Here is a 142,386-nt window from a genome sequence, read left to right as displayed (position 1 = left end):
TATTTATATTGGGGAGACATGTAGAGAGAAATGACAGTAATGCAGATGAGAGATGTAAGAAGAGACGTTATATTTTATATAAAGGTAGTGCATGGGCAAATTACATAAGTATGGTCAAATTGCTCAATATACTAATGAAGTTGGACCATACTCAGCTGCGCGTTGAGCAGGACACAACGTTTTTGAACGTTAAGATAGAAATATGATATGTAGAACAAACATGTCTCTGACATGTAGATCAAGGAATCATGTCGGCTCGATTCGTGGCATTTCTATCTGCAACTGAACGTGACCGCTGGTGTTCTATAACTGGAATTCAATTTACTCGGTAGGTTTCTAAACAGTCCGCCCTACTGGTAACTATGGTAACCACCTAGCGTTTTAAGCCAATTACAATCGACTATTCTCAGCATATGTTCTCCGTAGAGACGCTTCGCCATCTTGAATTTAGTAAAAGTTGCAGACAGCCATCGACACAGTCGCTTTAACAAACACAAAACAACCAAGATATGAGCGGCTCTAACTCTCGAAACAAGACTGCAGCCACAGTCAAAGGACCGGACACTGATATCGGCCCAACTGCAAATTCAAGGGAGCGAAAGTCCAGTGGAGGTGTACTGAAGAGACTCAAATCGCGACGAAATCAAACCGATAAACAGCGGCCTGTTATTACAGAAGAAGAGCTAAGGGCGCTAGGAAGACACATCACACCGGACGAAGTCCTTGGTCTGCGTGCTGTTACACGGGGTATGTATGCCGGTGTTGATGGGATTTGGATAAGATTCAAGTTCATGTATTTTAGCTAACGTTCCCTTTGTTAGTGAACTAGCAAACTAAATTTGCATCAATGGTTTGAGGTAACCAAACAAAGCATCCGCCAACACACCAGATTCCCTGTCTGTATGTTCTTCTAACTACGAATTTCCTTCCAGATTATCTATGTAAACCTGAGGACAATGTCTACAATATTGACTTCACACGTTTCAAGATTAGAGATCTGGAGACTGGGACAGTGCTCTTTGAGATTGCTAAACCGCACAACTGTGGTAAACTCAAATGTCTTATCAAGCATGAAGTTTCAACTTTTCAACTACACTTTGGCGCAGCATAAATAGCTTGGATAGGCCACATCTTAAAGGTAAACTCAGCAATATGACATCATTATACACATTGGAGCGTATTCCTAATTATAGAAATCAAATCCAGGTCACTGTCAACTTGAACAGGGCACCAGGCTCAATCTGTAAAACAGCCTAGTTGGAAAAACAACTGCTGACGGTGCACTCATGTTATTAGGTTTGGGTGCCAAAACTAATGCTCAAATCTGCCACTATATTTTCTCTTTCCAATGAGGACTTGCCTCATTAGAAGGTATAAATGAGAAAGCCCATAGTCTTGGCAGATTTTAGCATTAGTTTAGTAAGCAGGAAGTTGCCCCGCTGTGTATGATGTAGTATCGCTAAGTCTACTTAGAAGGGCCCAGACCAAATTAATCGGTCTATTATTTCAAGTAAGGCCTAACACAAGCCAAGTTATTCCCTCTGTGATAATTGATGTAGTCCTTACACAAATGTTGTAGATACAATTTTAGGTTGAAATCAGAGATGACATGTTGACACTTATTTGGATGTCAATTACATTTTAATTCATGTTCTCTATCAGACCCTGAAGATGAGGAAGAAGAGAATGGAGACACCAGTGCTGGACGCTTTGTGCGGTATCAGTTTACGCCGGCCTTCCTCAGACTGCGGACTGTTGGTGCAACGTAAATCAGTGGATTAAACAGGAAACACCACATGCATTATCATTATTAGAAATCATATAACTCGTAGTTGAAAAACCACATACTGTGGTTATACTTAAATGTTTCATAATATATGTGCTTTCTGCTTTCCAATATGGCAGGCTTACCTCAAGCTCTAGTATTACATTTACATTTAAGTCATTTAGCAGACGCTCTTATCCAGAGCGACTTACAAGTACATACATTCATACTTTTTTGTACTGGCCCCCCGTGGGAATCGAACCCACAACCCTGGCGTTGCAAGCGCCATGCTCTACCAACTGAGCCACACGGGACCAGTATGCTGTTAGCACCCTCAAATTCAGTTCAGGTCCATTGCTTATAACTCAGCAGTTACTTATGCAGACGAATCATGATCTCAGTTTCATGCTCAATTTCATTTGCTGGTGGGGCTTTGCAGCTCTGGAAACCAATCCAACTGTGGTTACAGAGAGGATTTGGCAGAGCCATGACACCACACTTAATGCTTTTCTCCTGAAGTTGTTTTACATGGCTGGCAACAATACAATTGAAATAATCATCCTTCTTTTTGACTTTTAGAAATATAGATGGTTAATGAATAAAGCTTCAATTCTAGTAGCTTAAGCCATTTCATGCAGTTATGTTCAGCATGTCCCTACTAGTATCTCAAGTGCCTCTCTTTCTTCCCTGCTTTCAGTGTCGAGTTCACCGTGGGGGACCGGCCTGTTAACAGCTTTCGCATGATAGAGAGGCATTATTTCCAGGATAAAGTTCTCAAGAACTTTGACTTTGACTTCGGATTCTGCATCCCAAACAGCTGCAACACTTGCGAACATATCTATGAGTTTCCCCAGCTCCCTGATGACCTCAGTAAGTCTACTAGTAGTAGGAGCGCACCAGCAATGCCCCCTCTCACTTTGTCTATCATCTTTGTTTTAGCCTGTGTCCTACAAGCTAAAGTTCAGACTGGCCACAACATAGCTAGCCAAGTCTGTATACTATACACATCCATACAGAGCCAGTCAGGCCACTCAAATTGTAAGATAAGTAATGTGGTACTAGACAGTCACATGGATCCCCTTCAGGAGTAATTTACTGTAAGCCAGGCTAATGTACATTCTGCTGTTCCTTATGAAGTTATTTCCAAACTGAAATCCCTTGTTTTGTTTTTTTCCCCCTCTCTTTCTTATGAAGTTTGCCTAATGGTGGAGCACCCGTATGAGACCAGGTCAGACAGCTTCTACTTTGTGGACAACAAACTGATCATGCACAATAAGGCAGACTACGCCTACGATGGGGGCGAGTAGTGCCTGAATATTAGCGTCTTGTGTGCAATGCAACGCAGCGGTCACATTGCCCCAGAACACAACCACAATATAGCCCTTTTGGGAACAGGTGTATACTTCCTCCACTTCAGACATTCCAACAAACTTTACCAGCCCCAGGTTTGGGGAAACAGGACCATATCTGCCTTCAAAACAAGTTGATCGTTTATTTGTTACCTCGTACCCCTCTGTTGCTGGGACTCATAGGAGACTCTTGTCAATCACTCTTTTGTAATGTTGAACATGTTTTTCTTTTTATCTTTTTGAATGTTTTCACGTTTAAATGGTTACTTTTAACTTCTCTGGGATATGTTGGACGCTAACATCCCACTTGGCCAAAAGCCAGTAAAAATGCAGAGCGCCAAATTCAAATAAATTACTATAAAAATCAAACTTTCATGAAATCACACATGAAAGACACCAAATTAAAGCTACACTTGTTGTGAATCCAGCCAACATGTCTGATTTCAAAAAGGATTTACGGCGAAAGCACACCAAACGATTATGTTAGGTCAGTACATAGCCACAGAAAAACACAGCCATTTTCCCAGCCAAAGATAGGAGTCACAAAAAGCAGAAATAGAGATAAAATTATTCACTAACCTTTGATGATCTTCATCAGATGACACTCATAGGACATCATGTTACACACTAAATGTATGTTTTGTTTGATAATGTGCATATTTATATCCAAATATCTCACTTTACATTGGCGCCATGTTCAGAAATGCCTCCAAAATATCGGGAAAAATTGCAGAGAGCCACATCAAATAACAGATACTCATCATAAACTTTGATGAAAGATACATGTTTTACATAGAATTAAAGATACACTTGTTCTTAATGCAACCGCTGTGTCAGATTTCAAAAAAACTTTACGGAAAAAGCAAACCGTGCAATCTGAGACGGCGCTCAGATAGAAACAACATTTCTCCGCCATGTTGGAGTCAACAGAAATATGAAATTACATCATACATATTCCCTTACCTTTGATCTTCATCAGAATGCACTCCCAGGAATCCTAGTTCTACAATAAATTGTTGTTTTGTTCGATAATGTCCACAATTTATGTCCACGTAGCTACTTTTGTTAGCGCGTATAGTACACATATCCAAACGTTCGCCTGGATCTGCGCGAGCGTCGGATGAAAACTTCAAAAAGTTATATTACAGGTCGAATAAACTTGTCAAACTAAGTAGAGAATCAATCTTTAGGACGTTATCATAAATATTCAATAACTTTCCAACCGGAGAATTCCTTTGTGTCTATAGAAGTAATGGAACCCAAGTCGATATCATGTGGAATGCGCGTGACCAGGAACTGGCTCTCTGCCAGACCACTGACTCAAACAGCTACCATCCGGCCCCAAATCACAGTAGAAGCTTCATTCAACGTTCTACAGACTGTTGACATCTAGTGGAAGGCGTAGGAAGTGCAAACAGATCCATATCCCACTGGGATTTCAATAGGCGATGAGTTGAAAATCGTCCAGCCTCAGAATTCACACTTCCTGTTTGGATATTTTCTCAGGTTTTTGCCTGCCATATGAGTTCTGTTATACTCACAGACATCATTCAAACAGTTTTAGAAACTTCAGAGTGTTTTATATCCAATAGTAATAATAATATGCATATATTAGCATCTGGGACAGAGTAGGAGGCAGTTCACTCTGGGCACGCTATTCATCCAAAGTGAAAATGCTGCCCCCTATCCTAGAGAAGTTAATAAGTATTATTTTAATCTGTCTTGAGTTAGTTCAGTATTTGTTGCAATATCCTTGTTTTTGTTGGAATACATTTAGGCATATCTTGTGGGTTTGTGTAACTCTTATCAGCCTAATGATCTAATACACTCGTTCAAATTGAATAATATTAGTTTCAATTTCTCAAGTTGTCAATTTTTTCAGGGTTGCCATCTCCCTGGTGAAAGGCCACTCTGTTACCAAATGGCTCTACAGAGGGAATCTGGAACTTTACATGATCCCAAAGTGAATGTTGAATACTGGATATTTTTAGCCCGTAAGATGAACACTGGTTGAAGTTGAGCATGTTTTGTGTTATTTAGTCTATACAACAATAGTTGACAGATGGCAAGCCAATTACAACTGTTTGATACCACCTAATTTGATTGAACAAGTAAATACATTTTCGCTACTCATTGTGCTCTAGTAACAATCATTTTCCTTTGCTGTGTCTTCCCTCCTCAGATAGTGGGCTAAATATTCAGCTGTGAGACTAACAAATGCTCCATGACTTAGAACTCTTGCCTTGATAGAAGCTGTATTATTCATATTGGGTGTCCCATGTCACCTCTAGCTGTATATACAACCAATAATCCTTGTTGACTATGAGACATTTTTGTATTAACTGCCATTGGTAGTAAGTCAGACAGCACCCCTGGCCTTTTTAAGTTGTTAGCGTTTGTGACAGTACTGTAAATTTACTTGTAGTGTGTTTGTGCCTGCTGGAGTGATACTGAGCCTCCCAACACTAAATTAAACCTCCCCGTGGGCCTTTGTATTCAGACTGTTAAACTCGAGGCTTTGTGTGTGAGAGAAATCCTTGTCAAGTCCAGCTGTACTCCGCTACACATCTCTCCAACAACACTCATCAACAGTAGTCAAAAGCAGGCAGGAAGAGATTTTGTGAATTAAATAATTTTCAGCTATGAAATTATAACTACAGGTCAATGCTCAGTGGAAGGTATGATGTGATGATCACTTTCTAGACTTGTGATGTGTATTTTTTTATTTGTTTTTACATTTACTGATGGAAAATTGTGATGGCATCCACCATTTTAAATTCTGTATTTCCAATAGCTCCCTCAAATTGTTAAGATGGCACCGAAGAGAATAGCTGACGTTTTACATGCACGTAACCAATTGTGCTGTTTTTATTTTTGTTGGTGTGTTTGTAACTCCAGTAAAAAAATATTTTGTACATAATGTTGCTGCTACTGTCTCTTATGGCCGAAAATAACTTCAGGACATTAGAACTGGGATTACTCACCATGAACTGGAAGAAGCTTTTTCCTTTAACGAGTCCGACGAGAACGATATATACTGCTCTCCCGGGAACAGGCCCAGATCCCCGTCATTTGCCTGAAGAAAAGACAGAGGAAGCAGATTGATCTGCCTTTTGAGAATCCGTAGGCGAGCGAGTAAACTCCCACTGCCATCAATTCTACATGCTAACATGCAATCACTGGAAAATAAAATTGAAGACTTACAATTATCCTACCAACGGGAAATTAAGAACTGTAATATCTTACGTTTCACCAAGTTGTGGCTGAACGACGAAACGGATAATATCAAGCTGGGGGATTTTCAATACACCGGCAGAACAGAGAAGTTACGTCTGGTAAGACAAGGGGTGGGGGTGTGTGTCTTTCTGTCGAAAACAGCTGGTGCGCAATGTCTAATATTAAAGAAGTCTCAAGGTATTGCTCGCCTGAGGTAGAGTACCTTATGATGAGCTGTGGACCACAATATCTACCAAGAGAGTTCTCATCTATTATTCGTAGCCGTCTATTTACCACCATAGACCGATGCTGGCACTAAGACCACACTCAATGAGCTGGATACCGCCATAAGCAAACAAGAAAATGCTCACCCAGAAGTGGTGCTCCTAGTGGCCGGGGACTTTAATGCAGGCAAACTTAAATCAGTTTAACCTAATTTTTACCAGCATGTCACATATGCACCAGAGGGAAAAAATCTCTAGACCACCTTTACTCCACACACAGAGATGCATACAAAGCTCTCCCCCGCCCTCCATTTGGCAAATCTGACCATAATTATATCCTCCTGATTCCTGCTTACAAGCAAAAACTAGAGGAAGTACCAGTGACTCGCTCAATACGAAAGTGGTCAGATGATGCGGATACTACGCTACAGGACTGTTTTGCAAGCACAGACTGGAATATGTTCTGGGATTCATCCAATGGCATTGAGGAGTTTACCACCTCAGTCATCGGCTTCATCAAGAAGTGCATCGATGACATCGTCCCCACAGTGACCGTACGTACATATCCCAACCAGAAGCCATGGATTACAGGCAACATCCGTATCGAGCTAAAGGCTAGACCTGCCGGTTTCAAGGAGCGGGACACTAATCCGGACGCCTATAAGAAATCCCGCTATGCCCTCAGACAAACCATCAAACAAGCAAAGCGTCAATACAGGACTAAGATCGAATCATACTACACCAGCTCTGACGCTCATCGGATGTGGCAGGGCTTGAAAACTATTACGGACTACAAAGGGAAACCCAGAGGCGAGCTGCCAAGTGACGCGAGCCTACCAGACGAGCTAAATGCCTTTTTATGCTCGCTTCGAGGCATTCAATACTGAAGCATGCACGAGAGCACCAGCTGTTCTGGGTGACTGTGTGATAATGCTCTCAGTAGCCGATGTGAGCAAGACCTTTAAACAGGTCAACATTCACAAAGCCGCAGGGCAAGATGGATTACCAGGACATGTACTCAAAGCATGCACGGACCAACTGGCAAATATCTTCACTGACATTTTCAATCTCTCCCTGACTGAGTCTGTAATACCTACATGTTTTAAGCAGACCACCGTAGTCCCTGTGCCCAAGGAAGCGAAGGTAGCCTGTCTAAATGATTACCGCCCCGTGGCACTCACGTCGGTAGCCATGAAGTGCTTTGAAAGGCTGGTCATTGCTCACATCAACAGCATCCTCCCCGGATACCCTAGACCTACTCCAATTCTCATACCGCCCCAACAGATCCACAGATGATGCAATCTCTATTGCACTCCACACTGCCCTTTCCGATCTGGACAAAAGGAACACCTATGTGAGAGTGCTGGTCATTGACTACAGTTCAGCAGTCAACAACATAGTGCCCACGGAGCTCATCACTAAGCTAAGGACCCTGGGACTAAACACCTCCCTCTGCAACTGGATCCTGGACTTCCTGACGGGCCGCCCCCAGGGGGTAAAGGTAGGCAACAACACGTCTGCCACGTCTGATCCTCAACACTGGGGCCCCTCAGGGGTGTGTACTTAGTCCCCTCCTGTACTCCCTGTTCACCCACGACTGCGTGGCCAAGCACAACTCCAACACCAGCATTAAGTTAGCTTATGACACAACAGTGGTAGGCCTGATAACTGACAACGATGAGACAGCCTATAGGGAGGAGGTCAGAGAACTGGTAGTGTGGTGCCAGGACAACAACCTCTCCCTTAATGTGAGCAAGACAAAGGAGTTGACTGTGGACTACAGGAAAAGGCGGGGCGAACAGGCCCCCATTAACATCAATGGGATTGTAGTGGAGCGGGTCGAGAGTTTCAAGTTCCTTGGTGTCCACATCATTAACACACTATCGTGGTCCAAACACACCAAGACAGTCGTGAAGAGGGCATGGCAAAACCTTTTCCCTCTCAGGAGAATGAAAAAATTTGGCATGGGTCCCCAGATCCTCAAAGTTCTACAGCTGCACCATTGAGAGCATCCTGACCGGTACATCACCGCCTGGTATGGCAACTGCTCGGCATCTGACCGTAAGGCGCTACAGAGGGTAGTGCATACGGCCTAGTACATCATTGGGGCCAAGCTTCCTGTGCAAAGTCACTTCACCCCCACCTACATGTACAAATTACCTCTAACCTGTACCCCCGCACACTGACTCGGTACTTGTACCACCTGTATATAGCCTCGTTATTGTGTTACTTTTATTTTTTATTAATTTAATTTGGTCAATATTTTCTTAACTCTTCTTGAACTGCATTGTTGGTTAAGAGCTTGTAAGTAAGCACTTCACTGTAAGGTCTACACTTGTTGTATTCGGCACATGTGGCAAAGTTTGATTTGAAATTAACACTAATTATGGCTTTTACAACATGGTCGCTACTGATATAATTTTTCACTCTTATTTAGTTGGACCCACATACTGAATAAATTGAAACCCCATTGATTTTTATTGAACATATAGTACTTTTGCCTATAGATGAATGTGTTTTATGACAGACATCTCAGTGACTACAAAGTGTGGTGTCTTGAATGTTACATGTTACTCTATGTCAAATACTATTGTCTACATCTTTGGATGTGTACTTGGTGAGGATCTGGTAAGAACTAGAAGCCCACCTAACATTGCCTTTTATATTCTGCAGAACGAGGGTGAAATAAACAAAAGCCATTGAAGAAAAATGTTGGCTTCACTCGTCAAACTCTAACCATTGTAGCCTGCTGGTTTGCCCTTGTCGCCGCTAGCTACCACAGTCACAAAGTCATAATTATGGCTATACCACGCCAATTTCTACAATTTATCATCTTAAAATAAGATTTAAACCAAACCTTAACCACGCTGCAAACATTATGCCTAACCTTAAATTAAGACCAAAAAGCTAATTTGTGTTTTCATAAATGTTTACGATACATAGCCAATTTGGACTTTGTGGCTGGGGTAACTAGTGACAACCGTTTGCCTTGAAATAATGAATTACCCATAGTGCATTGCTTTGTAGCCACACGTGCTCGATCCAACATGTCAGCGCCTGTTGGGACGATGGCCGAAGACTCAAGCAGTGAAGATGAAGATCTAGAACATTTTAAGGAAGCAGCTTGGAGTTTTGGCACATATGGAACTAATGGTACACACAATGCCAACCCGGCAGGTAAATTCAGCCAAACTTTAGTGCACCTTTGCTTTAGCTAAGACCCAGGGTGTAGTTAGCTAGCTAAAGCTAACAGTCATAACAACAAAAGTGGGGTGGGAGATGGCTAGCTAAATGTGTGAAATCTTGAGCCAACGAGCAAATCTATCTTTCTCCCAACGACAGTAACTGCTGTTGTTTTAGATGGGGTAAGCAATGTCAAGCAATCCCGTCGGTAAGTTTTAATTTACTCTGAAATCCTGCTATCCCCTCTATTTTTGACTCATCATTAATAGAGGTTTTGTATCTAGCTTGGCTTTACCAGCTACACTTATACTGTTTTATTGTATACCATGGTCAACAGTGTGGCTGTATCTAAACATGAACATGATGGGAACGAGTTGCAGACGACCCCAGAGTTCCGTGCGCACGTTGCAAAGAAATTAGGGGCTATGCTTGACAGGTATTTATTTTATATTTATTTATAAAATATATATAAAATTTAGGGGTTGATCAGCTTTAATATTGTGGATAGATTTTTGCTTCCATCAATGTAATTGCGTCATTTCGAATCCCCCATATATTTTTGGGGTAAATATACACTGCTCAAAAAAATAAAGGGAACACTTAAACAACACAATGTAACTCCAAGTCAATCACACTTCTGTGAAATCAAACTGTCCACTTAGGAAGCAACACTGATTGACAATAAATTTCACATGCTGTTGTGCAAATGGAATAGACAACAGGTGGAAATTATAGGCAATTAGCAAGACACCCCCAATAAAGGAGTGGTTCTGCAGGTGGTGACCACAGACCACTTCTCAGTTCCTATGCTTCCTGGCTGATGTTTTGGTCACTTTTGAATGCTGGCGGTGCTTTCACTCTAGTGGTAGCATGAGACGGAGTCTACAACCCACACAAGTGGCTCAGGTAGTGCAGTTCATCCAGGATGGCACATCAATGCGAGCTGTGGCAAGAAGGTTTGCTGTGTCTGTCAGCGTAGTGTCCAGAGCATGGAGGCGCTACCAGGAGACAGGCCAGTACATCAGGAGACGTGGAGGAGACCGTAGGAGGGCAACAACCCAGCAGCAGGACCGCTACCTCCGCCTTTGTGCAAGGAGTGGCACTGCCAGAGCCCTGCAAAATGACCTCCAGCAGGCCACAAATGTGCATGTGTCAGCATATGGTCTCACAAGGGGTCTGAGGATCTCATCTCGGTACCTAATGGCAGTCAGGCTACCTCTGGCGAGCACATGGAGGGCTGTGCGGCCCCAGCAGCAGGACAGCTGCACTACCTGAGCCACTTGTGTGGGTTGTTGTTAGGAATGTTGTTAATAAATAGTTAAAACAAATTCTAGCTTTAGATAAAACTATAACTAATTGAACTCTGCATGCCTGGTGAAAAGAGATTTGTGTTGTGGGTCATAAAATAAGCAGAAAGGGTCATTAAACTATGGTTGAACTGACCCAACTTAGCCCTGAGATGTTTAGATAAGGCTGTGGGTAATTTTTTAGGTCTTCCATTATCTTGAGTTGTCTGCTAAAGTGGTAATAAATTATAGTGAGCCTTCAGGATAATTTATTATATTATGTGTCATGTGTGTGTCCTGTGAAGTTAGAATGAACTTTTGAACCTGTTTTCTATTTGTCAGGACAATGAGACTTATTCTGTAACCTATGACGTCATATCTTGTATATAAACCTGTGTTTATGATCAAATGGCAGCGTGCTCCGAGAATAAACACTATTATCTAATTTTAATAAGACTGTATCCTGTCTATTTTATGTTAATAAGTATCTTACAAATTCTTATAAATAGACAGATTGAATTTAATTAATGAGTACATTAGAGGAATAATTTAATTCCACTAACAGTTGTAGACTACGTCTCATGCTACCACTAGAGTGAAAGCACCGCCAGCATTCAAAAGTGACCAAAACATCAGCCAGGAAGCATAGGAACTGAGAAGTGGTCTGTGGTCACCACCTGCAGAACCACTCCTTTATTGGGGGTGTCTTACTAATTGCCTATAATTTCCACCTTTTGTCTATTCCATTTGCACAACAGCATGTGAAATTTATTGTCAATCAGTGTTGCTTCCTAAGTGGACAGTTTGATTTCACAGAAGTGTGATTGACTTGGAGTTACATTGTGTTGTTTAAGTGTTCCCTTTATTTTTTTGAGCAGTGTGTGTATATATATATATATACACTTTTTAAATTTAGAATATACCTTTATTTTCTGCAAACCCTACCACCCCTCCCCCAATTGGAGTAAACTAATAAACAATAACACTTAGGCTTACCTTCAGTTTATACATACTATACACATTTTACAGACACAATCTATTTTACAATAGTTATATTTAGTTTGTTTTTAGTCCCGGCCTTCCTCTATTTCTGATGTCCATCCATTTTGATTTCTATTGTAACTGCTATTTCACAAAAGTTCTGAACCTATATACTTTTTACAGACCCCATATGTTTTACATTTGTTATCTTGTTGTTATTAGTCCCACCCTTCAGCTCCATTCAACCCCTCCTATCTATCCCTTAACACCATCCATTTTGGATTTCTATTTGCCATATATTTTTCAACTGTGCTGTGATGCTTCACAAAAGTACTGAATCTTTCTATTCTCATCGTTTCTACAGATTGTAAATTAAAGGGGAAAAAATCTAAAATAATTATTATATTATTGATCGATTGACTATGACTTTTCAAATCACCCAGTATTGCTATCTGCAGCGTTAGTTCTAGGTAAATGTTGCAATTCTTCAGCCATTCCTGGACCTGACAGGTATTTCTTACTTGTCATGGGAAAATGTTAATAAACATCAGTTTTACTATTTTAGCTAGCTACATCAAACTGTTATAGCCTTTGCCTCATGTTACCATCACCTGTCTACTTTTCAGTCACATACTTTAATCCAACTATGAAATTTGATGTTCAGTTGTATTTCAGTGATATCTGCAGAAACATCAAGACCCTGCACAGAGTCAACCAAATGTGAAGATGGTGAGGGTTTATCCATAAATTGGTTTGCATTGAAACTGATACAGTAATTACAAAATGTGTGATGTGTTGTCAGATGTGATGTAGATGCTGCATGTGGTCTTGATCTTATTTCTTGGTTTTGAAGGTTTCCGGCTGTTCACCACATCTGTCCCAGGAGAGTTTACCATTGATCCCCCTCCTCCTCCTGTAAGGCGCAGGCCCATCCCCAGCTCAAGGTGATACTTGTTCTGTTTAGGCCTGGCCTTTTAACCATTGGGATGTGTGAGGTGGTTTGATGTCACCTTCATTTCTACGTTGAGAGGAATCCTTATACAGTAGCATTGCATACTGTAATAAATGTTTGTTTCTGCAATGTTATTCTAGTGACAGTGACAGTGAAATGGAGATGAGACTGAGAGAGGCAGCAGTGTCAGTCACAGACCTCCTATCATCAGCTCTCCCCTGCGGGATTACACATTCCCTGCCGGAGTCCCCCAGCTCAGAGAAAATGAAGAAGAAGAAGAACAACAACAAAGGAGAGGAGGCAGAAAGAGAGGACCATAATAACAGCCCTGTCCCAAAGAAAAATATGAAAAGGAAAGCTCTCCAGGGGGAGTGTGGAGATGTAGAGCACTGTGGAGAATCCTCACCTAATGCTAAAACCGATGAGGAGCAGAAGAGGCCAGAAGAGGACATTCTACCCCTGAAGAAGAAGAAGAAGAAGAAGAAGAAATGAAGTATAAAAGCACTGAGAGACTTGTGTGCTGTGATTTGGCATGTTGGCTGTTTGTTCCGTACTTGTGAGACCTGTTGTACTTGGGAATCTTATCACTGATTATAACATGGTCAGGTCATACACTCATATCACAGCAATTTTGTACTCTGTAGATTGCATTCCAGAAAATAACAATGTGATCTTTCAGAAATGTGAAATAAGTCTTTCATAAGGTATTTGATGACCGTTTTCTCTACCCAAAACACAATTTGTTCTATGCCTTGTTTTGTAAAGGAAGTAGTTTACACTGAATTCAACTTACATGTAAATTTATGAGCAGAATGCTATACAATAATTTGTTATTAACACTTCTCTGTTGATAACGTACACACTCTGGCCCGTTTATTTGGTACAATACCCTGTTCACAAAAATGGATCGCTTGTACAGACAGTGAGTCACTTGGCTGTGGCTTGGTATATAAGACGGGCATCGAGGCATTCAGTTACTGTTCAATTGAATGTTAGAATGGGCAAAACTAGTGACCTAAGCGACTTTGAGCGTTGTATGATCATCTGTGCCAGGTGCACCGGATCCAGTATCTCAGAAACAGCCACCCTCCTGGGCTTTTGACGGACAACAGTGTCTAGGGTTTACAGAGACTGGTGCAACAAACAAAAACATCCAGTCAGTGGCAGTCCTGTGGGAAAAAACAGCTTGTTGATGAGAGAGGTTGAAGGAAAATGGCAAGAATCGTGCAAGCTAACAGGTGGGCCACAAACAGACATTTAACGGCGCAGAAGGGCATCTCGGAACGCACAACTTGTCGATCCTTGCCACGAATGGGCTATTGCAGCAGACGACCACACTGGGTTCCTTTCCTTATCAGCTAAAAACAAGAAGAAGCGGCTCCAGTGGAGATGCGATCCCCGACAAATATGCGATCCCCGACAAATGCTGTTGTATTATGCTGATGGCAGAGTCAGGATTTGGTGTAAGCAGCATGAATCCATGGACCCATCATGCCTGGTGTCAACGGTACAGGCTGGTGGCGGTAGTGTACTGGTGTGGGGAATGTTTTCCTGGCACACGTTAGGTCTCTTGATACCAATTGAGCAACCAAATATTCCGACACCTAATAGGATTCATGCCCTGAAAAATTCAGGCTGCCCTGGAGGCAAAGGGGGTCTGAACCGGCACTAGATGGGTCCAGTGCTTAATTTGAGTCGGATCTTGCCAGAACAGGATCCGGCACCTCTCCGTTTTGGACTATTTCGCTACGCAGCCTATTTGGCCGGATCCGGTACCTCTCATGGTCTCACCTCAACAATTATTTATCTGATTTATTGAAATACATTTGCCAAAGTTATAGAATTACTGCTATCTGTTCAGAAAGAAATGAAATAATTCAGAATACTCTACTACACAATGAAAAGGACTACACTGCGTGCACAATTAATAGTCAGGTGAGTATTCTGATCTTATCATTATTTCTATGCATATTTTCCAATTCCAAACCATATAAACTTGAATGCTTATTGGATTTAATCATTTTCAGGTGATATGTGTTTGTGTAATGAGGGAGGGTGTGGCGAAAGTGAATAACATCTTATATCAAGGTGTGAATAATTATTAGGCAGCTTCATTACCTCAGGTAAAATGGACCAAAAAAGAGATTTAACTGACACTGAAAAGTCAAAAATTGTAAAATACCTTTCAGACGGAAGCAACACTTGAAATAGCTAAACTATTGAGGCGTGACCACCGGACAATCAAACGTTTTGCTTGCGAATAGTCAACTGGGGTGCAAAAAAACGCATGGAGAAGAAAAGGCGCAAAAGACTTGATAGGAATTAAACATAAAGCTACCAGGAACCCATTATCCTACAGTGCCACCATATTCCAGAACTGCAACCTACCTGGAGTGTCCAGAAGCACAAGGTGTCAATTGCTCAGAGACATGGCCACGGTCAAGAAGGCTGAAACATGACCACCACTGAATAATATTCACAAGTTGAAGTGTCAAGATTGGGCAAAGAAATACCTGAAGACAGATTTGTCAAAGGTTTTATGGACAGATTAAATGAGAGTGACTTGATGGATGGGAGTCAGGCGCCAGCAAGGTGGAGGAGGGGTACTGGTATAGGCTGCTTTCATTAAGGATGAGGTAGTTAGACCTTTTCGGGTTGAAGATGGTCTGAAACTCAACTCCCGAACCTACTACTGGTTTCTGGAAGATACTTTCTTCAAGCAGTGTTACAGGAAGAAGTCCTCAGCATTCAAGAAGGCCATGATCTTTATGCAGGATAATGCTCCAACACATGCATCCAAGTACTCAACTGCTTGGCTAGCCAGCAAGGGCCTCAAAGATGCCCGAATAATGACCTGACTTAAATCCTATTGAGAACTTGTGGGCCCTTCTCAAATGTGAGATTTACAGTGAGGGAAAACAATACACCTCTTTGAACAGCATTTGGGAGGCTGTGGTTGCTGCTTCAGCGAAAGTTGATCGTGAACAGATCAAGAAACTGACAGACTTCATGGATGGAAGGCTCATGGAAGTTATTGAAAAGAAGGGTGGTTATATTGGTCACTGAATATTTTTGAAAGGCCAACATTTTTATTTAATTGTCATTTTGTGTTATTTGTTACACTTACTCTAAAAATTGAGAATTAACAAGTGAGTTGGGAGAAATTATTTTTGTAATTTAGTTGCCTATTAATTCTGCACACTTACATTCCCTGAGAAAGACAAAACTCACTTTCCTTTGTTAAACATTCAGGTTTGAGGTTCAATAACATTTTGGATTGACTGTTTGTTAAACAATAAAATTGATCCTGATTTATCCTAATTGTGCACGCAGTATATAATTTAGCCACAGAGGATCAATAGCTTCTTTAAAAAAATAACCAAGCTGTGGCTTGTGTGTTGCCCAATAACAAGGCAATACAGTCGGGAATGCGTGGCAAATCTTTCATTGAACAGTATGCAGACAAAACAGGCCTTTCGCAATATTTCAAATACAATCGCAGGAAAACACAGGTTGCAAAGCAAATGGCTCCTGCTGAAAATAGAAGACTAATCTATCTGCTGTAGGCTACCAAAATATTTGATCAACTTCCAAATATTGTTTTACAAAGTAAAATAGCCTAGGCCTAGGTTTGTGTGTGTGTGTGTGTGTGTGTGTGTGTGTGTGTGTGTGTGTGTGTGTGTGTGTGTGTGTGTGTGTGTGTTTTACAAAGTAAAACTAGAGCGAGAGGCTTTTTGCACGAACACCGGCTGTCACCAGCGAGTGAGCTGTGCATGGTGAGTCAGTGGATTATAATTTCCTCCTCATATTGTAGCCTACAATATGTGTCTCCACAAGCCTAGGCTATTGATGCAGTCGTTTTCATTGATCCCAGTTTGTCAGTGTCAAAGTAGCCTGTCATTTAGATAATTTGTGCGGTATTAAAAAAAATTATTCTAAAGTCTCCAGTCATGTAGAAAATGACAGAATTGCAAGAAATGCATTTATAAAAGGCACATTTCTTTCCAGAACCTAGGCTACTAAAAATGTTCCACATGTGTACAGCTGTTGTCAGTCCCTCTACTGCTCTATGCTAATACACAAATGCGATGATATGCCTACAATACTTTATTATAAAGGGGATTCTTTTTTTTATGCATTCCGATCCCTAAGAGCTAGGTTGCAGAGCCCCCCCCCAGGTGCCGATTTACAAATTAAGCGCTGGATGGGTGTACCTAATAAACTGTTCGGTGAGTGTATGTGTTCATTGTAAAACGGGGATCAATGGCTCAGCGGTCTTTGCATTGATTTAGGTGAGGCTGTTTATAATGGTTTATCTCTGACCTCAGATCAGCAGTATAAGACTGACACCCTGTGTACTAAGTACATTGTTCAAATCAAATGTTCTGTCTAATAGTAAGGCAGCTTCTTCAAGTGACTAGACTAGTAATTGGCAGTGAGTCTCCCTGATGTACAGTACCATTCAAAAGTTTGGACACACCTACTCATTCCAGGGTTTTTCTTTATTTTTACTATTTTCTACATTGTTGAATAATAGTGAATACATCAAAACTATGAAATAACACATGGAATCATATAGTAACCAAAAAAGTGTTAAACAAATCAAAATATATCTTATATTTGAGATTCTTCAGAGTAGCCACCCTTTGCCTTGATGACAACTTTGCACACTCTTGGCATTCCCTCAACCAGCTTCATGAGGTAGTACTTGTTAAAAGTTAATTTGAGGAAATTCTTTCATTCTTACTGCGGTTGAGCCAATCACTTGTGTTGTGACAAGGTAGGGTTGGTATACAGAAGATAGCCTAATTTGGTAAAAGACCAAATCCATATTATGGCAAGATGAGCTCAAATAAGCAAGGAGAAACGACAGTCCATCATTACTTTTAAGATGTGAAGGTCAGTCAATGCGGAACATTATTTTCACGTGCAGTCACAAAAGCCATCAAGCGCTATGATGAAACGGTCTCTCATGAGGACCGCCACACAAAAGGAAGACCCAGAGTTACCTCTGCTGCAGAAGAAACACGGGTAATGGACATTAGACCAGTGGAAATATATCATTTGATCTGATGAGTCCAAATTTGAGATTTTTGGTTCCAACCGCCGTGTCTTTGTGAGACGTAGAGTAGGTGAACGGATGATCTCCGCATCTCCCATAAAGCATGGAGGAGGAGGTGTGAGGGTGCTTTGTTGGTGACACTCAGTGATTTATTTAGAATTCAAGGCATACTTAACCAGCATGGCTACCACAGCATTCTGCAGCGATATGCCAATCCATCTGGTTTGTGCTTAGTGGGACTATCATTTGTTTTTCAACAGGACAATTACCCAACACACCTCCAGGCTGTGTAAGGGCTATTTGACCAAGAAGGAGAGTGATGGAGTGCTGCATCAGATGACCTGGCCTCCACAATCACCCGACCTCAACCCAATTGAGATGGTTTGGGATGAGTTGGACCGCAGAGTGAAGGAAAAGCAGTCAACAAGTGCTCAGCAAATGTGGGATCTCCTTCAAGATTGTTGGAAATGCATTCCAGGTGAAGCTGGTTGAGAGAATGCCAAGAGTGTGCAAAGCTGCCATTCAGGCAATGGGTGGCTACTTTGAAGAATCCTTTTAACACTTTTTTGGTTACTACATGATTCCGTATGTGTTATTTCATAGTTTTGATCCATTCACTATTATTCTACAATGTAGAAAATAAAGAAAAACCCATGAATGAGTAGGTGTGTCCACATTTTTGACTGGTACTGCCTGTATCTAGCAGAATGGGAAATATGGCTTCTCTGGAAAATGTTACTGCAGAGGTAGTTTTTCTGCAAATTTCGTGAATTTGTGTTGCATCTTTATTACAGTTCTCTACCTACTGTAAAACATTGTTTCACCTCCTCTACCCCCACCCCTTCACATTACATAGTAGTTACATTCTGTTGCTACTGTGCAGTAGAGACCATATGTTCAGGAATGTAGGAGTTGATGTCTGCCGGCGAAGATGAGAGGAGGTCAGGTGGATGGAGGATACAACTCTAAGTTCCCAGAGGAAACTAGAAGAAAGCGATAGTAAGTTATTAGTTTCCAGTTTCTGTACTAACATTCCAATTACAAACCTGCATTTAAAATTCCCTATTTTCACTGCCAACTAGAGAATACCATGGGTTATATTTACCCCTAAGTGATGTTAAATGACTTTGAAATATGTGTTACGCTAAGTTTTTAAATGTTTTATATCTTGAATCTCCCCTGTAGTGTCAAACTGCATCTTCACAGAAATATTCCATACCAGAGTGATGTTTCTTACCTGGCACAGGTGAAGGGGATTGCAGGTGTAGGGAGTCATCCTGGATGGGTTCTGTCTCCTCCTCAGGGTCTGTTGTCAGAATCTAACCAATGCAAAAGTAATTATCATATTCAATCCACATTAATACTATTTCTGATCATTAGCCGGTGAGTCTAGACTTTTCTGTACCTGTATCCTATAACAGCCTATATGTAAACGATTATTAATGGCATCACTTTCATATTGGTAAATATTTGGCTTCACAGTACCTGTCTGACTGCGCTTAGACTGGTCAGTGTTCCAAGGCTGCTGCTGTCAGTGACAATCATGGCTTGGGACAGTAGGCTGGACGGAGGGTAGGGAAACATATCGGACTTGCTGTACACTGCAATGGAGAAATTGAGAGCAGGTGCAGAGATACTTTATGAAACCCTTGTTAGTTCTAGCTGTTCTATTATGTCACTTATTCCTTGTTTCATACATGTATTTATGTCAACAGGGCAAATGAATGAATAACATGCTGCCACTGTGGCCTTACTGTGACATGGAAGCCCTGTCATGGTTGCCATGAAAGGACTGTGGCCCATATGATTCTGAAACTGCTGTGTGAGTTGCTGCTGGAAAGAGATTGGCTGAAGGGTGGTGAACCCGCCTCCCATGTTGTTGATGACAGGTACTGTTTGACCTGTTGACCAACATAGGCCAGGAAAACATGGATTAGGCTCCTTTGTAAATGTCAATTAAAGTTGATATCTGACAGTTTTCTGATCATCACTAGAAAAGGAAACGATACACTACAGTGGATGTATTTTGAAATTATCATTTGATAATATGCACAGACTTAGAGCCATTTGAGAGGAGGGTACAATGTGTAGGATGTGTATTTACAGTTGAAGTTGGAAGTTTACATACACCTTAGCCAAATACATTTAAACTCAGTTTTTCACAATTCCTGACATTTGATCCTAGTAAAAAAATCCCTGTTTTTGGTCAGTTAGGATCACCACTTTATTTTAAGAATGTGAAATATCAGAATAATAGAAGAGAGAATGATTTATTTCAGCTTTTATTTCTTTCATCACATCCCCAGTGGGTCAGAAGTTTACATACACTCAATTAGTATTTGGTAGCATTGCCTTTAAATTGTTTAACTTGGGTCAAACGTTTCGGGTAGCCTTCCACAAGCTTCCCACAATAAGTTGGGTGAAGTTTGGCCCATTCCTCCTGACAGAGCTGGTGTAACTGAGTCAGGTTTGTAGGCCTCCTTGCGCGCACACGCTTTTCAGTTCTGCCCACAAATTTTCTATGGGATTGAGGTCAGGGCTTTGTGATGTCCACTCCAATACCTTGACTTTGTTGTCCTTAAGCCATTTTGCCAAAACTTTGGAAGTATGCTTGGGGTCATTGTCCATTTGGAAGACCCATTTGCGACCAAGCTTTAACTTCCTGACTAATGTCTTGAGATGTTGCTTCAATATATCCACATACTTTTCTTTCCTCGTGATGCCATCTATTTTGTGAAGTGCACCAATTCCTCCTGCATCAAAGCACCCCCACAACATGATGCTGCCACCCCCGTTCTTCACAGTTGGGATGGTATTCTTCAGCTTGCAAGCCTCCCCCTTTGTCCTCTAAACATAACGATGGTCATTATGGCCAAAACAGTCCTATTTTTGTTTCATCAGACCAGAGAACATTTTTCCAAAAAGTACGATCTTTGTCCCCATGTGCAGTTGCAAACCGTAGTCTGTTTTTTTTATGGCGGTTATGGAGCAGTGGCTTCTTCCTTGCTGAGCGGCCTTTCAGGTTATGTCGATATAGGACTAGTTTTACTGTGGATATAGATACTTTTGTACCTGTTTCCTCCAGTTGTTCTGGGATTGATTTGCACTTTTCGCACCAAAGTACGTTCATCTCTAGGACACAGAACGCGTCTTCTTCCTGAGCGGTATGACGGCTGCATGGTCCCATGGTGTTTATACTTGTGTACTATTGTTTGTACAGATGAACGTGATACCTTCATGCGTTTGGAAATTACTCCCAAGGATGAACCAGATTTGTTCCAAATACAATGCTTTTAGTTTTTGAAATCTTTAGAACCAACTTATTCGTTGCAATCCATTCTGAAACTAACTGCAGCTCTTTGTTAAGTGTTGCAGTGATTTCACTCGCTGTAGTAGCGTACGTGTATAGTGTTGTGTCATCCGCATACATAGGCACACTGGCTTTACTCAAAGCCAGTGGCATGTCAATAGTAAAGATTGAAAAAAGTAAAGGGCCTAGACAACTGCCCTGGGGAATTCCTGATTCTACATGGATTATGTTGAAGAGGCTTCCATTAAAGAAAACCCTCTGTGTTCTGTTAGACAGGTAACTTTTTATCCACAATATAGCAGGGGGTGTAAAGCCATTGCACATATGTTTTTCCAGCAGCAGACTATGATCGATAATGTCATAAGTTACCTATGAGGAGAGAGGACTCTCCCAGACTCATGGTGCTGGGCAAGGAGGCCATGACGAGTCCCTGGGGGGGAGAAGGTGAGGCAGACAGACTGTGGAGTGAGGTCAGGGTGCTTACTGGGGGCAATGGACCACCTCCTGATACCTGAGATGGGAAAGAGGGTGGTTGGCAGATAGTGACAACCACAGCCATAGATTACTGTAAGGATTGAGATGCTTTGTAAACTCAAAGGTTTATGATGGATGGAAGTATTGTACGATCTTACTAGTTTTATGCGATATGGCTTTGTAATTTCACTGGCTTACATGATGATCTATCACTTGTGATGATATGGTTTGCGATCTCATTGGCTTATATTATGATGTAATAAATATGGTTTGCTATCTCATTGGCTTATTATGATGTAATATGAGTTGTGATCGCATTTGCTTATTATAATATTTTGTGGTTTGTGATTGGCTTATTATGATATAATATTATTTGTGATCACACTGGTTTGCATGATGTTGTGGTGCAGTTAATAATCTCTGTATTGTGATGCCGTGTATTGTGATTATGTGTATTGTGATGATGTGTATTGTGGTGGTGTTTATTGTGATTATGTGAACATATTTGCTGATCTTTCTGGTTTGTGAAAATGGGAGGTTGTTTGTGATCTCACTGGTTGGTGACAATGTGTGTCGGTGTGAGATATGGTTAATGATTATACAGTGCATTCGGAAAGTATTCAGACCCCTTAATATTTTTTCACATTTTGTTACGTATACTTATTCTAAAATTGATTAAATAATTTTTTCCCCTCATCAATTTACACAAAATACCCCATATTGACAAAGCAAAAACATGTTTTTAGACATTTTAGCAAATTTGAAGATCACATTTATATAAGTATTCAGACCCTTTACTCAGTACTTTGTTGAAGCACCTTTGGCAGCGATTACAGCCACGATTCTTCTTGGGTGTGACGCTTCAAGCTTGGCACACCTGTTTCTCCCATTCTTCTCTGCAGATCCTCTCAAGCTCTATCAGATTGGATGGGGAGTGTTGCTGCACAGCTATTTTCAGGTCTCACCAGAGATGTTTGATCGGTTTCAAGTCCGGGTTCTGGCTGGGCCACTCAAGGACATTCAGAGACTTATCCCGAAGCCACTCCTGTGTTGTCTTGGCTGTGTGCTTAGGGTCGATGTCCTGTTGGAAGGTCAACCTTCGCCCCAGTCTGTGATCCTGAGTGCTCTGGAGCAGGTTTTCATCAATGATCTCTCTGTACATTGCTCTATTCATCTTTCCCTCGATTCTGACTAGTCTCCCAGTCCCTACCAATGAAAAACATCCCCACAGCATGATGCTGCCACCACCATGCTTCACCGTAGGGATGGTGCCAGGTTTCCTCCAGACGCGACGCTTGGTTGAATCTTGGTTTCAACAGACCAATCTTGTTTCTCATGGTTTGTGAGTCCTTTAGGTACCTTTTGGCAAACTCCAAGCGGGCTTTCATATGCCTTTTACTGAGGAGTGGTTTCTGTCTGGCCACTCTACGATAAAGGCCTGATTGGTTGAGTGCTGCAGAGATGGTTGTCCTTCTGGAACATTCTCCCATCTCCACAGAGGAACTCTAGAGCTCTGTCAGAGTGACCATTGGGTTCTTGGTCACCTCCCTGACCAAGGCCCTTCTCCCCCGATTGCTCAGTTTGTCCAGTCGGCCAGAGTCTTGCTGGTTCCAAATTTCTTCCATTTAAGAATGATGGAGGCCAATGTGTTCTTGGGGACCTTCAATGCTGTAGACATTTTTTGGTACCCTTTTTCAGAGCTTTGCCTCGACACAATCCTGTCTCGGAGCTCTACAATTCCTTCGACCTCATGGCTTGGTTTTTGCTCTGACATGCACGGTCAACTGTGGGACCTTATATAGACAGGTGTGTTCCTTTCCAAATCATGTCCAATCAATTGAATTTACTACAGGTGGACTTAAAAACATCTTAAGGATGATCAATGGAAACAGGATGCACCTGAGTTCAATTTCGAGTCTCATAGCAAACTGTCTGAATACTTATGTAAATAAGGTATTTCTGTTTTTATTTTTAATACATTTTTGTAAAAATTTTAAAATAACTGTTTTCGCTTTGTCATTGTGGGATATTGTGTGTAGATTGAGGATTTTTGGTATTTCATCCATTTTATCCATTTTAGAATAAGGCTGTAACGTAACAAAATGTGGAAAAAGGGAAGGGGTCTGAATACTTTCCGAATGCACTGTATAATGGTAGGTGATCTCACTAGTTTGTGATAGTGTGTTTCCAGGAGTGTGTGGCTGGGCTCAAGTTGGATGGTGCTGGCCAGGCGGCCTCCCAAGCCTCGGTCTCCACTGCGACCCCTCGCTGATCCCAGACTGTCACATGGGATTTGCTGGCTGTACTTCATGCCTGGAAGAGAGGAAGAGTGTTAGGATGAGTTAGGATCAGGTGTTTCCTGGTATAAGGACATTTTGCACCCTGGCAGTCTTGGTTCTGTTCCTCTGTATCGCGGTACTAATAATAGTACATAACAGAACATCTGAGGACAACATGAATGATTAATTATGCTGTTTGTGGATTAAATTAATTAATATTTTTATTTACTTTGGTCTTAGTGAGTGATACCTTGCACAGGGCTGTGTGAGAGAGTGTGGTTGGTGGTGCTTGCTGATTGGCTGGTGTAAGGCGTATCGAGAGCCAGTTTATGGCGGAATGCCTCCTCCTTGCGGCGGTTAGCAAACCAGTTGTACACTCGTACCTCTGTCACCAGGTTAGAGCCCAGTCCAGCCAGCTGGGATGGAGACACACCCCTCTGGAGACACTCAACCCTGAGGGAGAGCCAGAAAGACCCCAGAGCAAGAAAAACGTGTTTAAAAGGGGCACGCTAAAATGACAATGACAGCTCCTCCATTGCACTGGAACTGGGAACATTTCTTACCATTTCCATTACTTTTCATCTGACTCCATCTGACCCCTATCTCACCTGTTACACTCCTCCACTAATCCCTCTCTCTCCTCTTTACTTGGGTTCTTCTGTCGTTCATAGGCGTGGAATAGGATTTGCTGGGAGGCGGGTCCCCATTTGAACCTGTTCCTCCGTCCTTTCCTTATGTCCTCTCCCTGCTCTTCTCCGGTCCCAAGGCCATGACTGGCATTGGTAAACTCTGCATGGAAAACATGCATATTTTTGTATTGTTCATCTGCTATCGTCATATTAATATCAGTATTTACATTAGTATCAGTATTATTCAGACAGGATTGTGTTATATATATTTTTAAACATAGGGATAATTCACAGGAACTTATTATGTTACATATTGGGTAGTAACGGAATACATGTAACAGGGGTTACGTAATGGGCAATTGGGGTGGCAGGTAGCCTAGTGGTTAGAGCATTGGGCCAGTAACCGAAAGGTTGTTAGATCGAATCCCTGGTAAAGATCGAATACAAGGTTTTTGCCTTATCTGTCGTTCTGCCCCTGAACAAGGCAGTTAACCCACTGTTCCTAGGCCGTCATTTTAAATAAGAATTTATTCTTAACTGACTTGCCTAGTTAAAAAAATATATTTTAAAAAATAACATTCCACGGTAACGGAATTACACTTTCACATTAAAATGTATGCCAAACAAAAAACATTGATTTCAAAGTTTAACAAACCATTCAACTCTATACACAAGGACTACTTTGAACAATGTACACAGACAATTGAACAAAAACACATTTACTAGAAGAAGTGTGCAGATGCAAAGTTTGTTTGGTAACAGAATTACGGTAAAATCTCCCTCAGTTTTTATGCGTTCACGTTTACCAAAAACGGTTAAATATCTGCTCCGAATTAAGATTCAAAGATGGCTTCAAAAAGAACTGGGTGTCAGCTATGACATGGCACCTTGAGTTTGAAAGACAAATATTTTGGTTATTGAACTACAGTAAGTGAAGTGGTTTTACATCTGGCAATGGAATTATGGTAACGGAATTCAGGGCCTTTTGGGGGCCCTAAGTGAAATTGCGTGCCCGGTTGGTAATTCGACCATGATTACTACAAGTTTAGATAGCTGAGTATACAAATTTACCAATCTAAAATGTTGTTGCTGACATGTCAGTGTTCATTTTGTAACCAATAAATCACGAAAAATACTCGTCAACGACCTATTCCTGAAGCCCTGGAAAAAGCCCTGGAAAAACCTTTATTTAACTAGGCAAGTCAGTTAAAAACAAATTCTCTTTTACAATGACGGCCTAAAAAAAATACATAACTATTACAATTACTTATAATTTTATGCTGAACAAAAATATAAACGCAACTTGGAACAATTTCATAGATTTTACTGAGTTACAGTTCATATGAGGAAATTCATTAGGCCCTAATCTATAGATTTCGAATGACTGGGAATACAGGGCCTCAGGATCTCGTCACAGTATTTTTGTGCATTCAAATTGCCATCGATAAAATGCAGTTGTTTTCGTTGTCCATAGCTTATAGCTGCCCATACCATAACCCCACCACCACCATGGGGCACTCTGTTCACAACACTGACATCAGCAAACCGCTTGCCCACACGACGCTATGCACGTGGTCTGTTGGACGTACTGACAAATTATCTAAAATGACGTTGGAGGCGGCTTATGGTAGAGAAATTAACATAAAGTTCTCTGGCAACAGCTCTGGTGGACATTCCTGCAGTCAGCATGCCAATTGCACACTCCCTCAAAACTTGAGACATCTTTTTTCATTGTGTTGTGTGACAAAACGTCACATTTTAGAGTGGCCTTTCATTGTCCCCAGCACAAGGTGCACCTGTGTAATGATCATGCTGTTTAATCATATTCTTGATATGCCACACCTGTCAGGTGGATAGATGATATTGGCAAAGGAGAAATGCTCACTAACTGGGATGTAAACAAATTTGTGCACAACATTTTAGAGAAATACATTTTTTTGTGCATATGGAACATTTCTGGGATCTTTTATTTCAGCTCATGAAACATGGGACCAACACTTTACATGTTGCATTTATTTTTGTTCAGTGTAGATGATGAAAATGGGATGAGACAATAATTCCATGTGAGACTAATGGACATTAAATTTGACATGAAGCGCCTTTTCATCTGTTTTGTCCAATCCTAAGAATGCATGCAGAATATTTCATGCAATTCTTGGCAGAATTGACATCTTTCAGTTGCACGGTCTGATTGAGCTAATCTGCCCAGCTCTCCCGCACAGCTCCCAAGCCGTCACTTCAGTCACTCATCAATCTTTTGAACTGCTGCGAAGCCAGGACACTTAACTTGTAACTAACCTCATCTAGAAACAATGTTTACTCTCTCTCTACCTTCATGTAGGCTACTTTTACTTTGATCACATTAGAAGCTCTATTTTCCTGTGTGCACTGCTATTCACTCATCTGTGGTCCTGCAGTCCGCAAATGCAAGTTGCGGATGTTGTTTTTTTGTGCAATTTGTTGAATAAAGTAATATTTCTGGCATTTTTGTAAAGCTCAAATGATCCCCCTTTCAAGGAAAACACTGTTATTTACACCCTTGGCGGTTATGATGGGGAGAAAATCAGAGCTGTAAATTGTTGAACCTGTAGCCAAGGCTTTATAGCAGGGATCATCAACTAGATCAGGTATTCCCAAACTGGGGTACGCGCAATGCCATCAGGGGTACGCCAAATAAAAATGTGATTCACTTTTTTTTTTAAAGTTTGAAGTCTTTTTCACATTTTCATACAGTCCATTTATATTTTCCAACATGGTTATACATTTGGGTGAGGTTTTTTTCTTGCCTGAGTAGCCTCGTTTCACTGCCAAAAATAAAATGAAACCATCTAGTGTTCAGCGAAATAACAACACAATGTCAAATACAGGTAGCCTAGTCAAATAATTAACATCCAATCACATTAACCGTTACTCTCTCGCAGGAATTCTACTAACGGTCCATATGTAGCCAAACGTAGCTGTTGCTCATTCAGTTTGAAAATGGATAAATGGTTAAAAAAAAAGTACAGCCCGCGTCCATAGAGACACATACCAGCTCTACACAAGAGACACAAGTTGTTCTGTTAGCATCAGTAATTCTACATTTGTTGTTAGCCCAGCTAGCATGGACACTGACAGTTGTGAATCTGATGCAGCCGAAGAGCTACTGCCCCCTTACCCGGAAAAGCACCGAACAACAGACAGGGACGTATGATGAGAACTATATTGACTTGGGGTTCACTTATATTGGGAGTAGTGCCTTTCCTCAGCCACAGTGTGTTATATGTGCAAAAGTACTATCTCACAACTCGATGAAACCTTCACTCTTGCGCATTTAGAAACAAAACAGGCCAATTTGGAAAATAAGCCACGGGAGTTTTTTGAGTGAGAATTAAGACTACTTTCGACTAGTAAGACGTGAATAAAAGCAACAGATACCATTAATAAGAAAGGGCTAGAAGCGTCTTATATGGTGAGCTACCGAGTGGCTAGGACAGGCAAGCCCCATACTATTGTGGAGGACTTAATTCTTCCTGCTGCTGTGGATATGGCAGTGACACTGCTGGGGGAAAAGGCCCAAAAAACTATACAGACAATGCCTTCATCAAACAATTACTGCTTCGCATACAAGCCAGTGAATTCTGTGCGTTACAGCTGGATGAGTCAACAGACGTGGCGGGCCTGGCACAGCTCCTGATATATGTCCGTTACATTTATGGGAGGTCAATTAAGGAAGACATCCTCTTCTGGAAACCAGGACAACAGGAGAGGATATTTTTAAAGTACTGGACAGCTTTGTGACATCAAATGGACTTTGGTGTTCAAGATGTGTTGGTATCTGTACTGATGGCGCAAAAGCCATGACAGGGAGACTAAGTGGAGTGGTAATGCGCATGCAAGCAGTTGCTCCAGACGCCACTTGGGTACACTGCAGCATCCACCGAGAGGCTCTCGCCGCCAAGGGAATGCCTGACAGCTTGAAAGACGTTTTGGACACTACAGTGAAAAGGGTTAACTTTGTTAAAGCAAAGCCCCTGAACTCTCGTGTATTTTCTGCACTATGCAATGATATGGGCAGCGACCATTTAACGCTTTTACAACATACAGAAGTGTGCTGGTTATCAAGGAGCAAAGTATTGACACGTTTTTTTGAATTGAGAGACGAGCTTAAAGTTTTCTTTAATGACCATGATTTTCACTTGTCTGACCGCTTGCATGATGACGAGTTTCTCACACGACTGGCCTATCTGGGTGATGTTTTGTCTCCCGTGAATGATCTGAATTTAGGATTATAGGGACTTTCCGCAACTGTATTCAATGTGAGGGACAAAATTGAGGCTATGATTAAGAAGTTGGAGCTCTTCTCTGTCTGCATTAACAAGGACAACACACAGGTCTTTCCATCATTTTATGATTCTTTATGTGCAAATGAACTCAAGCTTACGGACAATGTCAAATGTGATTTAGCGAAGCACCTGAGTGAGTTGGGTGCGCAATTACGCAGGTACTTTCCCAAAATGGATGACACAAACAACTGGATTCGTTATCCCTTTCATGCCCTGCCTCCAGTCCACTTACCTCCAGTCCACTCATTGGACATCCAGTCCACTCATTGTAAATAAGAATGTGTTCTTAACTGACTTGCCTAGTTAAATAAAGGTTAAATAAATAAATAAGTAACAAATAGCGGTCGCTTATTTTGCTTATACCTGGAACCAGCCCTGACATCATGGCTCTCTGATCTGTAAGCTACTATACAGAAATGCATAATTATGGATATGAATATCATTCTCTTCATGGTGATGTATCCTGAATAGGTACACATTTGGGTATTATTCTACACACTGGCTATTATTGTAATGAGCTCCGGCCCCAAACAAGACCACATTTGGTTCGTCCGGACCAGACTAAATCTTAAACAATCATAGACGTCTATGTTTCACAAGTTTGGACATCACAGTACAGCACAGTAGAGTACAGTACAATACAGTACAGCACGGTAGAGAAAAGTATATATGTTCAGTACAGTATACTGTACCCTACTCTAGTGTGCTCTACTGTACTGCACTCTGTTCTCTACTGTGCTCTACTGTACTGTGCTCGCCAAACTTGAGAAACATAGTCTATGATTGGTTCAGATTTGGTCAGGCAAGGGCGGGCTGACCAAATTTCAACTACTTTTCAACGCCCATGGACGTCCGGTGTCGGTCAGTGCTCAGTGGGTGAGGATGCTTATTACAGTAAATGGAAAGAGGGTAGGTGGTAGGTGTCATGGTAGGTGCCAGTAAGAGCCGGGAGAGGTGGCATTAACTGGAGAGAGAGAGTAGAGCGAGAGAGCGGCAGAGTGAGAGGAAGGGGTTGTCCAGACTTTTTTCACAGTCTTGTTTTGACCACGAAATGACAGAAAGAGAGAAAAAGTTATGAGCTGAACATAACAGTATGCCAGTGAAAGGGAGGACAGTGGCAGCTGTCGTCCAACTGTGGTTTGTGACTACTATGATTTCCCATTGTAGCCTATTCAATTTGTAACGAGTGCACTGGGAGTCGGGAAGCAAGTTCAGGGAGTGCATCATTTAATGAACAAAACAAGAAACATGATCAACCCACAGACAGGAAACTGAAACGGAAACAATAACACCTAGGGAAGGAACCAAAGGGAGTGACATATATAGGGAAGGTAATCAGGAAAGTGATGGAGTCCAGGTGAGTCTGATGATGCGCAGGTGCATGTAATGATGGTGACAGGTGTGCGCCATAACGAGCAGCCTGGTGACCTAGAGCCCGGGGATTCGGGGCGGACCGGTCGAAACCTGACAAACCGGCTGAGGCTTGAGAGCCTGATGAGCTGGCCTCGGTCGAGGCACGGGAACCTGTTCACCCGCTGAGGCACGGGAACCTGTTCACCCGCTGAGGCACGGGAACCTGTTCACCCGCTGAGGCACGGGAGCCTATCGAGCCCGATGAGGCACGGGAGCCTATCGAGCCCGCTGAGGCACGGGAGCCTATCGAGCCCGCTGAGGCACGGGAGCCTATCGAGCCCGCTGAGGCACGGGAGCCTATCGAGCCCGCTGAGGCACGGGAGCCTATCGAACCCGCTGAGGCACGGGAGCCTATCGAACCCGCTGAGGCACGGGAGCCTATCGAGCCCGCTGAGGCACGGGAGCCTATCGAGCCCGCTGAGGCACGGGAGCCTATCGAGCCCGCTGGCACGGGAGCCTATCGAGCCCGCTGAGGTATGGAAACCCATCCAGCCAGCTGAGGCAGGGGAGCCCGATAAACCGGCTGAGGCCTCCCAGGTAGCTCCGGTTCGGACCCGACATCACCTCCCACACAAAAAAAAATTAATAAAAAACACCCCATGATGCTTCCCTTTGGTGAGGCATTATTCTGTAACGAGTGCACTGGGAGTCTGGAAGCAAGTTTAGGGAGTGCATAATTTAATGAAAGAAACATGAACAACACACAGACAGAAAACTGAAACAATAACGCCTGGGGAAGGAGCCAAAGGGAGTGACATGTATAGGGAAGGTAATCAGGGAAGTGATGGAGTCCAGGTGAGTCTGATGACGCGCAGGTGCGCGTAACATGGTAACAGGCGTGCGCCATAACGAGCAGCCTGGTGACCTAGAGGCCGGAGGGGGAGCACACGTGACACAATTGCAGTAATTCCGTTAAAGATTTGGTAACAGAATTGAGTTTTAATTACTTAATAATTCATAAACAAACTATATATCAGCAAAAAATACCAACTAATCGGTACCTTTACCTACCTTTACTTGCTACTTCTGTGAACTTTCATCATCTAGAAAATATCTTGGAGATATGTAGGTTTTTGGTAATGGAATCACAAGTCAATGTTTCTTAAACTTACAGAAGGCATGTAATTTCGCCAAAACAAAATATAAGTGTTGATATTAGTTGGCAGGGGGCTTTACTTCAACATTATGTTTTGATTGACTAATTTCTAATACTTTTAAATACTTTTTCTGGTAGATGTTGTCTAAGACCCCCTTTACATCTGTTTGACCAGAAATCAAAGCCTTTGCTTATTCTTACATTTTAGGATGGAAAATTGTTGAAAATGTATATAGGTTTCATGTGACACCCAATTTGACATGCTCCAATGAACTTCACGTTGGTGTTCATGGCAGTGGTCCATGGGTCAGCTGTTTGTTCACCCGCACACCTGCCTGCAATTGCTAATAACCTAAATGCAACTAACAGACTATATGTGATAAAGTGAAGATCTGAGGCCCGCACCTGTCCCTAACCCGTTAGTATAGAAAATGCTCTGTAGGCAGTCAGAGACAGCAGAACACTTTTTTGACAGGGGGTGCCTGATTTAGATATGTTTCTGCTTATAATTTCCTTAATTTTGGTAGGATATTTGTTAGTCAACTTGTCTATTATTAGATACATGCAGTTTCTCTTCTGTCATTAGGCTATATGTTGCCCTAGAAGACTAAATAAAACCTTGCTTTCCAAAATAATGTCATAGATCGATAGAATGAATGCTTCAATCTAGTTGACATCGGTGAAGTTCTCAGTCATCTCTGCTTCTTTCGCTGAGCAAAGACTTATAGGGACCAGGAAGAAAATGCAATAAATAACAACAAAAAAGCCTTTCTATGCAAAATGTCCAAATGACATCAGTTTGATCGGTTGTAAGGAAATAGAGAGCTGTGAAAATGAACCAACATGTTTCTGATAAGATTTCAGTTTGGCTTGAATGCATATTTTATGTGGTTGAGTTGTCAGCGTTTATGATGCTGATAAAGATGGCACAACCAACAGACGGTAACTAACTGCACATTCGAATTCTCTCAAGATGCTGAAAGAAAGAAAAATTTAGCCTACATTTGGTGTCATTTTACTGCAGGAAATAATGTATTCTGCAGGAGTTAATATTAAGGCTATATTAGAGGTTATAGACCTACAGTCAGTGTCCAGATTTCAGTTTCCATTTAACCCATCTGAACAGTATAGGCTACAGTTCCCTTGACGTGCCATAGGCCTATTTGAAGTCCCTATCTTGTGACTTTAGAATGCCTCACATAACATCGCCGGCACTGCTATCATCCTCTTTTACCACTTCGCCAAATCTTTCCCAAACAGTCTATTTTTCTGGCCCTCCCTTCTCTTTTTCAACTCTCAATTTCACAGCTTTTATCTTATTGAGTCAAACTCAGATTGTTATTTTTGCCTCAGTGGATTAACTTTTTCTACCTGTAGCTTAATTAGGCTTATAGATTTCACACTAACGCCATATAGCCTCAATATAGCCTATAAATTGCACAACAATTATACATTTATGTTCTGAGGTCAAAAAGGTGGGGGAGTATTCAATGAGTATTCAATGTTTTGTATACTCAGTGTAGATTTATGGTAATTAATTGTGAATATTAATGAATGAGGTAGTCATGATTTAACAGACATACCATTCAAAAGTTTGGGGTCAGTTAGAAATGTCCTTGTTTTCCATGAAAACATACATGAAATTAGTTGCAAAATTAATAGGAAATATATTCAAGACGTTGACAAGGTTGTAAATAATTATTTTTTATTTAAATAATAATTGTGTTCTTGAAACTTTGCTTTCGTCAAAGATTCCTCCATTTGCAGCAATTACAGCCTTGCAGACCTTCGGCATTCTAGTTGTCAATTTGTTGAGGTAATCTGAAGAGATTTCACCCCATGCTTCCTGAAGCACCTCCCACAAGTTGGATTGGCTTGATGGGCACTTCTTATGTACCATACGGTCAAGCTGCTCCCACAACAGCTCAATAGGGTGGATATCCGGTGACTGTGCTGGCCACTCCATTTTAGACAGAATACCAGCTGACTGCTTCTTCCCTAAATTGTTCTTGCATAGTTTGGAGCTGTGCTTTGGGTCATTGTCCTGTTGTAGGAGGAAATTTGCTCCAATTAAGTGCCGTCCACAGGGTATGGCATGGCATTGCAAAATGGAATGATAGCCTTCCTTCTTAAAGATCCCTTTTACCCTGTACAAATCTCCCACTTTATCACCACCAAAGCACCCCCAGACCATCACATTGCCTCCACCATGCTTGACAGATGGCGTCAAGCACTCCTCCAGCATCTTTTCATTTTTTCTGCGTCTCACGAATGTTCTTCTTTTGATCCCGAACACCTCAAACTTAGATGCGTCTGTCCTTAACACTTTTTTCCAATCTTCCTCTGTCCAGTGTCTGTGTTCTTTTGCCCATCTTAATCTTTTATTTTTATTAGCCAATCTGAGATATTGCTTTTTCTTTGCAACTCTGCCTAGAAGGCCAGCATCCCGGAGTCGCCTCTTCACTGTTGACATTGAGACTGGTGTTTTGCGGGTACTATTTAATGAAGCTGCCAGTTGAGGACTTTCTCATACTAGACAATCTAATGTACTTGTCCTCTTGCTCAGTTGTGCATCGGGGCCTCCCACTACTCTTTCTATTCTGGTTAGAGCCAGTTTGCTCTGTTCTGTGAAGGGAGTAGTACGAGATCTTCAGTTTCTTGGCAATTTCTTGCATGGAACAGCCTTCATTTCTCAGAACAAGAATAGACTGACGAGTTTCAGAAGAACGTTCTTTGTTTCTGGCCATTTTGAGCCTGTAATCGAACCCACAAATTTTGATGCTCCAGATACTCAACTAGTCTAAAGGACAGTTTTATTGCTATTTTAATCAGAACAACCGTTTTCAGCTGTGCTAACATAATTGCAAAAGGGTTTTCTAATGATCAATTAGCCTTTTAAAATGATAAACTTGGATTAGCTAACACAACGTGCCATTGGAACACAGAAGTGGGAACACAGAAGTGATGGTTGCTGATAATGGGCCTCTGTATACCTATGTAGATATTCCATAAAGAATCTGTCGTTTCCAGCTACAATAGTCATTTACAACATTAACAAAGTCTACACTGTATTTCTGATCAATTTGATGTTATTTTAATGAATGAAATTTTTAGCTTTTCTTTCAAAAACAAGGACATTTCTAAGTGACCCCAAACTTTTGAACGGTAGTGTAAATGTTACACTTAGAGAGTCCATACTGTAATGTCATATTTTTTTAAAATTTTATTTAAAAAATAAAAGAAATCTTCTAAGGGGTGGATCAGCTGAATATTGCGGAAAGAATGTTGCTTCCATCAATGTAATTGTCTGCATCATTTCCAATCCCCCATATATTTGTTTGGGTAAATATATCCAAACACGCATGCATACATATACACATACATACATACACATACATATATAGACATACTTTTTTAAAGAATATACCTTTATTATTATTCCCCGCAAACCCTACCACCGATCCCCCAATTGGAATAAACTAATAAACACTTCGGCTTTTACTTTCAATTTATACCTTTTATACACATTTTACAGACACAGTCTACTTTACAATAGTTCTCTCTTGTTTGTTCTTAGTTCTTCCTCTGTTTCTGATGTCCATTGTCAGGATTTGGCCGGGATTTTTCCGGTTTTGGCCACTAGATGCCCCCATTGTGTTTTTTTGACCCTTTTGTTTTCCCTTGTTTCCAGTTATTATTTGCACCTGTGCCTCGTTTCCCTTGAATGTATTTAAACCCTTAGTTTTCCTCAGTTCTTTGCTCTGTGTTTGAACGTTAGCACCCAGCCCTAGCGATGCTGTGAACATTTGTTGCTCCAGTTGGACTCTCTTGTGGTACTCTGTTTTTGTTCTCGTTTATTTATTTTTGATTATCTTTTGAGGCTTTTTCCTGCTGTACCTACCACCTTGTGGATTTACCTTTTGACTTGGAGGATTACCTTTTTCTCTTGGAATTACTTTTGACGTTGTGGATTTATATTTTTGCCTGAAGAACTTTCCTTTTTACTTTATTAAAACACTGTCTCAAGTACTGCTGTGTCTGCCTCATCTTCTGGGTTCTGCCGACTATTAGTGGCTCAGTTTGCTAAGTGACTGTTTCTCACACCGGAGACCCGAGTTCGTAACCGGGTCCTGACAGAAACACAGAGCCAAATGAACCCAGAGGCAGCCAGTTCCCAGGACCTTTTTGCCACGCTGTCCCACCACGAGGGGACTGTCCAACGCCACAAAGCCGCTCTGGTTCAGCAAGAGGCCTTAATGGCTAGACATTCTCAACTTCTGTCGGAGATGCTGACTTCCATAAAGCAGATATCTGATCGACTTCCCCCGGCAACCGCTCCCGCCCCAGTACCTCAGATTCAAGTGCCCGTGGCAGTTAACCTTTTCTCAATAGGGGGTGCTGTTTGCACTTTGTAATAATTTCGTTCCCAAATTAAACTGCCTCGTACTCAATTCTTGCTCGTACAATATGCATATTATTATTACTATTGGATAGAAAACACTCTCTAGTTTCTAAAACCGTTTGAATTATATCTGTGAGTAAAACAGAACTCGAGTTGGAGCAATTTTCCTATGAGGAAGTGAGAAATCTGAAATCTGCAGGCTGTTCTGAGGTCGGTTTATTAATTTGCATGTCTTCTATTGGTTGAGATGCACTGCATACGCCTTCCCCTGGATGTCAGCAAATAGTGAGAATTGGAATGGAGTTGCTAGGCAGATCTGAGGCCTTATAAATGGGCTGGCAACGTGGTGTCCTCTCTTTCTTCCCTTCGCCATGACGCAAGACAGACCTCAGGATGGCGTTCTAGAAAGCTCCCGTTATAGCCCTTAGATATATCCGGCTCTGATTTTATTCGATATAGGTGTTAAAGACATCATAATGTTGTTATTTTAAACCGAGTTATATCAGTTTATATCAGTATATTGCGATTTTCGGGTATTTATTTGTGCTGCGTTCTAGGGAGTTGGGCACGTCTGGCCCACATGGCTAATGTTTACTGCTAATTCCAAAGTTGAAGGCGACAATCTACAACCGAGCAACAATTCTTTTGGAAAAAGGACAACTTGCCCAAGATTCTGATGGGAGCTCATCAAAAAGTAAGAACTATTTATGATGTTAATTCGTTGTTCTGTTGAAAAATGTAAAACTCATATTCCGCCATTAATTTCGGTGCGGTCTCGCTTTAACGCACGCTGTATGTCGTAGTAACGTTAATTTTAAAAATCTAACACAGCGATTGCATTAAGAACTAATGTATCTTTCATTTGCTGTCCAACCTGTATTGTTTAGTCAAGTTTAAATTTAGTTACTGATTAGATTAGGTGCCTCTCCCAAGATTTCTCCCGACATATTGTTGGCAGCTTGGCTACTATTCTCATTGTATAACCACGATTTGTGCCGCTAAATATGCACATTTTCGAACAAACTCTATATGTATTGTGTAATATGATGTTATAGGACTGTCATCTGAAGAAGTTTGAGAAGGTTAGTGAAAAAATTAATATCTTTTGCTGGTTTATTCGTTATCGCTATTGTTGGCTTGAATCAATGCTGTTGTGTGGTTGGCTATTGTAGTAAGCTAATATAATGCTATATTGTGTTTTCGCTGTAAAACACTTAAAAAATCTGAAATATTGGCTGGATTCACAAGATCTTTGTCTTTCATTTGCTGTACGCTGTGTATTTTTCATAAATGTTTTATGATGAGTATTTAGGTAATTCACGTTGGTCTCTGTAGTTATTCTAGTTGCTTTGGTAAGAGTTGTGATGGTGGCTGCAATGGTAAACTATGATTTATACCTGAAATATGCACATTTTTCTAACAAAACATATGCTATACAATAAATATGTTATCAGACTGTCATCTGATGAAGTTGTTTCTTGGTTAGTGGCTATTTATATCTTTATTTGGTCGAAATTGTGATAGCTACCTATGCAGGGAAAAAATGGTGGGAAAAAAAAGTTGTGTCTTTTGCTATCGTGGTTAGCTAATAGATTTACATATTGTGTCTTCCCTGTAAAACATTTTAAAAATCAGAAATGATGTCTGGATTCACAAGATGTGTATCTTTCATCTGGTGTCTTGGACTTGTGATTTAATGATATTTAGATGCTAGTATTTACTTGTGACGCTATGCTAGGCTATGCTAGTCAGCTTTTTTACTGATGGGGGTGCTCCCGGATCCGGGATTGTGTGCAAGTAGAAGTTAACCCCCTGGCTGAACCTCGTCTTCCGCCTCCCCAACGGTTCTCAGGTGATCCGAGTGCTTGTAAGGGGTTTTTGTAACTGGCTATGCTTATTTCACCACTTACCATAATAAGACACAACTTTCAATTTTTTTATCAAAATATATGTTTGTAAACGTACCATTAAAAAGTAACATGATGATTGAGTGTCTATATAGCTGTACCATGATATTTGCATTGCTACTAAGTAAGCCTCCAATTGGTCCCTACTATTCCACCCGCTAAAAGCCCCCCTCATCCCGAGTTGGGTTGTCATCCCAATGCCCGGCAGACCACCCTCGACCCCCTGTATCCCATAGCCCTGAACCGACTGGGATCCATCCTTTGAAAAGAGCACACAGTGCCATTTACCGAATTTGTATTATATTGTAGCGACCCGCACAGACAGCTGTGTGTTATGTGTTAGGCTAGTAGGTGGTTGTGTTGTACTGACCAGTACCCAGTGTTCGCGGGGTCCGACATGCCAATCAACCTGCCATCTGCCAATCACGGGAATGCCTGGAATGTTCTGATGCCGGGCATCCTGGCGGTTGGCGGAGTGGCGTGGAGGGGGGTTGGGCAGGGGGATGGAGCATTGGAAGTTAAGACCAGGTTTAGCCTTTGTTCTCTCTCTTTACGTCTGGGCTTCACAAGAGAAGGTCACGATTGGCTTGTGGGTTATCTGTCATTTATTTGGCGTGTGCTACGGCCCAAACAGTAGCCTGTGTAAAGTTGGTTTAATAAACCGTCAATTCGCAAACTCAAGCCTCTGTCTGGACAATTGTTCATTTATGATCTTGTCAGGTCATTACAATATATAGCTGTGGATCATCCTCTATTGTCCCTAACAACTTTTACTCCTTCGCAACAGTTGTGGGATACACACATACACCCACACACACTCAACCCTTACCCCCCACACAACCATAAGCTCACACTCTCAACAATTGCACCATCCCAGAGCCCAACTCAAGATAGGTCTTGATTTACAAATGCACTTACAGTTGCAGCTGCATGAGAAGGCCTGCAAGACCGCGCAAAAAATGGGCAGAAATTGAGAGATTTTATTAACCATTGTCACATCCTAGATGATGGAGGTCAAATGTAGACCTTTTCCCTGAAACACCCACAATACGGTCACCCGTATTGACCATATTCCCAAGCATCTCCATGCAGTCAGACTTTGATTTTGTGCCACCAGGGTCACAATAATATACCCCCTCTCTGAATGTCCGAGTGTGACCCCCTCCCCATGGGTTACTGCAGCTAGTGGTTGCCAGCACTGTTGCCAGCACTGCCACTGCCTGGGTGGGGGCACCCCACCGGAATCCCCACCGGCTAGGTACAAGGTCGTCAAGGTTCTCATTAGCAGCTTTGAGAATTTCCTATAATTTCCTGTAATGTCATATTGCAGTACAGGCAGGGTCAGCTTATCAGCTGGCCAAATACTCACGCTGGCTAATCTTGCCCTGCTTCCTGACATACCAGCTGTATAGAGCAGCCCGTTTCTGGTTCTTCATGGGCGTGCCTTTGTTGAGGTGTTGGGAGAGATGGGACTGGTTGAGGCCTGTGGACTCGACCACCTCTCTCTGGGGGAGGTTATGCTGCTGCATGTAGCTCTTCACCAGTTTTGCCACATGCCATGGATCCTCCCTATCACACACAGACACATACACACACAGACAAAACACATGCGCATAAGGTGTTGGCAAGAGATAAGGGGACGCACAGTAGGGCAAAGTCCAGCTCTCTCCGGTCACTTGAAATAATACCCAGAAACATAGCCTACTTGCTGTGACACAATAGTGAGCAATAGTACATAACATAGCTATTACGTATATTAAATGTTAAAATATACAAAAGCTTTATCTATGTTTGATACATTTTGATACTAAGGCATGATTGGTCAAGTTCTGTGTTTTCATGCTAACTGTTGTACAATTGCCAACTTTAAGTTACATACAATGAGCAGTTATGTCACGTTCCTGACCTGTTTTCCCTTGTTTTTGTATTTATTTAGTATGGTCAGGGCGTGAGTTGGGTGGGTTGTCGATGTGTGATTTTTATGTTGGGATTTTGTGTGTTCGGCCTGGTATGATTCTCAATCAGAGGCAGCTGTCAATCGTTGTCCCTGATTGAGAATCATACTTAGGCAGCCGGGGTTTCACGTGTGTTTTGTGGGTGTTTGTTCTTGTGTCAGTGTTTCGCCACACGGGACTGTCAAGGTAGTTATTTTGTTATTTTGTATCGCATATTGTTTTGTTATATTAAATCACTATGGAAACTAACCACTCTGCGTATTGGTCCGATCCTTCTCGCCTCTCCTCGTCCGAGGAGGAAGAAGAAAATGACTATCGTTACAGAAACACCCACCACCAAAGGACCAAGCGGAGTGGAAAAGGGCAGCGACAGCAGCAGCAGAGACAGACACAGGACTCCTGGACTTGGGAGGAGATCCTGGACGGCAAGGGACCCTGGGCTCAGCCAGGGGAATATCGCCGTCCCAAGGCGGAGTTGGAGGCAGCGAAGGTAGAAAGGCGCTGGTATGAGGAGGCAGCGCGACGACGCGGTTGGGAGCCCGAGAGTCAGACCCAAACATTTCTTGGGGGGGGGGGGAAACGCGGAGTGTGGCAAAGCCGGGTAGGAGACCTGAGCCAACTCCCCGTGCTTACCGTGGAGTGAGAGGGCGTTGTACTGGTCAGACACCGTGTTATGCGGTGGAGCGCACGGTGTCCCCAGTACGCGTGCTTAGCCCAGTGCGGGCTATTCCACCTCACCGCACTGGTAGGGCTAGGTTGGGCATCGAGCCGGGTGTCATGAAGCCGGCCCAACGCATCTGGTCTCCAGTGCGTCTCCTCGGGCCGGCGTACATGGCACCAGCCTTACAAATGGTGTCCACGGTTCGCCAGCATAGCCCAGTGTGGGCTATTCCACCTCGCCGCACTGGCAGGGCTACGGGGACCATTCAGCCTGGTAAGGTTGGGCAGGCTCGGTGCTCAAGAGCGCGTGTACTCCTTCACGGTCCGGTATATCCGGTGCCACCTCCACGTACCAGTCCTCCGGTGGCAGCCCCCCGCACCAGGCTGTCTCTCCGTCTTCTCTCTCCAGTTGCTCCCACCTGTTTCAGCGCTGTCAGAGCCTTCCTCCTCTCCAGCGCAGCCAGAGTCTGAGCTGCCTGCCTGCCCAGCGCTGTCTGAGCTGCCTACCTGCCCAGCGCTGTCTGAGCTGCCTGCCTGCCTAGCGCTGTCTGAGCTGCCTGCCTGCCTAGCGCTGTCTGAGCTGCCTGCCTGCCCAGCGCTGTCTGAGCTGCCTGCCTGCCCAGCGCTGTCTGAGCTGCCTGCCTGCCCAGCGCTGTCTGAGCTGCCTGCCTGCCCAGCGCTGTCTGAGCTGCCTGCCTGCCCAGCGCTGTCTGAGCTGCCTGCCTGCCCAGCGCTGTCTGAGCTGCCTGCCTGCCCAGCGCTGTCTGAGCTGCCTGCCTGCCCAGCGCTGTCTGAGCTGCCCGTCTGTCCCGAGCCGTCAGAGCTGCCCGTCTGTCCCGAGCCGTCAGAGCTGCCCGTCTGTCCCGAGCCGCTAGAGCCGTCCGCCAGACAGGAGCAGCCAGAGCCGTCCGCCAGACAGGAGCAGCCAGAGCCGTCCGCCAGACAGGAGCAGTCAGAGCCGTCAGCCAGCCAGGAGCAGCCAGAGCCGTCAGCCAGCCATGACCAGCCAGAGCCGTCAGCCAGCCATGACCAGCCAGAGCCGTCAGCCAGCCATGACCAGCCAGAGCCAGCCAGCATGGAGCTGCCAGAGCCAGCCAGCATGGAGCTGCCAGAGCCGGCCAGCATGGAGCTGCCAGAGCCGGCCAGCCAGGAGCTGCCAGAGCCGGCCAGCCAGGAGCTGCCAGAGCCGCCAGCCAGCCAGGATCTGCCAGAGCCAGCCAGCCAGGAGCTGCCAGAGCCAGCCAGCCAGGAGCTGCCAGAGCCGCCAGCCAGCCAGGAGCTGCCTGAGCCGCCAGCCAGCCAGGATCTGCCAGAGCCGCCCGCCAGCCAGGATCTGCCAGAGCCGCCCGCCAGCCAGGATCTGCCAGAGCCGCCCGCCAGCCAGGATCTGCCAGAGCCGCCCGCCAGCCAGGATCTGCCCCTCAGTCCGGTGCTACCCCTTGGTTCAGTGGGGTTGATATGGAGGGTGGTTGTGGTTAGGAGGCCACGGGGGCGATTAAGGAGGCGGGAAAAAACATTGTTTAAGTGGGGTCCACGTCCCGCGCCAGAGCCGCCACCGCGGACAGACGCCCGCCCAGACCCTCCCCTAGAGTTTAGGAGGTGCGCCCGGAGTTCGCACCTTAAGGGGGGGGGGGGGTTCTGTCACGTTCCTGACCTGTTTTCCCTTGTTTTATATTTATTTAGTATGGTCAGGGCGTGAGTTGGGTGGGTTGTCGATGTGTGATTTTTATGTTGGGATTTTGTGTGTTCGGCCTGGTATGATTCTCAATCAGAGGCAGCTGTCAATCGTTGTCCCTGATTGAGAATCATACTTAGGCAGCCGGGGTTTCACGTGTGTTTTGTGGGTGTTTGTTCTTGTGTCAGTGTTTCGCCACACGGGACTGTCACGGTAGTTATTTTGTTATTTTGTATCGCATATTGTTTTGTTATATTAAATCACTATGGAAACTAACCACTCTGCGTATTGGTCCGATCCTTCTCGCCTCTCCTCGTCCGAGGAGGAAGAAGAAAATGACTATCGTTACAAGTTATACCATAATCTGAGGTATTTGTTGTAGTTTGAAATGTGGTGAAAATGAAATGGACTTCCAAGTTGTAATAAATATTGACTAACATCTGTTCTCACTCACACACACACACACACACACACAGTCTTGTACAGCTAACCTTGTGGGACATACAATTCAGTCCCATTCAAAATCCTATTTTCCCTAACCCCTAACCCTAACCCTAAACCTAACCCTAATCCTAACCCGTACTCTTACCCTAACCCTAACCTTAACCCTAACCCTAACCCAAAAACCTAAACTTTATCCTAACCCTAAACCTAACCCTAGCTCCTAACCCTACAACTAACCCTAGCTCCTAACCTTAATATTTAACTTAATTCTAACCCTAACACTAATTCTAACCTTAACCCTAAACCCCCTAGAAATAGCATTTGACCTTGTGGGGACTAACAAAATGTCCCCAGCTGGTCAACTTTTTGTTCGTTTACTATTCCTGTAGGGACTTCTGGTCCCCACAAGAATAGTTAAACACGTCCACACACACACACACACACGCACACGCACACACACAGTAAGTACACACACACACACACACACACACACACACACACACACACACACACACACACACACACACACACACACACACGCGCCCACACACACACACACACACGCGCCCACACACACAGTAAGTACACACACACACAGCACATTTCTGTTCATCTTAACCCATGCATGTAGTTCATTCAGCGATAGAAATAGCCAGAGAATAATGCTGGGTAATTAGTAATCAGGAAAGGAGGAACCCTCCTTTAAATCCACCTCAGAGGCCGAGAGAGATCTCACAAAGAGGAAGAGGGGGCAGGAGAATGAGGGAGGAAGGGGAGAGTGGAGCAGGAAAATGAGGGAGGGAGTGGGGGCAGGAGAATGAGGGAGGAAGTGGGGAGTGGGGAGTGGGGGCAGGAGAATCAGGGAGGAAGTGAGAAGTGGAGCAGGAGAATGAGGGAGGAAGTGAGGAGTGGAGCAGGAGAATGAGGGAAGGAGTGGAGTAGGAGAATGAGGGAGGAAGGGGGGAGTGGAGCAGGAGAATGAGGGAGGAAGGGGGGAGTGGAGCAGGAGAATGAGGGAGGAAGGGGGGAGTGGGGGGCAGGAGAATGAGAGAGGAAGGGGGGAGTGGGGCAAGAGAATGAGGGAGGAAGGGGGAGTGGAGCAGGCAAATGAGGGAGGAAGTGGGGAGTGGGCGCAGGAGAATGAGGGAGGAAGTGGGGAGTGGGGGCAGGAGAATGACGGAGGAAGTGGGGAGTGGAGTAGGCAAATGAGGGAGGAAGTGGAGAGTGGGGGCAGGAGAATGACGGAGGAAGTGGGGAGTGGAGTAGGCAAATGAGGGAGGAAGTGGGGAGTGGGGGCAGGAGAATGAGGGAGGAAGTGGGGAGTGGGGGCAGGAGAATGAGGGAGAAAGTGGGGAGTGGGGGCAGGAGAATGAGGGAGGAAGTGGGGAGTAGAGCAGGAGAATGAGGGAGGGTGTGGAGTAGGAGAATGAGGGAGGAAGGGGGGAGTGGAGCAGGAGAATGAGGTAGGAAGTGGGGAGTGAAACAGGAGAATGAGGGAGGAAGGGGGGAGTGGAGCAGGAGAATGAGGGAGGAAGGGGGGAGTGGAGCAGGAGAAGGAGGGAGGAAGGGCGAGTGGGGCAGGAGAATGAGGGAGGAAGGGTGGAGTGAAGCAGGAGCATGAGGGAGTAAGGGGGGATTGGGGGACCAAATTTGATAAAGACCAAGAACAACTCACATATTTGTACTCTTTCCTTGGTGAGAAAACATCAGGAAAAGATAGCAGAAAAGAAAGAGAATGGAAAACGGAATCAAGTAACCACCCTAAAATGTATTTGTTTTTAAATAATTTTTAACAAATGAGTTGGACATTGTTTTGAGAAATGAAAGCTTGTGTGAGAGAATAAAACCACAGCAAAGGGATGTGGCAATTGTGTTGTTGTATTAATAGTTGAGGTTTGATGAAATGAAGAGATTGATGTGTATGTTGTTAAGGAGAGGATAGGGTGGAGGGCAGAGATTTGGGAGCTACTTACTGCAGCAGTTGGTCGACCAGAGCCCTCTGTCTGGCTGCCTCCTCTGAGGGTAGTGCCTCCAGCTCCTGGAATATTGGTGGTGGAAAATCCATTTCTCCCTCCTCCGAACTCTCTCCATCTCCCATGTCCCCCTTCTCTGCTCCAGGGGTGACCCTCTCTTGCTCCAGTTCTTCCAGTGCTTGGACCAGGACCTCCCGGGACAGTCCAGAGCCCAGCAGTGCCCAGATAAGCTCATTCTGGAGATTAGTCAGACGCCCAGGGCCCCATTTCCTCTCCTCTCCCTCCATTACACTGTTGTCTAAACCTTACCTCACTAGCACAACACACAGACTACGCAGGCCACAGGTCACAAACATACACATATTCACACACTAAGACACACTGCAGTCAAGCGCTTACACAAAAGACGAAGAATTGTGGCTTCTGGAGTCATTACCTTTCTGTCTTTCTTCAGTTCAGGAAAATACAAAGTTTGCTTTCATTTCATTTTCCCCAGTTCGATTTTCTTCTCGTCTCGTTCTGAGCTGTCTGGTTTAAGCCCTCCACCTGCTGTTAAGCTTTCAAATGCATTTAAAAAAATCTTCCTCCCCCTTACTCCCCATGTGCTCTCTTTGAACTTTGTCCCCATCTCCCTCCATTCCTAAAAGTGAGCAAAGTGCAGTCAAAAACTCTAAATGAAAATAAACTTTTCCTGTCACATGCACATTCTTTCAGGTTCCTTCCTGTATAACATACATAGATGAAAGGTTAAAAAAAGAATACAACCATTACAAATTATAATGTTAATTTTTTCAATATATTCAAAATTAACACAATTCTTTATGACACTTATAGATATTCATTTTAGGATCCAAAAAGGATGACAGCAAAATGAATATTTGGCCTGCCTTGATGTAATTTATGGCTGGTTACACTATACTATACTATTTCAAATAAATTGTAATGTAAAGGCCCAATGGAATGGATGTTGTAGCTTAACGTTTATCATGAACACCTGATAGGTGTCTTTTGAGACATGTTAGGAATGAATTGGACAGAGGAATGAAAGTAGGTGTTGTACTGCACAGCACTAGAGAGCACTACTGTGTCATCTTAGACAGATGAGGTCTGATTGACGCAGCTTTTAGATGACATACATCTACTGTATTATCCGTCATGATTTTGTCTAACTTTATGCTTACTTCTGAATCAGTAATACTTAAGAACCCCTGCAGGTGGCATTGTAGCTATACTGTATTGGTAGTGTTGCTTTCAGTGTGGATTCAACTCCAATAACTCTCTCCTCTCTCCTTCTCTCTCCCTCCCCCTCTCTTACCTTATGCCTTCCTCCGGTTCAGCCTATCACCTGCCTTTTTGTGTTGAGCTCTCTCTCCTCACCCGCCCTACCCTAGGGAAGATGGCATTGTACAGTATTTGAAAGGGGGGAAACTCTGAGAAACAGGGCTCCCTCTATCTTTCTGACCAGTAATTAAGTCCCATTGTGCCTTAGTTTGCACTGTTCAGAGGACAGCCTAGCGAGGGAAACAGGGGGCATGGTAGTGTGGCTTGTACTGCATTTAAATCCCATACAGTGTATTATATGACACATTCTAGCATACATTTGGTGTGAGAAAGTAAATATGCAGTTATGTAATTTTTGTATTATATAAAACAAGTATGCTGTCTTAATATGTAACCTACTGTAATTTCTGTTTCTAGAAATAAAGAACCACAGAACCAGTTTACACGTTCTTTACTTGAAAAGGGAACAGAGCTACTGTTTTCCTGTTGTCCTCCTCACAGTCTCATTAGTCAGCCAACCTCTCTCCCTATTTCTGCCCCCTCCTCTCTCAATATTGTGTCCATACCGCCCCGCCACCCCCCTCTACCCCACACGCTATTCAACCCCATTGATCATGCATGCAGAAATTTAACACACCCCTTAGTTCCTGCCCGAATAGGCCCTGTCCCACTTTTGGAGATTCCTCTGCTGAGGACAGAGGCTGTGTAGCCTACGCTGGGTGTCTCCAACAACGTCCAACAACTCACCCAGTATAAACCTCATGGACACTTCACACACAGGGTTTATCATCCAGAGCACAAACAAATAAACTGTTTCAAAACCAGTCAACAGACATGGCAATAGGAATGTAAGAAAGTTTGCTGTTTCACATATTGAGCGATATTCTCGTTCTTAATGTCATCTGGAATTAGTTTAACAGCTTGTCATGAGTGCACCCCCTAATGGAACAAGTTGCATGTGTAAAGGGGAGTTGAAGAACCAGAGGCTTGTTTGATAATACAGTAGTTATGGTTAGTCAATTTGAAGTTTTAATGCAGATTAGACTTCCCAGAGTTCCCTCAACAGTCTTTCAGAGGCATGTGAATCAACAACATTGTTTACCTTTATCACTCTAGGCATTGGTGCTAATGTATTACCATTGCTTGAATTATTAGAGTGGCTGTTCTGAGAAGCGACATTGTGATCGGCCTCCAAACGGTTAACGAGTCACATGTTGAGTCGGTGTTGGAGAGGAGATTAGGTGGAGCTGGCTTTGGGACTAATTAAATACTTAAGACCCAGCAGTGAATGAGCAAGCACACTGCCCAAAACCACTTCCTATATGAAACACAACCCTCATCAGGGGGTTATGGGGGGGGGGTGGTGGGTGGATCCTACCAAAGTGAGGGACTGTCTTACTGATGCTAGTGTTAGGACTAGGCGAACCAAGGCCTGGAGACACTGACACAGAATTTAAAACTATGTGGACACTGATATGATGGTCTGTCTTTCAAAGAACAAAGAACATCAATTAGGCCTAAAAGTTTCATTTTCTCAATCCATTATGTATTTATTTGGACAAAAAAGGGCACATTTTCATGATAGCCTATACTGTAGTTATACAATGGTATGTTTTGTGGGATTGATTAAAAGTCGAGAGACGATTTATAAAGGCAAGCTACTGTATATTTAGTAATGCAGTGGTCAGAAAGCTAACAAACAACTACTATACCTGACCTACTGTGAAACTAAATAGAATTCTAAGCTTGTAGGCTGTACAGGGTTGGAAACAATATAGATTAGTGTGAGCGCCATTTGGTGTTAATGTTCATCAAACCTAGTAATTAATTTTGTTGACTATGTCTTGTAAAGTTTTGCAGCAACTTATGTCACCTTAGTGAGTTGGGTGAACTCAAGCACATGTATTAGGCCTGTGGGCCAGTTCATTCAATCCTGTTATCCAACTGAATGAAGACATGCTAGCACATTCAATTTAGGATTGTTTCATTGCAAACCATTTGTCAAACTAATAAAAAATGACTCTCTCTTCAAGACACCTGTTGAAAGAGAATCCCAGTTAAACCTAGTGAGGGGGAGCACGCACAGTGGGGTTTGAACCAGAAACCCTGAGGTTATAGGGAGAGTGCACTACCTCCTGTGCCTTAGAGACAAATCTCTTGGAAGAGGCCAGTATATTTTCATCTATCAAGGAGTGGGCACACAAGTTTAATAAATCCAATGCTTACAGATTGAAGCCCACTTATAAAAGCACATTTGAAACTCTTGAAATATTCCATCACTGACACCATTGTAGAGATTGAGGGGAAACAGCCATCATGGTCCAGTGGTCATGCAGTAACTGGGCAAGCTCCATCTCTCCTGTGGCATAAAGGCCTCTTGGCAGAAGTCATAGTAGCACACGTTACACGTCTACTTCTATTTTCAAATATGAATATGGCCAAGCTTAACACCTTAAACAGGCATGATATTTGGAGCCCAGACCACAACAAAAATTATAATTCCAATTATTTCATACAATATTATCATTTATACAAATTATAATACCTTTATTGATATCTCTATTTGTATATTTTACACATTTTAAGAAATTGTTGTATTTATAAGCGTGCGTAAAATAAGCGTGCGTAAAATAAGCGTGCGTAATTTCGAAATAGTGTATGGGATGGAGCCGTGCACCGCTGACGCTGATGAGGGGAACTAGCCCGCATAGGGAGAGGAGGAGTCTACCAGCTCCTTGAGCCCGATATACTCCTCCCTTCTCTCTGCAACAGCCCGTTCCCCCCTTAAAACCCTTGGCCAAACCCCCGCCCCATCACTCCACTCTGCCTGTTTTTCCATACGGTACAGTCTGAACACACGGGCACGGAATGGAGATGGAAAGGAGCCAGAGCAGCCTGTCATCCACGGACTCCCCTCACGATCCCTGGTAAACTTACCTTCCCCGTCGGCTCTACCTAGTCCTGAGATCGGATACACCTTCAAGACAAGCCCATGAGTTGAAAGAAACTTCCTATTGGAGTATTGAGATGAAGGAGAGCATGCTCGCACTTTTTGTGTTGTTGGTAGCAGTGCTCATCTTCTGAGAGACCGCTCATTCATAGTATTTTTGTGGACAGAGAAAATATATTTTGGTTTTAATAACGGTGTTATAACTTATAATAACTTATATAACGGGTCGACATTTCTAAATAATTTAACTGTCCTCGTTACCTAACATCAAAGCTTTCATGTTACATTTACACTTGCATGTGTTCTTTTTTTTTAGCAAAATGTTCATAGGCGGTCTCAGCTGGCAGACGACACAAGGTAAGCTTATTATCGCCTCAAAACTTGATCAAACTTTAATCCGTTTATTCTCTTATACAATTCTCAGTCATGAAGCTGTTTAAAATACAAAGTGAGAGTTGGAAATAAGAATTTGTAAAAATCATTGTTTTGATTCAAGATTTCTAAAAGTGATGAATGAGTTGTGCTACTTGTAGGCTACTACTCTCGCTTGCCGTCTATATAAATCAAATCTGTGGTCCAATGCTGAAATCAAAGCGCTCATTCAACACAGATCAGAAGCCTACAGGGGGACATAATAAAGAATGCCAAGTTGAAAATAAACCAATCCTAAAGTAATTAGAAAAAACTACAACTGGCCTTAGGCTATAAATCCGTGAAAAATGTGTGGCATTTTGGAAAAGGAGTTTACAAAAGTTCTGATCAATAAACCTTGGCAGGCTATTGTTCAAGACAATAATTGCACACTTATAGCATAGTGCTAGAGCTTTTCTAGCATCTCTTGAGGGATGAGTTTTGTCCAGATTCTGTAATTGGATCATAATTGACTCTTTATGCGGTATGTAGGTTGATGTAACTGTATAGGCTGTCTTTGTCAACTTTAAACATCCCTTATTTTACGTTCTCATTTCTGGACACTGGACAGTAGCATTGTTGATGTCTGAAGACAGTCACGGACTGCGACCATCAGAAAGTTTAACAATGGTGGCTACAATTTCGCCGTAGTAGGCTATATGTCACACACCACCTGCTGTAGGCTTATGCTACGGACATACTTTTTTTTGTTGCGCACAATTTCTTACTATTCTTTCTTTCAGAGGGATTGAAAGAGTACTTTTGCAAGTATGGCGAGGTGAAAGAGTGCATGGTGATGCGGGATCCAGTTACTAAGCGCTCGAGGTGAGGGAGGCGTCCGCGGTGCAGCGCCCTATCAGAAAAGCCCGCTCGGTCACAACACAACAGTTCAACTGTTAGTCATGACATAGGTCTAGTTCATTCATATTCAGATTATTATCTGTGTCGATACTTTGTGTTTAATGATTGTATATTCTGATATTTTTTTGAAGGGGTTTTGGATTTGTCACTTTTGTTGACCAGGCCGGTGTGGATTCAGTTTCGGCAGTAACCAGGCATGAGTTGGATTCAAAAACAGTGAGTTATTAAACCACTAAAAGTATTCATGTAGACGAGCATACTCTTCTAGTCTTATCACTTCCATTTCACCCAATACTACAAGACATGTTTCCACTCTCAAGAACTAACTGAAACATTATTGCAAATGGCTGTAGCAGTTTGATCACTTTGAATATTCTTTTAGACATACACTACTTGTTCTACTTTTTTAAAGTTCTTACATTATCTCTAGGAAATAAGTTGAATATACATTTAAAAAAATTAAGTAAATATAGATAGGCCTACATTATTGCCTTTATATGGCACTATTAAAGAAGTTGCCATTACTAACTTTAATTTAAATTGGACTTATAAACGAGGCTACTAGTAAAATACTTTGGAATGCTGTTCCCATTATGATTTGCAAGTGTTCTTCACACTTGAAGTGTAATGGGATCTAAAATGTACATGTTGAACCATGGAGGAAAGCTCAGGAATAGACTGGGCTGCAGAATGTGCTCTCTCTCCCCTCACCCTCCCACAGTGAAACGGTCAAGAAAGTGTTACTCGGTGTCAATTTCCATGGTAACTGGGGGACCCAGACAGGGTTGTGCTCAATAGCACAGTCTCTGCTTCATAGCAAACTCATCAAACATTCCGCATGCTGTTTTGTGTTTCAGTTTGCAAATATGTCTTATGTGAACAAATCTATTAATTCATTTGTGCCTCTGCACCCAGAGACCAGTAAGCTACAGATGTTGATCTAGTTGGTGCAAGATAGTGATTTTCCTAACATCATATAGGTGCTATTCCATAGGGAGTGTCAGAACAACCACTACCATATGGAATGGCATTATGATCACTTGTGCGAAAACTAAAAGACATTTCAGAACTTCATTAGCCAAATCAAAGATCGCCCCATTGTTTCAGACATAACCTGTTTCTATGTGTACATGTGCGTGAGGGAATGCGTGTAACTTGTGTTTGTAAACTCTGTTGTGTGAGTGTGTGTGTCTTTGTCAGTAATGAATGTGGGCTGGTCTGGGAACAATGCTGCCCGTTGGTCGCCATAGGGACGGCTGAGTTCCCCCTTACTGGGTGGGAGTGGTGACGGCTGTGGGTAGATCAGTGATGGCTGGGGGTAGATCAGTGTATTGAAATGTGTTGAGGTTCGTTCTCCCATTTTGTGTTTGGAGCGGGACACCATCTCAACATATCTACAGATACACACAAGGAAGATTTGTAGACACTTAAGAGGACACCACTCAGGAAGGAATGAAGGATTAAAAGGGGTGATAGTTAGGGTGGAGCACTTTATGGGATGGGAACGGGACAGTTTCAAAGTGGTACAGTAGTTTTGCACAAGCATTCTGTACAGAAGTATGGAAAGTGGTTTGTAGATAAACAATAGACCAAAGTCTGACCAAATCAAAAGTTACTGCAGCAGTCTGATTTGGCATGATGATAACTTAGAATGAGGGCTTTAATGGTTAGTCGCCATGGCTTTTTTGTCTCCATGATACTTCCCTCCAAAGAAAATGGACACAAAACCAACATATTTGAAAATGATAATTTCTTCAATACCAAACGAGCCAACAGTTTAAGCTCATAGCAAAACCCTAGAGCAGTAATAGGTTAGATCAATGTGATGTCAGCTGGAGGGAGCTTGGCTGAGTGTGGTTGGTAACAGGGTGGGACTGTGCTCTGCATGGATGGTGCTCTGTGGCATCTTTAGAGTGTGTGTTTCTGGCAAGGAGAAGGCTCAGTGACCAGCGGCAGGGGTGGGATGGTGAGTAGAGTAGGCTTTAGTTTAGAGAGAATACCCTGCCCCCTCTCCTCTCTCGCAGCCACAGGCAGGTTATCCTGTTAGAGAGTTCTCCAGTGGCAACAGAAAGAATGTGCCATGCTCTGACAGACTGAACTGCTCCAGGACAAGAATGGAGAGAGGTTTACTCAGACAGGAGAGTAGAGGGCAACTATTCTCAGAGTTGGAGAGGAATTAATGGACTTTTATTTGTAGCTGCTAGCACACTGTCTGCTAGTGACTTGAGTAGCCCATCTACCCATCTATGCAGAATTATTATATTATATTGTTGTAAGATTATACTAGCTCCCCATGGTGTCTTCAACAAAATGTTCTTGGGTCCTAGTTGACACAAGTTGACGGAGGGGGATAGACTGGTTGGCTGCTATGGGATTTTGATAGAGAGGGCCCTATCTGAGTGACGTTGGACGTTAAAGGTTTAGAATAGTGTTTGTGGGAAAATGAGTTTTACAAGATATTATGTCATCCTACATTTCTCCAGCATAGCTTTAGCACAAGGATACTTCAATAGGCAGATATACAGTATATTGATGATAACAACAGTAGTTCAATTTCAAGTGCTTCAAGTTACAGAGTGTTAAAGACCCCTGCAGCTTGTAGAAATATTCTGTCTAAACACGGAGAACTGTGTCAGTCGGACTCAGTCCTGAATATGGACATTGGTGCAGTCCCACACCTGCTATGCACCCACAAGGCAGGTGCTCAGTCCTAAGAAAAGGAAAATATTAACCTGTCCTAAACATCGTCCAGGTCAGATCAAAGCAGTTTGAGACATCCTAAAATCAATAATTCTATTGATTATAGAATACGATGTTTCAGTTCACCCTAATGTGAAGAGACTAACAAGCTGACCCAGAAGGAAGAAGATGAGGAGGAGGAAGGGAGGGAGGGAAGGTGGCAGGAGGGATCACCCCATCTGTGATTAGTATGGATCTACAAAGCAGCTAATAGGATTGAAGGAAAAATGCTTGGGTTGTACTTCTGAGTCACAGATATTTTACTTGACAGTGTGTTTGACCCCTGAGTTTGTGTGTGTTGCTAACTAAGGCCCGGGTCGTGCACCTCACCAACTGTTGCCCATGGTTGGACAGTAATTGATCAAAGGGATTGTTCTGATTTGATAAACCCCCTTGCCTTGTTCTTAGACTCAGCTCTGTGGACGGTGGGGGTGAGCCTGGGTTACGGCCTGGCCTGTCTCTCCAACACCAACACCTCTGCCACATTTAGCATCCTGGAACTGTTACCATCTAATCAATATGTGATCATTAGATTTTTTATTCAATTTGCATGATTATGTCTGTTATTTTGTCATAAATATAGAAGAAAGTGGGCATTTCATTTTTTCTAAAATCAATTGTTTATTCTGGACATTCATTTTGTTTTTAAAAATACTTTTATTAAAAAGTTACCTCACCTGTCTAATGTCCATATTTCCCCCCATGGATGTGTGTTGGTTGCTCTATGTTGATTTTGTCTGTTTGTTTGTTTTTGAATGTGCACAGGAGTGTTGGACATCAGGAGGGTTGGTGACCGGAGGTGACTATCAGAGTAGTCTAGAGACCATAGAACTAAACAGTAGACTCTGCATCCGATACTCCGTCCAGTCTAGCCTAGCCTTCTCACACTGCTCTATAGAACCTGCCGTGATGTCTACACTACACATGTAGACTAAACACTGTACTTTACTCTGGTAAACACATGTGGTTTACCATAGAGGCTCTAGCTGTTTACTGTAGTTCTGCTCTACCCCGTCATGGTTACGGACTAATATAGTGCTCTTAGCACTGTACTGTCTTACTGTCTCGTAGCATAACAACAGTACAGCGTGGAGTAGTCTAGTCATTCTTTAGTTCTGTTAGATCAGTATAGACTAATACTATAGCTAGAGGTCTCCAATTGCTGTACTATAGTCTCTATAGTTGCATCTTTTTGGCATGGTGTAGTTACTCTTTATCCAATCTGAGTAAATTACTATATTGTAAATGTATGAATTCAAATGGGTTTGGCTTTTGTGTGACACATATCCTGGTGAATCTACAATTGACCTGACAGTTTATGTAGTTGCATTGTTATTATATTTATTTAGTATTATTATTATCATCATCATCATAAAATGTCCAATATTTCAGTCTGCACTGTGAGTGATAGCTTAGCTCTCACGTTTACTGATGCTTTTAGAGCAGAGGTCAACACAGTGGAAGAACTGTGTGATGAAAACACTATGAAATGTTGATTTTTAAATAGCGCACAAGATCATCATATTGTCTTAGCGGGAGAGGGAGGCAAAAACAAACAAACACAAACAAAATGAGGCTGATGTGCTGTCAGTGTGTGAGGTTGATGGATCTCTCCTCTGTTTGCGTCCGACCATTCTCCCTCCTTGTCTTCCTCTTGTTCTGTGCTGTTTCTCCCTTTCTTTAGCTCACTGTGTCTCTTTCTCTGTCCTTTTTTGCGGAGGTGAGATGTGTTTGTGATTGTAGTGCCTGTGTGAGATTCCAGGAGATCACATGTCACATGTTGGTGACGAGAGGAGGAGAGGGCTTTGGAAGGCAGGCGGGCCAGAGAGGAGAGGCACCTCTGTGCCTCTGTCACTCCAACATTCCCACACATTCTACCTGCACAAGCACACCAATAGACCAGCACTTCTGAGGTTGGAGCAATATTCAGTACATCTGAGACCAGCTCTGGCCAGTGCACGATGTAGGCCAATTGGGTTATTGTTAGAATGAAGTTAAATGAGAACTACTTAGTTCCAAATCTACCAGCAGATTCTTTCAATTCAAAACATTTTATTTGTCACATGCTTCGTAAACAACAGGTGTAGACTAACAGTGAAATGGTTACTCGTGGGTCCTTTTCCAACAATGCTGAAAAGAGAACATTTCTTCAAAGAGAAAGCACATTTTATACTCAACATTTTTTTCACCTTCTATGCCCCACCTTGTGGGAACAATTACCCCTCCATCTATGCTCTACTTGTCTTATTCCTCTAGGTCTCATGATGACCTATGTACTGGTGTAGCATTATAACCCAAACACCCATGCTAAGGAACCCTTACAGGATGAGGCAAGGAGCAGCATCAAAGAGACCATAACCATGGACTTGGTTCACACAGATTCACCTGATTGCATGGGCTAGTTTATCTATATTGAACTGTGTGTGTAAACAGGCCTTTCTCCTCTTAACTCCCTCCTCTAGATTGATCCGAAAGTTGCGTTCCCGCGTAGAGCCCAGCCCAAGGTGAGTGAGCCAGTCTAGTCATTATTTGTCAGGGCTTAATCAGTCCAGTGTGAATGACATTGCTGGGAGGGAGCAGGTTAGCCTGTGCTTGCTGTGTTTAGCTTTTCACATTCTATCTGGGCTAATGCCTTGTAATGAGATGAACATGACTGCTGCTGTGACATCACTGTGCTCCGTACACTCTTATGTGATCAAGTGGCTTTTGTTAACACCTTATACAGCACAATAATGTACATGGTATATTCTCAAGAGCCTAAAGTGTATACGGCAAGTTCACCGGCATTAATGCTGATTGTGGTATCAGAAGTAATTTTCTACATAAGCAGTGCAATAGTATGTTAATAATGTACTGTACTGTTGGTCGTGATGGCATAAAGATCAACATAAAGTCTATGACCATTTTGTGGTTATACATGGGCAGAGCTATTTCATCTGATTCCTTTATTTGCCATGCTAAGTGGTCTTTTAGGAGCTTTAGGGGAAATTGGAAACATGCCTGCTGGTGGTTTTTCCATTGGCACCTGAATTATTTTATAATTTAGACGAAACACATGAGAGATGATAACACAAACATATGATGGACAATACCAGGCTACCCAACGACAGCCACCAATGGTTGATCTTAACCCTTGGTTTTATCACAGTTACTCATTCATGAATTCATTCTCCATCCATTAATAAACGGACCCATTTCTCCTTGCAGCTAGTGACTCGGACCAAGAAGATCTTTGTTGGAGGTCTGTCCGTGAACACGACCATCGAGGATGTTAAGGCGTATTTCGACCAGTTCGGAAAGGTAAGCAGCATGTGAGCTAGTATTGCTATTGAATGTGTCTTTTTAAAATGTTTTATTTAGCTAGCTAGGTAGTTAACGTTAGCTAGCGCTAGTCGGTTGTACCGGCACCAACACTTCGGTATTTCTCCTCCTATAGCTTGGCCTCAAGCTTCTTTTTAAATGGTGTGCCAACATGTAATTCATTTGTATTTTTTATCGTTATAAGCCGTGATACATCTACAGTGCATTCGGAAAGTATTCAGATCCCTTGACTTTTTCCACATTTTGTTACGTTACAGTTTTATTCTAAAATTGATTAAATTGTTTTTCCCCCTCATCAATCTACACACAATACCCCAAAATGACAAAGTATTTAAATAATTTAAAAAAATACAAAAAATATGAAATATTACATTTACATAAGTATTCAGACCCTTTACTCAGTACTTTGTTGAAGCACGTTTAGCAACGATTACAGCCTTGAGTCTTCTTGGGTATGACGCTACAAGCTTGGCACACCGGTATTAGGGGAGTTTCTCCCATTCTTCTCTGCAGATCCTCTCAAGCTCTGTCAGGTTGGATTGGGAGCGTCGCTGCACAGCTATTTTCAGGTCTTTCCAGAGATGTCCGATCAGGTTCAAGTTGGTATTCAGGCCAAAGAGTTCAATCTTGGTTTCATCAGACCAGAGAATCTTGTTTCTCATGGTCAGAGTCCTTTAGGTGCCTTTTGGCAAACTCCAAGCGGGCTGTCATGTGCCTTTTACTGAGGAGGGGCTTCATTTTGCCACTCTACCATAAAGGCCTGATTGGTAGAGTGCTGCAGAGATGGTTGTCCTTCTGGAAGGTTCTCCCATTGCCACCGAGGAACTCTGGAGTTCTGTCAGAGTGACCATCAGGTTTTTCGTCACCTCCCTGACCAAGGCCCTTCTCCCCAGACTGCTCAGTTTGGCCGGGGGGACAGCTCTAGGAAGAGTCTTGATGGTTCAAAACTTCTTCCATTTAAGAATGATGGAGGCCACTGTGTTCTTGGGGACCTTCAATGCTGCAGAAATGTTTGGGTACCCTTCCCCAGATCTGTGCCTTGACACAATCCTGTCTCGGAGCTCTACGGACAATTCCTTCGACCTCATGGCTTGGGTTTTGCTCTGACATGCACTGTCAACTGTGGGACCTTATATAGACAGGTGTGTGCCTTTCCAAATCATGTCCAATTAATTGAATTTACCACAGGTGAACTCGAAGTTTAGAATAAGGCTGTAACATAACAAAATATGGAAAAAGTGGTCTGAATACTTTCCAAATGCCCTGTAGAATCGCAATACATATTGTATCTGCACCTGAGTATTGTGACAATTTTATAGCGTGATGTCCCTGGCAATTCCCAGCCCTAGTACAGTGGTTCCCAAACTGTGGGGCACACACCCCTAGGGTCGACAGGGGTAGTGCGGGGGTCCAGCTTTCAACTTACTCTTGAAGTTGTAATAGTAGAATGCACAAGGTGCAATTTCGAAATTGGGTAGTGCATCATCAGTTTTCCTCTTGTCATGTCAGTCATTGTATACCTTAGAGAGCTATTTATAACTTGTCAGAAATGTCCAGATCAACTAGCCCATGTCAGGTAATGTTTTCTAGCTAGGTTTTTTTAGCCTAAAGATTTTGTTGTAATGTTTGAGTCACTTATATATCACATGAATACACATTAGACATGGCAAAATGTATGGAATTGCAAGAAAATGTACTTTAAAACTGCACAATCTCTCTGCACCCATGACAATATGTGTAGAATTGCAGGAAAAAAGCTTTAAACCAGTAAAATGTTCTCTCTGCCAACAACAGTTTGTGTTATGAACAGTGCCTATAGAAATAGACGTGGCGGGTGCACGTGCAGGGGTGGTGTGGGATGTTCCCCAATGCTGGAAGGGGGGCCTGAGTGAAATAATTTGGGAACCCCTGTCCTAGTAAACGTGTCTGGATCTCATAGCCAAAACCAGTAGATAGTAATAGCGCTGACGTCATTCACGTATTCCTATGGAAAACTCCTGATGGCACCAAAAAATCTTTACATGTCATTGTGAAAGTGGCCATAGCTAGCAAAGGATCATGGTTGATGTAGTCATTTTCATCCTGCCTGAGAGAGTCAACCGGCAGCCTTCTCGTAGATTGGTCTGTGTCAGCAAGTGGTCCTGTGTGACAACAAATGTAGTAGTCGGAATGGATCACTATTTGATTAAATATATTGATTTGTAGCGAACTTTTAAAGAATTCACCTTGGGGATTTATGCCGATCGTAATTTACATAGGCTTTCCTGCCGGCTTTTGGCACGGCTAGGTTGCAACACAGTAGCCGACCAACAGAGCTCCAGACGGACACTGGGGGGCTGGTGGATCTGTTTCTTGGACTGTGTTGTTGAGGGGAGGAGATGAGTGTGATGTTGCATCCTCCTCCATGGCAGTGTTTTCCTCAACACGTCTCACATCTTTGTTGTTTAGATAAAACTGATTGCTGAGGTAAGGGTAAAAATTAAGTGGAATAGAAGAGTTGCTTTGGAAGGAAGGAGAGTTACTTGTGGGAGGGGTGGAGGAGAAGAGGGATAGAGAGAGTAGAACCAGAGTGGACAGGCTTAGGGAGGTATGGAGCACTAGGCTAAGTTAGGGAAAATAGGGAGAAAAAAGTTTTGGAGTGAGTGTGTGTGGCAATGGTGGGGAGGGATTATCAGAATCTGAATTAATCTGATGTAACAGCTGCTTCTACCCCAACCCCCTCCTGGCCCATTACCGTGGTGACCCGGCTTGCCCATTGTCCCCAAGTAATTCAGCGGGCAAGGGGTTTTGTGTTGAGGGTGGGGGGTGTGTCAACCCAGGAGTTGTGTAACAATAACACTCGTCGACCAACGGTCAAAACAGACCCAAACCAACATACTTTTCACTTCCAGTCTGTCATCAGTTCATAGATATTTATTTGAATATCCGTAGTGTACTGTTTTTACTCTTCCCACCATAAATTCCAAGGGTCTTGAAATGAGAGAGAGAGAGAGAGAGAGAGAGAGAGAGAGAGAGAGAGAGAGAGAGAGAGAGAGAGAGAGAGAGAGAGAGAGAGAGAGAGAGAGAGAGAGAGAGAGAGAGAGAGAGAGAGAGAGAGAGAGAGAGAGAGAGAGAGAGAGAGAGAGAGAGAGAGAGAGAGAGAGAGAGAGAGAGAGAGAGAGAGAGAGAGAGAGAGAGAGAGAGAGAGAGAGAGAGAGAGGGGAACTAGGCCAGAGAGATGGGGTTGCAGGGATTTAATGGGACTATTAGATATTTGAACAAAGCTAGGCAAATATTTTGGAATCTTCAAAATATTCTTACTTTTTGTTGACACTGTACCTATTTTAAGCAGGCAAAACTTAAAATAGTGGCCGCAGGTAACCTACAGAAGTAGGTAAGGTGCAATTCAATAGGAAATCAGATAAACCAATGGGCCTGGATGCTAACTAGATTAGCTTTCAACCCCAGTAATAGGCTGAGGCAAAGCTCATTTATGTAGTTTAGTCAGCCATTAGTCAGTCTAGTCTAGTCAGTCAGGGCAGAGTTTGATTATGTAATATTACATTCGAAGTCTTGATAGTTGAAATGGTACTTCCTGTATCTATTATATACAATACTGTATGTGACACATGAAATGCTTCACTCCCAATCATAAAACAGCATGAACGGAATGAGAGAGATGGATGGATTGAGAAATGTAGGCTCCAGCCATCCATGGAAGTTCCTGATTATACTGCCTCACTGGACCTTTTGTATTCTGTCCTGCTCTGGACAAGGGGGTGGAGAGAGAGATGGGGAGAGAATGACAGGGAGGATGAGCGGTGGAAGAGGGAAATATTGTCCAGTGCGCCATTAAAATGTCCCGTGTTTGAAATATCTAGGTTTAAAAGACAGTTATTGATTTAGAAACATTTTGTTAAATGAGGACATTATTGCCGTTTTAACTTTTAATTGCACTGGGTGCTTGTGGTTAATCTCTGTTGATGACTCTATAGCACATGTGAATAACATATCTTAAGTGTCAGTTCTGCCTTTTTGCGAGTTGTAGATTTCAGCATATAATTCAGCTTCTAATTCAGTACAGTTTGGTGGTGTAAACCGTGGAGTGACGTTGTCTGTGGTGTTTCATTGCTGTGTCATGGGGCTTGGCCTAGAAAGAGGCAGTCCTGGTTAGGGAGACAGGAGGGGTGATAGGGAAATGTCAGAGTGGAAGGAGTCAGTGATTTGAGAGGGCTAAGACCAACAGGTCTTCTTTCACACTGGCTGGAGGCACTCCTCCCTCACCCTTGACCTTTCTGCGTGCAAGCTGCCCAATGATATCCCCAAGCACACACACACACTCACTCTGACACACTCACTGACACTAACACAATGTACCAGTTCTGGGTGGAACCGTATAGGCCTGTCAATGGTTCTGGCAAAAAGTTAGGTGGAACCATGTGCACCTGTCAATGGCTTTATTACAACCGAAACACATTTTATGTGGAAAACTCAGATTAATTTAGGAGTTTATTTGAATTTAGGAGTTTATTTGAATTATAATAGGTGTGTGATATTTCATGCTTTTTTAATTAGATTTTGTATTGAAAGGTATTAGTCTGTGTTCAGTTGAAGGATATACCTGGGTCTCTTCACTTTGAAGGGGGGGACAGAGAGGGAGAGAGAAAGGGCACAAGGAGAGGAGGAGTTATGGCGGGCTGTGCCAACAGACAAAGCCTCCACACCTCTTTGTTCTCTTGCTCCCATTCTTTGTCTCTCTCTGTTCTCCTCCCTCCCTATTTTGTCCCATACTTTCTGTCTCCACCTTTATCTCACGACACTGTATCTTCTCTCTCACTCTCTCTTGCTCTCACTCTCTCACACACACTCATCTCTACCTCACTATGGTCTATACCCGTATTCTCTCCCCAGTCTCTCTTCTTGTCATCAATTCTATACTTGCCCACATTTTTACTTTACTTATTGTACCCCCTACCACTCTCTCTGTTTCTATCTCTCACCCTCTGTCTCTCTCTCACACACATTCTCTCTCTCTCTTCACAAATAGTGCTTGTTGCCCGATAAAGCTCTTTAGGAGAACTTCTTGCACATTTGCCATGGGAAGGGCAAACTTTCGAAAGTAGGGGGAACGAGGATGGATTATGTCTTCTTTTTTAAAGAGATTGCGACAATGCAGTTCAGAGGCAGGAAATCTAACAGTGAAGGGTTTCTAATTTTGGCATGAATCAAACATTTCCTAGCGACCATCTTGTGCCCATGCACCACAAATGTCCCCTCAAGATTTTTTCAGGTTTTTTTCTTATTATCCTTCCCTCTCCTCCTTTGTAACCCCCCCTCCTCCTCATTCTGCCCTTTCCATCCATCTGTTGCTGAGCCTCCCTGCAGAACTTGAGAAGAGATGAGGTCAGACAATATGGTGCGAGCGTGCGTTATTTGAGGTGATGTGTGTACAACTCTGTGTTTGTCTCGTCTAGGTTGACGATGCCATGCTCATGTTTGACAAGACCACCAACAGACACAGAGGTGAGACTCCATCTCTGTATCCTCAACAACACATTCTTTTAAACATTTTGGTCATTTAGCAGACACTTTTATAGTTAGTGCGTTCATCTTAAGGTAGCTAGGTTAGACAACCACGTATCACAATCGGAGTAAGTAAAACTTTTCTCCAGAAAGCAACTATCAGCAAAGTCAATGCTAGTAGGAAAAAACCCACTACCCCCCCATAGGCTGAGCAGGAAGAACTGAGCATCAGGAGAGGAACGAGGCTAGGCTAATTAGTCCGTTAATCGGGATCAGGATAAAGCCTCCTTAAGCTCCTCCTCCCCACCCTGGGCCTGATCGATTATGACAGCCTACCAGCTTTACTGGGCTGAGGGAGGAGGGGAGGCTCGCTGGCCTAGCCAGGAGGGATGGGAAGGAGGAGGGGATGAGCCAGGAACAGCACCCCAGAGGGGGGAGGGTGCCAACATTCTAAGCAGTTATTACAGGACCTAATACAGGAGGGGGTTAGCAGCAGTGCATTAGCCCCACACTCTAACCCCCTAGAGACAGTTGAAGGGATTTACCCAAACTTGGGTCTGAGATGTCCAGTAATGGGAACAAGAGCTTTAATCCATTGTGTCAAGCACAATGCTTCACGAGTTGAACCTCATCACATACATTATTTGTATTTTGTCTACTCCAGGATTTGGCTTTGTCACATTTGAGAATGAGGACGTGGTAGATAAAGTGTGTGAGATCCACTTCCACGAGATAAATAACAAAATGGTGAGCTAAGAAGGCCGTAAATCAATCCTTCGTAATTCAATACACAATGTAATTGTGAGAGGTGTAGTTGTTGACTGTTTTTCCCCCCTCGTGTGTTTCTGACAGGTGGAGTGTAAGAAGGCTCAGCCCAAGGAAGTGATGTCACCCATGGGCTCGGCCAGGGGGCGCTCTCGGGTGATGCCCTATGGCATGGACGCTTTCATGCTGGGTATCGGCATGCTGGGTAAGCTCATAGTGACAATGAGGACGACAGTAATGCCAACGATGATGATGTGGCCCCTTATATCTTGTTACTCCATATCGTCAAATGACTGTGAAACACTGTAAAGAATCTTCTCGTAATATCATATTTTACATCATGTGGAGATAATTTACCACAGAAAGTACAACCTCTAGGGGACAGATGTCATACTCCTTATAGGATCATCTCCCCATAATAAGATAATTCCATACTTGAGCCTGCCAACTGAAAAGTCTATTTAAACATGTACTACCAAATTAGTTTAAGTGGTACCCTGGAATTTATGCAATCTATGGTCTTAGGGTAAAGTAGTGCTTGTATGTGTGTAATATTGCAATTTATGAAATCCCAAATGACACATTGGTTTCCTTACCCTGTAAGCAGTCAATGGACAAGGTATGACAGCAATCCATGCTTTGGCTTAGTTTCCCTGGCACTGTTTCCAAATGCTAACGTTTTAGCATTTGTGGCAAAAATCCCATTGAAGTTATGGTACCGATATTAGCATTTCACCAATGCATGGATTGCTGTTATACCTTATCCTTAGACTGCTTACATGGTAAGGAAATCAGCATGTCATTTTGTCATTTGGGGTTATATGACACCACCATCATCTACTGTTCAGTCTGAGAACTGCAATATTCACAAAGACATTGGCAGGACAAGGGGAATTATAGTCAAGGGTACAGTTGTTAAGTTAGATCAACTGTGGGCTGAGCATACATACACTAAATATCCTATTGGCTGATCTAGACTAGATAATGTCATTGACTGCATTGTTTCTATGAACCTGTTGTTACATTGACAGTATCCTCTTTCACAGGCAGGGGGCAGCACTGTTTCACTCAAACACAGACCCATGACTGTCCTTTCACCATAGGTTACCCAGGGTTCCAGGCAGCTACGTATGCTAGTCGAAGTTACACTGGCATCACCCCTGGATATACCTATCAATTCCCTGGTAAGAAGCTACTCCTCCACCCATTCATACTCCCTTGAGTCAATCATGGCCATTTTGCCCATTCCCTGGACCATCACTGAGCAGTAGAGGAGTCCAATCATTTGACGATGGTTGTGTAATTCTTAGGGTTTATTCATTTCCAGTTGGTGTGTGTTTAGACTCGTCATACTGTATATAGCTCAAACAAAATACAGACAAACGCTTTAACCAATACACACACATGCCTCCATGGAAGCTCATAAAGCACTCTGTGTGTGTTATTGGCTGCTTGTAAATATCAGGGAGTGGAATGACATATGCTTTGCATGCTTTGTGTGTGATTGTATGTGTTAGTAAGAGAAAGAGAGAGAGTGGGTGTGTTTGTGTTTGTGAGGGCCAGTATATTCTTAATCCATCCTAATGTATTAGGCTTGTACGACCAGTTAAGCGAATTAATTCTTCGGCTACGTCAATCTGCCACTTCCCATTCCCTCTCTTCTTTCATTTCTTCCTCTTACTCCATCGCTCCAGCTCAGTGTTGTGTTCCCCTGTTGTCACCCTAGTTGTGTGTTCTCTGCAGGTGTGTGTGTGTGTGTGTGTGTGTGTGTGTGTGTGTGTGTGTGTGTGTGTGTGTGTGTGTGTGTATGCCCCTTGCCTCACTGGTGGTGTGTTTCAACAGCACTCTGATGTTTTTGTTCTAGAATTCCATTTAGAGAGGACCCCCCTTCTGACATCATCCCACCCCCCTGAGCTCACAGGTCAGTCCCTCCTCTGGCCTTTACAAGCAGCTTGCTGTCAGTCTGCTACACACCCCTTTACTGTGCTACAAACTAGTTATTACAAAGTGACACCAGTAATTACGCAGTAATTACACACTACAGAGTCGTGGGCTTGCACTCATCAGTGTTTTTGTTAATATACACTACCGTTCAAAAGTTTGGGGTCACTTAGAAATTTCCTTGTTTTACCATTATCATCGACATCATGTCAAAACTCTAACATATGGAGCTACATAGTGATGCAAGGTACACTACCGTTCAAACGTTTGGGGTCACTTAGAAATGTCCTTGTTTTGAAAGAAAAGCTCATTTTTTGTCCATTAAATTAACATCAAATTGATCAGAAATACAGTGTAGACTTTGTTAATGTTGTAAATGACTATTGTAGCTGGAAACGGCAGATTTTTTATGGAATATCTACATAGGTATAGAGATATGGCTTTTTCTTTACAACTCTGCCTAGAAGGCCAGCATCACGGAGTCGCCTCTTCAATATTGACATTGAGACTGGTGTTTTGCGGGTACTATTTAATGAAGCTGCCAGTTGAGGACTTGTGAGGCATCTGTTTCTCAAACTAGAACCTCTAATGTACTTGTCCTCTTGCTCAGTTGTGCACCGGGGCCTCCCACTCCTCTTTCTATTCTGGTTAGAGACAGTTTGCGCTGTTCTGTGAAGGGAGTAGTACACAGCGTTTGTCACGGATCCCTCTGGAACTTTCATTGCGCACACTTGGCCCCTATTCCCACTGATTGTATTTGTATATATGTGCCCTTTGTTCACCATGGTGCTGTCCATTATTGTTACAATGTCCGTTGGTACGTGTGAGTACCTGTGCTGTGAGTTTTGGGCTTTTGTGCCCTTGTGGATTGCGCAGTAGATTACGGGTCTGGTCCCGTGGGTTAATCATTGTGCTAGTGTGTTATTTATTCAAGGTATTCCTCACTCTTTTGTTTGGGTTTCAATCCTGTGTTTTATGTACGTGTTTGTTTGGTCTTCGTCCCCGTGCCTTTACATGGCACGCCGTAATTTGGGCTGAATAAAAAACCCTATTACACATTCCTGCGCCTGTCTCCCGAATCTCTTCATGCCGACGTGACAGAATAATCGACCAATGAGGGAGACAGCGGGAATGGCCCGTCCGACGACGCTGCGACTGGTCCGTCCGGCGCCGCCGCAACTTCGGCAGCTGCAACTGGGTCGTCTGACGTCGCCACAACGGGTCTGTCCGACGATGCAACTTCAGCAGCTACAACTGGCCTGTCCGACGCCGCCACAACCGGACCGTCCAACGCCACTGCTACTGGTCCGTCTGACGCCACCGCAACTTTGGCAGCGGCAACTGGCCCGTCCGACGACGACGCTACTTCGGCAGCTGCATCGGGTCCAGTTCGACCCGCACTGCATTCCTGTGATCGTCCTCGAGGCCGGTGTCGTTGCGCTTCCGGATCCCTCTGGAACTTTCATCACGCACACCTGTCCCCTATTCCCACTGATTAGCAGTTGTATATACAGTTGAAGACAGAAGTTTACATACACTTAGGTTGGAGTCATTAAAACTTGTTTTTCAACCACTCCACAAATTTCTTGTTTACAAACTATAGTTTTGGCAAGTCGGTTAGGACATCTACTTTGTGCACAACACAAGTCATTTTTACAACAATTGTTTACAGACAGATTATTTAACTTATAATTCACCGTATCACAATTCCAGTGGGTCAGAAGTTTACATACACTAAGTTGACTGTGCTTTTAAACAGCTTGGAAAATTCCAGAAAATGATGTCATGGCTTTAGAAGCTTCTGATAGGCTAATTGACATAATTTAAGTCAATTGGAGGTGGACCTGTGGATGTATTTCAAGGCCTACCTTCGAACTCAGTGCCTCTTTGCTTGACATCACGGGAAAATCATGGGACAATCATTGGGTTTCAACCCTGTGTTTTTGTTACGTGTTTGTTTGGTCTTTGTCCCCGTGCCCTTAATCGGCACGCCATAATTTGGGCTGAATAAAAAAAACTATTACGCATTCCTGCGTCTGTCTCCCGGATCATTCATGCCAACGTGACAGCGTTGTATGAGATCTTCAGTTTCTTGGCAATTTCTCGCATGGAATTGCCTTCATTTCTCAGAACAAGAATAGACTGACGAGTTTCAGAAGAAAGTTATTTGTTTCTGGCCATTTTGAGCCTGTAATCGAAACCCACAAATGCTGATGCAGATTTGGCATGGGTCCTCAGATCCTCAAAAAGTTCTACAGCTGCACCATCGAGAGCATCCTGACTGGTTGCATCACTGCCTGGTATGGCAACTGCTGACCTCCGACCGAAAGGCACTACAGAGGCTAGTGCAAACGGACCAGTACATTACTTGGGCCAAGCTTCCTGCCATCCAGGACCTCTATACCAGGCGGTGTCAGAGGAAAGCCCTAAAAATTGTCAAAGACTCCAGCCACCCTAGTCATAGACTGTTCTCTCTGCTACCACACTGCAAGTGGTACCGGAGCGCCAAGTCTAGGTCCAAGAGGCTTCTAAACAGCTTCTACCCCCAAGCCATAAGACTCTTGAACATCTAGTCAAATGGCCACCCAGACTATTCGCATTGCCCCTCCCCTCTCCACACCAATGCCACTCTCTGTTGTCACCTATGCATAGTCACTTTAATTAACTCTACCTACATGTACATAGTACCTCAACTAATCGGTGCCCCCGCACATTGACTCTGTACCGTCACCCCCTGTATATATTGTTATTTTTACTGCTGCTTTTTAATTACTTGTTACTTTTATCTCTTATTCTTATCTGTATTTTTTGAAACTGCACTGTCGGTTAGGGGCTCGAAAGTAAGCATTTCGCTGTAAGGTCTACACCTGTTGTATTCGGCGCATGTGTCTAATAAAATTTGATTTTGATACTCAACTAGTCTAAAGAAGGACAGTTTTATTGCATTTAATCAGAACAACCGTTTTCAGCTGTGCTAACATAATTGCAAAAGGGTTTTCTAATGATCAATTAGCCTTTTAAAATTATAAACTTGGATTAGCTAACACAACTTGCCATTGGAACACAGGAGTGATGGTTGCTGATAATGGGCCTCTGTACACCTATGTAGATATTCCATAAAAAATCTGCCGTTTCCAGCTACAATAGTCATTTACAACATTAACAAAGTCTACACTGTATTTCTGATCAATTTGATGTTATTTTAATGGACAAAAAAATTAGCTTTTCTTTCAAAACAAGGACATTTCTAAGTGACCCCAAACGTTTGAACGGTAGTGTACCTTGCATCACTATGTAGCTCCATATGTTAGAGTTTTGACATGATGTCGATGATAATGGTAAAACTCATTTTCTGACTGACTTGTCTAGAGAGGTCATGTATGTTTTTGTAGCCTGAGCTGGATGTGTAACCTGTTGTACCTCCTCTTCCCTGTCAGCCATTCCTCTGTCGGCATACGGACCAATGGCAGCAGCGGCAGCAGCAGTAGCTAGAGGTATGTCGGTGCTGTTTAAGATGAGGGAGGACGATTTTTCTTCTATTACAGCATATTGGATGACTGTCATTCATATTCCATTCACCCAGTTCAATGTAACAGTGATAGGTTTAGGCTACTACATGATACTCAGATTCTCCCTATACCCATCATGAGGTTGCTACAACATAGCCTACGAATAAACATTTACAATGTAGGTGCACAGGTCAAGAGACAAATTTGAGTAATCAAGGTGACAGACAGTGACACGTTCAATACTGTCTTGCACATCAAGCTCAGGGATGGGCAACTGGCGGCATGCGGACCAATTAAAAACTATAACTTACTGTTGAGAGTTAGAATAATAGAATACACAAGGTGCAATTTTTTCACTCAATTAGATCATGTCAACTAAAATGTTTTTGATTGGTAAGTTAGTCTAGCAGCCAGCTATCTAAACTTTTAGTAAGCATGGTCAAATTACTGACCGGTATGGGGCCCTTTGATCATCAGTTATCATATTAAAAAGGGTAAACATTTGCCTCTACCCCATGGCAAAATGTGTAGAATTGCAGCAAACTTGCTTTAAAATGGCAACATTTTCTCTACGCCCCATGCCAAAATGTGCAGAATTTAAGGAAATTAACTTTAAAACTTTTTTTTCTTCTCTTCGCTGTCACGAGGGGGGCCGCTAAAATGTTCTAGATTCATTCTCTGATCATTTGATTGGGTGGATTACACGTCAGTTCATGCTGCAAGAGCTCTGATAGGTTGGAGGACGTCCTCCGGAAGTTGTCGTAATTACTGTGTAAGTCTATGGAAGGGGGTGAGAACCATGAGATTTGGTATTGTAGTCAATGTACCCAGAGGAGGACGGAAACTAGCTGTCTTCCGGTTACACCATGGTGCTACCCTACAGAGGGCTGTTGATTCTACTGTAGACCTTCATTGTAAAACAGTGTGTTTTAATTAATTATTTGGTGACGTGAATATATTTAGTACAGTTTTATCAAAAAAGGAACACTTTTTTAATGTTTCACAATTTTTCTGAAATTCACTGAGGAGGATGGTTCTCCCTTTCCTCCTCTGAGGAGCCTCCACTGGTATGAGGGGTTGAAAGACTGAAAACCTCTCTCATCTGTATCTCTGCCAGGGTATGACTGAATGGAGAAATTGTCTGTTTGTTGTACAGTATTTCTTGTGTGTACTTAATTCTGTGACTGTCCACTTATTTGCATCTGTATTTGATATATTAGGCTCCACCCCCTCTCGTTCAGGAGGGTTCCTGGGAACCAGCAGCCCTGGGCCAATGGCAGACTTGTATGCAGCAGCCAATCAGGAGTCTGCTGTCAGCAGCTACCTCAGCGCTGCAAGCCCCTCCCCAAGCACTGGGTTTGGCCATAGTCTGGGGGTAAGACACAGCCCTTATCACGTAGGTATTTTAGACCCTATTCATTTTTGGTAATGCAAACTATCTGTTCAGTTTGTCATAGGAAGAATATCTATGCCTCATAGCAGTGCTTCTAAGATGTTGATCTTGGCATGTGTTTATAGATTGAGTGGAATATCAAATAAAATCAAAGTTTATTGGTCATGTACACAGATTTGCAGATGTTATCACAGGTGCAGCGAAATTATTGTTTTTCTAGCTCTAACAGTGCAGTAATACAAAACAATACACACATAATCCAAAAAGTTCAAAGAAAAATGTTGAGATCAATCCCAATTTGTAAGTCGCTCTGGATAAGAGCGTCTGCTAAATGACTTAAATGTAAATGTAAATCCAATTAACAACCCAAATAGCACTGTAACAGTAATCCAAACGCAATCTATGCGTATGTACACTGGATTAATTTATACAAGATATACTAGGAATGATATGAACAGCAGTAGATATATTATAATGAACTATGTCAAGAATCCACTATATACAGTGCATTCAGAAAGTATTCAGACCAGTTGACTTATTCCATATTTTGTTTTACGTTACAGCCTTATTCTAAAATTGATTAAATAAAAATATTTCCTCATCAATCTACACACAATTCCCCATAATGACAAAGGGAAACAGGTTTTTAGAAATGTTTGCTAATTTATAACAAATAAAAACCAAGTATTCAGACCCTTTGCTATGAGACTCGATATTGAGCTCAGGTGCATCCTGTTTCCATTGATCATCCTTGAGATGTTTCTACAACTTGATTGGAGTACACCATTGGTAAATTCAATTGACTGGACATGATTTGGAAAGGCACACACCTGTCTATATAAGGTCCCACAGTTGACAGTGCATGTCAGAGCAAAACCCAAGCCATTAGGGCGTAGGAATTCAAATCAAATCAAATTTTATTTGTCACATACACATGGTTAGCAGATGTTAATGCGAGTGTAGCGAAATGCTTGTGCTTCTAGTTCCGACAATGCAGTAATAACCAACAAGTAATCTAACCTAACAATTCCCCAACTACTACCTTATACACACAAGTGTAAAGGGATAAAGAATATGTACATAAAGATATATGAATGAGTGATGGTACAGAACGGCATAGGCAAGATGCAGTAGATGGTATAGAGTACAGTATATACATATGAGATGAGTAATGTAGGGTATGTAAACATAAAGTGGCATAGTTTAAAGTGGCTAGTGATACATGTATTACATAAAGATGCCAAGATGCAGTAGATGATATAGAGTACAGTATATACATATACATATGAGATGAGTAATGTAGGGTATGTAAACATTATATTAAGTGGCATTGTTTAAAGTGGCTAGTGGTACATTTTTACATAATTTCCATCAATTCCCATTATTAAAGTGGCTGGAGTTGAGTCAGTATGTTGGCAGCGGCCGCTAAATGTTAGTGGTGGCTGTTTAACAGTCTGATGGCCTTGAGATAGAAGCTGTTTTTCAGTCTCTCGGTCCCTGCTTTGATGCACCTGTACTGACCTCGCCTTCTGGATGATAGCGGGGTGAACAGGCAGTGGCTTGGGTGGTTGTTGTCCTTGATGATCTTTATGGCCTTCCTGTGACATCGGGTGGTGTAGGTGTCCTGGAGGGCAGGTAGTTTGCCCCCGGTGATGCGTTGTGCAGACCTCACTACCCTCTGGAGAGCCTTACGGTTGTGGGCGGAGCAGTTGCCGTACCAGGCGGTGATACAGCCCGACAGGATGCTCTCGATTGTGCATCTGTAGAAGTTTGTGAGTGCTTTTGGTGACAAGCCAAATTTCTTCAGCCTCCTGAGGTTGAAGAGGCGCTGCTGCGCCTTCTTCACAACGCTGTCTGTGTGGGTGGACCAATTCAGTTTGTCCGTGATGTGTACACCGAGGAACTTAAAACTTTCCACCTTCTCCACTACTGACCCGTCGATGTGGATAGGGGGGTGCTCCCTCTGCTGTTTCCTGAAGTCCACAATCATCTCCTTTGTTTTGTTGACGTTGAGTGTGAGGTTATTTTCCTGACACCACACTCCGAGGGCCCTCACCTCCTCCCTGTAGGCCGTCTCGTCGTTGTTGGTAATCAAGCCTACCACTGTAGTGTCGTCCGCAAACTTGATGATTGAGTTGGAGGCGTGCATGGCCACGCAGTCGTGGGTGAACAGGGAGTACAGGAGAGGGCTCAGAACGCACCCTTGTGGGGCCCCAGTGTTGAGGATCAGCGGGGTGGAGATGTTGTTACCTACCCTCACCACCTGGGGGCGGCCCGTCAGGAAGTCCAGGACCCAGTTGCACAGGGCGGGGTCGAGACCCAGGGTCTCGAGCTTGATGACGAGTTTGGAGGGTACTATGGTGTTAAATGCTGAGCTGTAGTCGATGAACAGCATTCTCACATAGGTATTCCTCTTGTCCAGATGGGTTAGGGCAGTGTGCAGTGTGGTTGCGATTGCGTCGTCTGTGGACCTATTGGGTCGGTAAGCAAATTGGAGTGGGTCTAGGGTGTCCGGTAGGGTGGAGGTGATATGGTCCTTGACTAGTCTCTCAAAGCACTTCATGATGACGGAAGTGAGTGCTACGGGGCGGTAGTCGTTTAGCTCAGTTACCTTAGCTTTCTTGGGAACAGGAACAATGGTTGCCCTCTTGAAGCATGTGGGAACAGCAGACTGGGATAAGGATTGATTGAATATGTCCGTAAACACACCAGCCAGCTGGTCTGCGCATGCTCTGAGGACGCGGCTGGGAATGCCGTCTGGGCCTGCAGCCTTGCGAGGGTTAACACGTTTAAATGTTTTACTCACCTCGGCTGCAGTGAAGGAGAGCCCGCAGGTTTTGGTAGCGGGCCGTGTCAGTGGCACTGTATTGTCCTCAAAGCGAGCAAAAAAGTTATTAAGCCTGTCTGGGAGCAAGACATCCTGGTCCGCGACGGGGCTGGTTTTCTTTTTGTAATCCGTGATTGACTGTAGACCCTGCCACATACCTCTTGTGTCTGAGCTGTTGAATTGCGACTCTATTTTGTCTCTGTACTGGGACTTAGCTAGTTTGATTGCCTTGCGGAGAGAATAGCTACACTGTTTGTATTCGGTCATGTTTCCGGTCATCTTGCCCTGGTTAAAAGCAGTGGTTCGCGCTTTCAGTTTCACGCGAATGCTGCCGTCAATCCACGGTTTCTGGTTTGGGAATGTTTTAATCGTTGCTGTGGGTACGACATCGTCAATGCACTTTCTAATGAACTCGCTCACCGAATCAGCATATTCGTCAATGTTGTTGTTGGACGCAATGCGGAACATATTCCAATCCGCGTGATCGAAGCAGTCTTGAAGCGTGGAATCAGATTGGTCGGACCAGCGTTGAACAGACCTGAGCGAGGGAGCTTGTTGTTTTAGTTTCTGTTTGTAGGCTGGAAGCAACAAAATGGAGTCGTCAGCTTTTCCGAAAGGAGGGCGGGGGAGGGCCTTATATGCGTCGCGGAAGTTAGTATAACAATAATCCAAGGTTTTACCAGCCCTGGTAGCACAATCGATATGCTGATAGAATTTAGGGAGTTTTGTTTTCAGATTGGCCTTGTTAAAATCCCCAGCTACGATGAATGCAGCCTCAGGGTGTGTGGTTTCCAGTTTACAAAGAGTCAGATAAAGTTCGTTCAGGGCCATCGATGTGTCTGCTTGGGGGGAATATATACGGCTGTGATTATAATCGAAGAGAATTCCCTTGGTAGATAATGCGGTCAACATTTGATTGTGAGGAGTTCTAGATCAGGTGAACAGAATGACTTGAGTTCCTGTATGTTGTTATGATCACACCACGTCTCGTTAATCATAAGGCCCCCCGCCCCTCTTCTTACCAGAAAGATGTATGTTTCTGTCGGTGCGATGCGTGAAGAAACCAGCTGGCTGCACCGACTCCGTTAGCGTCTCTTGAGTTAGCCATGTTTCCGTGAAGCAGAGAACGTTACAATCCCTGATGTCTCTCTGGAATGTTACCCGTGCTCGGATTTCATCAACCTTATTGTCAAGAGACTGGACATTGGCGAGTAGTATGCTAGGAAGTGGAGCGCGATGTGCCCGTCTCCGAAGCCTGACCAGGAGACCGCTACGTTTGCCCCTTTTACGGCGTCGCATAGGGTCGCCGGCTGGGATCAGATCCATTGTATTGGGTGGAAGGCAAAACACTGGATCCGTTTCGGGAAAGTCATATTCCTGGTTGGAACGATGGTGAGTTGACGTTGCTCTTATATTCAGTAGTTCTTCCCGACTGTATGTAATGAAACCTAAGATTACCTGTGGTACCAATGTAAGGAATAACACATTAAAAAAACAACAACAAAAAACATTCTACAGAATTGTCTGTAGAGCTTCGAGACAGGATTGTGTTGAGGCACAGATCTGGGAAAGGGTACCAAAAAATATCTGCAGCATTGAAGGTCCCCGAAAACACAGTGGCCTCCATAATTCTCAAATGGAAGAAGTTTGGAACCACCAAGACTCTTCCTAGAGCCAAATTGAGCAATCAGGGAGGTGACCAAGAACCTGATGGTCACTCTGACAGAGTTCCTCTGTGGAGATGGGAGAACCTTCCAGAAGGACAACCATCTCTGCAGCATTCCACCAATCTGGCCTTTATGGTAGAGTCGCCAGATGGAAGCCACTCCTCAGTAAAAGGCACATGACAGCCCGTGTGGAGTTTGCCAAAAGGCACCTAAAGGACTCTGACCATGAGAAACAAGATTCTCTGGTCTGATAAAACCAAGATTGAACTGTTTGGCCTGAATACCATGTGTCACATCTAGAGGAAACCTGGCACCATCCCTATGGTGAAGCATGGTGGTGGCAGCATCATGCCCTGGGGATGTTTTTCAGCGGCAGACACTGGGAGACTAGTCAGGATCGAGGGAAAGATGAACGAAGCAAAGTACAGAGAGATCCTTGATGAAAACCTGCTTCAGAGCGCTCAGAACCTCGGAAGGTGAACCTTCGCACCAGTCTAACAGGAAAACGACCCTAAGCACACAGCCAAGACAATGCAGTAGTTGCTTCAGGACAAGTCTCTGAATGTCCTTGAGTGGCCCAGCCAGAGCCCGGACTTGAACCTGATCGAACATCTCTGGAGAGACCTGAAAATAGCTGTGCAGCGACGCTCCCCATCCAACCTGACAGAGCTTAAGAGGATCTGCAGAGAAGAATGGGAGAAACTCCCCAAAATACAGGTGTGCCAAGCTTGAAGCGTCATACCCAAGAAGACTCGAGGCTGTGGTGCTTGAACAAAGTACTTAGTAAAGGTACCGAATACTTATGTAAATGTGATATTTCAGTTTGGTATTTTTTATAAATTTGCTCAAATTTCTAAAAACATATTTTTGCTTTGTCATTATGGGGAATTGTGTGTAGATAGATGAAAAAAAAACAATTTAATAATTTTTAGAATAAGGCTTGAACGTAACAAAATGTGGAAAAAGTCAAGGGTTCTGAATATTTTCTGACTGCACTGTAAATACATATCCGGTGTATAAACAGTGTAACTAAAATGCAATGTACAGTAGTAGAAATATTAAAATGAGCTATGTCAAGAATACACTTTATAAATACACAGTACAAAACCCCATAGCAAAATGGATAGAATTGCATGAAATTAGCTTCCGGACCTGAGTTCGGAATATAAATAATATATATGTGAATGGTGTGTATAGACAGAATGGTCAGTATGTGAATAAAAAAGGTGTGTATAGCATATAGGGTGAGCCTTGAGTTGAATACATTATATACGTATAAAGTGCGGAAAACAGTATGTAAACATTATTAAAGTGACCGGTGTTCTGTTTACATAGGGCAGCGGTCTCTAAGGTGCATACTGGGTGGTAGCTGGCTAGTGTCCATTCCTTTGTTATGACTGTATGAGCATCTATCTGTCATTGTGTGACTGATAAAATAAAAAAAGGTCAAATGAACAAGTAATGTTGCTCTCGTGTAATGAGAGCCTATCTATACTGTCTATTTTGACAGACTTGTCTGGCAGATTTGGTGAGGGTTGTGTTATTGTATTGTTGAGTGTGATATTGGTGTTGTTGGTGGTTGTGTTGTGATGACTGGGTGCGCCCTCTAATCACTCCTGTGTGTCTGACTGCTCCCTACAGGGCCCTCTGATTGCTACGGCTTTCACTAACGGCTATCACTGAGAGAGTGAGTCTGCTACTACACCCACCCACAGCATCACATACTCAGAAGTGTCATGTTCCATTCAAATGAATCACTCTAATTTACTGTATATTTATTGTAACAAATGTATAGATATGTTGTCTAATAGAAACATGAAAATAAAATAAACATTGTCTCTATTTCTCTGCAGGTCTGTGGTCTGAGAGATGGAAGGAGTTGAAGCTGCTTTGAGCTGATCCGACTCTCTATGGTTACTCCTCTCTGGCTGTGTGACCCTGCAGTTTGGACCCTGATCCTTGACCCCTGATGTCCCCGCCCCTCCTCCCGCTGAGGATCTCTCTTCTTCAGACTTCCTGTGTTCTGTCTTAACATCACCTCCTGTCTAACATGTTACTGTAGTTAGCAGAAAGGAACAACAACCTTTAAAATGTTTCTGCTTGTATTAGAAAGACATGCAGATAATTCTAGCTACTTTTTTCTTTTGTTTTATTTCACTTAAATGTTTTGTGAAAATTGTAATGTAATCTCATATGTCTTGATTCTTTGTTTAGTTTTTGGGAAATGTTTTGTCAGAAGGTGTTTTATTGAGAGGCGGAGAGGGAGAAAGAGTGATCTCCATGTATGAAATGTGTGAAGGACTGGAACAATCATTTCTACTGAATAAGTTTATATTTGTCTTTTAGTTCATACTGAATTTTAACAGAAAATGTCTGATTAATGAATTAAATTTTAAAAACGTAATACAATGTTGAAAATGTATATCTTGGTAGGTTTTGAACAAGGATTTGTTATACTAATAATGATCAAAGTAACAAAATTGATAGTCATGAGTCTCTTTCCAGTCAGATTGAACTGTGTGATGTCTGTTTTTGTAAAATATTGTAAATATAACTGTATTTTGGATTCTGCAAAAAAATGAAGGGTGTTGGGAGGGCAGGGGAAATGGTACGATGGTATTTGTTTTCAGCAGATATTTTTATAGTTTCATTGGAAACCCAGACTGGAAATCCAGACTGTTCCATATCATAGTATAATAGAGACGGGAGGTCAGTCATCATCACAGGTATTGTCAGACACAAACTGTGTTTTTGTCAGTCAGTTTTATCATTCTCTTTCCACTGGACAACATTCATGACACTAACATGAAGTTATGATATAGTTTTATGGGAGGGTTTACTACTGATGTATTTGTTTGATTCATAATATTTAGTTGTCTTAGTTGTGAGCCTGGCCCAGGTCTGTCAGAGTGAAAGGGTTTTCTCCTATACTGTGAATTCACCCAGGAATCCCTTTTATCAGCACTGGGAGAGAGAAAGCTTGAGATGTTACATTAACGTGGGAGACGCGGGTGTTGGGATACTCCTTTAATATGAGAAAAACTAGCTGTTTCTATCCTCATTACTTGGTACTGTGTTATTTTATTGTTGTTTTAGAATTATCATTTTTAATATGTAATGGTTGTAAAGGAAAATGAAGGACAAGCATGCAGAAACAGTCAGTTTCACAATGGTACGATTTTACGACTCAATTCTTCTGCAGATTGTGTTGATGTGTGTGAGTGCGCGTTTGTGTGTGTGTGTGTGTGCATTGTATGGCTATATGTGGTCACACTTATTGGCATCATGTGTGAAATGTATTGTCAGGGAATGGATACATTGGTGGTAAATGTGAATGTATTACTGCTATTTTGGTTTGTTACTGAACTTCCTTGTCTCTTTCGGTGTGTGGAAGGGATTTGTTCATTTCTAAATGAACACTATCTCAGAGGTGGTCCTGAGGCTCTTCCATGATGAGATTGTATGTATTTCTCAACCCCTCCTCCACACCGACAGAGACACTACATATCTACTGGGTGACACAGACTGTAGCCATGAAACTCATGAAGCAAGAAGCAATATACTTTTTTAAGAGAACTCAATAATTTTGTTCAGAAATGTTACGTTGTTGCACTGGGAGGTCAAAATAAAGTGTTTTAATGTTATGGTTAGTTTAAGAAAAAGAGGCACTGTCAATTTCTATCACCAAGTTGTAGATTTTGATATTTTTCTAAGCCTGCTGGTTGCCACGGTGTTGCAGCCTTTGGATTCTGTGTTTACTCTGAAAGGTAATGTTCTTGTCAACACTGTAACCCTCTTTCAGTTATTTTTCTTCCTGTTTTCTCTTTTTTTCTTTGGAAAAAAACTTTTTAAAATTCCTAATAAATTATTTTAAAACATTCCATTCATTCTTTGAGTTGTAACTGCCTTTCCAAACATTGTTTTCGTGAAAAGGTTTAGAAACAGTATAAGAGGAGGAAGGGAGGAGGTAGTAATGGATTGATTGAAGCTCCAAAAGGTGTAGCTACATAAAAAGTAAAAACGGTGACATAACATGACTAGTATACTGTATGTCAGATATAAAGGGATTGCAGTCTCTCCATAGACTACTTTCAAGGTTAGGAAACATTCAAGCAATTTAGTCATTTAGATTAACTAGCCCCAATGTGTTATGCATCCATATTGGAAATGTAAGCATAACGGAAAAGTATATTTAAAGTAATCAAAGTAGTGATTCTTAGGTGAATTGCCATTAAGTTACTCTTCTGAGCCATTTACAATGGGCAGAGGCACACAAACATCATGGTCCATGACTTGTCCATAATCTCCCAACCTCCATCACCATGGAGTAGTAAGGTTGAAGCATAAGACTGCTGTTGAAAGTCGAAGAGTGAAGTCAGAGGAGGTGCATCTGTATACAGCCAAAAGTCAGACACTGATGTAGTTTTCCAACAGCAAAGCTCAGTGCAACATGCCAGTGTTGCCATTGTTTAAAAAGGCTTTTACTTGTAATGTCGAAATAAACATGTCTCCAACCCCATATCACACACTAAATATGTGCGTAGCCTACATTATATTATCAATTGGGGAGAGAGAGGCTCAAATATCAATTGAATTTGAACATATCCACTGTGTACAAGTGAATTGCAGCAAAGTTAATTCCTGTTTCAGTCATGTTTTTGGTCCCGTTCGCATGGGTCAAACAAAAATAGTGCCTCCCACAATGCAGGCAATGGCTGCAAGTTGCCGCTAGTGACGAGCAACTGAAGAAAATTTAAATAGACTTAAATAAAACTTTTTTTTCTTCAAGACTTTCTGCACCTGGGTCATACCTTTAAAACGTGATAATGTAGGCACAAGTCGCACAAGTTTTATCTCCAGAATGCAACACACTGAAAGTTGGTCACCGATTTAACATAAGTAATCCGATCGAACGTACCCCATGTCTCACTCCTATCCAAAGTTGTACGTAGGCCGTCATTGTAAAATAAGAATTTGTTCTTAACTGACTTGCCTAGTTAAATAAAGGTTAAATAATAAATATGATCCTATGAAGTAAATTACAGGGCATAGAGAATGATGTTATATCTATCTGAAAAAATGCTAATATTTTGATGGCTTTCTTACATTATCTCTAATATTCTGAACCCATTCTCTTCATATATTCTACTGAGTCTGTGGACAACATTCAAACTAAAAGGTACACTGTATTTAAAGGGATGGCTTCAGATAAATGTACTGAAAACCCTATTGAATGAAAACTCCATGAGAAAATCTGTTGCCAGCAAGTGGGAGGGTTTTCATCAGTTGAATTACATGTATTCAATGCGTGCAAGGGAACCACGCCTGAAAAGCCCATTAAGCACCTGCACAAGGTAAGTCTGAATATCAATTACTGAGAAGTGTGTAGGAAAGACGTGCGTAAGAAAGGCATAATTAACTAAATCAGAATCGGGCCCTATGTGCATGCCTTAATCTACTTTCTTCACTTTTTCTCTCTTGAACTCTGTTCATCTCACTTTCTTCCCTGTCCCTCCCTCTCTCCGTCCTCTAGTGCCCCTCCTCTCTCAGAAGAAGGATAGTATTCACCCCTGAAAGTAATTAGGTCATCTCTCGTCTCTGGCTGGAGCCCCTAGTCTGCTTCAGTCTTCTCACACCTAAGACAGTCTTAAGACACTCGTCCCCAGATAGGGTTTTTCCTCCCATACATTGGCTTACTTTTTTACCTGGCTCCTCTACTTCCTTTCTGTCCAGCTCTGACTGACCAGTGTGACCTGTTTAGCCGGTTCAATGTCTCCAGGGACGCCCCAGCCAACGGAGGTGAAAACCAAGCAGCTGCTGGATGTGAGTGCTGACCACTTAGGGGGCAGGGAGGCCCAGGAGATCCCCCCTCTGAAGAACTATGTCTACCTTACCATCCTCACTTGCTTCTGCCCAGCCTGGCCTGTCAACATCGTGGCTCTGGTCTTCTCTGTACTGGTGAGTCTGATCAAGAGTTGGGTCAACATATCAATGTTGTCTGCCTCTACCTCAATGTCGGTCAAGACTAGAGTACACGTCTCATCTTTAGACAGGTTTGAAGTAAAGAGGATGGATCAATGATATGTGACCTCTTATCTCTGGATACTGTTAAGGTATTGAGGACTGGTTATTTTGACTGTGTTTAAAAATGTTTGAGAAACACTGATCATTTTATTAGCAGTATATCATGAGTGAAATCTCAGCCATGACAATTCGTCATGGTCATTTTGTGGCACAACAGTTTATTTGAAATGATACATACTGTTCTGTGTGATGCACCTGTCTCAGTGCAAGTGTGTCAGTGGTGTATGATCACTGAATGGCTAATGAGTCAGTGTGCCTGTGAAGTTCAGTCTCATGAGTTACAAAAATAGCCTGTCCACCTCTTTGAACCCCTGTCAGCATCACACACACATACACATAATGCTGACGATGTGTGCTCGGTCATGACTGGAGCTGAAGTCAAGTTCAACTACAGGATAGGATATATGTCCACGACTGTGTCAAATCCCAGATCCGAGATGTGTTGGAGGGTTAACATTCCGGGAGAGTTTAGACAACCAAAATAAATGGACACAGCTTTGCACAGTACAATGACTGTATTGTGAGTATAGTTTCCCCTCATCAACAGCAGTACTGTAGGGCAGGAAGAGCATACAGTGGCTTGCGAAAGTATTCGCCCCCCTTGGCATTTTTCCTATTTTGTTGCCTTATAACCTGGAATTAAAATATATTTTGGGGGGGTTTGTATCACTTGATTTTAACAACATATTTTGAAAATGCAAAATATTTTTTATTGTGAAACAAACAAGAAATAAGAACTTGAGTGTGCATAACTATTCACCCCCCCAAAGTCAATACTTTGTAGAGCCACCTTTTGCAGCAATTACCGCTGCAAGTCTCTTGGGGTATGTCTCTATAAGCTTGGCACATAGAGCCACTGAGATTTTTGCCCATTCTTCAAGGCAAAACTGCTCCAGCTCCTTCAAGTTGGATGGGTTCCGCTGGTGTACAGCAATTTAAGTCATACCACAGATTCTCAATTGGATTGAGGTCTGGGCTTTGACTAGGCCATTCCAAAACATTTAAATGTTTCCCTTTAAACCACTCGAGTGTTGCTTTAGCAGTATGCTTAGGGTCATTGTCTTGCTGGAAGGTGACCCTACATCCCAGTCTCAAATCTCTGGAAGACTGAAATAGGTTTCACTCAAGAATTTCCCTGTATTTAGCACCATCCATCATTCCTTCAATTCTGACCATTTTCCCAGTCCCTGCTGATGGGATGGTGTTCTCGGGGTGATGAGAGGTGTTGGGTTTGCGTTTTCCTTGATGGCCAAAAAGCTAAATTTTAGTCTCATCTGACCAGAGTACCTTCTTCCATATGTTTGGGGAGTCTCCCATATGCCTTTTGGCGAACACCAAACGTGTTTGCTTATTTTTCTCTTTAAGCAATGGCTTTTTTTCTGGCCACTCTTCTGTAAAGCCCAGCTCTTCAGGGTTATCTTTGGTCTCTTTGTTGCCTCTCTGATTAATTCCCTCCTTGCCTGGTCCATGAGCTTTGGTGGGCAGCCCTCTCTTGGCAGGTTTGTTGTGGTGCCAAAATCTTTACATTTTTTAATAATGGATTTAATGGTGCTCCGTGGGATGTTCAAAGTTTCTGATATTTTTTTATAACCCAACCCTGATCTGTACTTCTCCACAACTTTGGCCTTGACCTGTTTGGAATGCTCTTTAGTCTTCATGGTGCCGCTTGCTTGGTGGTGCCCCTTGCTTAGTGGTGTTGCAAACTCTGGGGCCTTTCAGAACAGGTGGGAACAGGTGTGATCTCATACACTGAGATCAGCTCATGTGACACTTAGATTGCACACAGGTGGACTTTGTTTAACTAATTATGTGACTTATGAAGGTAATTGGTTGCACCAGATCTTATTTGGGGGATTCTTAGCAAAGGGGGTGAATACATATGCACGCACCACTTTTCCGTTTTGTATTTCTTTGAATATTTTGAAACAAGTTTTTTTTTTTTTTCACTTCACCAACTCAGACTATTTAGCGTATGTCCATTGCATGAAGTCCAAATAAAAATAAATTTAAATTACAGGTTGTAATGAAACAAAATAGTAAAAACGCCAAGGGGGGGTCAATACTTTTGCAAGGCACTGTACGGACTGATTAAGAGTATGTGACATCAATGTATGATTTGTGTGACAGTCTGAGTTAACACACCAGTATTCAGCCCTGAGTGTCCAAATTTGGAGTAAAGCCATATTGTTTTTGAAGTAACAGCAAGGGGGGTTAGGGTGGAGAAACATACTTCTGGATGGCCTCCATCCGTATCTGATAGGGTTTTGTAGTTTCAGTAGAGCAAACACCACTGTTGACTCTCTCCTTTCCTTTTCATTAACCCCTAAAAGCCTAAGCCGTTGGGGGGGGGGGGGGTTAATATGGTCGTAGCATAGAATTTTATGTCCCCTGTAGGTATGAAATTAATATATACACTACATGACCAAAAGTATGTAGACGCCTGCTCGTCAAACATCTTATTCCAAAATTATGGACATTAATATGGAGTTGGTCCCCCGTTTGCTGCTATAACAGACTCCACTCTTCTGGGAAGGCTTTCCACTAGATGTTGGAACATTGCTGCGGGGACTTGTTTCCATTCAGCCACAATGGCGTTAGTGAGGTCGTAAACTGTTGTTGGATGATTAGGCCCGGCTCCAATTAATCTCAAAGATGTTAGATGGAGTTGAGGTCAGGGCTCTGTGCAGATCAGTCAAGTTCTTCCACACCGATCTCAACAAATCATTTCTGTAGACTTCCAGCAATGGCGAAGCTCTAACAAGACGTGTCTGCGTAGCGCCCTTGAACTTTCATAAAATGTTAAGGCATTTTGACATGGTTTACCTGTTCATTAATAGTGAGTTGGAAGTCAAAACATCTCTTTTATCGCCACAACAAAAGTTGCCCAATCTAGCAAAGCCTCAGACGAGGCATGGAAAGGTAACCCCCTCTGACACCCTTCTTCGGCCTCGACGGATGCTAGCTTGGAATAAGCACCAGCATGGTTCAGAATGGAGATGGACAAGGGTATAACAAAAATCCAAGAGACTTTCTGAACGCCTCAGCAAAATTGATGTGCTGGTCAATAAACTCCTCTAAGACCAGAAAGTCAAAGGGACGAGTGACAAAGTTAGAAAAAGACCATGTTGACCACCAGGTTGCCATCCTGGATGTCCGCTAGGATGTGAATCAAAAGTGCAAGAAGTTGGAAGATGCCATCTCTAAACTCCAGTAGAAATTTGATTCTTACGAACATTTTCAAAAGCACTCGAATTTGTGATTTCATTAGATGTTCAGGAGTCTTATGAACATGGAGATGATAAAGCAGGAAAGTTGCTGGCTTGGCAGATAAGGCGAGAGGAAGCTAGTAGAGATATTAGCTCTATTAAGCTAACAAATAATACAGTTGTTCAGGGTCCTGAAGAAATCAATCTAGTCTTCATGGGAGTTTTATGAAACACTGTACAAGTCTGAAGGGGATGCCCCTGCCACAATGCATGAGTTTTTGAACAAACTCAATTACAAGCGTTAACTGATAAGGATAGAGAGTACTATGAGAAAGAGATTACATTTGAGGAAATTAGGGAACCCATTTTCAACATTGCTGGGGGAAAATCACCAAGGTTAGACGGATTCCCTATTGAATTCTAAAGATCCTTTTTACCCAACTGAATCGAGCCTCTTTGAGATATGTTTAATTATGCCATAGAGACAGAAAAGCTCCCAGACACACTTGAATAAGCACTGACCACAGTTTTGTTCAAACCTGGGAAAGATCCTCTGCTTTGTGGGTCGTATAGACCAATAACTTAATTGAACACTTCATATAAGATTCTTGCAAAACTCATAGCTCTTAGACTAGATAAGGTTCTTCCTGACTTGGTTGATATGGAAAAAACAAGCTTTGTAAGAAACCGCTCATCTCCTGATAATATCAGAAGATTATTTAATATTATGCATTATGTAGAGAATGACCAAGAACCTGTATTGGCAGCTTCATTAGGTGCGGAACAAGCTTTTGACCGCATAAAATGGACCTACCTGTTTGAAGTTTTACAGCGGATGAATATTGGACCTAACTATGTAGGTATGATTAGATTACTGTGTAAATATCCGGTACCTCAGATCCTGACTAATGGAAACATTTCCTCACAGTTCTCCCTATCACGTGGCACAAGACAGGGTTGTCCCGCTAGTCCTCTCCTTTTTTCTTTGGCTATAGAGCCACTGGCAGAAGCTTTTAGATCTCATCCATCCATCCATCCATGGTGTTCGTATAGGTGGGCGTGAACATCTGGTCTCGCTATATGCTGATACATTTTGCTTTACCTCACTAAACTAGAAATTTCACTCTGAGCATTAGTTGACATCCTGAAATAATATGGGACCTTTTCAGGGTATAAAATGAACCTATCGAAGAGTATAATTATGTATTTTAACAGGGCAGCTATGCAGAACCCAATCTTAGACCAGCTGTTTTCTTGGAGACCTCAGAAAATGACATACCTTGGATTGCAAATCCTTTCTGAAATTATTAAGACATATCAACTGAACTATACTGCACTTCTCAAAAAGGTTGGGGAAGAATTGGATTGATGGCGGGATTTACCAATTTCTCTTACTGGGCGGGTCAATTGTGTAAAGATTCATATATTACCAAAATTATTTGGTACCTTTTTCAAACCTTGCCCTTTCCTATTCCCAAAGTTTTTTTCAAACAACTTAATTGGAAGGTCTCTTCATTTCTGTGGAAAGGGAAACCCCCAAGAGTGAAACTCACAACTTTATGCAAACCATACTCAGAAGGAGGACTTACCCTACCTGACTTCCAGTTGTATTACTGGGCATCTCAGTTAAAGGCTGTGTGGGTATGGCAAAATACAACAAGTTCACCCTCTTGGAGACAGATAGAGGAAGAGGGTCTGTCCCTTGTAATATTGGCAAATATACCTTACATTAGCCCACCTAAAGCTTTGCTAGGTCTCATAAACAACCCTTTCATTAAAAACACTTATTGATTGAAGTCCATAAACAAACAGAAGGGTATAAATCTATATATGAACAAACACCTTTCTATAATAACCCCATCTTACCCAAACCCCTGAGAGATGCTTTTACATGTTCTTGTTTCAACAAAGGAATTAAAACATTTGGTCATCTGTATAGAGAAGCTGAACTACTATCCTTTCAACAACTGGCATCTCATTTTCAGTTACCTGAAACAAATTTCTTCAAGTACCTACAGGTTAGGCATTATATTGCCACTCAGCAGGGAGGTATGATTCAGTCCATGTGTAAACCTATAACTGATAAACTGTGGCTGGAGAGGAAAGGGGTCAAAGGTTTAATTTCTTACATGTACTCTGGTCTTCAAGGTCTGTTGGGGAACGATGGCGCTCTGAAGGCTTGCATGAAGTGGCATGATGACCTTGGTCTCATTGTTGAGGATGAGAAAAGCTCTTTTTAGATGCTCAGCATCTTTAATTTAAGACACGGCACAAATTGATGCAATTCAATATTTTACATAGGGTCTACTTAACACCAGAGAGACTGTATAAGATTTTTTTTTTAAATCTGCATTTTGCCCAAGGTGTAAAACAGGGGTGGGCACAATTATGCATATGTTTTTGTCCTGCCCTGAACTAGGCAATTATTGGAAAAACATTATTCAGATCTTATCACAGGTCACTAAAATGACTGTACCACTAGATCCTTCCCTTATTCTTCTTGAAGATGACTCTGCAAAACCAGATTCATTAAATTGGCAGTCATTGCAGCCAATAAATGCACAGCTATTTAATGGAAGAATGACACTCCGCCAAGCAAGCAGATGTGGCTAAAACTAACATCCTATATTCCATCTGAAAAAATTACTACAATTCACGTAATAAACCCTTTGAATTTAATGAGGTCTGGGGGGACTTTCAGCAGTTTCTAGAGTTGTCACCTTAGCTGCCTCATTATTATTTTCTTTATTAATGTATTATTTGTTTTTGCGTTGATAATTTATTTTCTACATTGAATGTGAAGGTCATTCTGTTTCATTTTTGCTAATCATCGACGCTAATACCGGTAGATGGGAGGCATGAGTTGTTAATGGGTTGGGGACGGAAGGGTTTTGTACGATGTGCTCCCATGTAGCATGCTGTTTTGTGCTCCCATGTAGCATGCTGTTTTGTGCTCCCATGTAGCATGCTGTTTTGTGCTCCCATGTAGCATGCTGTTTTGTGTAGGTGGAAGGAATAACGGGGCATTATCTTTGTCATATTTTGCTGATGATTGTTAAATTGTAAAAAATGACAATTAATACATTGTTAATTAAAAAATATATATTGTATGGACCTCGCTTTGTGCACGGGGGCACTGTCAAGCTGAAACAGGAAAGGGCCTTCCCCAAACTGTTGCCACAAAGTTGGAAGCACAGAATTGTCTACAATGTCAGTGTACGCTGTAGCATTAAGATTTCTCTTCACTGGAAATAAGGGGCCTAACCCGAACAATGAAAAACAGCTCCAGACCATTATTCCTCCTCCACCAAACTTTACAGTTGGCACTATGCATTGGGACAGGTAGCGTTCTCCTGGCATCCGCCAAACCCAGATTAGTTTGTCGGACTGCCAGATGGTGAAGCGTTATTCATCACTCCAGAGAGCCCGTTTCCATTGCTCCATTGCTCCAGCTTTACACCACTCCAGTCAACGCTTGGCATTGTACATGGTGATCTTAGGCTTGTGTGCTGCTGCCCGGCCATGGTAACTCATTTCATGAAGCTCCCGATGAACAGTTCTTGTGCTGACGTTGTTTCTGGAGACAGGACATACAGTTGACCGGGCAGCTCTAGCAAGGCAGAAATTTGATGAACTGACTTGTTGGAAAGGTGGCATCCTATGACGGTGCCATGTTGGAAGTCACTGAGCTCTTCAGTACGGGCCATTCTATTGCCAATGTTTGTTTATGGAGATTGCATGGCTGTGTGCTCGATTTTATACACCTGTCAGCAATGGGTGTGGCTGAAATAGCCGAATCCACTTATTTGAAGGGGTGTCCACCTACTTTTGGCCATGTAGTGTATACTGTATATATTTTTGATTAAATACTGAATTTGGCCTTTACTACTACAGCCATCAGAAATGCATTGAATAACACGTTCATGAATTGCAAAACAGTCACAAATGAATCATAAGGAATAAGGTTTTGAAGTGTCTGTCCTATATCTAGGAGATATAAGAAAGCTCAGGAGATATATATATATATAGACACCCTTTTTTTGTTGTCACAAAACTACTTTCATAATTCCATAATTTAAAAAAAAATGATACCGGGTTACCTTCAGACGTAGGTGACCACATTTAAAATACCCAAATGTGGGACAACAAGATGATTTTGCGGGAGATTCGCGGGATAGTGTAACCTAGACATTAATATTTTTTTCACACACGAAAATCTTCCTCCTACTGCACCGAGCTGCTACAAGGCAAATGCAGCATTCCATTGGAAATTAATGTTCTTATGGTAAGTGGCGATTTTAGCATGTAAATCTTGGTGGAGCAAACAAACAAAAAATGTGGGATGCATGCCAGCAAAGCCACAACACAGCACTAAATAATACATTAATTTCACTATAACTGTGACAAACGGAACCACAAACTGTTATGGCCTACAAAAAGCTATCCCAACAGCAGAGTCCCAACACCTTACCACTGCTACACCTGGCTTTCAGCGGAGCCTTGTCTGGCAGCAAAACAGTTCATTCAGCCTCATTTACTGCCTGTAAAAAAAACATAGCCGATATGGCTGACTTGCTTTAAAAAATGTGGTTTCTGCTGACAATTGAGATGTGCAAACTATGGCACAAGGGGACGACAAGCGGATAAGAGGCAATCCGTAATTTTGATTTAGACATTAATGAGCAAACGACGACGGATGTAATCAATATAACTATTTCTTCAGCACTTTTGTACAGCAACAGAATTCAGAACATGGGCCGTTCTTACAGTATTCTCTCTGTACACCAAGTCAGAACCGTAGGATAAATACAGGGGGCATATAAACAGACAATGAAAGCTCTTACAATATTCAATGATTACATTTCTCTAAAACAGGTTATAGGCTACATGTGCACCACCAAGTTAGAAGAGTAGGCAAAATTAAGAGGTGAAGATAGACCAAATTAGGGTGAGGCACATTGCACGTCGTTTGGGTCTTTGAGTGTCAAAAAAGATACACGTCATATAACACTATTTGACACGTTAAATAAGCTTTTCAATTGACACATTAATAAATAACACAATTCTATTGTAGAATGTTGTGTGTGCTGAATTTGCATGTGCAAGCCAAGCGCCACCACTGCTATCAGTAGCACTGTCTAAGCTGTACAAAAAGAAGCACACACCGGCCACAAATGATGTGTTTACAATACCGCATTGGTGAAAATAGACCAGATTATTAGGGTGAGGCACATGGGCTACTAACAGCTTACTACACAACATACACTTAGTATTACTTTCTTAGCTACAGTATACATATCTCCCTTGCATATTACATCATTTATGCAGCAGCATACAAGACATTTTTGGACTCACCTTCTGAAGGTGGAGCGGCGGTCCTTTGTTTGCAAATTTTGTCATAAAAGTCTGGCATTCTCTGGATTTATGGTGGGAACTCTGGGGGAAAAAAACACATAGCCACTCCATTGAATAGCAGGCTAACGTTAGTGGTTGCTTTGCAATGCCTGCAGTTAGCCACTGATTCTTTACAGATGACTCATTTGTTGAATTTGCGATTTTCAACTTGTTGTGTAATCTCTATGTCCAATGGCCGATGAGCACCGATACGTTTTATCTATAATTTCTCTTCATTATTTCTCTACATATGAAAAGGTTTAAAAAGCATGTGCTAGTAGATTGTCAACTTAATTCATGATGATGACGGCTAGCTAAGACTTTGAAAGTAAGATCTTGACATCGTCAGTCCAATCAAAGCTACTGTACATATAATGTGATTTGACGTAATTTTATCTGTGGCCAATGACCTTGAGCCTTCTTGGAAGGGCACTTGTAATATAACTCTATGGCAGGACCCAAAGGGCTAAAAATGTGGATGTCTACCCTTACTAAGGACTTAAACTGAGTGACAGAACACTGAGCCAATCACGGCGCAGTGCTCTTATTTTCTGTTGGCTCGGCCCACCACCACAGAAAGCACTGAGCTAGGCTGAAACACCTGCATTTTGGAGCTGACTTACTCAAGAAAACAAAGAAGAGACCATATGTGTATGCAGCTTTATTAACTGTCCCACCTGCCCTGAATGATGGGTCGTCACTGCTTCTGGTGTACCAAAATGCAATGATGCTGTCGGTGTGATCGAGGTGTAACGCCTCAATCAAACCCACCCCGACAGCGTCATTGCATTTTGGTACACCAGAAGTACATTCATTTCCAATGGAAAGCTGCGTTTGCCCTGCAGCATTTTGTTGCAGAGGAAGTTGTAGTGCCTATATTAGATTTATCCTTAGAGTTGATCAGGCTGTTGATTGTGGCCTGTGGAATGTTGTCACACTCCTCTTCAATAGCTGTGCGAAGTTGCTGGATATTGGCGGGAACTGAAACACGCTGTCGTACACGATAATCCAGAGCATCCCAAACATGACATGTCTGGTGAGTATGCAGGGCATGGAAGAACTGGGACATTTTCAGCTTCCAGGAATTGTGACATGGGGCCATGCATTATCATGCTGAAACATGAGGTGATGGCGTCGGATGAATGGCACGACAATGGGCCTCAGAATCTCGTCACGGTATCTCTGTGCATTCAAATAGCTATTGATAAAATGCAATTGTGTTCATTGTCCGTAGCTTATGCCTGCCCATACCATAACCCCACCGCCACCATGGGACACTCTGTTCACAACGTTGACATCAGCAAACTGAACACCATACACGTTGTCTGCCATCTGCCCGGTACAGTTGGAACCGGGATTCTTCAGTGAAGAGCACACTTCTCCAGCGTGCCAGTGGCAATGGTAGGTGAGCTTTTGCTCACTGAAGTTGGTTATGACTCCGAACTGCAGTCAGGTCAAGACCCTGGTGAGGATGACGAGCACGCAAGTGAGCTTCCCTGAGACGGTTTCTGACAGTTTGTGCATAAATTCTTTGGTTGTGCAAACCCAGTTTCATCAGCTGTCCGGGTGGCTGGTCTCAGACGATCCTGCAGGTGAAGAAGACGGATGTGGAGGTCCTGGGCTGGCGTGGTTACACGTGGTCTGCGTTTGTGAGGCCGGTTGGAAGTAGTGCCAAATTCTCTAAAACAACATTGTGGTAGAGAAATTAACATTGATTTCTATGGCAACAGCTTTGGTGAACATTCCTGCAATCAGCTGTCACGTTCCTGACCTGTTTTCTCTTGTTTTTGTATGTGTTTAGTTGGTCAGGGCGTGAGTTGGGGTGGGCATTCTATGTATTGTGTTTCTATGTTGGGTTTAATGTGTTGCCTGATATGGTTCTCAATTAGAGGCAGGTGTTTGACGTTTCCTCTGATTGAGAACCATATTAAGGGAGGCTGTTCTCACTGTTTGTTTGTGGGTGATTGTCTTCCGTGTCTGTATGTATGTTCGTACCACACGGGACTGTAGCGTTTGTTTGTAGTCTGTACCTGTTCGTGCGTTCTTCGTGTATTTGTAAGTTCTCATGTTTTAGGTCAGTCTACGTCGTTTATTTGTTTTGTAGTTTGTTTAAGAGTTTTCGTGTTTCGTCGTTCTGTTAATAAATATTCATTATGTCTTCATCACCCGCTGCGCCTTGGTCCGCTCATTCACCACAAGACGACCGTTACGGAATCACCCACCAACAAAGGATCAAGCAGCGGTGTAACGGGAGAAAGCAACAGCGCACGAAGGAGGAATGGACATGGGAGGATGTTTTGGACGGCAAGGGTTGCTACACATGGGAGGAGATCCTGGCTGGAAAGGATCGCCTCCCATGGGAACAGCTGGAGGCGATTAGGAGAGCAAAGGCAACCGGAGAGAGGAACCGGCGTTATGAGGGTACGCGACTAGCACGGAAGCCTGTGAGTCAAGCCCAAAACTTTCTTCAACTCCCCGAGCTTACCGTGGAGAGCGAGAGTACGGGCAGACACCGTGTTACGCAGTAGAGCGCATGGTGTCTCCTGTACGTGTGCATAGCCCGGTGCGGGTTATTCCACCTCCCCGCACTGGCAGGGCTAGATTGGGCATTGAGCCAGGTGCCATGAAGCCGGCTCAACGCGTCTGGTCTCCAGTGCGTCTCCTCGGGCCGGCATACATGGCACCAGCCTTACGCATGGTGTCCCCGGTTCGCCTACACAGCCCAGTGCGGGTTATTCCACCTCCCCGCACTGGTCGGGCTACGGGGAGCATACAACCAGGTAAGGTTGGGCAGGCTCAGTGCTCAAGGGAGCCAGTACGCCTGCACGGTCCGGTATTTCCGGCGCCACCTCCCCGCCCCAGCCCAGTACCACCAGTGCCTACACCACGCACCAGGCTTCCTGTGCGTCTCCAGAGCCCTGTTCCTCCTCCACGCACTAGCCCTGTGGTGCGTGTCTCCAGCCTATTACCACCAGTGCCTACACCACGCACCAAGCCTCCTGTGCGTCTCCAGAGTCCTGTGCATCCTGTTGCTGCTCCCCGCACTAGCCCTGAGATGCGTGTCCCCAGCCCGGTACCACCAGTTCCGGCACCACGCACTAGGCCTAATGTGCGTCTCCAGGGTCCAGTATGCCCTGTTCCTTCTCCCCGCACTAGCCCCGGGATGCGTGTCCCCAGCCCGGTACCACCAGTTCCGGCACCACGCACTAGGCCTAATGTGCGTCTCCAGGGTCCAGTATGCCCTGTTCCTTCTCCCTGCACTAGCCTTCAGGTGCGTGTCCCCAGCCCGGTACCACCAGTTCCGGCACCACGCACCAGGCCTACAGTGCGCCTCAGTCGGCCAGAGTCTGCCGTCTGCCAAGCGCCGCCTGAACTGCCCGTCTGTCCTGAGCCTTCAAAGCCGCCCGTCTGTCCTGAGCCTTCAAAGCCGCCCGTCTGCCCTGAGCCTTCAAAGCCGCCCGTCTGCCCTGAGCCTTCAAAGCCGCCCGTCTGCCCTGAGCCTTCAAAGCCGCCCATCTGCCCTGAGCCTTCAAAGCCGCCCGTCTGCCCTGAGCCTTCAAAGCCGCCCGTCTGCCCTGAGCCTTCAAAGCCGCCCGTCTGCCCTGAGCCTTCAAAGCCGCCCGTCTGCCCTGAGCCTTCAAAGCCGCCCGTCTGCACTGAGCCTTCAAAGCCGCCCGTCTGCACTGAGCCTTCAAAGCCGCCCGTCTGCACTGAGCCTTCAAAGCCGCCCGTCTGCACTGAGCCTTCAAAGCCGCCCGTCTGCACTGAGCCTTCAAAGCCGCCCGTCTGTCCTGAGCCGCTAGAGCCGTCCGCCAGACAGGAGCCGCCAGAGCCTTCCGCCAGACAGGAGCCGCCAGAGCCTTCCGCCAGACAGGAGCCGCCAGAGCCTTCCGCCAGACAGGAGCCGCCAGAGCCTTCCGCCAGACAGGAGCCGCCAGAGCCTTCCGCCAGACAGGAGCCGCCAGAGCCTTCCGCCAGACAGGAGCAGCCAGAGCCTTCCGCCAGACAGGAGCAGCCAGAGCCTTCCGCCAGACAGGAGCAGCCAGAGCCGCCAGCCAGCCATGAGCAGCCAGAGCCGCCAGCCAGCCATGAGCAGCCAGAGCCGCCAGCCAGCCATGAGCAGCCAGAGCCGCCAGCCAGCCATGAGCAGCCAGAGCCGCCAGCCAGCCATGAGCAGCCAGAGCCGCCAGCCAGCCATGAGCAGCCAGAGCCGTCAGCCAGCCATGAGCAGCCAGAGCCGTCAGCCAGCCATGAGCAGCCAGAGCCGTCAGCCAGCCATGAGCAGCCAGAGCCAGAGTTTTGTAGTTTGTTTAAGAGTTTTCGTGTTTCGTCGTTCTGTTAATAAATATTCATTATGTCTTCATCACCCGCTGCGCCTTGGTCCGCTCATTCACCACAAGATGACCGTTACATCAGCATGCCAATTGCACACTCCCTCATAACTTGAGACGTCTGTGGCATTGTGTTGTGTGACCAAACTGCACATTTTAGAGTGGCCTTTTATTGTCCCCAGCACAAGGTGCATCTGTATAATGATCATGATGTTTAATCAGCTTCTTGATATTCCACAACGGTCAGGTGGATGGATTATCTTGGCAACAGAGGAGGCTCACTAACAGGAATGTCAACAAATTTGTGCACAACATTTGAGAGAAATAAGCTTTTTGTGCATATAGAACATTTCTGGGATCTTTTATTTTATTCTGGGACCAACACTTTACATGTTACATTTATATTTGGGTTTAGTGTAGATAAGCTACTTATATTTTGGTTCAGTGTAGATAAACTACTTATATTTTGGTTCAGCGTAGTTAAGCTATTTCAACTATTTAGCTCTGTGATCCGAACTGAAGCTCAGTGTGGAACAGGATGGTTCACCTTTTCTATTGACATTTGTAGGCTACGTCTGAATAATGTAATGTCAAATTTCTGGAGTAGACAATATTTCATTGATAAATATAATACAAAATACATATCATAAATATATTTTCACCTTTTCTGGACATGAGTTCATATTCCCAAAGTAGCCATACAACAAATTGCCATGCGCATGTCTAATTTAATTGGGCCTACAGGTATTAAATAGGCTATTTCTGCTCTATGCATACAGTAGAATTTAACAGGTGAACAGACAGTTGATAGACAATTGATGCTTTGCATTGAAATGTGTAGGCTACCACTGTAAGTAGGCCTACTGTAGTTTTCATATTTTTCAGAGTAGGCAATGTTTCACAATTCGCAGGCAGTGCAACATATTTAGGTTAAAAAAAAGTCAATGCAAAACGTTATTGAAATCAAACAGTGGGCTTACAGGTAGACAACAATTTGCAATTGTTTTTGTCTTTCAGAAACGGTCAGTTAGACTACACCAAAAATCACTGCAAAAGAAAACATTCTCCAAAAACATTTGATACACTTTGCCATTGCTATTTCCTTTAGATAGTGTCTTAGCCTAGTTCTAATACTTCCAAAGTATACAGCAAATAAGGACATTTTTGTCACCATAAAAGGTGAATGATGGGCAATTTTTAGGCAGAGTTATAATGCTCGTTCACGCGCACAGTTTTACGACAGGTCTGATTTATAAGGGAAAATGCATAGGCTATTTATGGTGTGCGCCAAGTTTATTAATTTCAATATTGTGTGCATGGGCAGTCTTTTCAGAAAGGGTGCAAGCAGATATCTAGTATAAAATGTACGCAACGGTTTTAAATGAGGCCCCTAGTCTGACAAACAATGCTGTAGCTCTGCCACTTTCCACAGCAGATGAGGAAGGCAAACAGGCAGATGTGGTGGATTGAGATGCAGCCCATACAAATAAACAGATCTCTAGCTTAAACAGACTGATTTTGATGGATTTATTTTATTATATTAATTAGATCGACTTAAGGATCCATTAAACATAATGTGTGCCAATGGCAGCTGTTGCAGCTTTGTGGCTGTGAGAAACAAGATGAGGAGCACATGACACTGAGTAATCCACAGCACTCTGACAAACCTTAATATAAACATGAATTTAAGATGCCACCCAAGGCAGGGACGGGGTGAGAAACAGAAGTTCAGCAAGAGCATTTTCTCTTCAACCGAGTGCCGAGAAGTGTACTGATCAGTGCCCATAAGGGTTTCCCATAAAAATGATTTAGTGTTTACAGGTCCAGTCCAACCATTTCATCTGACTCACCAATGATACAGCGTCACTCTTCCCTCCATTCGTAGTATTATGATCTCTTTAACTGGTGTGTCCCCCTTTGAATCACTGGCTAAATATTAGATGGTTTATTGGCTAGGATGAAACCTACCTGTATCTCCCCAGTGTCCACTAATGGTGTACAGTAATGGTTATTGATGAATAATTATAGAAAACTTTACACCATTTATTGATGAATGGTTCTAATTGTTTAAAAGTGATATTTTCTGTTGCTCTGCCTCAACTGTACCCATTGTTCTTGTCCTCCCTCCCTCTTTCTCTGTTTCTCCCTCTCCTGTCTTCTGAAGTCTCAGAACAGTTATGATGAGGAGGACTATGAGGGTTCCGAGAGGCTCGGTAGGAAAGCCTTTCACATGGCGATAGCCTCCATGATCATTGGCCTCCTGATCATCCTGATCTTATCCATAGTGCACTTTACCACGGTACGATTACAACCATCAGTGTACCTGAATCCATTCTCATAATAATGTTTTTCTTGCTTCATTTAGAATTATAGGGAGATTTTAATGATAAACTATTTTGTGCTTTTCTATCTCTGTTCAATTCCATAGCATGCTGTATGAATGCTGGAGGATGAAAGATGGCAACATTCACCAGGAGTGATCATCTCCTGGGGAAGGATCCTCTCTGGGCACTTTCATGATCAGACCAGACATTCTTCAGAGAATCATCTGCTGATCGGGCTTGAACCTTTGAATCCTGGGTTGGATCGTCTTGTCTGTATTCCTATTATGATAACCCTCACATCAGTTTACTTTGTAGTGAAAACAGAAACTAACATTCAGCGGTCTTATTGTAATGTACAGTATGCTGTTGGCCGCATCTGATGGAACATGCAGTCTATGGAACCAGCCCACGGATCGTTTTCTGACATGAAACTTAAAAAAGCATTATATTGTCAGTAACATTTTAAGTAACATTTACAGTAACATTTTAATAACATTTTTATGAATGCTTATTGTTTATACATACCAAAAACACAAAAGTATTGTACACTAGCCTAAAGGGCATAGGCAAATGAATTGTGCTCAGATGGTTAAAGGTGCGTAATTCCTGTCATTCTTTTCTATGTGTGTATGTTTAGCATTTTATAGATCTCGACATAGTATAATCTATGTAGGGTTGTTTAAAGGACAAACAGTTGTTGATGCACTGAGAGCTTGCATGATCCTAATGAAATTTGAATACAGATAGGGTTCAGTACATCCATGCCATACCCCGTGGTGTGCTCCTGTATCATAGCCTGATGTTGTCTTACAGCTGCTCTGTCTTTATTTTATCATCTGATGGAAAAATTATAAAAATGAAATAGAACTGATGAATGTAGAATTTATTGTGTATTCATATTTTCTCACTTTTACTATGGAACTGAAATGGATGTTCAGCCACTTGTGGTAAAGAACGTGTGTGTTGTATTCCAATAAATGTTGTGCAATTTTAAAGTTAGCGTTTGATTTTGACATTCTACCTGCATGACCTCTCTTTCTTTCTCTCTCTCTCACACAGACACAGACACAGACACACACACACACAAGCATACATGCACTTATTCATACACCAAAGGTGATTTTTTTCACAGGTTAAGCCACTGATGGGTGAGATGTTTGTTTGGCTGATTGCCTTCCTTACTCCCCCCTCATGCCCCATGCCCCACATTCCCAAGTATCCTTCACAGCCTTTGCAATCTGCAGAGTCTGGAGGATCCTGTATTCTGATATGTAATAATATCATCATTAAAGGCTATAAATAGAGGCCTGGCACTTAGCTGGTACCTTAACGATGGCTTCTACAACCCAACATCCCTTAGTCATTATTTGGATAATGCAATGGTGGTGGTGATGACAATGTTGACGATGGTGAAGATGAGAAGAATGATCATTAATCTTTTAATTTCAGTCAGGAATTTAAGGATTCAACATTGAGCAGTGCACAGCAAACTGAATCCATGCACAAAACAAGAACTTTTTTTACACCTCAGGGTCAAAACTGTAAATTGTCAATTTTGTTAATTTGTATGATTGTGTGCAGTCATACTTGTTAAAGAAGTATTGGTCTCAATAAGATTTCCTGTTTAAATAAGGTAAAAAAATACAAATACAAACCTGCTAAGACTGCTTTTCACACCCCAGTCTGTGTTTATCTAAGTGGGTACACTTTTTGGAGCCTCTGAGGAAAGCTTTGAGACTGGTTTCCCAGTGTATATTTTGGTGTGGCCCAGTTGTGAGACGGTGAAACTGGATAGCCGTGTGAAAGCATTAGAAGAATAAGTCAACCTGCAATGGTTGAGCAGGGATACCGTAGGATATCTAAATCAGGAGTCATATGTGTAGACAGACCATATAGGACTCTAGTTCCCAAAAGTCAGTTTTAACATCGGCAGCCCCATTGAGGACTTTCACCATTTTGAAGTAGTCAGCTGGGTGGGACTTCCTATGGGTTAAGGAATGATAACATAACTCCATCCAGGTCATCAGAAGGGATCAGCCAATGAATTATACTTGTAAACAAACATTTCATAACTGCAGTTGGCAGTAAGTAGCCAACCTTGGCGTTATACCTGTTCAAACAACACACTCCAGTATGCACCCTTTCAGTTTGTTTACCAACTCATAGAAGTCATAGAAGAAGAAAATGTACTACTTTAAAATGGAGATGTCCTCAATGGTTCTGGCCATGCTCTCAGAGATGCCATAATGGGACAGATACAATGTTACGTCGTGCAACTATCTCTGAGACAGACACATGATATTAGTCTTCTAAAACTTGATTGATAAGTGCCAAAGATGTTTTATCAGTGTAAACCCCACTTGCACAGCATTTCCAAATTGATTTATTTTAGGCTATCAAAAACTTGATTCAATGTTATTAAAAATAAAAGTAAAATGTATCTATTCAGTATGGCTAGGCTATATGCCAGGGGTCTGTCATGCCAAATAGTGTCCCATGGCCAAATAGTGTCCCCCTCTACGTCCTCTAGTGAGGAGGAGAAGGAGGCCGTTCTGACTGAGATGCATGCTGGCCATTTCGGAGTGAAGCAAAAATCAACCTACGCTTCTTTTGCCGGGGAATTGTCAAGGAGGTGGACAGCTGGGCAAGTGAAATAATATTTTGTTTATCAATCACATTCTATTATATCTGAAATTATTATGATTTCAATGAATGTCATATCAGAGAGCACACAATGTTTCAATTTGTCACTTTTTGCTTAAAGGTCAGTACCTTGTCTAGCCTGCCAGAAGTTTGAGGGTGAAGACTGTGGCGCCGGAGTTGAAGCCCATCAAAGTTGTTTCACCATGGCCCCTGATCAGTAAGTGTCCCAATTCAAATTTTGCCCTGATAAGTTGTTTTGGAATGGTTTCTTTATTTGACCACAGCAGTTCAATATTATAGAATGTGCGTGTGTCAGTATCCTTACAAATATGAACATCTGCATACTGTATGACACAGATACTGGTAAGAATAAAGTAATCTTCTCTCTAACACTTTAAATGTTAGGGGTAGACCTCATTGGACCCTTCACGAAATCCAGGAATGGCAACAGCTGGTGTCTGATGGCGACCGATCACTTTACCAGGTGGGTGAAGGTCAGTAAAGGAAGAGTATGTGCTTAACTCTTAATTCCCTTCTGTAACCCATTAAAAAGGGTGCTTGGAACCAAAAATTAATTTTGCTTTGTATGATACCCATCAATGACGAGACTAGCTAGGCCACCTCCAAAGTGATGGTGGACATCTTCCACACCCACGGTTCTCCTGAGGTCATCTTGAGTGACTGAGGTCGTGAACTCTGGACAGGTATGGATGTTATAGGTTATATTCTGTCACCAATGGTTTGTTTTATTTATTTTTTACACATTCCATGGTACATTATCAGACATATTTCAATATCTTACATTGTCAATAGATATCGCTTTCCTACCTCCGAGTACAATGCAATTGAATATACAATTATTGTACACTGCTCAAAAAAATAAAGGAAAAACTTAAACAACACAATGTAACTCCAAGTCAATCACACTTCTGTGAAATCAAACTGTCCACTTAGGAAGCAACACTGATTGACAATAAATTTCACATGCTGTTGTGCAAATGGAATAGACAAAAGGTGGAAATTATAGGCAATTAGCAAGACACCCCCAATAAAGGAGTGATTCTGCAGGTGGTGACCACAGACCACTTCTCAGTTCCTATGCTTCCTGGCTGATGTTTTGGTCACTTTTGAATGCTGGCGGTGCTCTCACTCTAGTGGTAGCATGAGACGGAGTCTACAACCCACACAAGTGGCTCAGGTAGTGCAGCTCATCCAGGATGGCACATCAATGCGAGCTGTGGCAAGAAGGTTTGCTGTGTCTGTCAGCGTAGTGTCCAGAGCATGGAGGCGCTACCAGGAGACAGGCCAGTACATCAGGAGACGTGGAGGAGGCCGTAGGAGGGCAACAACCCAGCAGCAGGACCGCTACCTCCGCCTTTGAGCAGGAGGAGCACTGCCAGAGCCCTGCAAAATGACCTCCAGCAGGCCACAAACCTGCCCCAAGGGGGCCAGGTGCACGGTGTTTCCTCCGACACTTTGGTGCGGCTGGCTTCCGGGTTGGAGGCGCGCTGTGTTAAGAAGCAGTGCGGCTTGGTTGGGTTGTGCTTCGGAGGACGCGTGGCTTTCGACCTTCGTCTCTCCCGAGCCCGTACGGGAGTTGTAGCGATGAGACAAGATAGTAATTACTAGCGATTGGATACCACGGAAATTGGGGAGAAAGGGGATAAAATTTTGAAAAAAAAAAAATGTATTTGTACTATGAAATATAATTGCATGTATTTCTGTCATCAATCAAGGTAAGACTGAACATGGACAAGACGCAGGAGAAACAGAAGGAGAGCTACTGGAGCAGAATCAAGAAGGGGATCAAGTGCTACGACATCCGGGCGAATTACTTGGTTTGGAAGAAGGACGAAAGGAAGGTGTGACCTGGGAAACCTCGCTGCTCTTTTGCTCCTAGCTGGGGTCACCGTCTGATAAAGTGAAGCATAAAAAATATCATCACTATTTGCATTTGCACACAAAATAACCTGGAGCTTGTTTTAGTTTCCCTAACACTGATATTTTTCTCTGTGTCTTCCTAGGGTTACCTTGGTGGAAGCAAACAATCTTCTGCAGTTGGAGCAGTTGGACGGTCGAACACTGGAAGCACTGACGCCCTACACTTCAGTGAAGCCCAATAGACGAAGTATGTTAAGCTTTGGTTGACATTTGAGAAAGCAAGAAATGGTAGTTATGCTAAGATTATAAAAATGTACCTCTTCAATTTACCTCTCCTAATGACTTTAGGACCATTGACTGTCCGAGCCACCCAGGAGGTATCCCATCCACCAGAACCAGCAAGTTCAGATCAGTCTGATTCTCTGTGCTCTGAGTCGAAGGGGGACCAGCTTGAGATAGGCTATACCTTCCACAAGTGTTGAAAAGTACATATCTCCCATTTATAACACTGCACTAATCCATCAAATCTTCTCAAGTAAAGAGTAACCTGTGTGTCTTCTTGTTTACGTCGCGGTCTCCTACCCTTTTCCCTTTAACTCTGCTCCTGTTCTTCAGGACCTAGGGGTTCTGCCCAACACCCAGACACTAATAGTTTATCGAATCCCATTGTGACGTAGAGGGGGACACTATTTGGCCGGGGGACATTATTTGGCATGACAGATACCTGCCGCCACTTTGGCATGACAGGCCCCCAAAGTGGCGGCAGGTACTTTCTGGATCGAATCCCCAAGCTGACAAGGTAAAAATCTGTCGTTCTGCCCCTGAACAAGGCAGTTAACCCAATGTTCCCCGGTAGCCTGTCATTGTAAATAAGAATTTGTTCTTAACTGACTTGCCTAGTTAAATAAAAGTTAAAAAAAATAAAAGTTTTAATTAAAACAAATAATAATAATAATTTAAAAAAAGACTCACATAGAATCACCAGAATCACCAGGAATTCATCCAAAAATAAAATCATTCCGGAAATCTGTTCCCAAGTATTCACACAAATAAAGAAAGAGAATATGATCGTTTATCAATGTAATCCAGGTATGAAATTATTGTTATTTTCAAATTCAATCTCTTTTTCGGTTTAGTTGTCGTCAATTTGCAGTGTACAAATTATTATAATTATTTCACAACCATTCGCTCCAATAAAAATTATCCCAAGGCTGAATCAAGGTTCCTATCCATGGGCTGCGTTCAGTACATACAAATCTAATAGAACGTTCAATTGAACGGAAATGGTGCTGTACTGAACGACTAGTTGAAAAACGGGGAGGGTTGGGTTGTGGGCTCAAATTGCACATCTGCCTTTTAAATACGTCACTCATTGCTTCAAGCCACACCCCGACACACCCACCGAACAGAGCAAACTTTTCTCAAAGTCTGTTCAAGAACCTACATAACGTTTTGGAAAAACGTATAGTTCAGCACAAACCGCACCATAGCAAAAGTTCAAGCGACATAACCCAGGTCTGTTCTTGGACCTGGGTCCGGTTTCCCAAAATCATCTTAAAGTGTCAATCTGCAGTTTCCTACATCAATTTTTTTACTTAATGATTAAAAGAAATGTTGTACCCTACCCATTGATTCTTGACGAATGCCTCATGAGCTTTGTATAACTGTCATACCACATCAGAACCCAACATATAAGCTTGTTTTACTCCAATATTGGTAAACAAAGTACATGTAAACTAACACTATATAGCCTCAAAACATGGTTAAAACTATAATTGTGATATCATGGATGGTCAGTCCTTGCATTCATTGCTCTGTCTATGAATTTGAGAGTTGTTACATTTCTCCAGTCTCATTCCTTGGCTTTTTCCCGAAACAGGAGCGGATTCACGTGTTGTTGTTGTTTCAAATGCTGATTGCCACTTTAAGGCTAAATTCATAATTAGAACCATAGGATAAATTCTATGGTTCTAAAATTAATTGAGGCTTAAGATGCTTTTGCGAAACCGGGCCCTGAACGTTTCCTTTTTTAAACCTAGGAATCCATTATGGCCAATCCTAAAATGTGCTACAGCTTCACATTTTGTTTGTTAAATCAGAGTAGTGTTTTATGTTGTGACCTAGAAAAGGTTACACTAGTTTGTGAAATTGAACTGTCCTCAATGGTCTGAAAAATCATTCCGAGACAGGCGTGACTTCGAATGCGAAAAAACAGGAAGAGGTGTGTGCTCGTGCAGCCTACTGTTTGTCTTTGGGTTAGGTTACAATTTACCCTTTCAGGGGAAAATGGCGATAGGAAATACAATAGCGTAGATTCCCAGTATTAGAATTTCCAGAAATTAAACGAAGGTAAGAAAAGTGAAAACAATTAGGCCTACTTCAATGTTACTTTGGCATGGATCTTCCGGATGTGATGTGTTTTTAAGTTTGAGTAACGAGGCAGTTTTTGCCATAGGTGGTATATATAGTAGGTCATATGGTTTTTGCTTATGCACGGAAACGCAAACCTAATGTCAGTGTGTGTCTGCGCCGGTGTTTGTTTTTGCGAGCACGTTTGTGTTGGGGTTAGGGGTATTGGTCATGTCAGGAGACGGGGATCTTTTATCAAATGCTTACATTTTGGTCTTGGCCATTTCTCAATAAATTACAATAGGCTTTGGTGGAGGATTCGCCAACAGATTCGATCCTGCTTATTTACAGCTGCACTGCGATCAGACAGTATCCCTGTGTATATTAAGGCACGGTGTAGCCTGCGCGAGATATGGCTTGGAAACATAGGCCCCTACCTCAACCAGGGATGAGAAATGGGCTGTACTCCGAATTGTCCCATTATCCCAACTGTTACACCGAGTAGATTTAATGACGGATAGTTTTTAAGTAAACTGCCGTTTTTGTCCTAGTTATCAATTCTGAGCACAACCCATTGCACGTCTTAATATACACAGGAACGCTGCTGTCCCACCCTAGTGCAAGCTGTCTGTTCAACAAGGAAATGCTCAGAATGGCTAAATGTTCAACCAGGCCAGCTTCTGAAAATATTTTCTGTCATGTAAATGTCAGATATTAGAAGATATATTCATATTACATTATGTCAATGTGCCTTGTATATAACAGGGCTGGTGTGTACTATATTGACAGTATTATTGTTGTTGATAATTTTTTCATACTTGTGTGTTGATGATCAGTGCAGTGGTTGTTGCTGAGTCAGAATGGGAAACAACAGCAGCAGTGGTGAGCGGGCCAGTGCAGGTCAGGGTGAGAGACCCTATCAGCGTGATGATGGACAAGGTGCCAAGGATGGCGCACGGCCCAAGATTCTCATGGACAGCACAGATGATGCTGACCTGTTTAACACCCGAGAGGCTAAAAACGTACAGAAATATAGATAGTGAAGTCTAAAGGGATTAATTCATTCAGATTTACATTAAAGTATTTACAAGGTTGCCTGTAGGGCAGGCTATACCCAACTTTTTTTTCTGTGGGCCTCAATGTGTAGTGATGTTGTTAATGTGAGTCCAATTGTGCCAGGCTCCTCAGGAGATCCAGGAGTTTCTAGCCTGGCAGAGGGACCTTGAGAGTGACAGTAAATGTCCCAGTCAGGCCAAGCCCACTGTGTTCCGTTGGACAGGCGCTGGCAAAGAGATCTTTGTGTCTGGATCATTCAACAACTGGGCCACCAAGATTCCCCTCAACAAAAGGTGAGCAGGTTTGGGGAAAACCTGAACAAAGCACTTTAATTTGGCAAAATGTGAATAGTTCATACTGATTGAAATTGAATGATGTTTCCTGCTCAATTTTGTTTGTATTGTGTTATTTTTCTGACCCAGCCAGAACAACTTTGCAGCGGTTGTGGACTTGCCTGAGGGAGAGCACCAGTATAAGTTCTGTGTAGATGGACAGTGGACCCTCGACCCGACAGGGGTGAGTACAAACCCTCTGTCGGAATGATATAATAACATTCCCTCTGTGTTCAGTCTTTCAACTGTATTTCATCCTTCACAGGCTGTGTTGACGACCAAAACTGGCACTGTCAATAATGTCATTCAGGTGAAGAGGACTGACTTTGAGGTGTTTGAAGCCCTCATGATTGATTCTCAGGAATGTGCAGATATGTCAGGTACTGATGCTTGATTACCATCATAATTTATGTGTTTTACCAATAACAACTCCATTTAGTGTTGAAGGCCATTTAATTTCTGATGATAAATTAATTAAGGTGCCTAATTTCACCTGGTGGTTTACTGCACATTGAATCATTGTGTGTGTCCCTGTGATTTCAGACCTCTCGAGTTCCCCTCCGGGACCCTACCAGCAGGACCCATACATAACCAAGACAAGCGACAAGCTCAAGAACCCCCCCATCCTGCCACCACACTTGCTGCAAGTCCTACTCAATAAGGACACTGGCGTGTCTGTGAGTGATGGTTTAGAGGCTGGAGAACACCTTCATTGGGAGTCATGATGGTGGAAATATGTTTTTATTTTCTCTGATTGGTGTCAATTTCTTAGTGCTAATTGTTTGTTTTCTATATCCTGAACAGTGTGACCCAGCCCTTCTTCCAGAGCCCAACCATGTGATGCTCAACCACCTCTATGCCCTCTCCATCAAGGTAAATCATTGCTGCTCTCAACTAATTTGTTTCCTCACTAGACCAGACACCTCAGCAGAGATGGGGTCAATTACATTCCCTGTTGTCAATTGAATTTGACATAGAATAGAGCAATTCAAATTCTGTGTTAAATAGACCTCAACTCTGCATCTCAAGACATTCCTGCCTGATCCGTGTCTATTTTATTTTCTTTCAGGATGGGGTGATGGTTCTTAGCGCAACCCACCGCTACAAAAAGAAGTATGTGACCACACTTCTGTACAAGCCGATCTAATCATGCCATCATGTGCTTCCTGCCTAGAAACGTTTCAAATCTATTATTGTATAATTCTGTTTTTTATATCGATGATTAAACTTCTCTCTATCTCAGAGGATTTGTAAATAATATGACCACTTGACCTTTAAGAGTTAAAATGTTCTGTTCAGATATCTTCATATTAGCTCAAGGAAAAAGACCTGCATTTGCCAAACAGACACTTATCATGCTAGTTAATGGAAATGTATCCTTGTGTAATGGTGAGACAAAACCAGCTGCTCCAAAACTACACCAGAAAGTGGAAGATAGCCATATAATTACACAAACCAAGGTGGACAAAAAGTTATTGGATTCAGTCCAGAAATGACCTTGTTAGACTGCTTTTGCATATTGATTCTTGGTCTAACACCTTTTGATCTCACTTCCACTCGTACACTCCAATAACTATATTACAGTGCATTCGGAAAGGATTCCGACCCCTTGACTTTTTCCACATTTTGTTATTTGAAAATGGATTAGATCGTTTTTTCAACCTCGTCAGTCTACAGACTACTCCGTAATGACAAAGCAAAAACAGGTTTTTAGAAATGTTAACAATGTATAAAAAAAGAATAACGGTTATCACATTTACATAAGTATTCAGAAACGCCTTCCACTGTTGTCATCCACAAACTTAATGATGGTGTTGGAGTCGTGCTTGGCCACGCAGTCATGGGTGAACAGGGAGTACAGGAGAAGACTAAGCACAAACCCCTGAGGGGAACCAGTGTTGAGAATCAGTGTGGCAGATGTGTTGTTGCCTACCCTTACCACCTGGGGGTGCCTGTCAGGAAGTCCAGGATCCAGTTGCAGAGGGAGGTGTTTAGGCCCAGGGTCCTTAGTTTAGTGATGAGCTTCGTGGACACAATGGTGTTGAACGCTGAGCTGTAGTCAATGAACAGCATTCTCATATAGGTGTTCCTTTTGTCCAGGTGGGAAAGGGCAGAATGGAGTGTGATTGAGATTGCGCCATCTGTGGATCTGTTGGGGCGGTATGCGAATTGGAGTGGGTCTAGGGTTTCTGGGATGTTGGTGTTGGTGTGAGCCATGACCAGCCTTTCAAAGCACTTCATGGCTACAGATGTGAGTGCTACAGGGCGGTAGTCGTTTAGGCAGGTTACCTTCGCATTCCTAGGCACAGGGATTATGGTGGTCTGCTTGAAAAGTGGGTATTACAGACCAGTTCAGGGAGAGGTTGAAAATGTCAGTGAAGACACTTGCCAGTTCAAGGGTTTTCCTTTATTTTTTACTATTTTCTACATCAAACCTATGAAATAAAGCATATGAAATCATGTGGTAACCAAAAAAGTGTTAAATAAATCAAAATAGATTTGATGTTTGAGATTCTATAAAGTAGCCACCCTTTGCCTTGACAGTTGGCATTCTCTCAACCAGCTTCTTAAGGTAGTCACCTGGAATGCATTTCAATTAACAGGTGTGCCTTAAGTTAATTTTTGGAATTTCTTTCCTTAATGCGTTTAATGCTACCTTGTGTTTTGACATGGTAGGGGTGGTATATAGAAGATAGCCCTATTTGGTAAAATACCAAGTCCATATTGAGGCAAGAACAACTCAAATAGGCAAAGAGAAAAGACAGTCCATCATTACTTTAAGACATGAAGGTCAGTCAATACGGAAAATTTCAAGAACTTTGAAAGTTTCTTCAAGTGCAGTCGCTAAAACCATCAGGCGCTATGATGAAACTGGCTCTCATGAGGACCACCACAGGGAAGGAAGACACAGAGTTACCTCTGCTGTAGAGGATAAGTTCATTAGAGTTAACTGCACCTCAGATTGCAGCCCAAATAAATGTTTCACAGATGTTCAAGTAACAGACACATCTCAACATCAACTGTTCAGAGGAGACTGCGTGAATCAGGCCTTCATGGTCAAATTGCTGCAACAGAACCACAACTAAAAGACACCAATAAGAAGAGACTTTCTTGGGCTAAGAAACACGAGCAATGGACATTAGACTGGTGGAAATCTGTCAGTTGGTCTGATGAGTCCAAATTTGAGATTTTTAGTTCCAACCGCGGTGTCTTTGTGAGACGCAGAGTAGGTGAACGAATGATCTCCGCATGTGTAGTTCTCACCGTGAATTATGGAGGAGGAGGTGTGATGGTGTTGGGGTGCTTTGCTGGTGACACTGTCTGTGATTTATTTAGAATTCAAGGCACACTTAACCAGCGTGGCTACTACAGCAATCTGCAGCGATACGCCATCCCATCTGGTTTGCGCTTAGTGGGACTATCATTTGTTTTTCAACAGGACAATGACTCAACACACCTCCAGGCTGTGTAAGGGCTATTTGACCAAGAAGAAGAGTGATGGAGTGCTGCATCAGATGACCTGGCCTCCACAATCACCTGACCTCAACCCAATTGAGATGGTTTGGGATGACTTGGACTGCAGAGTGAAGGAAAGCAGCCAACAAGTGCTCAGCACTCCTTCAAGACTGTTGGAAAAGCATTCCAGATAAAGCTGGTTGAGAGAATGCGAAGAGTAAGCAATGCTGTCATCAAGGCAAAGGGTGGCTACTTTGAAGAGTCTAACATATAAAATATATTTTGATTTGTTTAACACTTTTTTGGTTATATGATTCCATATGTGTTGTTTCATAGTTTTGATGTCTTCACTATTATTCCACAATGTAGAAAATAGTAAAAATAAAGAAAAACCCTTGAGTAGGTGTGTCCAAACGAGTAGATGTGTCCAATGTTTTGACTGGTGCTGTATGTAAATAAGGTATTTCTGTTTTTTATTTTGTATACATTTGCAAACATTTCTAAAAACCTGTTTTTGCTTTGTCATTATGAGGTATTGTGTGTGTAGATTGAGGAAAATTGTGTAGATTGTGTAGATTGTTTTATTTAATCCGTTTTAAAATAAGACTGTAAAGTAACAAAATGTGGAAAAAGTCAAGGAGTCTGAATTCTTCCTGAATGCACTGTATAAAGGTATTCTCCAGTTATTACTTACACAGAATTCTATGTGTTCAATACAAATACAGAACTAACAAACACATACTCAAAAGAATGCCATTCAATCATTTAATAGGTCAACAGTTTAATTGGCACAGTAAATTCCATTCCAGCAAACATGACACACATCCATGAAACAGGATTCATAAACATTCAGTGAATCTACAGTAGTTTCAGATGTTCGTACTGCTTCCAGAGGATTTGTCTTGGCTCAGGTGATACAGTGGGTTTTGGGGTCCAGGTTATTGTTCTCAGGGTTGTAGGTGGACTGGGCGAAGCAGTTGGCGGCGACTCGGTCACACTCGCACACTGAGGCCTGGCACACATCGTTGGAAGCTGAGGCGTGAGGAAACAGGTTTAGGCTCATGATAAACATTAGTTGCAGTTATAATCAGAAAGCTGAAACCTCACCTTTACTTCAAAACATCATTGCATCTGACAATATAGAGCTTGGGCAGATTGTATAGTTTTTTGAAAATGTATGTCCACAAATGATTTTATTGTTTCTACAATTCAGTTGTTACCTGAACAGGAGACCTGCCCATTCGTGCAAGAGAATATGTACACCTTGATGTAAGGGACGTCAATGATGGGACGGCACTCTGGAAGATGCCTGCTCGCTCGGTAGCAGAGGTCGTGGACCTCACAACACCTGAGAGAAGAAAGTTACGCGTTTTCTGAGATATACAGGAAAAACCTGGTCATGATGTCTAACACAAGTGGAATGAAATCCAGTTACCTATCCAGGTCATCCCTGGGAGTCCCAGTCCCCCCCAAGCCACACCAACAGCCATAGTTATTGTACATGAAGGGGTTGACATCAGGCTGGGTGCACGTGATCATTCTGCCAAATTGCCACAGAGCCTGGGGCTGCAGTGAACCATGGGCTACGTATGCTGGCAGAGGAGGGAGGTGAAGCTATCAGTCACACTACTGCACATATTCCTGACATTGAGGTTCCAAATAAGAGTTACAGAGGGCACACATGATTATTATTCTATCTGAAATCATCTCAGACTTTATGTATATTCTTAGGCAAGTGAAAAAGTGGACAACAAGCTTCGAATCAATATTGAAATGTGACAGGCTTACCTGTCAGCAGCAACAGGAGGGATTTTGGATGCATGACAGGAAACATTGAGGGTATATACCAACCTTACCTCCTCTTATATTAGATGAAGGGAGGTCAAGGAGAACAAGTGCTAAAATGGGAGGTAAACTGGGAGGGGTTGTGTCATACAGCCAGGAATATGAATGATATCTCAGCTAAAATGCTTTCCTCAGGTTCTAAACTTGTTTACCCAAGATTGCTACTGCTATTACATATACAAATTCAAAACAGAAACATGATATGACACGTAAAGGAAAACATGGGTTGAATGTGATTTCTACATGACACTAAAATGACAGGAGCTGTTATGCTATTAGGGGCTGCTGAGTAATATCAGCCTCGGGTCTATAAAGTAGAGTTTAAGTAAGTCAAATCCTAACTGAAATATTGGCTGGTGGATGTTTTATGGCTGGATTAAATAAATATTTTAATTCTCTATGGTATATCCAATCAAATTAGACTGATTTATGTCATTTTTCCTCTTTTATATTGCTTTCTTAAAGCAGTCATTGTTAGGGTTGAAATACCAGCCTTGTCCTCTATCATATCAATTGCTAATACTCTGAAAGGTACATTTTGCATTTCCCCTGATGTTCTTCCAAAGTACATTCCAGCAGATAGCTGTGTAAATGACAAAACACATGCTTAAATTCCCACACATTTCCATTACACAACTCCAGTCAAGCCTTGTACAATGACCTAATGAGTCTCCTGTATTTCTGCATATTATCCTATCGCTCTTGAAAAAGATTTTTAATCAGTGAGATTAACCTGGTTAAATAAATAAAACATGTAACCGGTATTGAAATGTGATTCAATGCACCTTTATCACTATACACAAGTGTTTATTATAATATGTCTGTGCAGTCCACTGTGTATCGCACCCTATCTAATCATCCAAAGCCTGCCCCTAAAGGCCATGATTCTATATATATCAGTTGCGTTCCAGATCAGTGATACTCTTCATCGCCAAAATGAGGTCTTCTCACACGCTGCTGCTGTTAGCCTTCTGTCTGCCAGTCTGTAAGTATTATTAATTACACTGTATTTTAAGACAGAGCTTTGATGCTGTCTATGCTTTTTAATAACAGAGCAGTGTACAGTCATCCTGTCATAGCTTTCTTTGCAGAAAATATTCCTTTAGTCAAGTCAGTGTGCACTGCAAAATATTTTACTCACAGCTGGTTATGCAAAATACATTTACATTAAGCAATAAGGGCTCACCAGTCACGTTGCCCAGTTGTGAATGTGACGTTGCCCAGTTCAACCATGATGCTGTATGGTTCCATTTGAGTGATTCACTAGTTTTTATTTGTTTCTGATATAAAAATGGTAATGTCCGGTGTAGATATTTGAATGTGCTCTGTCTGTCTGAGACGTGGCCTCTCGTGTGTTTCAGTGCTGGCGGTGCATGAACGCAACCCATGGGCACTATGGCAGTTCAGAGCGATGATCGTCTGTGTTAACCCTAGCAGCTGGCCTGTGCTGGACTATGCTGACTACGGCTGCTACTGTGGGAAGGGTGGCTCAGGCACACCTGTGGATGATCTGGACAGGTACGCAGTCATGGAGGGGAAGATGGGGTCAGGGGTAGTGAACACGGCAAGAATCTGAGAGGATGAATTTGAACCTGGAGGTTGTGTACACTGTGTAGGTGGACGGCGGGAGTTATACAGTGTGTGTGTGTGGGGGGGGGGGGCTATATACATTAGCTTTAACGGGAAGTCAGTCATTGTACTTGTATTGAAACAGATGCCCTCTGTGTGTTCCAGATGCTGTCAGGTTCATGACTATTGCTACTCTGATTCCATGCAGCACGAGGAGTGCTGGGGCATCTTTGACAACCCTTACACTGAAATATATAGCTACCAGTGTGACAGAGCCTCTAAGACTGTCACCTGCAAAGGCGAGTGTGATCAGCATAACTATAGGATTCAAAAACAGTCCCTTTGTCAAAATATAACTTTTATTCTGCAACAGCACCCTCTTTAGGATGGTCTAGTCCTCTGCATCTTTTAAAATTGGAGAAGCTCTATTTTCCTTCCCCCTTGAAAACTATTTACCATTACCCATCTTTCTCTTTCTCAATTTTCCCTCTTCTTCCCCTCCCACCTCCTCAATTTTTCTTCTTTCTCTCTCTCATACAGAAAACAACAATCCATGTGAGATGTTTATCTGTGAGTGTGACATAAAAGCAGCCATGTGCTTTGACAAGGCGGGGTACAACCCAGAGCATGCGCACCTTCCCGGTGAGAACTGCTAGTATGGAAATGCACGGGAAACCAGGACATAACCTGCAGTGGCCCACCTTCTCTTGAAATCAATAACAGCTGTTATGATCCAATATGTGCCTCTGTATTGGTTATTGCTTTTCATATACACCCACAGATAGAGTAGATGCTGAACTGGAAAAATATCTGATGAAAAGACCTCCAAGAAAGCTATTAAATTCTGACATACCAAGGTTTAATTAAACATTATTCTGTGAATAAGCTCACGTTGTACACTGTGTGCTTCTTATCCTCAATACCATAATTTGTGATTGTTGTACAGTCACTGAAAGAAATCCATCCTTTCTCCTGTATCCTGAGACTGTCATGTTATATCAGTCAGGCAGCACTGGCATAGCTTACAGCTCATGTGTCAATGGCAAGCATGTGTTTCTGTTTCTCATTTCCCCTTTGCCTCACAGATGTAGTTGTACGTTAGGTTGCAGTCTGCATCATTCCAAAGCTTGCGTCGTCTGTGTGGACCGTCATGAAGCTGTCCACAGTCCTCTCCACTCACACCAACCTGCCAGTTGTCTGGTTGCCCTTTATCCCAGAAGCTGAGCAAAGACAGTAGAGGGAAGGATATTACCTATTATAAACTGGGTGGTTCGAGCCCTGAATGCTGATTGGCTGACAGCCGTGGTATACCACGGGTATGCCAAAACATATATTTTTACTGCTCTGGTTAGGTTGGTAATCAGTTTATAATAGCAATAAGGCATCTCGGGGGTTTGTGGTATATGGCCAAAATACCACAGCTAAGGGCTGTACCCAGTCACTCTGCGTTGCGTCGTGCATAAGAACAGCCCTTAGCCGTGGTATATTGGCCATATATCACACCCCCTTAGGCCTTATTGCTTAATTATAATGTCTGGTGACTGTGTTTTTAGGATGTAATACACAATATCCCTACTCCAGAGGAGGCTGGTGGTGGGAGCTATAGGAGGATGGGCTCATTGTAATGGCTGGAATGGAATCAATGGAATGGAGTCAAAAAAGTGTTTTTTTCATGTGTTTGATGTGTGTGGTGTGTTTGGTACCATTCCATTGATTCCATTCCAGTCATTACACTGAGCCTGTCCTCCCACCAGCCGCTGCTGCCCTACTCTCATCATCCCAGTACTCCCTTACTGTGGAGTTGATTTGTAGTCAGTTCCATCCACCCAGGTCCAGTGGCCCTCTTGTGTTCTCTCCACAAGCCCAACCCAGTATCTCTCTCCTGCATCAATCACTTGGGAGATGTAGTCCTAAACAGCACAAATAGAGAACATTTAACGTAGCCCACAGCTCTTGATATGATACTGCTTCACCTCCTTGGCCTTACCAGCTCATCCTCACTGTTAAGAACAAGCAGCTGTGCTCCCAGCTCAATACATTTTTCCTCTGCACTGTTCCAGTTGAGCTTCCTTTTTGATGCCAGGTAGCAGCTATCCTGGAAGGACCACCATTCTTCACTACAAGTTCCTGAGGAGGACACAATGTTTTGCACAATGGATAGGGATGGACTTTATCTACCAATAAGTCACTTACCTCTCACTGGAAGCTGAAATTCATCATAATAGTGTTGGTTGATAGTAGCTGGGTCTGAAAGGGACAAGAGTAAGATAATGAAGGAAGGAAGGAGTGAGAGATTATGAACAAAGCATCTACAATGTTATCCACTGATATACAGTGCCTTCGGAAACTATTCAGACCCCCTGACTTTTCCACATTTTGTTACGTTACAGCCTTATTATAAAATTGCTAAAATAGTTTTTTCCCCCTCATCAATCTGACAAAGCAAAAATAGGTTTTTAGACATTTTTGCAAGTGTATTACAAATAAAAACAGATATCACATTTACATAAGTATTCAGACCCTTTACTTGTTGAAGCACCTTTGGCAGCGATTACAGTCTTGAGTCTTCTTGGGTATAACGCTAAAAGCTTGGCACACCTGTTTCTCCCATTCTTCTCTGCAGATCCTCTCAAGCTCTATCAGATTGGATGGGGAGCGTTGCTGCACAGCTATTTTCAGGTTTCTCCAGAGATGTTTGATCGGGTTCAAGTCCGGGCTGTGGCTGGGCCACTCAAGGACATTCAGAGACTTGTCCCGAAGCCACTCCTGCGTTGTTTTGGCTGTGTCCTTAGGGTCATTGTCCTGTTGGAAGGTGAACCTTCACCCCAGTCTGAGGTCTTGAGCAGGTTTTCATCAAGGATCTATCGGTACTTTGCGCCATTTTTTTTAAACCTTTATTTAACTAGGCAAGTCAGTTAAGAACAAATTCTTATTTACAATGAAAGCCTACCGGAAAACAGTGGGTTAACTGCCTTGTTCAGGGGCAGAACGACAGATTTTTTACCTTGTCAGCTCGGGGATTCGATTCCGGTTACTGACCCAACGCTCTAACCACTAAGCTACCCGCCACCCCTCCGTTCATCTTTGCCTAGATCCTGACTAGTCAAACAAAACAACATCCAGTCCACAGCAGTCCTGTGGGCGAAAACAGCTAGTTGATGAGAGGTCGAAGGAGAATGGCAAGAATCGTGCAAGCTAACAGGCGGGCCACAAATAGGCAAATAACGGCACAGTACTACAGCGGTGTGCAGAATGGCATCTCAGAATTCACACCTCCTCGATCCTTATACACTGCTCAAAAAAATAAAGGGAACTAAAATAACACATCCTAGATCTGAATGAATGAAATATTCTTATTAAATACTTTTTTCTTTACATAGTTGAATGTGCTGACAACAAAATCACACAAAAATTATCAATGGAAATCAAATGTATCAACCCATGGAGGTCTGGATTTGGAGTCACACTCAAAATTAAAGTGGAAAACCACACTACAGGCTGATCCAACTTTGATGTAATGTCCTTAAAACAAGTCAAAATGAGGCTCAGTAGTGTGTGTGGCCTCCACGTGCCTGTATGACCTCCCTACAACGCCTGGGCATGCTCCTGATGAGGTGGCGGATGGTCTCCTGAGGGATCTCCTCCCAGACCTGGACTAAAGCATCCGCCAACTCCTGGACAGTCTGTGGTGCAACGTGGCGTTGGTGGATGGAGCGAGACATGATGTCCCAGATGTGCTCAATTGGATTCAGGTCTGGGGAACGGGCGGGCCAGTCCATAGCATCAATGCCTTCCTCTTGCGGGAACTGCTGACACACTCCAGCCACATGAGGTCTAGCATTGTCTTGCATTAGGAGGAACCCAGGGCCAACCGCACCAGCATATGGTCTCACAAGGGGTCTGAGGATCTCATCTCGGTACCTAATGGCAGTCAGGCTACCTCTGGCGAGCCCATGGAGGGCTGTGCGGCCCCCCAAAGAAATGCCACCCCACACCATGACTGACCCACCGCCAAACCGGTCATGCTGGAGGATGTTGCAGGCAGCAGAACGTTCTCCACGGCGTCTCCAGACTGTCACGTCTGTCACATGTGCTCAGTGTGAACCTGCTTTCATCTGTGAAGAGCACAGGGCGCCAGTGGCGAATTTGCCAATCTTGGTGTTCTCTGGCAAATGCCAAACGTCCTGCACGGTGTTGGGCTGTAAGCACAACCCCCACCTGTGGACGTCGGGCCCTCATACCACCCTCATGGAGTCTGTTTCTGACCGTTTGAGCAGACACATGCACATTTGTGGCCTGCTGGAGGTCATTTTGCAGGGCTCTGGCAGTGCTCCTCCTTGCACAAAGGCGGAGGTAGCGGTCCTGCTGCTGGGTTGTTGCCCTCCTACGGCCTCCTCCACGTCTCCTGATGTACTGGCTTGTCTCCTGGTAGCGCCTCCATGCTCTGGACACTACGCTGACAGACACAGCAAACCTTCTTGCCACAGCTCGCATTGATGTGCCATCCTGGATGAGCTGCACTACCTGAGCCACTTGTGTGGGTTGTAGACTCCGTCTCATGCTACCACTAGAGTGAAAGTACCGCCAGCATTCAAAAGTGACCAAAACATCAGCCAGGAAGCATAGGAACTGAGAAGTGGTCTGTGGTCACCACCTGCAGAACCACTCCTTTAGTGGGGGTGTCTTGCTAATTGCCTATAATTTCCACCTGTTGTCTATTCCATTTGCACAACAGCATGTGAAATGTATTGTCAATCAGTGTTGCTTCCTAAGTGGACAGTTTGATTTCACAGAAGTGTGATTGACTTGGAGTTAAATTGTGTTGTTTAAGTGTTCCCTTTATTTTTTTGAACAGTGTATTAAGTCCCACCGTTGACAGTGCATGTCAAAGCAAAAACCAAGCCATGAGGTTGAAGGAATTGTCCGTAGAGCTCCGAGACAGGATTGTGTCAAGGCACAGATCTGGGGAGCGGTGCCAAAAAATGTCGGCAGCTTTGAAGGTCAACTAAGAACACAATGGCCTCCATCATTCTTAAATGGAAGAAGTTTGGAACCACCATGACTCTTCCTAGAGCTGTCCGCCTGGCCAAACTGAGCAATAGGAGGAGAAGGGCCTTGGTCAGAGAGGTGATAAAGAACCCGATGGTCACTCTGACAGAGCTCCAGAGTTCCTCTGTGGAGATCCAGAAGGATTATCCAGAAGGATTATCATCTCTGCAGCAATCCACCTGTAGAAAGGCTCATGGAGTTGGTGGAATCGTTCCTTTAATTCATGGCCACTTGCTCAGCTGGGCCAGGGGCGCTTTAATTAGGTCAGGTGGAAATGTCCGACAGACCTCAACTCATTAAAAGGAGGAAATCGCCATCGCCAGACCTCGCTGCTGTCTCTTCCTTAACTCCGTCTAATCCAGACATTCTGTGCGTCCATGAATCAACGTAAATCCACCGAATCTGTTACCTTTCATCTGAACTATCTGTTGCGATCGGGAGAGCGGGCCATCAGTTATTGTTTATAGTTATTACCGTGGAGCGTGGCTTGGAGCACATGCTTCAAACCTATTGTGTTATGTCAATGGATAATGATCACGGCCTTACAGATCATCACAGGCCAATTATGCCATTGACATATGGTTGAAATGTAACGAAATTACATGTACATATGAATACAAACCTGAAAGGATGAAATATGAAACGTCATTATTGTTTGCTGAACTGATCAATTCTGATATCAAACTGATGGAGATTATAGATTAAATAACCGATTACTGATTGAATTATTTGTATTATTATTCTCATGATTATGATGAATAGTTATGAGCCGAAATGACTCAATGACGATTCCTATTGACTTCTTATTGAACTGAATTGCTGAATTACCTAATTATGTTAATAATGAGAATGATTGTTATGATTTGACCTTTGTGATTATGAATTTGATTGGATACATGTTATTCTGTTTCCTTTGTTATGCAGCACAGACAAACTACCCAGTAAATATACCACTTTATGGTTAAAGGAATTCCTGCCTCAGTCTCATCCATTCCTCTGTCACCTGATCCATGACCACCTGTTTACCTTCACTGTCAGTCATTCTACCTGTCCAGCTACCCACACAGATTCCAATAATCTTTCACCACCAATCATGCCTTTATGGTAGAGTTGCCAGACGGAAGACACTCCTCAGTAAAAGGCACATGAAGGCCTGCTTGGAATTCGCCAAAAGGCACCTAAAGACTCTCAAGCCATGAGAAACAAGATTCTCTGGTCTGATGAAACCAAGATTGAACTCTTTGGCCTGAATGCCAAGTGTCACGTCTGGAAGAAACCAGGCACTGCTCATCACCTGGCCAATACCATCCCTACGGTGAAGCATGGTGGTGGCAGCATCATACTGTGCGGATGTTTTTCTGCGGAAGGGACTGGGAGACTAATCAGGATAGAGGGAAAGATGAACAGAGCAAAGTACAGAGAGAACCTGCTCCAGAGCGCTCAGGACTTATGTAAATGTCATATTTCAATTTTTTCTAAAAACCTGTTTTTGCTTTGTCATTATGGGGTATTGTGTGTAGTTTGATGGGGGAAAACAACTATTTAATCAATTTTAGAATAAGGCTGTAAAGTAACAAAATGTGAAAAAAGTCATGGGGTCTGAATACTTTCCGAATGCACTGTATGTGTCCCAAAAAACTAAAATAATTCCTGAGCTTTCTTATATATTCTAGATATAGGACAGCCAATTCAAAACCTAATTTCTTATTATTTATTTTTGGACTGTCTGTTTTGCCATTTATGAATGTATTATTCAATGTGTTTCCATGGTCTACAGTAGTAAAGGCCAAATTCAATATTTTATCAAATAATCTAAATTAAGTATATACAGCTGAAGTCGGAAGTACATACACTTAGATTGGAGTTATTAAAACTCGTTTTTCAACCACTCCACAAATGTAATGTTAACAAACTATGGCTTTGGCAAGTCGGTTAAGACATCTACTTTGTGCATGACACAAGCCATTTTTTCCAACAATTGTTCACAGACAGATTATTTCATTTATAATTCACTGTATTACAATTCCAGTGGATCAGAAGTTTACATACACTAAGTTGACTGTGCCTTTAAACAGCTTGGAAAATTCCAGAAAATGATGTCATGGCAAGCTTCTGATAGGCTAATTGACATAATTTGAGTCAATTGGAGGTGTACCTGTGGATGTATTTCAAGGCCTACCTTCAAACTCAGTGCCTCTTTTCTTGACATCATGGGAAAATCAAAAGAAATCAGCCAAGAGCTCAGAAAAAAAATTGTAGACCTCCACAAGTCTGGTTCATCCTTGGGAGCAATTTCCAAACACCTGAAGGTACCACGTTCATCTGTACAAACAATAGTATGCAAGTATTAACATCATGGGACCACGCAGCCGTCATACCGCTCAGGAAGGAGACACGTTCTGTCTCCTAGAGATGAACGTACTTTGGTGCGAAAAGTGCAAATCAATTCCAGAACAACAGCAAAGGACTGTGTGAAGATTCTGGAGGAAACAGGTTCAAAAGTATCTATATCCACAGTAAAACAAGTCCTATATCGACATAACCTGAAAGGCCGCTCGGCAAGGAAGAAGCCACTGCTCCGAAACTGCCATAAAAAAGCCAGACTACGGTTTGCAACTGCACATGGGGACAAAGATTGTACTTTTTTGAGAAATGTCCTCTGATGAAACAAAAATAGAACTATTTGGCCATAATGACCATTGTTATGTTTGGAGGAAAAAGGGGGATGCTTGCAAGCCGAAGAACACCATCCCAACCGTGAAGCATGGGGGTGGCAGCATCATGTTGTGGGGGTGCTTTGCTGCAGGAGGGACTGGTGCACTTCACAAAATAGATGGCATCATGAGGAAAGAAAATGATGTGGATATACTGAAGCAACATCTCAAGACATCAGTCAGGAAGTTAAAGTTTGGTCGCAAATGGGTCTTCCAAATGAACAATGACCCCAAGCATGCTTCCAAAGTTGTGGCAAAATGGCTTAAGGACAACAAAGTCAAGGTATAGGAGTGGCCATCACAAAGCCCTGACCTCAATCCTATAGAAAATTTGTGGGCAGAACTGAAAAAGTGTGTGTGAGCAAGGAGGCCTACAAACCTGACTCAGTTACACCAGCTCTGTCAGGAGGAATGGGCCAAAATTCACCCAACTTATTGTGGGAAGCTTGTGGAAGGTTACCCGAAACCGTTGGTCCAAGTTAAACAATTTATAGGCAAATACTAATTGACTGTATGTAAACTTCTGACCCACTGGGAATGTGATGAAAGAAATAAAACCTGACATAAATAATTCTCTCTACTATTATTCTGACATTTCACATTCTTAAAATAAAGTGGTGATCCTAACTGACCTAAAACAGAGAATTTTTACTAGGATTAAATGTCACAAATTGTGAAAAACTGAGATTAAATGTATTTGGCTAAGGTGTATGTAAACTTACGACTTCAACTGTATATACCTACAGGGCTCCTAAAATTCGCTATCTAAATTATCCATGGTATGACCATTTTAAACAATTCCATATGTTAGCTTAGTACACACATTCCCCATGTACACATACAAATCAGGTCATGTCTGAAACAATGGGGCAATCTTTGATCTGGCTAATGGAGTTCTGAAATGTCCTTTTTTTCTTCCCACAGGTGATCATAATGCCATACCATATGATAGTGGTTGTTCTGGCACTCCCTATGTAATTTTAGGGTATTTACAGCAGTTTTTGTACATAGTCCCCCCATTTTAGGGGAGCAATTTTGGACAAATTCACTTATATGTGTATTAAAGTAGTCAAAAGTGTACTATTTGGTCCCATATTCCTAGCAGGCAATTATTACATCAGCTTGTGACTCTACAAACGTGTTGAATCCATATGCTGTTTGTTTTGGTTGTGTTTTAAGATTATTTGGTGCCCAATAAAATAAATAAAAATAATAAATATTGTGTCATTTTGGAGTCACTTTTATTGTAAATAATAATATAATATGTTTCTAAACACATAATGTGGATACTACCATGATTAAGGATTGTCCTGAATGAATCATGAATAATGATAAGTGAGAAAGTTTCACAAATATCATACCCCGTATACATGCTAACCTCTTACCATTACAATAACAGGGGTTATTGATCTTTGTGCCTCTGTAACTTTCTTACTCACCATTATTCACGATTATTCATAATCATGGTAGCATCCACATCAATAAAGAACTGTTCCAAAACATATTTTAGTCTTACTTATAATAAAAGTGACTCCAAAATGACACAATACATTATTCTCCATTCAGTTCTTATTGGGCAAAACATATTCCGAAACAGAAACACAACCAAAACAAACTGCAAACGCATCCAACAAGTTTGTAGTCAAAAGCGTGCCAGGAATATGGGACCAAATACTACACTTTTGAGTACTTTAATGCACTAAAAGTGAATTTGTCCAAATACTTATGAATACTTCAAATGAGGAGACTAGATACATAAAGTGCTTTTATTTGTAAATGGTAAAACAAATATGTATGAAAATACCCTCTGATACATTATAAGAGGAAATTCTGTACTGTCGCCTCATTTGAAACATTTGATCTCAAATCCAAAATACTGGAGTATTTTTTTTTTATAGCTTCACTGTCCAAATAAATACAGGAGGGGAGTGTACATGTCTAATATAATATATAATCCTTCAACAAGACTCTGAGGTTAATTAGCCCTTTAGTAATAAAAGCCTTTAAACATCACTGTACCTGAACTGGAAGATGTGGCACAAGCACTCATCACAGTCTTGTTCAGGGACTCAAAGTAAATATGGACATCAACTATCGCTTGGTTTAACTGAGAGACTTAGGAAAATGGAGGAAGGATTGATTGAAGAAAAAAAAAATGAAATTATTAATTGGTAATAGAGAGTTTAACAATACAATTTGATTTGTATTTTGGTCCCCTTGAATTATAAATTAACTGTACAATTAAGCAAGCCTTACATTTAAGTCCAGTTATCAGCAGTATTATCAACAGGAGAAGCACCAAGACACCATACAGGAGATGAACCACCCTGCTCTGCATACCTGAAATAATATACAGTGGGAAGAAAATTACTAGGATTTCTGCATATATTGGTCATAACATTTCATCTGATCTTCATCTAAGTTACAACAATAGACAAACACAGTCTGCTTAAACTAATAACACACAATTATAATTGTTCATGTCTTTAATGAACACACTGTGTAAACATTCACAGTGCAGGTTGGAAAAAGTACATGAACCCTTGGATTTAATAACAGGTTGACCCTCCTTTGGCAGCAATAACCTCAACCAAACGTTTTCTGTAGTTGCAGATCAGACCTGCACAACTGTCAGGAGGAATTTTGGACCATTCCTCTTTACAAAACTGTATCAGTTCCACAATATTCTTGGGATGTCTGGTGTGAACTGCTCTCAAGGTCCTGCCACAGCATCTCAATCGGGTTGAGGTCAGGACTGACTGGGCCTCTCCAGAAGGCGTATTTTCTTCTGTTCAAGCCATTCTGTTGTTGATTTACTTCTGTCTTTTGGGTTGTTGTCCTGTTGCATCACCTAACTTCTGTTGAGCTTCAATTGGCTAACAGATAGCCTTACATTCTCCTGCAAAATGTCTTGATAAATTTGGGAATTCATTTTTCCATCGATGATAGCAAGCTGTCCAGGCCCTGAGGCAGCAAAGCAGCCCCACTATAGTTTACAGTTGGGATGAGGTGTTGATTTTGGTGTGCTGTGCCTTTTTTCTCCACACATAGTGTTGTGTGTTCCTTCCAAACAACACAACTTTAGTTTAATCTGTCCAAATAATATTTTGCCAGTGGCGCTGTGGAACATCCAGGTGCTCTTTTGCGAACTTCAGACGTGCAGCAATGTTTTTTTTGGACAGCAGTGACTTCTTTCGTGGTGTCCGCCAATGAACACCATTCTTGTTTAGTGTTTTACGTATCGTAGACTCGTCAACAGAGATGTTAGCATCTTTCAGAGATTTCTGTAAGTCTTTAGCTGACACTTTAGGATTCTTCTTAACCTCATTGAGCATTCTGCGCTGTGCTCTTGCAGTCATCTTTGCAGAACAGCCACTCCTAGGGAGAGTAGCAACAGTGCGGAAATTTCTCAATTTATAGACAATTTGTCTTACCGTGGACTGTCTTTTAGAGATACTTTTGTAACCCTTTCCAGCTTTATGCAAGGCAACAATTCTTCTGAGATCTCTTTTCTTCGAGGCATGGTTCACATCAGGCAATGCTTTTTGTGAATAGCAAACTGAAAATTTGTGAGTGTTTTTTAATGGGGCTCTAACCAAAATCTCCAATTTTGTCTCATTGATTTGACTCCAGGTTAGTTGACTCCAATTAGCTTTTGGAGAAGTCATTAGCCTAGGGGTTCACATACTTTTTCCAACCTACACTGTGAATGTTTAAATGATGTATTCAACATAGAAAAGAAAAATACAATAATATGTGTGTTATTAGTTTAAGTACACTGTGTTTGTCTATTATTGTGACTTAGATGAAGATCAGATCAAATTTTATGACAAATTTATGCAGAAATCCAGGTAATTCCAAAGGGTTCACATACTTTTTCTTGCCACTGTACATGGAGAAAATTACATGGAATATGAAGGCACATTAACAGATATTGATTAAAATAGATTAGTTTACCTCTTTGTGGGATGATTTTCCTCCGACTGTGGTTACTTTCAATGTCAGACGTACCAAATTCATCATACTGAATGGAATCCATTTCTGGAGGAGAGATTTCCATTTTGAAAATGAATTGAGGTCTTTAGTGCTTTTGTCAGCAATATGCCCTGACTCAAAATGAAACATGTCACTCATCGCGTCCAGACATTTGCAATTTAGAGATAGAAAAGCTGGTAATCCGTAATGTATCTGAAGTTCAAATGTCCCAAATTAACCTGTGCTGTGGTAGTGAATTTATTCGTGCCAGGACAGTAAAGCAAATGAAAAGACAGTTAGATGATAGGAGCTCTTGTGTTTTAAGGTCATAGACTAAATAGTTGAATATTAACCTCTCAATCAATAGTCTCTATGCTAACCTGCATCTCACAATCACATGAAATACAGACACCATGATGATTGATTTCCCAATTTTAATTATTATGTGTCAAAATCTCAACACACAGACTAGAGGAAAGTAGAGAATTATGTATTTAGAAAAAATCTAATTAAGTTCAGATGAAGTTATGATATTAAGTTATGATATGATTATTCAATAAAAGTCCAGGTTCGAAATGTAGTAGGCTACATACATATCATATTGTAAATGTTTAGGCTAAATCTGATGATGGTGAGAATGATTTTGCTGCCTACTACCAAACACAAACCCCCCAAAATCTTGGAACTCTGACACCCACTCTGCATTTATCCCTTACCTCTCACTCCCGTTATGTTCATGGAAATGTGAACAGCTCTCAGCTGATCTATCAGTCTGTCCAGTCTTCTTCTGGTATTTGACCAAAGGTTCAAAGTTGTGTTTGTGTCTAGTCCTCCCACTGAGTTTGTTATATGTGATATTGAACAAAGAACACAAACAATTCTGAGAAGTAACCAATCCAAGCTTGATATAAAGAACAATATAGAAGATTTGATAGCATAGGCCTAGGCTATATAAGAAGTCAAGATTATTATGAACTCATTCAGACAGAGTAGAATTTGCCATACGGTACAGTTGGGTCCATATTTGGTGATTTAGTTTACTGTAGATGCAAAACTGAAGAATCTGGTACAATGTTGGTTAGGGTCATTTTGTCACATAGTCTCTGCATAGGGCTATAGCTAGTAGGCTACTGTAAAAAAGTATAGTTAAAATCTCACTTTTAGGCCTCCCGAATGGCGCAGCGGTCTAAGGCACTGCATCACTACAGATCCTGGTTCGATCCCAGACTGTGTCGCAGCCGGCCGTGACCTTAAGACCCATGAGGCGGTACACAATTGGCCCATTGTTGTCCGGGTTAGGGGAGGGTTTAGTGTACTGTGTTTCCACCGACCCATTGGTGCCTCTGGCTTCCGGGTTAAGCGAGTGTTGTGTCAAGAAGCAGTAAGGCTTGGCGGGGTCATGTTTGGGAGGAGGCACTGCTCTCGACCTTCGCCTCTCCCGAGTCCGTACGGGAGTTGCAGTGATGGGACAAGACTGTAACTACCAATTGGATATCACGAAAAAGGGGTAAAAATGTAATGATTTAAAAAAAATCTCACTTTTAAAAGTTAATATTCTGTTAACTCATACCCAAATAATGTTGTTGACTTATCCTATACTCCAGTCTAGGCTGCTGAGCAGAGGACGGCTCATAATAATGGCCAGAACAAAGCGAATGGAATAGCATCAATACCATTCCATTAATTCCTGAGTGCTCCCGAATGGCACAGCTGTCTAAGCCACTGCATCTCAGTGCAAGAGGCATCACTACAGTTCCTGGTTTGAATCCAGACCGTATCACATCTGGTCGTGATTGGGAGTCCCATAGGGCGGCGAACAATTGGCCCAGCGCCGCCTGGGTTTGGCCGGGTAGGCCGTCATTGTAAATAAGAATTTGTTCTTAACTGACTTGCCTAGTTAAATAAAGGTTACATTTTAAAATAATATTTTAAAAAATTCTGCTCCAACCATTACCACAAACCTGTCCTCCCCATCCACTTAAGGTGCCACCAACCTCCTGTGCTATACTCGTATTGTTGGCCAAAGCATAAATTAGAGGGGGGGGGGAAACACTTCAGAAACCCCACCTCAAACTTGTATCTCAAACAGAACGTTTTAAAAATGCTTACTATTTCCTCATATAGGATGATGTCATCACCCTGAGGAGGATGAGCGGGCCAATCAGCGGTCTACTTGCGTTCATATTTGTAATGACCGGTATAAGCCCACACCACCATGTTTTTTTTGCATACTTCATTGACATTTTTTGGAAAGAAAAGTATTTCACTCGTATTGTATTGCGTCATTGACATTTTTTGGAAAGAAAAGTATTTCACTCGTATTGTATTGTGTTTTACCTCTCTTTTCAGATGACCGTTCTAGGTGGTCTGGTTGTTGTTTTCAGCAGAGCACGTTTCCCCTACATCACTTCCGTTCATCTGCTGATCGAGTCAGAAAGACAGTGGAAATGGCGGCCTTCGGACGAATTTCTCAAACTCTCCTGCGGTCCTCATTGATCCAGACTCGCCAACTCTCTGCCACAGCGGCTCATGGTCATGGGGAGCAAACAGGTAATGCCACACAAACATTGCTCAAAGGACACGATTTACGAATGACAAAACCATAAACATATTCTTGGAGGACGTGGTACCTTCGTGACCTTGCTAGCTAACGTTAGCGCGAGGCAGCATACAGCTGCTGTATTCGATAACGTTAACTAGCTAGGTTAGAGAAATCAACCACATACCTAGCTACACAGGACTCGTTGGCAATTGCTAAATCCCCATTCTATACGACCCAGGTGGCTGGATTAACACAATGTTAGACTAAGCTAACTAGAGCTCATTTGCAGAAGAGACCTTGGTCTCAACATGACTCCCTGTTGAATTAAATGTTAACTACGATAGGTAATGTTTTTATTTAACTTTTAGATGACTAGATATTTAACGCTAGTTAGCTAGATAACTGTACACCCTATTGCTAGTTTTCAAACATACCAAACATCTGTCTAGGTTGTGTTTTGAATGTCCCATCTCAGATTTAGCTAGCCAACGTTAGCGCAGTATGTGAAGGCAATGAAGAAAACAATTATTAAATCAGTTTCACAATTGTGATTTAACAATGTCAATGTCATGGAGATCAGTTAGCAAGCTCATAGCCGTAGTGAGTTAAAGGCGTTCACTAATTTCGACCATAATTTAGGCTTTCAGGTAGGGGGTAGCTCTCCTGTTTTCTCTCCATGACCATGGGGGGTAGGGAACCTTGTACCTGGAGTGCTGCCAGTACTGCAGGACTTTGTCAACCTAGCATGACACCTTATTCATCCAATAACCTCTTTACCAACAGTAACTTGCTAAATTCTTCACATCTGTTCTCCCAGGTCAGCAAAATGTTAAATCTAAAAGATTAAGTGCTGTGGCACTCACTCAACTGTGTGCAGTAGTTCAATTGTGGTTAAATACTCTACTGAACCTTTTATTTTATTTAACATTTATTTAACTAGGCAAGTCAGTTAAGAACACATGCTTATTTGCAATGACGGCCTAGGAACAGGGGCAGAACCTCTGTAAACGGTACTTCAGCGGGCACACAATTTCAAATGCCTCATGCAGTGATCATGGTTTATATTTGTAAAAAAGTATGTGATTGGATTAGCTAAGTTAGAGGCTCTTTGGAAATGGAAACTCAACAGTACACACCCTGTACCTGTTGCACTTTGGTGGTTGCATTGACATGTGCAGAGATTGAGATACTTAGGAGCACACATTCAAAGGAAAGGGAAGTTACGGATTTAACATTCCAGTGACCTCAAAGTAGCTGTTTTCAACATGTCTGTCACATCACAATGTATTTAAACAGAACATAAAGGTTAAATGTATTAACTATAACTGGCTTAAGTGTAAATGAAGCCTTTGTTACTCGTCAAACAACAATGTATTTTTTTGTTTCCTTTGTTTCTTCTCCAGCCAGAACATGGAAGATCCTCTCCTTTGTGGTTGCCCTTCCAGGAGTTGCAGTGTGCATGTTGAACATGTACCTAAAAATGCAGCACCATGCTGCACACCATGTGGAGCCAGAGTTTGTCCCTTACAGCCATCTTCGCATTCGCAGCAAGGTCTGATAAATTATGGCAAGATCCTAAATATTTATTGTTGCAAAACACGTTTCTTTGATTATATACTTTTTAGCATTGTCTAATTTTGCATTGAGTAGTTACATTTGAATCTGCCCCCTGTTAATTTACTTTGTCACTGTTAACTTGATTCTTCTCTCACCAGCGTTTCCCTTGGGGTGATGGCAACAAGAGCCTGTTCCACAACCCTGAAGTGAATGCCCTCCCTGATGGCTATGAGGGACGTGATGAGTGATCTCTCCCTCAGACCACCTCACACACTGGGACCAGTCTCTTTCCTCAATTCATTACTGTTACTGGACCACACTCCCCAAACTGTTTACTCTTCTCTATTCTATTATGTTTACCTCTGTGCACCTGCCACAAGGGACCCAAAATGTTAGTTAAATTTTTTTGGACCATTTAACACCATTTCTGCTTAACTTAAATAAAATAAATAATTATTACCAAAATACATTGTGGTGTTAACTCTCAATTTGACACAATATGGTTTCTGTCTGTTTCTCCAAATGTGTTTTAGAATAACGAAAGGAGTTTAGAACTTCATGTTTCAGAACGACACTGTTTGACCCCAATTACACCCGTACTTTCACATGGGCCCCGTGTGGCTCAGTTGGTAGAGCATGGCGCTTGCAACGCCAGGGTTGTGGGTTCGATTCCCACGGGGGGCCAGTACAAAAAAAAAAAGTATGAATGTATGTACTTGTAAGTCGCTCTGGATAAGAGCGTCTGCTAAATGACTTAAATGTAAATGACTTGCATTACTCTTGCAAACCAGTAGGGTTGTCACTAGTTACCACAGCCACAAAGTCAATTATCCTGAAAATGTAAAACAACTTACGTTTGTATTAAAGGTGAGGCATAAGGTTAGCAGTGTGGTTGGGCTTGAAATGAGATTAAGAGATGGTAGAAATAGGTTGGGTTTAGCCATAATTATGCCTGTGGTAACGACCTGCGAGTAAATCTGTTTTCAATTCAGTTGTAAAATTGTCTGAAAGTCTTGCAAAGGAAGTTTATGAAATGTGAAAGTATTCTGCTGAGTTGACTTTAAATGTGTTACCTTGAAAAACAGAGGAAGAGTGCGTGAACTTCTTTTGGAACAAGATTGTTGGGTAAGCTAAACGTCAGCCAGCTGGTAGCTTGCTTGACATGGCACAATCTGCAAAGTGAAATGATTTCCTGTACTACTTTTGGGCTATTCTGATCAGTTTTTATTTTTATCAAGCAGTCCAATTGCCGGCAACAGTTGGTTGAATAGTGAATGCATGGCATATCAACAAACAGTATACCTACCTATGCATTTTACCTGGGATCTAACTCCAATTCGAATGAATCCACTCGTATTATTAATCTGTCCTTATAAATGGAGGGATGAATGTGGAGGACAGCCTTTGAGGCAACCAGTACAACCCACTGACAGCTATGGCTGAGATCACTGCCTGACTCAAGGAGGGACTGTCACCTGATCTGAGATTCTATTCTTCTCCTGTATTTAATTGGGCTTCTATCCTTAGTCGGCCATTCTATAGTACCTACTTTTCTATTAGTAGTGTTGGTATGGTGTTATGTAATTTTACACTGATTTCTTGGTGATTTGCAAATGCATTAACTTCTTCCTGTATGATGGGTCAAAGGTGAGGGTGACCCTACAAGAGCTGGAATCTGCTACTTCTATCCTGAAGAGGTAGGGACATCAGAGAAGATGTGTTCCCTAGGTGAGATTATTGATACTAACTGCGTACCAAGAATGATCCCTGTTTTTATTGATGATCCCATACCATATGACAGCCCATAAGACATCTTCAAATGTTTGAGGAAACGCTTACAGATTATTTTATTTTATTTCACCTTTATTTAACCAGGTAGGCTAATTGAGAACAAGTTCTCATTTGCAACTGCGACCTGGCCAAGATAAAGCATAGCAGTGTGAACAGACAACACAGAGTTACACATGGAGTAAACAAAAAACAAGTCAATAACATGGTAGAAAAAAGAGAATCTATATACAATGTGTGCAAAAGGCATGAGGAGGTAGGCAATAAATCGAATAATTAGAATTTAGCAGATTAACACTGGAGTGATAAATCATCAGATGATCATGTGCAAGTAGAGATACTGGTGTGCAAAAGAGCAGAAAAGTAAATAAATAAAAGCAGTATGGGGGTGAGGTAGGTAAATTGGGTGGGCTATATACCGATGGACTATGTACAGCTGCAGCGATCGGTTAGCTGCTCAGATAGCAGATGTTTAAAGTTGTTGAGGGAGATAAAAGTCTCCAACTTCAGAGATTTTTGCAATTCGTTCCAGTCGCAGGCAGCAGAGAACTGGAAGGAAAGGCGGCCAAATGAGGTTTTAGCTTTAGGGATGATCAGTGAGATACACCTGCTGGAGCGCGTGCTACGGGTGGGTGTAGCCATCGTGACCAGTGAACTGAGATAAGGCGTCACTTTACCTAGCATAGCCTTGTAGATGACCTGGAGCCAGTGGGTCTGACGACGAACATGTAGCGAGGGCCAGCCGACTAGGACATACAGGTCGCAGTGGTGGGTCGTATAAGGTGCTTTAGTAACAAAACGGATGGCACTGTGATAAACTGCATCCAGTTTGCTGAGTAGAGTATTGGAAGCTATTTTGTAGATGACATCGCCGAAGTCGAGGATCGGTAGGATAGTCAGTTTTACTAGGGTAAGTTTGGCGGCGTGAGTGAAGGAGGCTTTGTTGCGAAATAGAAAGCCGACTCTAGATTTGATTTTGGATTGGAGATGTTTGATATGAGTCTGGAAGGAGAGTTTGCAGTCTAGCCAGACACCTAGGTACTTATAGATGTCCACATATTCTAGGTCGGAACCGTCCAGGGTGGTGATGCTAGTCGGGCGTGCGGGTGCAGGCAGCGAACGGTTGAAAAGCATGCATTTGGTTTTACTAGCATTTAAGAGCAGTTGGAGGCCACGGAAGGAGTGTTGTATGGCATTGAAGCTCGTTTGGAGGTTAGATAGCACAGTGTCCAAGGAAGGGCCAGAAGTATACAGAATGGTGTCATCTGCGTAGAGGTGGATCAGGGAATCGCCCGCAGCAAGAGCAACATCATTGATATATACAGAGAAAAGAGTCGGCCCGAGAATTGAACCCTGTGGTACCCCCATAGAGACTGCCAGAGGACCGGACAACATGCCCTCCGATTTGACACACTGAACTCTGTCTGCAAAGTAGTTGGTGAACCAGGCAAGGCAGTCATTAGAAAAACCGAGGCTACTGAGTCTGCCGATAAGAATATGGTGATTGACAGAGTCAAAAGCCTTGGCCAGGTCGATGAAGACGGCTGCACAGTACTGTCTTTTATCGATGGCGGTTATGATATCGTTTAGTACCTTGAGCGTGGCTGAGGTGCACCCGTGACCGGCTCGGAAACCGGATTGCACAGCGGAGAAGGTACGGTGGGATTCAAGATGGTCAATGATCTGTTTGTTGACTTGGCTTTCGAAGACCTTAGATAGGCAGGGCAGGATGGATATAGGTCTGTAACAGTTTGGGTCTAGGGTGTCTCCCCCTTTGAAGAGGGGGATGACCGCGGCAGCTTTCCAATCCTTGGGGATCTCAGATGATACGAAGGAAAGGTTGAACAGGCTGGTAATAGGGGGTGCGACAATGGCGGCGGACAGTTTCAGAAATAGGGGGTCCAGATTGTCAAGCCCAGCTGATTTGTATGGGTCCAGGTTTTGCAGCTCTTTCAGAACATCTGCTATCTGGATTTGGGTAAAGGAGAAGCTGGGGAGGCTTGGGCGAGTAGCAGCGGGGGGGGCGGAGCTGTTGGCCAAGGTTGGAGTCGCCAGGAGGAAGGCATGGCCAGCCGTTGAGAAATGCTTGTTGAAGTTTTCGATTATCACGGATTTATCGGTGGTGACCGTGTTACCTCAGTGCAGTGGGCAGCTGGGAGGAGGTGCTCTTGTTCTCCATGGACTTTACAGTATCCCAGAACTTTTTGGAGTTAGAGCTACAGGATGCAAATTTCTGCTTGAAAAAGCTGGCCTTTGCTTTCCTGACTGACTGCGTGTATTGGTTCCTGACTTCCCTGAACAGTTGCATATCGCGGGGACTCTTCGATGCTATTGCAGTTCGCCACAGGATGTTTTTGTGCTGGTCGAGGGCAGTCAGGTCTGGAGTGAACCAAGGGCTATATCTGTTCTTAGTTCTGCATTTTTTGAACGGAGCATGCTTGTCTAATATGGTGAGGAAGTAACTTTTAAAGAATGACCAGGCATCCTCAACTGACGGGATGAGGTCAATATCCTTCAAGGGTACCCGGGCCAGGTCGATTAGAAAGGCCTGCTCGCAGAAGTGTTTTAGGGAGCGTTTGACAGTGATGAGGGGTGGTCGTTTGACCGCGGACCCGTAGCGGATACAGGCAATGAGGCAGTGATCGCTGAGATCTTGATTGAAGACAGCAGAGGTGTATTTGGAGGGCAAGTTGGTCAGGATAATGTCTATTAGGGTGCCCATGTTTACGGATTTAGGGTTGTACCTGGTGGGTTCCTTGATGATTTGTGTGAGATTGAGGGCATCTAGCTTAGATTGTAGGACTGCCGGGGTGTTAAGCATATCCCAGTTTAGGTCACCTAACAGAACAAACTCTGAAGCTAGATGGGGGGCGATCAATTCACAGATGGTGTCCAGGGCACAGCTGGGAGCTGAGGGGGGTCGGTAGCAGACGGCAACAGTGAGAGACTTATTTCTGGAGAGATTAATTTTTAAAATTAGAAGTTCGAACTGTTTGGGCATAGACCTGGAAAGTATGACAGAACTTTGCAGGCTATCTCTGCAGTAGATTGCAACTCCTCCCCCTTTGGCGGTTCTATCTTGACGGAAAGTGTTATAGTTGGGTATGGAAATCTCAGAATTTTTGGTGGCCTTCCTAAGCCAGGATTCAGACACGGCAAGGACATCAGGGTTGGCAGTGTGTGCTAAAGCGGTGAGTAAGACAAACTTAGGGAGGAGGCTTCTGATGTTGACATGCATGAGACCAAGGCTTTTTCGATCACAGAAGTCAACAAATGAGGGTGCCTGGGGACATGCAGGGCCTGAATATTTTTTTTGCTAATGCTAAATATGTCTCCCTCTGATTTGCCTTGCATTTAGATCTACAGTCAGGAAGATTTTGCAGTTCGATGGGCACTGTACCTCTACCACTTACAAGGAGTCTCCACTGAACTCCACCACATCTTCAGTTGCTTGAGCACCATTGACTCTACACATGTAAGTAATTTTTTTAAATATTTTTTTTAAAATTTCACCTTTATTTAACCAGGTAGGCAAGTTGAGAACAAGTTCTCATTTACAATTGCGACCTGGCCAAGATAAAGCAAAGCAGTTCGACACATACAACAACACAGTTACACATGGAGTAAAACAAACATACAGTCAATAATACAGTAGAAAAATAAGTCTATATACAATGTGAGCAAATGAGGTGAGATAAGGGAGGTAAAGGCAAAGAAAAGGCCATGGTGGCGAAGTAAATACAATATAGTAAGTAAAACACTGGAATGGTAGATTTGCAGTGGAAGAATGTGCAAAGTAGAGATAGAAATAATGGGGTGCAAAGGAGCAAAATAAATAAATAAATACATTAGAGGGAGAGGTAGTTGTTTGGGCTAAATTATAGATGGGCTATGTACAGGTGCAGTAATCTGTGAGCTGCTCTGACAGCTGGTTCTTAAAGCTAGTGAGGGAGATAAGTGTTTCCAGTTTCAGAGATTTTTGTAGTTCGTTCCAGTCATTGGCAGCAGAGAACTGGAAGGAGAGGCGGCCAAAGGAAGAATTGGTTTTGGGGGTGACCAGAGAGAAAAACCTGCTGGAGCGCGTGCTACAGGTGGGTACTGCTATGGTGACCAGTGAGCTGAGATAAGGCAGGGCTTTACCTAGCAGGGTCTTGTAGATGACCTGGAGCCAGTGGGTTTTGCGACGAGTATGAAGCGAGGGCCAGCCAACGAGAGCGTACAGGTCGCAATGGTGGGTAGTATATGGGGCTTTGGTGACAAAACGGATGGCACTGTCATAGACTGCATCCAATTTATTGAGTAGGGTATTGGAGGCTATTTTGTAAATGACATCGCCGAAGTCGAGGATTGGTAGGATGGTCAGTTTTACAAGGGTATGTTTGGCAGCATGAGTGAAGGATGCTTTGTTGCGAAATAGGAAGCCAATTCTAGATTTAACTTTGGATTGGAGATGTTTGATGTGAGTCTGGAAGGAGAGTTTACAGTCTAACCAGACCCCTAGGTATTTGTAGTTGTCCACATATTCTAAGTCAGAACCGTCCAGAGTAGTGATGTTGGACGGGCGGGCAGGTGCAGGCAGCGATCGGTTGAAGAGCATGCATTTAGTTTTACTTGTATTTAAGAGCAATTGGAGGCCACGGAAGGAGAGTTGTATGGCATTGAAGCTCGTCTGGAGGGTAATAATAAGGAGTTTGTTGATATATCGATACATATTTCATTCATCTTTTATGTTTATTAACTTCTGGCCTAGCCTGGCAATTATTTCCTTGTTTCATGTATGGCATTTTGATTCTCAGATTGACCCACTTCTCCTACTCAAGGCTGTCCTAATTCTGCAGGCCTGTCAGCGCTGCCCTCTAGTGTTAGCTGGTTGTTTACTCTATCGTGGGAGGTAAACTGTCTGACCTTTGCAGCACCAAAGGACTGGAATAGTTAACCACAGATTAGAATCAGACACTAACTGTATATACATGTCTCAAAAAACAAGTCTTTGCTCCACAGGGTTGACAGTACACAGATGCCCCCTAATCTGACAGTGAAAATCATGGTTCATGAAACTGAAACGTACAACCAGATAACAGTGGCTGATAATTTAGGTGCTTCTCTCCTTTGAGATTTTAGAAATCATCTTGTGATCATCTTAATTTGTTGAGGTTCCTTCTAAGTTGGGTTGTTGTATTATGCATCACTATCTGAATACAAAAGCTATGCTTTAGATTGTTTTACAAAGTCAGCAGTTTAAGTAACAGGCCTTGTCATGCATTTTTGCTTATACTTTGCCTTAGGACCAGAGACCCGATGGACTGAGTTCCTCCAGCTCTTCTGGCAGCACTCCTCTATTTAGCGCAGTGACCTCCACCACTGTGTTCCTGACCGCCACTGAACTACAGTATCTGCGCTCCTCTCCTGTGTACAGAGCATCCAGGTACTTCACCCCCCTCAGGAAGAAACCCACCTCCATCCTCCACTGTAGAAACACTTTCCTTCGTAACACTTTATTTGGATAGTCCATCTGTAGATGCTTTACAGACTATCAGTAACATTTCAACTATCTATCTACTAACCCTAGCTCTAACCCTAACCGTAACCTTACCAAGCAGTTGCTTATCAACGGATAGTTTGTTGATAGTATGACCATCTGTAGAGCATCTATGCTCTACAGATGGAAAATCCAGTCTATCCAGATGAAGTGTGACCCTTTTCTGTTAAACACTCTTACTCGAGTGAGTTATAATGTGTTCCGTCCTGATACAGTAATCTCAAAGCCAAGTGAAAGTTGGGGTTAGACACGTTTGGAATGGTTGCAACTCTGATGTGAGTGTAAATTGTTGAGACTCTTTGTCCTACAGATCCCAATCTACTCCAAGGGAGGTAAAGTGACCCAGGAAGTCCCGCCTCCTGTCAAGGACCCTATCTGACACACTGACCACTGATTCATCTGACCCGGACCCCACCCACTATCTCTCCACTATCCCTCCACTCCCGGGTCATCCATATCTGATGAGTTGCTATTTTAGCCCAAGTCCTTCATTTCACACTCCTGGCCCTCTCAGCCCCTCACCTATCAATGTCGCTCCAGAGACCTCTCATCATACGTTGTCCAATGGAAAGCTGTCCCATGAGGTGGAAGAGGGTGTCACAGGAGGTTCGTACGACCACAGTTTTAACAACATAAAGGGTGGGAGCAATGAGTCAGGTCTTGCGGGAGAAGGCAAGTCAATGCAAAACAACGACAGACGTCACGTCAATGGACAGAATGGAGGTAGTATTACACTGGGTGGAGAAAAGTCTGCAGCCCACAGGTTCAGCGGTGAGGAGTCTCGAGAGCCTGGCAGTCAGAGGATGGGGAATGTGGGAGATAAGGCGTTTAGGGTGAAGGGACGACAGGGGAGTAAAGTCCAGCAGGTGGCTTGCCCCCCGCCTCCCCCTTGCCCTGTGAGAACTCTACAGATGTCCCTTTGCTCCCCACGGCACTGTACCAGGACAGGGTGAGAGGGCTGGTACTGGCCCTACTGGTAGAGAGACAATTCCACAGCGACACTGAAGCCACAGAGGAAGTGGTGAGGAACTGTTGTGGAATATGGGAGGGATATGAATGTTTGTTCATGTATGAGTGTTCCACAAGAGATTCCCCTGTCTGGACAACCACATGTTCAACTGTTAGAAAATTAAATAGAATATCTCCACTATTGCCCTACATGTTATTGCAGCAGTTTGATATTTTGTCAAACCATTTAATCAGCCATCACCCTGTGGTTTATCCCCAGTATCTCAGAAGCCTGGCATCTCTGAATGGACTGGAGGCACATCTGAGGACTACTGCTCCGGGAGCCTCTGGCCCTCAGGGACACTACAGACTGACTGTATACAGAACACGCTCACAAGTGAGGCTCTAATATTCTCAGAGCTCTCTGAAATGTTGTCAAACCACGGTATATTCCATAGCTCTATTTTTTTTCTAGCTGTCCTATCTGACTTTTACCTTTTTTCCTCTCTCTATTTGTCTGTTGCTTATGATATTTGTGGAACTCTGTCTCCCAGCGTTGACCTTACTGCTGGAGTGAGTAGTAAACTCAGTCCTTTGCTGTAGCCGATTGGAATGTTTTGGGACATTTTGTGGGGCTGTGGTGCCTTGTGAAAATTAGTTTTAGCTGATTGTGGAATCTTGGGGCATTTGTAGTACTTAGTGGTGATTTGAGTTAGTAAGATGCTGTATAGTGTATATACCACCTCTGTCTTTTACTTTCATGGTCATCCATGTTTGTGTGGTATTTGTAATGAGTGCCTATACTGTGTCCCTGCAGGCAACCTGTCTGGTAGGCCAGGGGGAGCCCAGGACCGTTCTTTTGTGAGAGCCACATCGCTGCTCCACTCGCATTTCTCTCACACTGAAGCTCTGCAGGAGGCTATTGTCAGGTCAGTATGACTGGCAGGGGGCTCTCTCAACATGCATTACTCCTCCTCAAGTCAGATGATGGGGGAGGGGGAACAGGCCATCATTATGCAGTTTGTATTATCTTAAGATAAATCCCTGAGTTTTTCCATTGAGTTGTAATGTGTCTTACGTTTATAATACAGGAGTGCGGGTGCAGCTGTGTACGGGATCCGCAGTGTGGCCCAGGAGACGTACTTCCTGCAGCAAGGCGGAGCGGTGAGAAACTCTGGCATCCCCGACCACCAGGACAATGCTTTCTCTCTGCCTAGCAAGGCCCGACACAGGTTACTGAAGCACAGGGTTAACTGCTGTTAACCTGCTCTGACTGACTGTGACAAGGAGTTCCACCAGAACCACTGTCTACTCAGTCACTAATCTGAATATGGTTCTCTCTAAATTCATTTCAAACAATGAACTTACACTGAACATTTTTTTAAGATAAACACTGTGTAAAGAGTTTTAGGAAGTTAAATGATTTACAATAACTTTGGTTAAGTCCTATACTGTGTTGTATTAATGTGCAGAGGACCGTGATCTCTGTCAACACTGCAAAGACAGACCACCAGGACAATGCTTTCTCTCTGCCTAGCAAGGCCTGACACAGAAGACATTTTGCACAATATATAATGAAATTCCAAACCAACACACCACATGAAATATGAGCTTATAGAGATGTTGTGTAACAAATATTCAATGTACAAACATCATGAAGGCATCATGGCTGCCGGGTTTCCTAATCACTGTAATCCTTTTCATTTGGATAAAGATAATCAGCTACCACTGAATCCTTCACCACCAACCACAATGTATTTAAAAAAAAAAAAATTGTTGTACCTAATGACATACCATATGTAGGAAAAACGTATTATATATAATTACAGATATCATGTAATATTTTTAGTGTGTTTTAGTGTAATATTCTGTCCTGAGAGTGTACTCTTGGGTTTTCATTGTAGAGTTGATTTTGACCACCTCTGAAATCAAGCCAAAAGCCATTGAATACACTAAATGTGATACTCTCTGATTAATGGGGCACATGAATCATTTGCCAATAATATTCCGTAAGGTTGTCGGCCATCGTGCTCCCTATAGTGCCATAACGATAGTAGTACTGTAGCACCAGGCACACAGCTCAAGCTAAGCATAAATACGGCGCCCACAGTACTTTACAAACACTAAAGTACGAACACTGACCCCAATTGTTATCATGGTAATTATATTGCTTTGGGTGAAGGGGACGAACAATGCCTAAATGTAAGTTTTCATGAAATTTAATATAGCTGGACTGTCTACGTGCGTAAATATATCCAAATAGAAAGTAACATCGGTTTCTGTGCCTGGTGTCCTGGAAATAAGTAGTCTCGAAAACCCAACCCTAAGCCATAATCACTGTGTTGCCTATGGTTGGGTTTTCGAGACTATCAAATGAGACCTTTCTTGATGGTCCAAATATAGTGTAATTAGGGTCATTAGATACGCTGTAGCTGAATTTGAATGACTGGAGTCGGTGTTTTCGGAGTGCCTTATTATGCAAACTAATTTTATGGGTCAGTGGGGTGCAAATCGGTAGTTAGGGGCACGAACAAAACAGGGGGGTGGAGAAACAGAATTAAAATTCTAAGTGGCAGAATGCCCCATTGTCAGTGGAGGGGCATACCCTATAAACCACGCAGATAAGCGGTCTTTTTCAGATACACCGCACCACTGGACGGAGCTGGTACAACTAGCGGAGCTCTCCAATTACGGACCCATCACCATGGCTTCTACCGCATGCTCTTGGATTGCCTTCATTTTCTTATCTGTGTCTACTAATTTCATTGGAGTACAGTGTCGCGCGGTGCAGGAGATACTGTCAAAGTCCTCCGCTTTTCAGGATGGTCCCAATACTTTACCTACAGATATCTTGAGACGATGGCGACGGGAGAGCGATGAGACGCAGCGGCAACATTGCGCAGTGTTGTCAGCGCCTTGGATGGAAACCAGCGCGTACCCGATGGAATTGGCACTGCTACATCGTCTCCGGGTGCGTTCAATGGCCCAAGGAGGTTTACGGCGCACAGTCTTTCCTGAGCAACCACTATTCCATTTTGTCAGACGCGTCTATCATTGCTGTCAGTTAGGTTTTCATTGCAGAGGCGTCAAAGGGATTCAGGGTAGTATCAGTGGAGGTAAGAATCTAAATCCAGTCATTTGAAGTAGATTCTTAGCAATGTATTAAGTCTACTCTTGGACTAAATTAGTATGTAGGCCTACTGTAGAGAATCTCCATTTTAAAGTGCCTTTAGACTTGGTTTTATAGAATATATAAATTATTCTACTAAGGAATGGGGCCACTGTCACATTCTCAGTAGTGCTTATTTCATTTAGGCCTTACAGTATTTTGTTGATCTTTTCCCACCCTAGATACAGATGTGGAGTTCCTTCTCAGTCAGGATGTTCTGTCAGTGACAGTCATGAGAGCTGAGATTCATCTCTATGTGTTGAATCCTCAACACCTGAACATAGAGCCTGTTCTTCCATACATGGCAAAACGCAAGCTTCCCACACGGTAAGAGTCCTGGTTGACATGATGGCACACTCACTTAGCTGTCATACCTCAACTTTTTATATAACTTTATTCCATATCTATGGAAACTGAAAGTTGTAATTATTAGGCTAAAGTACTGTGGGTCCTGTCTTAACCTTTTATTCCACAGATACAGTTTTGGGTCAAAGGAGAATGTCCTGGAGCTTCGAGTGGATCTGCTGTTCCTATTCCAAGGTCTTCAGGAGGCAGCTGGTGGTGTCAGAGGGGAGCCAAGTCTGGTTGACATGCGGAAAGTGGGGGAGCTTTCAAGCAGGGGTCCACGAGAAAGGCCAGGAGCTCCATGGTCTCTGCAGGACACCAATGCTGATCTGTTGGGGGAGGGGGTGGGCCCCCTGCTGACGGCCATGGAGCTGGGCCTGGCCCTGAATTGTGACAGGGGGGGAGTGGAGGTGTCTTGTGAGCACAATGGAGTCCACCTATTACACTCTCCATTCATTGCTCTCTCCTACAGATAAAGATGACACAAACCAGTATTGTACACACTATCACATTTTACCTTGAGTTGCACCATAACCCCATCTCCATGTTGTCTCTAATGTCCTCAAGTCTATGAAGCTGCATTTATCTCTCGGTGGGCAACATGTCAACTTTTATTGTTGATATGTGAAGGAAGTGGATCTGATGTCTTAACTACATAACTTTTGCAATAACCCTTTGCAAAATAAAACATTGTCTTTAATGTTGTGATGCAAAATATTTTTTTTATATACATAATACCCCAACGTGTATGTGGTTCTGTGCACTTCAGAAAATGCTTGAATATATTAACTTATCAGTGTTGTGTTTTGTCAGAAAGAAATACATTTGTAAAGATGTAAATAGTGTATATTATCACATATGTTTATTGGAAAATTGTTTTTGATTTTCCTTTATTGAAACTCAATTTATTAAATTTGTGAAACTATGGGTGACGTGTCGATGTCCTTTTGTTGTTGCATTGACCAAAAGCGGTTCATAAAGGAGTAAAGTCCTTTACAATGTGACCACCGTAGCTATATCTTGTTTCTTATGTATCTGTTTCTCTTGTTTTCCTTGTTTTACTCTGCAGTTTTTTACAGGTGGGGGTTTCCTCTCTCAGCCGAAAGTCTACCAGATCAAAATAATGACCTTGTCTTGCTAGGCTTTACAACTTTTGACAGTTGGTGTGAAAAACGTGGTGCAGAAAAACCTCCACCTGGACCACTATCATCAGAAACCAACAACTAGCAAATACTGTGCATCTATGCTGAGTTGCTGACACTTTCTTGTCCATGGTCTGGCTAATAAACGGTTATGACGAAAAAGAAAAAAACGCTTGTCAATTTAAACTACATTTCAGTCAATGGGCAAAACAATGCAAATCGAGTTAAACATGTAAATGATATTACAGTAGTAATTTATTCTCTTGGGAGAAGCCAAGCAAAAGGTTGTCTGTACTGGTGCGCCTCAATCCATGCATCTGCACAGTACAATTATTTTGGTAAATGTAAGCGATGGGTTTATCATGATGTCAATTAATCTTAAAACCCATTCGTTAAATTACACAACACGGAAGAATACATCTATTTTCATTGACATTTGTGGAACGAGAAGGTGCGACTGAAATCCAGGTACAATATCTCGTATTCACAAGTCTGAAGTTCTCTCTTCTGTCGCCTACAGATCACACTTTCATCACAGATATTTGCTGTGTGAAGTTTGCGTATTAGAACGAAGTAATCTGTGACTGGTAGATGACCGAGCCACTCTACACTGCAGCCAAAATAGCAGTGTCTCGAGTGCACGGTGACCATGGCGCTGCACTGTCCAGCCTTGGTTTCTCAGGTATTGATTAAGGGAATTAGTCCAGATTGTGTTAGACAATGTGATTGATCACTTGAGTAAAATATGCAATAGCATACACTTGAAAGGGGGTTGTAACCCACCATGCGGGACTTGTGGAACTACCTAGGTTTACGATCGCATTTTAGATTAATGTCAGAGATTAATGTTATAGCCTGACATTAGATGTGTGATATTGTGGTACAAACTACTACTGTTCTGTCTTTAAACAAGCCAATTAACCCCAAAAAACTACATTCATAAAAGTAATTTTAGAAGAAAAAAAATCTGTGAAATATCTGAATGCCCACACTGGAATTGTGTTCCTGTACTGTCAGAAAAGCCACTAAAGACTCGTCTGGTCTGCTTTGCCCTTCATCACCAGTCTAGAGAATCGAGGGAAAAGAGCAGTGGTGTAAAGTACTTAAGGGAAACTACTTAAAGTACTTAAATTACTAGTTTTTTGGGGTATCTGTACTTTACTATTTATATTTTTTGACAACTTTTACTTTTACTCCACTACATTCCTGAAGAAAATAATGTACTTTTTATTCCTTACATTTTCCCTGACACCCAAAAGTACTCGTTACATTTTGAATGCTTAGTAGGACAGGAACATTGTCTAATTCACACACTTAGCAAGATAATATCCCTAGTCATCCCAACTGCCTCTGATCTGGCAGACTCACTAAACACAAATGCTTAGTTTGTAAATTATGTCTGAGTGTTGAACTGCGCCCCTGGCTATCCATAAATAATAATAATTTAAAAAAGAAAATCGTATTGGTTTGCAGGGACAATATAAAATATAAGAAATGTATAAGAAATGTAAAATTATTTATACTTAAGTACATTTCAAAGCAAATACTTTTAGACTTAGTATTTTAGTCTTTTTAAAGTAGTATTCTACTGGGTGACTTTCACTTTTACTTGAGTCATTATCTTTTAAGGTATCTTTACTTTTACTCAAGTATGAAAATTGGGTACTTTTTCCACCACTGAGAAAGAGTGCCATGTTTTCTGAACTGTTTGCATGTGGGAGGTAAGACAGACCAACTTCCCATTGCATGAACAACTTGTAACTTATGTTTGGGATGTAAAAGTGACACATGGACACAAACGGCATACATATATACAGTGCATTCGGAAAGTATTCAGACCCCTTGACCTTTTCCACATTGTTAGATTACAGCCTTATTCTAAAATTGATTAAATAGACCCCCCCCTCTCATAAATCTACACACAATGTACCACAATGACAAAGCAAAAACAGGTTTTTAGACATTTTTGCAAGTGTATTCAAAATAACAAACTGAAATATCACATTTACATTTGTATTCAGACCCTTTACTCAGTACTTTGTTGAAGCATATTTGGCAGTGATTACAGCCTTAAGTCTTTTTGGGTATGATGCTACAAGCTTGTCACACCTGTATTTGGGAGTTTCTCCCATTCTTCTCTGCAGATTCTCTCAAGCTCTGTCAGGTTGGCTGGGGAGCGTCGCTGCACAGCTATTTTCAAGACTCTCCTGAGATGTTCGATTGGGTTCAAGTCCGGGCTCTGGCAGGGCCACTCAAGGACATTCAGGGACTTGTCCCAAAGCCACTCCTGCGTTGTCTTGGCTGTGCGCTTAGGGTCGTTGTCTTGTTGGAAGGTGAACCCTCACCCCAGTCTGAGGTCCTGAGCAGGTTTTCATCAAGGATCTTGCTCTGTTCATCTTTCCCTCGATCCTGACTAGTCTCCCAGTCCCTGCCGCTGAAAAACATCCCCACAGCATACGGCTTCACCGTAGGGATGGTGCCAGGTTTCCAGCAGACGTGACGTGACGCTTGGCATTCAGGCCAAAGAGTTCAATCTTCGTTTCATCAGACCAGAGAATCTTGTTTGTCATGGTCTGAGAATCCTTTAGGGGCCTTTTGGCAAACTCCAAGCGTATTGTCATGTGCATTTTACTGAGGAGTGGCTTCCGTCTGGCCGCTACCATAAAGGTCAGATTGTCGGAGTGCTGCATATTTGGTTGTCCTGGAAGGTTCACCCATCTCCACAGAGGAACTCTGGAGCTCTGTCAAAGTGACCATCGTGTTCTTGGTCACCTCCCTGACCAAGGCCCTTCTCCCCCGATTGCTCAGTTTGGCCGGTCGGCCAGCTCTAGGAGCTCTTGGTGGTTCCAAACTTCTTCCATTTAAGAATGATGGAGGCTACTGTGTTCTTGGGGACCTTCAATGGTGCAAACATTTTTGGTACCCTTCCTCAGATTTGTGCCTCAGCACCATCCTGTCTCTGAGCTCTACGGATAATTCCTTTTACCTCATTGCTTGGTTTTTGCTCTGACATGCACTGTCAACTGTGGGACCTTGTGTAGACAGGTGGGTGCCTTTCCAAATCATGTTCAATCAATTTAATTTACCACAGGTTGACTCCAATCAAGCTGTAGAAACATCTCAAGGATAATCAATGGAAACAGGTTGCACCTGAGCTCAATTTCGAGTCTCATAGCAAAGGGTCTGAATACTTATGTAAATAAGTTATTTCTGTTTTTTATGTTATAAATTAGCATACATTTCTAAAGCTGGTTTCACTTTGTCATTATGGGGTATTGTGCGTAGATTGATGAGGAAAAAATGTATTCAATCAATTTTAGAATAAGGCTGTAATGTAACAAAATGGGGAAAAGTCAAGGGGTCTGAATACTTTCCCATGGCACTGTATCAGTGGAGGCTGCTGAGGGGATGACGGCTCATA

The 142,386-nt window shown here is 42.7% G+C and overlaps 9 protein-coding genes and 2 pseudogenes across 15 annotated transcripts; 8 read left to right on the top strand and 3 right to left on the bottom strand.

The window, feature by feature from the left end:
• Nucleotides 1-440: 440 nt before the first annotated feature.
• On the top strand, nt 441-3,481 carry LOC120054408 (protein unc-119 homolog B-like). The gene is made up of 5 exons (XM_039001827.1): nt 441-747; nt 933-1,046; nt 1,663-1,765; nt 2,463-2,635; nt 2,960-3,481. The coding sequence occupies exons 1-5, from the start codon at nt 510-512 to the stop codon at nt 3,070-3,072; spliced, it is 741 nt and encodes a 246-aa protein (XP_038857755.1). The 5' UTR covers nt 441-509; the 3' UTR covers nt 3,073-3,481.
• Nucleotides 3,482-9,588: 6,107 nt separating this feature from the next.
• LOC120054391 (protein CUSTOS-like) lies at nt 9,589-14,135 on the top strand. Of its 2 annotated transcripts, XM_039001807.1 has the most exons (6): nt 9,589-9,731; nt 9,897-9,945; nt 10,075-10,173; nt 12,669-12,733; nt 12,858-12,948; nt 13,097-14,135. In XM_039001807.1, the coding sequence occupies exons 1-6, from the start codon at nt 9,602-9,604 to the stop codon at nt 13,446-13,448; spliced, it is 786 nt and encodes a 261-aa protein (XP_038857735.1). In that variant the 5' UTR covers nt 9,589-9,601; the 3' UTR covers nt 13,449-14,135. The 2 variants fall into 2 exon arrangements, with proteins under 2 accessions (XP_038857735.1, XP_038857743.1); XM_039001815.1 differs by lacking the exon at nt 9,897-9,945.
• A 4,650-nt stretch (nt 14,136-18,785) lies between these two features.
• Nucleotides 18,786-45,116, bottom strand: LOC120063401 (annotated as a pseudogene).
• A 3,593-nt stretch (nt 45,117-48,709) lies between these two features.
• Nucleotides 48,710-75,410, top strand: LOC120054369 (RNA-binding protein Musashi homolog 1). Of its 3 annotated transcripts, none has more exons than XM_039001790.1 (14): nt 48,710-48,768; nt 49,108-49,148; nt 49,946-50,027; nt 50,195-50,279; nt 55,265-55,306; nt 56,010-56,102; nt 61,577-61,625; nt 62,290-62,372; nt 62,478-62,595; nt 63,494-63,574; nt 64,255-64,311; nt 67,769-67,825; nt 69,082-69,215; nt 75,369-75,410. In XM_039001790.1, the coding sequence occupies exons 1-14, from the start codon at nt 48,710-48,712 to the stop codon at nt 75,408-75,410; spliced, it is 1,023 nt and encodes a 340-aa protein (XP_038857718.1). The 3 variants fall into 3 exon arrangements, with proteins under 3 accessions (XP_038857718.1, XP_038857711.1, XP_038857726.1); XM_039001783.1 differs by having other exon boundaries at nt 69,061-69,215; XM_039001798.1 differs by lacking the exon at nt 64,255-64,311 and having other exon boundaries at nt 69,061-69,215.
• Nucleotides 75,411-79,496: 4,086 nt separating this feature from the next.
• LOC120050957 (transmembrane protein 233-like) lies at nt 79,497-99,577 on the top strand. Its single transcript, XM_038997505.1, has 3 exons — nt 79,497-79,685; nt 94,907-95,041; nt 99,446-99,577. Exons 1-3 carry the CDS (start codon nt 79,497-79,499, stop codon nt 99,575-99,577), a joined length of 456 nt encoding a protein of 151 aa, XP_038853433.1.
• Nucleotides 99,578-101,819: 2,242 nt separating this feature from the next.
• Nucleotides 101,820-104,571, top strand: LOC120054351 (5'-AMP-activated protein kinase subunit beta-1-like). 2 transcript variants are annotated; one of them, XM_039001764.1, is made up of 8 exons: nt 101,820-101,939; nt 102,776-102,961; nt 103,119-103,288; nt 103,418-103,511; nt 103,593-103,707; nt 103,871-104,004; nt 104,132-104,200; nt 104,397-104,571. In XM_039001764.1, the coding sequence occupies exons 2-8, from the start codon at nt 102,800-102,802 to the stop codon at nt 104,472-104,474; spliced, it is 822 nt and encodes a 273-aa protein (XP_038857692.1). In that variant the 5' UTR covers nt 101,820-101,939; nt 102,776-102,799; the 3' UTR covers nt 104,475-104,571. The 2 variants fall into 2 exon arrangements, with proteins under 2 accessions (XP_038857692.1, XP_038857700.1); XM_039001772.1 differs by having other exon boundaries at nt 101,834-101,939; nt 102,781-102,961; nt 104,397-104,568.
• Nucleotides 104,572-107,544: 2,973 nt separating this feature from the next.
• On the bottom strand, nt 107,545-110,574 carry LOC120063184 (phospholipase A2, minor isoenzyme-like). Its single transcript, XM_039013433.1, has 4 exons — nt 108,572-110,574; nt 108,219-108,375; nt 108,004-108,131; nt 107,545-107,815 (listed from the first exon to the last, which is right to left on the bottom strand). Exons 1-4 carry the CDS (start codon nt 108,615-108,617, stop codon nt 107,691-107,693), a joined length of 456 nt encoding a protein of 151 aa, XP_038869361.1. The 5' UTR covers nt 108,618-110,574; the 3' UTR covers nt 107,545-107,690.
• LOC120063259 (phospholipase A2-like) lies at nt 109,525-111,084 on the top strand. The gene is made up of 4 exons (XM_039013560.1): nt 109,525-109,613; nt 109,990-110,146; nt 110,363-110,496; nt 110,738-111,084. The coding sequence occupies exons 1-4, from the start codon at nt 109,565-109,567 to the stop codon at nt 110,851-110,853; spliced, it is 456 nt and encodes a 151-aa protein (XP_038869488.1). The 5' UTR covers nt 109,525-109,564; the 3' UTR covers nt 110,854-111,084.
• On the bottom strand, nt 110,748-122,774 carry LOC120063016 (C-type lectin domain family 4 member E-like). 3 transcript variants are annotated; one of them, XM_039013149.1, is made up of 8 exons: nt 122,652-122,774; nt 121,918-122,001; nt 120,217-120,300; nt 119,980-120,075; nt 112,391-112,444; nt 112,185-112,324; nt 111,992-112,107; nt 111,035-111,417 (listed from the first exon to the last, which is right to left on the bottom strand). In XM_039013149.1, the coding sequence occupies exons 1-8, from the start codon at nt 122,671-122,673 to the stop codon at nt 111,261-111,263; spliced, it is 753 nt and encodes a 250-aa protein (XP_038869077.1). In that variant the 5' UTR covers nt 122,674-122,774; the 3' UTR covers nt 111,035-111,260. The 3 variants fall into 3 exon arrangements, with proteins under 3 accessions (XP_038869241.1, XP_038869077.1, XP_038869157.1); XM_039013313.1 differs by lacking the exon at nt 119,980-120,075 and having other exon boundaries at nt 110,748-111,417; XM_039013229.1 differs by lacking the exon at nt 122,652-122,774 and having other exon boundaries at nt 121,918-122,219.
• A 1,566-nt stretch (nt 122,775-124,340) lies between these two features.
• On the top strand, nt 124,341-126,399 carry LOC120063328 (cytochrome c oxidase subunit 6A, mitochondrial-like). The gene is made up of 3 exons (XM_039013687.1): nt 124,341-124,485; nt 125,881-126,029; nt 126,193-126,399. The coding sequence occupies exons 1-3, from the start codon at nt 124,383-124,385 to the stop codon at nt 126,280-126,282; spliced, it is 342 nt and encodes a 113-aa protein (XP_038869615.1). The 5' UTR covers nt 124,341-124,382; the 3' UTR covers nt 126,283-126,399.
• A 583-nt stretch (nt 126,400-126,982) lies between these two features.
• Nucleotides 126,983-135,572, top strand: LOC120050949 (annotated as a pseudogene).
• Nucleotides 135,573-142,386: the final 6,814 nt, after the last annotated feature.

This window comes from Salvelinus namaycush, chromosome 1 (assembly GCF_016432855.1).
Source record: "Salvelinus namaycush isolate Seneca chromosome 1, SaNama_1.0, whole genome shotgun sequence".
In the NCBI taxonomy this organism is placed as follows: domain Eukaryota; kingdom Metazoa; phylum Chordata; class Actinopteri; order Salmoniformes; family Salmonidae; genus Salvelinus; species Salvelinus namaycush.
This window is presented reverse-complemented; position numbering and strand designations above follow the sequence as displayed.

Excerpts from the sequence above, each read along its gene's own strand:
- LOC120054369 (XM_039001783.1), top strand. The coding sequence starts at position 48,710 with ATGGAGATGGAAAGGAGCCAGAGCAGCCTGTCATCCACGGACTCCCCT. Across the intron at positions 62,596-63,493 it reads GCTGGGTATCGGCATGCTGG|GTTACCCAGGGTTCCAGGCA; the intron begins GTAAGCTCATAG and ends CTTTCACCATAG. Across the intron at positions 69,216-75,368 it reads GGTTTGGCCATAGTCTGGGG|GGCCCTCTGATTGCTACGGC; the intron begins GTAAGACACAGC and ends TGCTCCCTACAG.
- LOC120063184 (XM_039013433.1), bottom strand. The coding sequence starts at position 108,617 with ATGTTTCCTGTCATGCATCCAAAATCCCTCCTGTTGCTGCTGACAG. Across the intron at positions 108,376-108,571 it reads CCTCCTGTTGCTGCTGACAG|CATACGTAGCCCATGGTTCA; the intron begins GTAAGCCTGTCA and ends CTCCTCTGCCAG. Across the intron at positions 107,816-108,003 it reads TGGGCAGGTCTCCTGTTCAG|CTTCCAACGATGTGTGCCAG; the intron begins GTAACAACTGAA and ends CTCACGCCTCAG.
- LOC120054391 (XM_039001807.1), top strand. The coding sequence starts at position 9,602 with ATGTCAGCGCCTGTTGGGACGATGGCCGAAGACTCAAGCAGTGAAGAT. Across the intron at positions 9,946-10,074 it reads AATGTCAAGCAATCCCGTCG|TGTGGCTGTATCTAAACATG; the intron begins GTAAGTTTTAAT and ends CATGGTCAACAG. Across the intron at positions 12,734-12,857 it reads GTCAACCAAATGTGAAGATG|GTTTCCGGCTGTTCACCACA; the intron begins GTGAGGGTTTAT and ends TTGGTTTTGAAG.
- LOC120063259 (XM_039013560.1), top strand. The coding sequence starts at position 109,565 with ATGAGGTCTTCTCACACGCTGCTGCTGTTAGCCTTCTGTCTGCCAGTC. Across the intron at positions 109,614-109,989 it reads AGCCTTCTGTCTGCCAGTCT|TGCTGGCGGTGCATGAACGC; the intron begins GTAAGTATTATT and ends CGTGTGTTTCAG. Across the intron at positions 110,147-110,362 it reads CCTGTGGATGATCTGGACAG|ATGCTGTCAGGTTCATGACT; the intron begins GTACGCAGTCAT and ends TGTGTGTTCCAG.
- LOC120063016 (XM_039013149.1), bottom strand. The coding sequence starts at position 122,673 with ATGAACATAACGGGAGTGAGAG. Across the intron at positions 122,002-122,651 it reads GAACATAACGGGAGTGAGAG|AAATGGATTCCATTCAGTAT; the intron begins GTAAGGGATAAA and ends TCTCTCCTCCAG. Across the intron at positions 112,108-112,184 it reads TTAACAGTGAGGATGAGCTG|GACTACATCTCCCAAGTGAT; the intron begins GTAAGGCCAAGG and ends TGTGCTGTTTAG.
- LOC120063328 (XM_039013687.1), top strand. The coding sequence starts at position 124,383 with ATGGCGGCCTTCGGACGAATTTCTCAAACTCTCCTGCGGTCCTCATTG. Across the intron at positions 124,486-125,880 it reads TGGTCATGGGGAGCAAACAG|CCAGAACATGGAAGATCCTC; the intron begins GTAATGCCACAC and ends TTTCTTCTCCAG. Across the intron at positions 126,030-126,192 it reads ATCTTCGCATTCGCAGCAAG|CGTTTCCCTTGGGGTGATGG; the intron begins GTCTGATAAATT and ends TTCTCTCACCAG.
- LOC120050957 (XM_038997505.1), top strand. The coding sequence starts at position 79,497 with ATGTCTCCAGGGACGCCCCAGCCAACGGAGGTGAAAACCAAGCAGCTG. Across the intron at positions 79,686-94,906 it reads CTCTGGTCTTCTCTGTACTG|TCTCAGAACAGTTATGATGA; the intron begins GTGAGTCTGATC and ends TGTCTTCTGAAG. Across the intron at positions 95,042-99,445 it reads CCATAGTGCACTTTACCACG|GTAAGACTGAACATGGACAA; the intron begins GTACGATTACAA and ends TCATCAATCAAG.
- LOC120054351 (XM_039001764.1), top strand. The coding sequence starts at position 102,800 with ATGGGAAACAACAGCAGCAGTGGTGAGCGGGCCAGTGCAGGTCAGGGT. Across the intron at positions 103,289-103,417 it reads AAGATTCCCCTCAACAAAAG|CCAGAACAACTTTGCAGCGG; the intron begins GTGAGCAGGTTT and ends TTTCTGACCCAG. Across the intron at positions 104,005-104,131 it reads ATAAGGACACTGGCGTGTCT|TGTGACCCAGCCCTTCTTCC; the intron begins GTGAGTGATGGT and ends TATCCTGAACAG.
- LOC120054408 (XM_039001827.1), top strand. The coding sequence starts at position 510 with ATGAGCGGCTCTAACTCTCGAAACAAGACTGCAGCCACAGTCAAAGGA. Across the intron at positions 1,047-1,662 it reads TGCTAAACCGCACAACTGTG|ACCCTGAAGATGAGGAAGAA; the intron begins GTAAACTCAAAT and ends GTTCTCTATCAG. Across the intron at positions 1,766-2,462 it reads CTGCGGACTGTTGGTGCAAC|TGTCGAGTTCACCGTGGGGG; the intron begins GTAAATCAGTGG and ends CCCTGCTTTCAG.